Source organism: Capricornis sumatraensis, chromosome 10 (genome assembly GCF_032405125.1).
Source record: "Capricornis sumatraensis isolate serow.1 chromosome 10, serow.2, whole genome shotgun sequence".
NCBI classification, from domain to species: domain Eukaryota; kingdom Metazoa; phylum Chordata; class Mammalia; order Artiodactyla; family Bovidae; genus Capricornis; species Capricornis sumatraensis.
Window position 1 is genome coordinate 52717467 of NC_091078.1, and position 143699 is coordinate 52861165.

Sequence of the window (143699 nt, forward strand, 5' to 3'; positions counted from 1 at the left end):
GTCACTAGCGCTTCTGAAATCCTTAGGGAAAAGGCTGACAGGAAATGTATAAAGGTCAGACAGGTACTATACAAACTCAAGGAACAGTCTTTTTTTTAATTTTTTGGCCATACTGCAAGGCTTATAAGGTCTTATTTCCCTGACCTGGAATCAAACCCAGGCCCTTGACAGTAAGCTTCGAGTCCTAATGGCTGGACTGCCAGGGAACTCCCTAGGATCAATTCTTTTTTTTTTCTTTTAATTTTTTTAAATTTAACTTTTAATTGGACAAAAATTGCTTTACAATGTTTTGTTGGTCTCTGCTGTACAATAACACAAATCAGCCATAATTATACATATACCCCCTCTCTCTTGAGCCTCCCTCTCCCCTTCCCACCCTTCTAGGACACCACAGACTGGGTAGGATCAGTCAGATTCTACCACACTGGGTAGGATCAATCTTAATGTCACACACACACACACACACACACACACACACACACACACGAGATAGCAGGACTTCACTGGTTACCCAGTTCTTAAGACTCTGCACTTCCAGTGCAGAGGATGCAGGTTCGATCCCTAGTCAGGGAACTAAGATCCCATATGTCACACAGTATGGCCAAAAGCTAGACTAAACTAAACTGAACTAAACTAAACTAAAATAGACATTTAAAAAAATGAGAGAATTCCCTGGTGGTAGCGGTTAAGAATCCACCTGCCAAAGTAGGGGACATGGGTTTGATCCCTGGTCCAAGATGATTCCACATGCTGTTGGGGTAACTAAACCCATGCACCATAACTGCTGAGCCCACGCCCTAGGGCCCCTTGCTCCCTCCACAAGAAAAGCCACCACAATAAGAAGCCTGTGCGCAGCAACTAGGGAGTAGCCCCCAGTCACTGCAACTACAGAAAGCCCACGTGCAGCAGCGCAGACCCAGAGCAGCCCAAAGTAAATAACAATTCTTTTAAATGAGATAGCAAATATCATATACCTCCAGACAGTGATGCAGAAAGTACATAGCACCACCCAGGAAGGATTCTCAAGGGAAAAGAAAAATTGAACCATAATATAATCAAGCCTTTAAAACTGATCTCGGGCCAGCTACCAGGGAAGATGGCTCAGTGGTAAAGAATCCACCTGCCAGGGCAGGTGACACAGCCTCAGTCCTCGAACTGGGAGGGTCCCACATGCCCCGGGGCAGCTAAGCTGGTGCACCACCACTGAGCCTGCGCTCTAGAGCTCAGGAGCCGCGGCTACGGAAGCCCAAGCGCCCAAGAGCCCATACTCCACAAGAGAAGCCACCCCAATGTCGCGTCAGTCGTGTCCGACTCTTTGTGACCCCATGGACGGTAGTCTGTCAGGCTCCTCTGTCCACGGGATTCTCCGGGCAAGAATACTGGAGAGGGTTGCCATGCCCTCTTCCAGGGGATCTTCCTGACCCAAGGACTGAAACAGCGCCTTTTACGTCTCCTGCATTGCCAGGTGGCCTCTCTACCACTAGCCGCACCTGGAAAGCCCCAGTGAGAAGCCTGCACACCACAATTAGAGAGCAGCCCCCGCTCGCCACAACCAGAGAGAAGCCTGAGCAGCGATGAAGGCCCAGCACCGCCAAAAATAAATAAATAAAAATTAAAAAATTACAAACTGACCTCTAGGGCACAGGAAATACTGAGCATAAACGAAGCAATACACTAGATCTCAAAGGAGGGATCTTATATTGGACTCTAATTTCATCAAGCAGTCAATGAAAGAAAAAATAAAAGGGGAGGAAACTGCTCTAGTTAAGAGAAACATAAGACTTAAAAGACTTATAAGAAACACAAGAGACATAACCAAATAAAAGGGATCGTTTGATCCTGATTTTAAACAGAAATTATAAAAAGCGTATTTTTATACAATAGAGGAAATTTGAGTACAGCTTGGTAATTGAATATTAAGGCATTATTTGAAATTTTGTTACATGGGATAATGGCATTGTGGTTAGGCAAGCAAGTATTTGGATATTCCTTTCGAGGTTGCATACTGAAGTGTTTAGAAGTGAATGGGTATGATGTCTGGGTCTTGCTTTAAAATATTCCAGCAGCAAAACATCAGAAGAGGAAAAGAGCAGACAAAACAAGTCCATGATGAGATGAAGCTGGGGGCGAACACACAGAATTTGTTACATTTTCAGCAAAATCCCATCTTACAGTGTGCATCCTAGAGAAACTCTCATAACCGTGCACACCGGCAAGGGTGGGCTCTATGGCTATGTTTGTACTTTTTTGATTGCACCTTTTGGGTTAGCCAAAAGGTTCATTCGGGTTTTCCCAATAAAATGAAAATTGGAAATGACTTAAGAGACTTGTTAGTCAAATCTGCTAACGTGATGAGATGATCCTGTCAGCAGTCATTTCCTCCTCCTCCTACTTAATAAAACCCTGATTTTATTGATCCCCCACATCAGTGTTTTGTGGCTGCATCACAATGAACCCAAGGCACACACTGGACTCTCTTTTGCCAGTAATTGATCCAGTGGTGGGCAGGCAACCGATTTGACCAAGGAGAACCAAGGGAAGATTTTGGTGAGAGGCTTCTGGGGACAATTCACTACTGCATTGATTCTGAGACACATTCATTCATTTCTGAAACTGGCAGGCTCCTCACAATCAATCTGTCAGAGGACTGCTGTGGTATGTGAGTCATTCCCCATGTGTGTGCAAACTTGATCCGAAAGCCTACTGGTTTGTGACATCTTCTGGTAAGATCCAGAAAGTGTCAGAACTAAAACCTACAGAATGGGACTCCTTGAGATAACTGTGGTGATTCTGTGAGGAGACTGCTGTCCTGCCAGTGCTCCTGGGAGAACAGAGAGTGATGTCTTGGGGAGGAAGACAGACAGGTAAGGCACTGAATTGAAAAGCAATTTAAAGTGGAACACTGGTAGGAAGATGTTCTGAAAATGCCATAGCTAATTTATATCATTTCTATATTCTTGTTTTGTATGCTCGAGTAACATATAATAATTTTAAATTTTACGTTTTTGTCTCAAAGAGGTATTTTATAAGCATCAAATAAAAATTCTAAGGGATAAGAAAGCATTAAGTCAGTTTAATTGTCGGCACTCTTTATTTTTAGTAGTAAATTGATGGCATCTTGGGTTTGATGAAACGTGGTACCTACTTGTTAGAGAATAAAGCTAGAAAAGGAAAATGCTTTGGCCTCTTTGTCTGCTTCCTGCTTTGGGTACCAAGACAGGCAAGAGTACGATGCTCAGAGTTACAGCGGCTATCTTGGGACCATGAGAGGAAGACAGACAGAATCCCAGGGATGCCAAATTGCATCTTGAGATTGTGAGTCACTGACCTACTGGAATAGTCTACCTACAGATTATTCATCAGTGAGATAATTAATGCCTTTTCCTGTCTTTTAGTTTTGTTTTTTTTTAATTTTGGCCATTCTGGGTGGCATGCATCATCCTAGTTCCCTGACCACATCACCCGCAGTCCCCCTGCAGTGGAAGCATGCAGTCTTAACCACAAGACCACCAGGAAAGCCCCTTATCATTTATGAGACTTTTATGTAGGGATCATACCACCAAACTATACCTAAATGATAATGATTTGGTGGAATACTGCCCAGTAGTTAAAATAAACTGTACATGTTGTTTAATATAACTATATATTACATGTTTATGATATACTTTGTATAAATATTATATATTATGAATATATATTTTTGCAGGTTCAAGCCCTGGATCCGGAAGATCCTCTGAAAGAGGGCATGGTAACCCACTCCAGTATTCTTGCCTGAGAATCCATGGACAGAGGAGCCTGGTGTGCTGCAGTCCAGAGTTGGGCACGACTGAGTGAACTGAACTGATGAATATATATTTAAATCTTAAAAAATGCAGTGTTGGATTAAAATAGTTTCAGAATGGCCCTATCAGTGTGATGTTTATATAGTTTAATGAGTGAAAATAAATGTTTTTTATGCGTGATGCTGCTGCTGCTAAGTCGCGTCAGTCGTGTCCGAGTCTGTGCGACCCCATAGACGGCAGCCCACCAGGCTCCCCTGTCCCTGGGATTCCCCAGGCAAGAACACTGAAGTGGGTTGCCATTTCCTTCTCCAGTGCATGAAAGTGAAAAGTGAAAGTGAAGTTGCTCAGTCGTGTCTGACTCTAGCGATCCCATGGACTGCAGCCCACCAGGCTCCTCTGTCCATGGGATTTTCCAGGCAAGAGTACTTGAGTGGGGTGTCATTGCCTTCTCTGTTTTTATGCGTATATTATGTTTCAAACATGGACTTCAGGGACACATACCATCTTTAGAGCAGTGGCTACCTCTGGGAAGGGAGTAAGGGAAATAAAATCAGGAGGGGAATATAAACTGGACTCATCTATACCAGTGATGATTTTCAAAAGAAAATGTGGCTAATTGACACTGGTCAAATCTGAGTGGTAAATAAACATCATAACATATTCTGTACTTCCCTATGTTCTAAAATCTCTCATCATCATGATCAAATTTTAATTACTCAATTTTTCCATATGTATAGTTGCAATAATCTTCCAGAATTCATGTTTCAGAGTAATAAAAATATGTTTAATATATTTTTTCTTCACCTGTAAATTGGAAATGTCCTCAAGGAGAGGAAACCACTGAGTCACTAAAAAAATTTCTACCTTGGCAGTTTGACACAGAATCAGATATTGGTAATGTTTGCACAACTTTGTGAATATACTAAAAACCATGAAACTGCACATTTTATTGGGTTGGCCAAAAAGTTTATTCAGTTAATAATGCATTGTTCAATAAGGGTCTTGGTGAAAATAAAAATGTGCCTTTTTCACTTAAAACTAAGCGATCTTTTTGGCCAATCCAATAAAAAGCATGGTATGTGCTTATATCTCAGTTTTAAAAATTAGATGCCAAAAAAACCCCAAACCAATGACCTCTTATCTTTCACGCTTCTGGGGGTTGACTGAGCAGTTTTTCTGCTTCATATGATGGGAGCTAGGATCACTCACCGGACTCCATTGATCTGGCAGCTGGTTAGAGTTGGAAGGTTCAAGAAGGCTTCATTGTTATGTCAGAAACCTTGGTGCTGGCTGTCAGTTGGGGCACCTTGGATCTCCTTCCCATAGTCTTTAGCAGGACAGCCTCGAAGGATGGCAGGTGAGTACAAGAGTGGAAAAGTGGACGCTGCCATGCCTTTCAAGGGCTAGAGCCAAAATTGGCTCAGGATCACTTCTGCATTTGGTTGGTCCAAGCAAGTCACAGCTCATCTTCAGAGTGGGGAGGGGGGGAGCAGCATGTGTCTATTGGGATGGGAGGAACTGTTGGCAACCATCTTTGGAGACAGGCTTCCACAAGCAGCAAAGACGACAGAGGTTTGAGGCACTGTGGGTACACAGTCATACCATCACTAGCTGGATGTGAACTGACTCATCATGGCTGGTGACACAGCAGAGACCACTGACACTCTCCATCTCCCACTTCTGAATTAACTCTTCTCCCTCTCTATAAATGAGGGAGAGCTGCCAATATTGAAAGATGAGAGAAAAGACCCGAGATGTCTTCAAGACAGGCGAGTTCCAGAAACTTTAAAGCTGAATGTAGTGGTTAAGGTAACAGTTGCTTATAGTCTTGTTACTTGGGAAAGTGAGTTAACACCTGGGTCTCATTTTCCTGATCTGTGAAATGGATAAGGACCCACAGGGGGGATCACATTCTGCTAGCAGAAGGTCCCCAGCTGGACATACACAGCTTTCACAGGATATGAACATATTCAGAGAAGCTTACGCCATGATTGTTGCGGCAACAAGACAGAAACAAAGCCCTCCACAAGCACAACAATGATGGAACACCTCCTTCTTCTGACATGAGTGGTGCTGCCCCTTGACCAAGGATAACTCCAGCCTTGCTCTAATCCTCCTGCCTCCTGGATGAAAACTAAGACACTGGAACTCCGATTGTCTGCTTCCTGAATGCATCCAATTCCAAACTGCCAACCCCCAACTTCCCTAATCCCTCTTTAAAATCATCCAGCAAGTGCCCAAATTCTATTAATTTGCTGCTAATTCCTTTTTTATTGAGAGTTTCCTCACAGCAGCAAGGTCAGTAAACACTTCAGGTGTCTTTTTATGTGGGTTCTAACATACTCATCAAAAGACATACTATAATATTCATATTGGCCTTATTAGGTATAGACAAAATACCCAACTACTCAGCAATAAATGAATACCTCAATTATGATACATTTGTGTAATGGTACATTACGTAACAGTGAGAAACTAACTTCACTCAACAACATGGACGAATCTTGTAAGATGGAGCAAAAGAAGCCAGATTCTCAAGAAAATATACTGTGATCCACTCTTATTAAGTTTGAAAACAGGTGAATAATCAATGGTGTTAGCCATCAGTTAGGAATCACCCTTGTTGGGGGGATGGGAGGAGGCACAAGGGGGCTGCTGCAGGTGGGTAACCTGTTGTCCTTTCTCTGGGTGCTAATTATGTGGATATGCTGAGATGATGAAAATTCAAAAATCAGTGTTTATGCTTTGTGTACTTCTCTGTGTATATGTTAATATTAATTAGAAGGTTGTTTTCTTTTTTAATGGGCAACTGTGTTAAAGGGACATGGAGCCTGAAAAAGCTCCCAATTAACAAAGCTGAAAGAATTTGAGCAACAAAATCATGTAATATTGGGTTATAACCACAATATAAAATAAATGTCCATGTAAAGAGGATGTGGTTTATATAAGCAATGGAATACTATCCAGCCGTAAAGAAGAATGAAATAACGCCATTTGCACCAACACGAATGGCTAGTCACTTCTGTGGTCTTTCTCCCTAAAACCTATTACCCTAGCCTCACCATGAAAAAACACTGCTGCTGCTGCTGCTAAGTCTCTTCAGTCGTGTCCGACTCTACGCGACCCCATAGACGGCAGCCCACCAGGCTCCGCCGTCCTGGGATTCTCCAGGCAAGAACACTGCAGTGGGTCGCCATTTCCTTCTCCAGTGCATGAAAGTGAAAAGGGAAAGTGAAGTCGCTCAGTCGTGTCCGACTCTTCGCTACCAGGCTCCTCCGTCCCCGGGATTTTCCAGGCAAGAGTACTGGAGTGGGTTGCCATTACCTGTATAAACCCAAATCCAGGTCCATTCTTCAAAAGTCCTGACCAGCACTCTTCAAAGCTGTCAAAGTCATCAAGAACAAGGAAAATCTGAGAAGTGATCGCAGTCAAGAATAGCCTAAGGAGGGAACTCCCTAGCGGTCCAGTGATTAGGAATCGGATGGCCGCCTAGGTTATATACCTAGCGAAGGAAACAGATCGCACAACCCGCGGGGCACAGTCAAAAAAATGCCTAAGGATACATGAATAAATTTAATGTGGCATCTTGGACAAGATCCTGGAACAGAAAAGGGTCACTAGCTGAAAAAACAATTTTTTTAAATTTTTTAAACGCTGAATTTAGTTAATAATAATATACCAACCGAGGTGGTTTCTTATATGTGACAGACGTACCTCAGTAGGGTACGTCTTGAGTAATTATTCAAGATGCTCACAACAAGGGAAATTAGGTGTGGAGTACGCAAGAGCTCCAAGTATCATCTGCAATTTTTCTGTAAATCTATAACTTCTAAAATAAAATGTTTTATTTTGCTTTCAAACATGGACCCGCAACTGGGCTTTCTCACAAAGCTGTGAGAAATTATTACAGGTGTACAAGAACAAGCTCAATGCTTAACACATAGATATGAGGTGTAGTTGTGGTTTCATGTGAAATAAGGGACAAGAACTCGAATACTCATCAATTCTTACCAACTGTTATCAGTATAAGCACAAGGGACCCTGTTCAGCCCAGCCCGGCCAGCACAAGTGCAGATGCGCGAGCGAGGGAGCGCACGCCGGCGGCGCGCTCACGCCGTGGGGGCGGGGCACCGAGGACGCTGGCGTAGGGCGGGGCCAGGCGCAGTTCCCACGCTGGCCTCGGCGCCCGGAAGTAATGTGTCAGGGGACTCCGCGGGGCGGAAGCCGCGCATAAGTGGAGGCAGTGGCGCCGCCCGGGCAGGGGACGCTGCTGTTGCTGTTGCTAGACGACGCGAACTAGCCTTCGTCACTTCCTTAGCCCGCCGTCTGCCCACTCCCCAGGCCGGAACCCAGGGGCCCGGAGCCGGGGTGGGCGCAGGCTCGTCCTCCTACGTCCAGGACCGCAGCCAGCTGGGCAGCTGGAGTGGAGGCCACGCCACCTGCAGGGAAGCATCCGAGCCGAGGCGGGAAGATGGCTGCAGACAAGCCTGCAGGTGAGGCGCCCGCGCGCTAGAGCGGGCAGACCCTGCGCTGCTCCGCGGGGCCCCAGGTGGGGACTTCGGGGCTGCTCTCTTTGGGGCGTGCATTTCTCTCCCTTAGACCCTCCCTCGGCCGCCGCTAATGTGAGTCTTTGGGCCCCAGGTCCAGTAGTTTCTTAGCAAGTGTAACATGATGCCGCTTCTGTTCGCCTTTGCTTTGCTCTTCGGAATTTCTTCGGTTTAAAAAGCATGAGTCTAGATGGCCGTTTCACAGACTTTTCGAATTCCCACTGGGGAAGGCAGAGCAAGGAAAGTTCACCCCGGAGACGCAGTGCCGTGATGCCCGTGGCTTCGGCCACACCAGCCTGCCTGTGGTCAGCGACGTCCTGTGTAATTAGCTTTGTCGAAATCACTTATTGAAATAGACATAACGTTATCGTGTCTCACTTCGGTCTGTGCTCTCTAGTGCCTTGGTATTTAGAACCTTTTTCCCTCTAGTTCATCAAGATTAACTAATCTCGACGGTTTTTATGGATTACTATTACATTCCTAGAATCTTCTCCATTTGAGGAATATAAAATTCTTTCCTGCCTATCTCTGGGACGGTCTTGATACCTGTTTCCTGTAAGATAATAATGTTCTCTGTGGCATCCATCCACGTTTTGTTGGAAGGCGCTTACAGGTTTTAGAAGTGGTCAAAACAGACTTTTTACAATAAAATTTGTATATTTTTTTAAGGAGGAAAAGAAAATCTTAATGTGCTCCAGGATTTTTTAATTAGATCCTGATCTCAATAATTGACAAATTCGATTTGAAATTAGACGGTAAAGCATCTGCCTGCAATGCGGGAGACCCGAGTTCGATCCCTTGGTCGGGAAGATCCCCTGGAGAAGGAAATGGCAACCCACTCCAGTATTCTTGCCTGGAAAATTCCGTAGACTGAGGAGACTGGTAGGCTACAGTCCATGGGGTCGCAAAGAGTCGGATACGACTGAGCGATTTCACTTTCACTTTCGACTTCGCTTTCAATCCTCATATATGAGTGTATGCTCAGTTGCTGACTCTTTTCAACCCCATGGACCGAAGCCCGTCAGGCTCCTCTGTCTATGAAATTTTCCAGGCAAGAATGGTGGAGGGCGTTGCCATTTCCTACTTCAGGGGACCGTTCCAATCCTAATACAGGTACAGATAAGTAAAATCATTAGAGCATCTCTTCGGTCATCTAAGAAAAACAAGAGAAAAGATCTAGAAAGTGGGGCTAAGCATTTAGAGCGTGCTAGAGAATTTTAGGTAGGCTGGTCAGGAAAAGCCTTTCGTGAGGTGATAGTTGAGCCCAGTGAAATGGAGTGAGCCTTATGGAATGGGGAGTGGTGGGTTGAGAGAAAGTTCCACGCAGGGAATAAGCTTGGCCTGTCCAAGTCTGAACCAAGGGGACCAGCATGTTGTTTTTCAGTTGCAAAGTCATATCCTACTCTTTGTGATTCCATGGACGGTAGCCTGCCAGGCTCCTCTTGTCCTCCACTCTCTGCCAGAGTTTGCTAAAATTCTTGTCCATTGACTCGGTAATGCTGTCTAACCGTTTCATCCTCTGCCACCCCCTTCTCCTCTTGCCTTCAATCCTTCCCAGCATCAGAGTGAGTTCCAGTGAGTTCAGTCCTCACATCAGGTGTCCAAAGTATTGGAGTTTCAGCACCAGTTCGCCAATGAATATTCAGGCTTGATTTGCTTTAGGATTGACTGGTTTGAATTCTTTGCAGTCCAGGGGCCTCTCAAGAGTCTTCTCCAGCACCACAGTTTGAAAGCATGAATTCTTAAGCGCTCAGCCTTCTTTATGGTCCACCTCTCACATCCCTACTAGAAAAACCATGACTACTAGAAAAACCGTTGCTTTGACTATATATACCAGTTTATCGCTGCTTCCACTTTTTCCCCTTCTATTTGCCATGAAGTGATGGGACCAGATGCCATGATCTTAGTTTTTTGAATGTTGAATTTCAAGCCAGCTTTTTCATTCTCCTCTTTCACCCTCATCAGGAGGCTCTTTCGTTCCTCTTTGCTTTCTGCTATTAGAGTGGTATCATCTGTGTATCTGAGGTTGTTGATAACTTCCAGCAGTCTTGATTCCAGCTTGTTACTTCGTCCAGCCTGGCATTTCACACGATGAACTTTGCATAGAAGTTAAATAACCAGCGGGACAATATACAGCCTTGTTGTACTCCTTTCCTGATTTTGCAGGTCAGTTGTTCTACATCCAGTTCCAAGTGTTGCTTTTTGAGCCACATACAGGTTTCTCAGGAGACAGTTAAGGTGGCCTGGTAATCCCATCTCTTTAAGAATCTCCCACAATTTGTTGTGATCCACACAGTCAAAGGCTTTGCCGAAGCAGAAGCTTTTCTGGAACTCATTTGCTTCTTCCATGTTCCAGAGAACGTTGACTATGCCATCTCTGGTTCCTCTGCCCCTTCAAAACCCAGCTTGTACATCTGGCAGTTCTCGGTTCAGGCGCTGTTGAAGCCTAGCTTGAAGGATTTTGAGTACTACCTTGCTAACATGTGAAATGAGTGCAATTGTACAGTAGTTGGAACATTGTTTGGTGTTGCCTTTCTTTGGGATTGCAGTGAAAACTGACCTCTTCCAGTCCTGTGGCCACTACTGAGTTTTCCAAATTTGGTGACATATTGACTATAGCATGTTAACAGCATCATCTTTCAGGATTTGAAATAGGTCTACTGGAATTCCATCACCTCCACTAGCTTTGTTCGTAGTGATGCTTCCTTCCTAAGGCCCACTTGACTTCACATTCCAGGATGTCTGGCTCTAGGTGAGTGATCACACCATTGTGATTATCTTAGTCATTATGACCTTTTTTGTACAGTTCTTCTGTGTATTCTTGCCACCTCTTAATCTCTTCTGCTTCTGTTAGGTCCATACCATTTCTGTCCTTTATTATGTCCATCCTTGCATGAAATGTTCCCTTGGTATCTCTAATTTTCTTGAAGAGATCTCTAGTCCTTCCCATTCTATTGTTTTCCTCTATTTCTTTGCATTGGTCACTTAAGAAAGCCTTCTTGTCCCTCCTTGCTATTCTCTGGAACTCTGCATTCAGTTGGATATATCTTTCCTTTTGTCCCTTGCCTTTCATTTCTCTTCTTTCCTCAGCTATTTGGAAAGCCTCCTCAGACAGCCACTTTGCCTCATTGCATTTGTTTTTCTTTGGGATGGTTTTGTTCACTGCCTCCTGTACGGTGTTAGAAACCTCTGTCCATAATTCTTCAGGCACTCCAGATCGAACCCCTTGAATCTGTTCATTACCTCCTCTGTATAAGGGATTTGATTTAGGTCATACGTGAAAGGCCCAGTAGTTTTATCTACTCTCTTCAGTTTAAGCCTGAATTTTGCAATAAGGAGCTCATGATCCCACATTCAGCCCCAAGTCTTGTTTTTGCTGACTGTATACAGAGTCTGCATCTTTGGCTGCAAAGAACATAATCAGTCTGATTTTGGTATTGATCATCTGGTGATGTCCATGTGTAGAGTCTTCTCTTGGGTTGTGGGAAAAGGGCGTTGGATATGACCAGCATGTTCTCTTGGCAAAGCTCTGTTAGCCTTTGCCCTCCTTCATTTTTACTCTGTGGCCAAACTTGCCTGTTACTCTGGGTTTGTCTTGACTTGCTACTTTTGCATGCCAATCCCCATGATGAGAAGGACGTCTTTTTTTTTTTTTTTTTTTTTGGTGTTCATTCTAGAAGCTCCTCCATCCTTGGAATTCTCTTGGCAAGAATACTGGAATGGGTAGCCATTCCCTTCTTCAGGGGATCTTCCTGACCCAGAAATCAGTCCCCGGTCTCCTGTGTGCAAGCAGATTCTTTACCATCTGAGCCACGAGGGAAGCCCATAGGTCTTCATAGAACTGGTCAACTTCAGCTTCTTCAACATCAATGGTTGGGGAATAGACTTGAATTACTATGATGTTGAATGGTTTGCCTTGGAAACGAACCAAGATTATTTCATGGTTTTTGAGACTGCATCCAAGTAATACGTTTTGGACTCTTTTGTTGACCGTGAGGGCTACTCAGTTTCTTCTAAGGGATTCTTGCCCACGGTGGTAGATGGTCATCTGAATTAAATCCGCCCATTCCCATCCATTTTAGTTCACTTATTCCTAAGATGTCGACGTTCACTCTTGGCATCTCCTGCTTGACCACATCCAATTCATCTCGATTCATGGACCCGACATTCCAGGTGCCTATGCAGCATCGTTCTCTACAGCATCGGACTTCACAACCGCACACATCCACAGCTGAGTGCTCTTCCCATGTTGGCCCAGCCACTTCATTCTTTCTGGAGCTGTGGGCAATTGCCCTCTGCTCTTCCCAAGTAGCACATAAGACACCTTCCAACCTAGGGGGCTCATTTTCCAGTGTCACATCTTTCTGCCTTTCATACAGGTACTCATGTCCATGGGGTCTCCAGGCAAGAATACTGGAGTGGGTTGCCAGTTCCTCCTCCAGTGGGCCACATTTCGTCAGAATTCTTCGCTGTGGCCCATCATCTTTGGTGGCCCTGCGTGGCATGGCTCGTAGCTTCACTGAGTTGCAAAGCCCCTTTACCACAATAAGGCTGCTATGCAGGAAGGGAAAGGTGGCCAGCGTATTCCCTCTCGGTGTAGCACGTTGTTTCTCCCCCAGCTGTACCACTCCTCCTGTCCATACCAGTGCCCTTGCCTGGAATGACCTTTTTAGCTCTGAAGTCTATCTAGGTTTCAAGTCTTGCCTCCGTCACTCTTGTACTTCATCATTCTTCGGTTTGCCAGAATTGAGTGCCAAGCCCTGCCTTTGATGTTGAAGGAATGGCTGTGGCGCAGTGCCTGCTTCTGACGACCTGCTCCTCAGTCTGTTAGAGACATCCCTGTAATGGTGACCCCCCCCACTTGGGAAGAGCTATGTAATACGTGTCACAGAGAAACAGGCTTTAGGGTGATTGTTGCTTCGGTTGGCTTAAGCTTATAGCCCACACTGTAGGAAGCTTCCTGCCTGGACAATCAGGTTGACTTTGTATTAAGTAAGGAAAGAGTTAAATATAACAAAACTGGAAGCCCCGAGGCTGAAACCAGCCAATGTTGTGGATTAATTTATTCAGTAAATATTCACCGGTTTAGCCTACCCTTCCAGGCACTGCAAAATCTCTGTCCTCATGGAGCTTGTAATATACCTGAAAGGCAGATAAATATGTAAACAAAGTAAGAAATAATTAGGATTTCAAGCTGTGATAAATTGTGAAGAGGAACTCTCCTAGGGATTCAGTGGTAAGAATCCACGCTTCCTCTACAGGGAGCGTGGGTTCCATCCCTGGCCAGGGAGCTAAGATCTCACATGATCCATGGTGTGGCGCCACCACCCCCCCACCTCAAAAAAAAAAGTGAAGAGAAAATAAGAGGATAAAGGATAACTGAGAGCAGGGATCCTACTTTGTGTGGATTGATGAGAGGAGGAAGGGCTCTCTTAGAGACAACATTTGAACAAAGGCCCTGACGATAAAGAGCCAGCGGGCCAAACGGGGGAAGAGGGATACACGTGGGAGGAGTATCCACTGTGCAGACCCCTTGGACAGCAGGAAGACCCCTGGCGCCTGAGCACCGTGAGGACAGGCATGTTTGTCTGTTTAGTCGTGTGCTGCCTCCAGCTCCTAGACCAATAGCTGGTGTATCAAAGCACTCAGCATTTCATAGCCTAGTAAGCAGAGGAAGCGTGGCAAGAGGCGGAGTTAGAATTGCGGCAGATCAGCTTCTTCCAGCCTTATACAGGCCATGGAAGAAGGTGGAATTTCTCTCTAACTAAAGAGGAGCCTTAGAGAGTTCGGCAGGGGCATCCACGATCTTCTAGTGGCAGCGTGTGAGATCTAGTTCCGAACAGGAAGAGAACCCGGGCACCCTGCCTTGAGAGCTCGAAGTCTTAGCCACTGGTCCGTGAGTTCATGTTTTAAATGAGCCAGTAAGTGATGAAGAGCTAGGAGGCTGGGGAGTGGGATCAGACAGCCTAGGTTCATCCTGCTTGTGCTACTTGTTATTTGTGTGACCTTGGGGAGATTTTAAGAAACCATTTTTTTAAGCCTCAGTTTTCCCGTGTGGAGAAAGAGAATGATTATATCTCCCTCACAGTTTTGGAAAGGGGTTAAATGGGCTCAACGTAGGCCCTGGTGTTTAAAAATACTGAGTAGTATTACTTTAGGGTAGGGGTTGATGGAGAAGAGGGGCAGGTGTGAGAGTCTTTAAAGGAGTGAAATTGGCAGAACTTGTGGATGATTGGGAATAGTTGGTGAGCATGAAGCCTCGCTCCTTGAGAAAGGTTCTAAATTGAGCCTGTTTCCTCATTTGTGAAATGGGGGTCCTAATAGTCTTAATTTATTCCTAATAGCTTCCTGATTTATTTACCTCAACTGGTTATAGCTTGTGAAGATCAGCTAAGGTGAGGTGTGTGTTTGCTGATTACGTGAAAAAGGGAAAGACGACCGGATGAGTAATAGGAAGTCAGGAGAAGAGTATTTAAAGATGGCTTTGAAATCTTGAGCCAGGATGACTGTAAAAATGGCAAGAAGACATGAATGGACCCGGTGACCGTCGTACGGAGTGAAGTCGGTCAGAAGGAAAAAGACAAATATCATGTATTAACGCATACATGTGCAGTCTGAAAAAGTTGGTATAGACAATCTCATTTGCAAAGTGGAAATAGACACACAGACATAGAGAACCAATACATGGACACCAAGGGGAAAGCAGGAAGGTGGGACGAAGTGGGAGACTGGGATTGGCATGCATCACCTCTGATACTATGTATAAAGTAGAGAGCTCAGAGAACCTGGTGTGCAGCGCAGGAAACTCCACTCGCTGCGCTCTGGTGACCTACGTGGGAAGGCAATCCCAAGACGAGGGGGTGTAAGTACACGTGTAACCGGCTCACTTTACTAACACAACGCTGTAAAGCTGTACTCCAATAAAAGGTGTTTTTTTTTTAATGGGAGGAAGAACAAAATGAGAGAACTTTAAGCCAAGGCTACTTTTATTTTATTTAAAACACCCCCAACATTTTGATTGTTATTAAGTATATAAGGTAAAAAAATATGAAGTCCTCTATCACTTCTGCCCAATCGTACTCTCCAGGTAACTGAGTTTGTGTGTTCTTCCAGACTATCCAAGCTCACATCAAATATATATTCACACACACACACATACACACACATCCGACTCTTTGCGACCCCGTGGACTGTAGCCCTCCAGGCTCCTCTGTCCATGGGATTCTCCAGGCAAGAATACTGGAGTGGATTGTCATCCCTTCTCCAGGGGATCTTCCCCACCCAGGGGTTGAACCTCAGTCTCCCACATTGCAGGCAGATTCTTTACCACCTGAGCCACCAGGGAAGACCATGTATGTGTGTATATGTATGCCAAAGAAGAAATAAACTGTGCAATACTGTCTTGCCATTTGCTTTTTATAGGGTCCAATAGGATCCGTGTTGTTTTTAAACCTTTTTATTTTTTACTCAAAGTGTAGTTAATAGAGTCTGTACATAAATTATCTTTAAGTGACCTACATAGGATATTTTAAGTGTTTTTAACATTAAAGAATTTAGTCTTATAATTCCAATTTAAAATATATAATTGAGTAAATAATTGACTTAGAGTTGTGATTGTAAATTGAAGCCTTTGTATATTATTGCATGCACACAATGAAAGAGTCACTGTTTTCATAAGCTTAATTTTTTAGATTTATAAGCTATTTGAGTTCTTAGGAAATTTTGTATTTTTAAGTCGAAGGTTGTTGCTAAAATGGGTTATATTAAATTATTTAAAGTTGTTAAAATTTTATGTTTGAAAGTGTAAGTGAAATCAAACATTCATCACAGCCCTTCAAAATGAAAACTCCAAATAGAGTAAGATGTCTAAGTTGAATGTAAAAGTTTGAGGAAAAATCTCAGCTTTCTGAACTGATAAATTAATAAGAATTAATATCTGAAAACTATAGTAAATCTATGCCCCCAGTACTCTGAGGTATGAAAATAAAAATGCTTATCCACGCTGGCAGTGTTCTGCTTTGCCTGTCTTCCCCGGAGTGTGCTGATATTCCTGGTGCTTGCTGTTCTGTCCTTTATCTCTTCTGTGTTCAATACTATAGCCTTGCTGGTCACATGGTACTCCTCTGAGCTGTGGAGAAATCAGCCAAGGACGTTGATAAGACAAATATGCTTGGTCCAGTGATAGAAAGCCACATGTGAGGTTTGTGAACCTTAGCTGGATGGTGGCTTTGGTAAACCTGAATTATTTTTCTTTGAAATGGCATCCTTCTTATTTAAAATTTTCCTTCACAAAGGCATCAACATTGTTTTGCAAGGACAGCTGCAGACTTCGTTAGGCCTTCATTTCTTTTGTCTTGGGGGAAAATTTTCTTTCCTTGAACCTCACTGGAGCTCTCTTTGGAAAAGTGTCACTTGTATGGAAGATCCTCCTCCAATCAGATTTGAATTGTTAACATTCTGTACTGGAATCTGTCTGGGCTTTCAGTTAACTTTTTTCAGTTTGGGGAAAGTGGTGTGTTTCTTTTCTACTTAGTTTAAACCTAATTGGTTAGAAATGAAGCCTGTTGGCTTAAAAAATGTCAAGGTTTGTGTGCCAAAGAGCTCTGTGCGCCTCGATGGTCAGCCCTGTTCATTAGGCCAGAGTAGAAGGAAGGTCAAGCTTATGGATGAACGGTCATATACTCTTTCAGTTGGCAACGGAGGCTATTTTTGGACAAATAAAGACACATTGTGGAATTATGTGCAGACTCTTTCTGGTAAGAAGTCAGTTACCTCCAAAATGAATGTTTTAGAGACTGTTCCTTGGAGAAAACTTGAAAAGTGCATAAAGATAAGGAAAATAAAAATAATAATCTCATTGAAGTAGGATTTTTTTTTCGCCTTAAGTTTTATTTTGAAGTAAAAGAATGTAGGTAGAATAATGGCTGGTTAACATGTAAGAGGCTGTTTCTGAGCTCAGTTCTCTAAAATGTCTGTTTCAGAATCTCTTGTCAGCCTTAGAGTCTAGCTTATCAAAGTGCTTTTGTCCTTATTTAGAGGATTTTAGGAGATTCACTTTCCCTTTTCACTTTCATGCATTGGAGAAGGAAATGGCAACCCATTCCAGGGTTCTTGCCTGGAGAAGCCCAGGGACGGGGGAGCCTGGTGGACTTGTGGGCTACAGTCCATGGGGTTGCGGAGTTGGACACGACTGAAGTGACTAAACCACCGTCGCCACCACAGTTTCTGGAGAATAATGATAGCAGTGGCCGCATGAACCAGTCTGCTTCTGTTGGGAAGTAGAAGCTTAACTCTTCAGTGCCTTGGTGAATTGTCTTATGTTTCCCTCTGCCCTGTATTCATAAATCATAATTTATAAATGACATTTGGGCCCAGAAGCCCTGTTAAAGAATGCCATCTAATGTAAAGAGGCTGTATTTTGCGAAGAAGCTGTGAAGATAACTTGATGGCAAACTAAGAATTTGGGCTGTTTGGTTGCAATTTAGTGCACTTCTGTATGAGGGGAGATACATCAGGTTTCCTTAAAGAATTTTTAAGTATTAGTATCTATGTTCATTGTTAATATGTTGACTATACTTAGAGTTGAGGTTCCATCTCAATCTAAACTCATACTTTGCTTTTTGGGTATCCTGAAATCCTGTGTCCTTATTTTTACACATTTTAAAGAAATTGGTCTTTACTGTAATTGTGCGCTTGAAAGTTTCGCCAGGCAGGTGTATTGTGTAAGCAGTTGACTTAACAGAAACTCATTGTTACTAGCTTTTTAAAGAAAAAGCTGTTTGACAGAGTCTTCTTAAACCAGTGAGCTCTCTTCATCAAACTATTCATTTTCCCTCCCTGTTAGGACTCAGTTCTTATCTATCTGTATGCTAAGTGGAAGTGAAATACTAATTTATGTAACTTTAATTATCAGAAGTAACACTTCTTATAAACCCAAATACCAGAATACCTTTTTTATTTTTTTTTGGTAGCAGATCTAAGTCTTAGATAAGTTCACAAGTTGTATTTTGTTTTAAAGTATGTGGTGATTCTCAAGAGTATTCAGTCTAATAATAGGGGTTTCACAGTGATCTAAGGAGGTGTTCACACTAAATCTAATTTCATTGTTTGTTTGTATATGTAAAGTGCAGAAATACGTATTTTGTTTAAAAAAAAAAAAGCCACAAGTGGAGTCCTTAGTTGTTCTGTGATAGGTAAAGTGGGAAGGAAGCTAGTATTTAGTTATATCTCTAAGCAAAGAGACAGGTGGCCAAGGGGAGACCAGACTGGAAATGTGACTAATTCTAAGACATGTGCTTTCATTGTACTGTGATGATAGGGGAACTGGGAGTCTTAACTGACTGCTGTCACGTGCCTGTCCAGGGAGGGCTTCCACACGCTCATCTCACACACCAGCAAAGTAATGCTCAAAATTCTCCAAGCTGGGTTTCAACAGTATGTGAACCAAGAACTTCCACATGTTCAAGCTGGATTTAGAAAAGCCAGAGGAACCAGAGATCAAATTGCCAACATCCATTGGATCATCGAAAAAGCAAAAGAATTCCAGAAAAACATCTACTTTTGCTTCGTTGACTACGCCAAAACCTTTGACTGTGTGGATCACAACAAACTGGAAAATTCTTAAAGAGATGGGAATACCAGACCACCTGACCTGGCTCCTGAGATCTGTATACAGGTCAAGAATCAACAGTTAGAGCTGGTCATGGAACAAGAGACTTGTTCCAGGTAGGAAAAGGAGTACGTCAAGGCTGTATATTGTCACCTTGCTTATTTAACTTATATGCAGAGTACATCATGCAAAATGCTGGATTGGGTGAAGCACAAGCTGGAATCAAGATTGCTCGGAGAAATATCAATAACCTCAGATATGCAGATGACACCACCCTATGGCAGAAAGTGAAGAGGAACTAAAAAGCCTCTTGATGAAAGTGAAAGAGGGGAGCGAAAAAGCTCACAAAGATCATGGCATCAAGTCCCATCACTTCATGGCAAATAGATGGGGAAACAGTGGAAACAGTGAGAGACTTTATTTTCTTGGGCTCCAAAATCACTGCAGATGTTGACTGCAGCCATGAAATTAAAAGACGCTTGCTCCTTGGAGGAAAAACTATGACTAACCTAGATATCATATTACAAAGCAGATACATTACATTACTGACACAGGTCTGTATAGTCAAAGCTATGATTTTTCCAGTGGTCATGTATGGATGTGAGAGAGTTAGATTATAAAGAAAGTGGAGCGCTGAAGAATTGATGCTTTTGAACTGTGGTGTTGGAGAAGACTCTTGAGAGTACCTTGGACTGCAAGGAGATCAAACCAGTCAATTCTAAGGGAAATCAGTCCTGAATATTCGTTGGAAAGACTGATGCTGAGAATGAAGCTCCAATACTTTTTGGCCACCTGATGTGAAGAACTGACTCATTAGAAAAGACCCTGATGCTGGAAAAGATTGAAGGCAGGAGCAGAAGGGGAATATAGAGGATGAGATGGTTGGATGGCATCACCAACTTGATGGACATAAATTTGAGCAAACTCCAGGAGTTGGTGATGGACAGGGAAGCCTAGTGTGCTGCAGTCCATGGGGTTGCGAAGAGTCTGACATGACCGAGCAACTGAACTGAGGGCATCCTAAAATCAGCTCTTTTTGACACTGGGTTCTTTGACATGCTCCTGGAAAACAGTTTTCTAGGTCATTATCAAAAAATACCAGGACTTCCCATGTAGTCCAGTGGTTAAGACTCCACACTTCTGCTGCAGGGGGCACAGATTTGATCCATGGTCAGGGACATAAGACCCCACATGCTGAGCGGTACAGCCCCACCAAAAAATGCCCATGCCATAAGGGTACCTATGGTTTAATGAATTCTCACAAATCCAGAAGCAACCCGCTCCCCCCCCAGCCCCACCACAGTCTCTATCTGATAGATCTTGCAGTCACTAGACCCCTTATCTTACTTCTAAACCTTACATTAGTTTTAAGCAGACACTTATTTATTTAATATTTGTTTATTTGGCTACACTGGGCCTTAGTTGCAGCATGAGAACTCTTAGTTGCAGCTTGTGGAATCTAGTTCCTCCACCAGACATCAAGTTCCTCCACCAGGCCCGAAACCCAGCCTCCTGGATTGGGAGTATGAAGCCTTAGCCACTGGAACGCCAAAAGTCCTAGGCAGGCATTTAAAAATAAAACTTAAAAAAAAAGTGATCAGTGATCATTATAAAAATTTAGACAGTTGTCAAATGCAAGTTTGTGTTCCTGAGGCACAGTGAGGCCAAACCAAGATGTCAGAGTTTGGAGCAGAAAAAGGTTTATTGCAGGGCCAAGAAAGCAGAATGGGTAGCTAATACTAAAAAAACCCAAACTCCCCCAACCGTTTGCACCAAAGAGTTTTTGTAGGCAAAACCTGGGTTGAGAGCTGCAGGGTTTGTGGCTTTCCTCTGATACACTGGTGGTGAGGTAACCAGAATCTTGTGCTTAGCCTGAAGTTACAATCCTCCATTTGAGTAGGGACCTGAGTACCTGCAAAAGAACTCAGAAATACATATATTCCTTGAGCAGGAGCCAGGACCCTGCCCTGCTGTTTCTCGACTGCTCCATCTTCCCTGTTTACTGTTTGAATCTGCTCTTTGAACTTAAGGAAGAGCTAGGAGTCTGAAGCTTTTTCCTACAAGCAAGAAATGGGACAGGGCAGGAAATGGGTGGGGAGATGAGGAGGAGGGGTCAGAAAGTTTTGTATCCAGGAAAGCACCATAGACAGAGCCCGCCTGGGTCTCACAGTTAAGAGCAATAGGAAGGAAAGTAAAATCTCTCTTCTGTCCCACTCCGTGAAGGTAATGACTAAAAACTGGATGTTTATCCTGCCAAATGTTATTCTGTATATATTCAGAATATCTGTGTATTTTTATAAAACGTGGAGCTCTGTTGTATAAAACTGTTTGCAGTCTGCTTCTTTTATTTAAGATGTTGAGGACGTTTCTCCCTGTCAACACATTGCAGGGACTCAACTTTTAACAATTGTGTAGTGTGCCATTGTATTTCCATACCACAGTTTACTTAGCACTTTTCTTAACTGAAGGATGTTTATTTCTAGACATTCACTATTATAAACAGCGCTGCAGTGAGCATCTTTATGTATTTGTAGAGTGAATACCTGGAAGTGGGGTTGTTTGGTTAAGACGTTGTACATGGACAGGTATTGGTGATTACTTCCCAGGAGGTCTGACCAGTTTACACTCGGACTCAACAGGTGTTGTCCTTAAGTAGTTTAAAACTTGCATTAGCTGAGATTTTTGCATTTATTTGGGACTTTTTTAAAATAAAAAACTAATTTTTAAAACAGTAAATTGTAGGGCAGAAATAATATATACGGAAACTTCTGTTAAGGAAGCTTTTTAAATGTATTAATCCTGCCTTTTCGATTTCTAAGCCTATGAAAGCCTTCATTGCTTGGTAATTACCTATGAATTCTCACCAGTGTCATTTTCTCATTGTTAACTGTTAATACTTTCTAACTAGATTATAAACTTCTTGAAGGCATCTCACATGTACTTACAAGTTCCTTGCGTCTCTAGCGCCTGGCATGGGTTCTTGAATATGTGACATTCGGGGTGTATTGCTGTGGTGGGAGGCAGAGCAGGTTCTCTTTTTTAAGACAGGAGTTTTCTTGTTTTTCTTTGCTTCTTTCCGGCTGTGCGGGGTCTTCGTTGTTGCGTGCAGGCTTGGTCTGGTTGCAGCTCGTGGGCCCCAGAACACTGACTCAGTAACTGTGGTGCGCGGGCTTCATTGCCCCGTGACATGTGGATTCTTCCTGGACCAGAGATCGAACCCATGTGTCCCCTGCGTTGGTAGGCGGGGAGCTCCCAGATCTGATATTTTGAAGAGAGCACGATATTCTCAGCCTGAATGTCCTAATGGACAGAGCTGTAATCCTTATATAAAGATTTCCACAGCAAAGGGAGATATTTCTTAAGTTTTTGAAAGAATGCTTCATTCCTCACTTATAACATTAGTTAGCAAACTTCCCCAATGGTTCAGTGGTTAAGAATCTGCACTTCCAATGCAGGGGAAGGGTTTAATTCCGGGTCTGGGAACTAAGATCACACATGCCGCATGACCAAAAAATACTAATTATTCATTGTAGTTGAGAAAGGTGTGACTTTGGCAACTCCAGGACAAAGAAGACCATTAAGAGGAAAACTCGGGACACGTTCACTGGACAGCTGTTATTCTAAAGAACTCTCAAACTTGTGTATTTGCAGATCAGGGAGCAGAGAAACATGAAGGGACAGGTCCGTCCTCTGGGATCACTGATCAAGAGAAGGAGTTGTCCACCAGTGCTTTCCAAGCTTTCACAGTAAGAAATGGTTTCTCTTAACCTGTTCCATTTTTAGAATCTGTCAAGCATGAATATTTTCAACGTGAATTTATGATCTTTGTTCTGTACTAATTTAAGAGTTAGCTTCAGAGAGTAGGTTTAGGTTTAAATTTCTTCACTTTTAGAGTTTAAATATTGTGAAAGGAATGGGAATAATCTGAGCCATTGCCAAGTTTTTGTGTTTTTAAATCATATCACAATTTTTTAATTGATGGGACTATTACTTCATCTAGTGACTTTAGTATATTTAGGGCAATTATATCTTTGTAAAAGCTTTTAAATAAAGATGAATGAAATATATTTGGAAATGAATATAAAGTTCTTAAAGTTGGTATGTGATTTTGTTTGTGTATTTTTGTTTTAGGCTGGAAATTACGATGTCTGTCTGCAACATCTTGCCTGTCTACAAGATATAAACAAAGATGATTATAAAATAATTTTGAATACAGCAGTAGCTGAGTTTTTTAAAAGTAACCAGACAACAACAGATAGTTTGAGACAAACACTTAACCAGCTGAAGAATCAGGTAATACCATACATGAATTTCATTATAAAATATTGTGGTCCTCTCTATGAAATGAAATTAGTTAAGCAGAATTAATGTGACTTTTTATTTGCTATTAACAGCACAATTTCTAATGTGTCTACAACATTTGCATTAGTTTTATTTGTACACAATTCATTTTCTAGGAAATGAAGGTATTATGCTGTGTGATTTTACATTCTGTTGGGTTTCAAACTTGAACAGAAGAAGCTAATATACCAAGTCTGAATAAGCTTTGGAGTTTTGAGAAAGAATTAGAATAGAAATACATGAAAAATGTAGCTGCTGAGATTACAATCTTACTTATAATGGAAAGATCTGATTATGAATAATAATGTCATTGTTTTAGCACTTGGGGTCAGGAAATGATTAACTTTGTAAACAGAAGATATAATTCATTTACGGTTTGGGACTTGCCTTGGTCATTGGTCTGGTCATAACAACACCACAAGGTTGGACCTTTGATACTGAAGAGGGGTGGTGGCAGACCTTCAGTGCCGACCACACAGTAAGACCTTATGTAACTAAGAACCTCTGTCAGACATCTCACTTATTCTTCCCAGTAGCCTGATGAAGTAGCTACTACATTTTTTTTCTCATTTAATAGACTTGAATGCTAAGGTACAGATGACTTGTGTAAATTGTCCAGAGACACAAAGGTTTTACGTAATAAAAGCTACGTGAGCCCAGTTCTGTCTGGCCTTTGAGCCCCCATGCTAAATTCATGACAACCACCATACTGTAGTGTGTGTGCATGCCCAGTCAGTCAGTCGCGTCCCACTCTGAGAGCCCATGGACTGTAGCCCACCAGACTCCTCTGTCCATAGGATTTTTCCAGGGAAGAATACAGGAACAGGTTGCCGTTTCCCCCTCTAGGGGATCTTCCTGACTCAAGGATCATCCAAGGATCCAACTACCAGAACTCTCATCCCTAGAGCCCGTGCTCGATGATGAGAAGCCCCCGCTGTGCGACTGGGCAGTAAGCCCCGCTCTCTGCAACTGGAGAAGGCCTGTGCACAACGGTGAAGACCCAGCACAGCCAGGAATCTACAACAGAACCTATAGGTCCTATTGACTGTGTGGGAGATTTTAGATGAAAAATGCTGGCCTGTGTTCCTGCTTATTCATTCAGATTCTTGCACCTTTACTCTTTATTTTCTTACTGCTAGAACACAATCTCTTTTGACTGTTCTATAGGTACACTCAGCTGTTGAAGAAATGGATGGGTTGGATGATGTTGAAAACAGCATGTTGTATTACAATCAAGCAGTCATCCTGTATCACCTGAGGCAGTATACAGAGGCCATATCCGTTGGCGAAAAACTTTATCAGTTCATAGAACCTTTCGGTATGTCATCTGTCAAGAAATTAGCCTATCTCCTCATACTTGGAAAGGTCTGTGATACTTGTGTCTAGATAACCTAAATCAGAATCTTTTATGAGTGTTTCAAGAAAGAAAAAGCAGTGTCAGAGTATCTTAATGGTTAGAAAAAATAAAAATTCTATCACTTTTAGATGAATCTAGGTTTTTTCTTTAACATCCTGCTGTTACCCCCACCCCAGTTTTTGAAGGTAACTGTTGGAAATGCTGTTTCTGATTGGAAAGATTCACTGATTTTTTTTTTTCCTTTGCTCTTTAAACACTGCCTTCATGTACCTGATTCTTTCTTGACTGTTGTATTAAGGAAGGAGTGTTTCGGAAATGAGGGGGACAGGGTAGTGTTTTATTTCATATATTGCCTAATTGAAATTCTTGTAGGTACTCATAGAGCAGATCATATAGAATACAATTAGCCTTTTGTTAACTAGCTCACAGTTACCCGCCTCGAATAAGAATGCTAAGAAAAGTAAGGACCGCTGTTCTGTGGTGACCTGAATGGGACAGAAATCCAAAAAATAGGGGTATATGTTTAAGTATAGCTGACTCACTTTGCTGAACAGCAGAAACTGACACAATGTTGGAAAGCAACTATACTCCGATAAAAATTAAAAATAAAGTAAGGACTTGATTAAAGTGAAAGAGGAGAGTGAAAAAGTTGGCTTAAAGCTCAACATTCAGAAAAACGAAGATCATGGCATCTGATCCCATCACTTCATGGCAAATAGATGGGGAAACAGTGGAAACAGTGTCAGACTTTATTTTTGGGGGCTCCAAAATCACTGCAGATGGTGAATGCAGCCATGAAATTAAAAGACACTTACTTCTTGGAAGGAAAGTTATGATCAACCTAGATAGCATATTCAAAAGCAGAGACATTACTTTGCCAACAAAGGTCCGTCTAGTCAAGGCTATGGTTTTTCCAGTAGTGATGTATGGATGTGAGAGTTGGACTTTGAAGAAAGCTGAGTGCCGAAGAGTTGATGCTTTTGAACTGTGGTGTTGGAGAAGACTCTTGAGAGTCCCTTGGACTGCAAGAAGATCCAACCAGTCCATTCTGGAGGAGATCAGCCCTGGGATTTCTTTGGAAGGAATGATGCTAAAGCTGAAACTCCAGTACTTTGGCCACTTCATGCGAAGAGTTGACTCATTGGAAAAGACTCTGATGCTGGGAGGGATTAGGGGCAGGAGGAGAAGGGGACGACAGAGGATGAGATGGCTGGATGGCATCACTGACTCGATGGATGTGAGTCTGAGTGAGCTCCGGGAGTTGGTGATGGACAGGGAGGCCTGGTGTGCTGCGATTCTTGGGGTCGAAAGAGTCAGACACGACTGAGCGACTGAATTGAACTGAACTGAAGGGCATGGAAAGAAGAGGGCGTGAATAAAGCACCAGCAAAGCTGGACCTAAGAAACGTGTAGAGAGAGCTGTTGGCTTCCAGCCTGCGAGCAAGCAGATTTCAGGTGTCTTGTTCTCCATGGGGTCTTTCTCTCAAATTCAAAACACTGCTGTCTATGGGGTCGCACAGAGTCGGACACGACTGAAGCAACTCAGCAACAGCAGCAGTACTTATTCTTGATGGATGAACCCCTGATTGCTGCTGTGGTCACTGCAGGATGGATGCTGCTTCGGGAAGATTACAGGCCCCTGTGCTGACGGCTGGCTGGACAGCTCTCGCTGTGGCTCCAGGGAGGCCTTTTCTAGGCACTCTTCTGCCCCTCAGCCCTGAGGACACCACGCCTGGCAGACAAGGCAGGAGTGGTGAAAGATTGTGTGACGGGGGACCAGATCCTTTGCCCTGTAAAGCTGGGAGTCACAGTTCTATTTCTAGGATGGCATGGATGTGTTTTTTCTCTAAAGCTGGTTTTTAGAATTTCTGAAACAGTTGTCATCTGTACCCTGTGCTGTACTATGAGCACAAAATAGCAGAAGGAGATGACAAAGGATAAGGTGGTTGGATGGCACCACCAACTAAATGGACTTGAGTTTGAGCAAACTCCAGGAGATAGTGAAGGACAGGAGAGCCTGGCATGCTGCAGTCCATGGGGTCGCAAAGAGTCAGACACAACTTAGCAGCTGAACAACAAACACCAACTCAGTATTCAGATGCATTTTCCTTCTTTGAAAATTTTTTTTACTTTATTACTTGCCTCTTCATACAATATAAGTTTATTGAGCAGATGCTGTTTTGGAATCAGAAGATAATAGTGAATACAATCGAGTCTTCGCTTTCATTAAGCTTATCTTCTAATGGCAGAGAGAGCAATACAACAAATATGTATTGTGAGGTAGTTAAATCCTGGAAAGAAGGCTAAAATTGGGTAAGAGGATTGACTGGGGATGTCATTTTTAGATAAGGTAATTGAGGAAGGCCTGGAATAAGACAGTATTTGCAAAGTGGCTCGAGTGAAGAGAGGTAAGCCCTGCAGTTGGCGGGAAAGTGTCACAGCCAGAGGTTGTAGTGTATGCAGAGGCCCTGTGGTGATGGTGGTTCCGGGGAGTGAGAAGACGGTGTCACCGGGACAGGAGCAAGCGGGGCCCCGGGGGAGCAGCACAGATCCAGCACTGTGGCCTGGGTAAGGACTGGCGGGCTCTCAGCTGAGCTGGGTAGCCCTTCTAGACATGCGACCTTGGCACGTCAACTGCATCGCTTAGTCTTCAGTGGATTCCACCGTGGCCACTGTGTAAGCGCAAGCCTGGAATCAGGAAGGCTTGTCAGGCCCCGGATCGCGCCCCAGCCCCATCACTGGAAGCGTGGCGTCCTCACCCCTGGACCACCATGGGCTTCCCCTGAAATGGTCAGTTCTTGATTACAGCAGCCTTCTTTTCTTTTTGGCATGTAGTAAATTTTTACTGGAGTGTAGCTAGCTGCTTTCCAGTGGTGTGTTAGTTTCTGCTGTACAGCCGAGTGAACCAGCTATACGTATATCCCCTCGTTTTGGGACTGCCTTCCCACGTAGGTCACCTCCGAGCACTGAGTGGAGTTTGCTGTGCTGCGCACCAGGTTCTCACGGTTCTCTGTTTTATGCACAGCAGTGTGTAGGTGTCAGTCCCGGCTCGCAGTCCACTCCACCCTGCATTTTCCCCCTCGGTGTCCATATTTGTTCCCTGTGCCTGTGTGTCTTTCTGGCAGCCTCCTCTTAGACCCTTTCCGTTTGTCTTCTCTTCCGAAAGGAAGGGAGAATGGTGTCACGTCGTGTACTGGGTCACCCCTCTTTCCTTCACTGGTGGTTCTTCTTTTTGGGATTTTTGCCATTGGGTTTTCCGCTTGGCTGTTTTCAGCTTCTGGTATACTCCATTTGGGTCTTTGATCCCCTTGCTTATTTCTCTATCTCAGTGCCTAGAAAGGAAGTCTGTTTTCCTAGAGTCGCAGACCTTTTTAGGATTAGAAGGAACAAGTCCTCCTTGTTCACCTAGTCCACCCCCTGCCGTCAGGCACGTGAAGTGTTCTCTCCACGTCTCAGGTCAATCAGCTGAGCTTGAATAGTTCCGTGATGTGCAGAGGCTGTGCATCTATTAAGTAACCAGGCTCTGGAATTAGGGTTTCCTTCCACCTAACATAATACTCCTCATTAGAAGTGCTGATATTTGGTAGATACTTTGCCAAAGGAATTTCAGGCACTAGAATCCCTGATGCGCGAGGCCTTGGGAAGCCTAATAGGATGACATAGTTGATACTGCACTTGGCTTCCACACGTGGCTCTGGGGAATGAACGCTCCTTTAAGTAAAAGACTCAGGCTTTGCTTTTTAGAGCTCTCTGTGCGGGGAATGGTCTGAGATATTATTTTGGAATGTGACTTTTCTTGTTTTTTCTTTTTTTTCTTTTTTCCCCCCAGAAGAAAAATTTGCCCAAGCAGTGTGTTTTTTGCTCGTAGACCTGTATATATTAACCTACCAAGCTGAGAAAGCTTTACATCTTCTTGCTGTTCTAGAAAAAATGATTTCACAAGGAAACAATAACAAAAATGGAAAGAATGAGGTGAGTGTTCTGAGGTGATCAGACTAAACTGTATAGTATGTTTAGTATTTGTGGTTACTAAGTATTATTTTAATAGGTTTATTGAAAGATAATTCACATACACAGAATCTATCATTTTAAAGTATACAGTTCAGTGGTTTTCAGTGTACTCACATAATTGTGCAACCATTACCACTACCTGAATTCCGGAACACTGCCATCACTCCAGAAAGAACCCCTGTACCTGTTAGCAGTCATTCCATTCTCCCCTCCCCTCCGCCTCTGGTACCCGCTGGTCTGCTTGCTTTCTTTCTTTTTTTTAATGATAGCTTTGCTGTTACTGTTTTTTTTTGCTGCACTGGCTCCTAGTTGCTGTGTACAGCCTTTCTCTAGTTTCGGTGCCTGGGCTTCTCATTGTGGTGGCTGCTCTTGTTACAAAGCACAGGCTTTGGTATTTGTGGTGCATGGGTTTAGTTGCCCCACAGCATGTGGGATCTTCCCAGACTCTGGATCGAACTGGTTATCCCTTGCATTGCAAGGCAAGTTCTTAACCCCCCAGGAAGTCCCAAAGAAAGTTTTTTCTTTCTTTTTTTTTTTTAATAAAAGATTCATTTATGTTACGTTTAGACTGTGGGGCTCTTCATTGCTGCGTGCAGGCTTCGTGTAGTTGTGGTGAGTTGGCTTCAGGAGTTGCAGCACACAGGCTCAGTAGTTGGGGTGGGCAGGCTTAGTGGCTCCAAGGCATGTGGGATCTTCCCAGACCAGGGATCAGACTGGTGTCCCTTGTATTGCAAGGCAGACTAAGAGGGAATGACATGATCTGTTCTGTGTTTTAGGAAGATAATCAGTTTTGTCCAAGTAACACCATGCTTTTTAAACCTAGCCCGTCATTATACTCAACTGTGAGCTTCTTAAGAGTTTCCTGTCACCCACCCAAATGGGACCTGGGATTCAGAATTTTAAAAATGTTCTCTAGGTGATTCAGATTAGCTCACTTGTAAGTCAGTGATTTCAGTTATGGTCAAAAATATTCAATCTTGGTTAACTTTGTTTTACCACCCTACAGACTGGTAATAATACCAACAAAGATGGATCTAATCATAAAGCTGAAAGTGGAGCGCTAATAGAAGTTGCAAAGTCAAAGATACATCAGGTAGCGTAAAGTTTAAGAGGAGGTACACCTGACATATTTACTTGTAGTTATGAATAATGAAGGATGTGATCATTGAAAACAGTAATTAAAGGCATGTATGTTTATTGGTTTTGAAGTATTAAAGTTTAGGAACACATTTATCTAAGTATATTTTGCTTAAGATGATACTGCAATATTATTTCTTTTAATTCACTATAGAAAATTGAGAGAAATGGCCCGGGAACGTATTGGATGATAAAAATCAGTTTGTAGAATTTGAAAATGCATTGTTAGTTAGTCATATACAGTTAAGGATTGATAAGATTTTTCCTTGGAACTTAGATATAAATTTCGTTCAACCGTGTTTTAGTTTTTGAAAGTGTATTCCAAGAGAGAAATTTTTTTTTTTAATGTATATTCCAAGAGTACAGTAAAAATAATCAAAAAAAAGGTTTTTTTAAACCCACTTTCACAAGTACCTGGTATAACTATGTTGTGAATAGATTGGGTTTAATTTTCTTAACTAGAAAGTAAAACTTCACCATGTGTAAATCCACCATGGTTCCTACATACTAGTGTTTTTCCTTTGACAGTATAAAGTAAGAGCATATATCCAAATGAAGTCCCTAAAGGCATGCAAAAGGGAAATCAAGTCCGTCATGAATACAGCGGGGAATGTAAGTTTCTTGACTTTTCTGTTTTTATTTTTTTTAAATGAGTAGCTTTTATGTCCCAAATTTTCTTATTTGCACTGTAGGTATTTGTCAGCTTTAAGTAATTTACATTTATTGTAATATATGTATACTGCCAGATAAAAACCTTTATGTTGAGTTGTGAGCTACTGATCATTCTGTGTTTGTAATTTATTATAGTGTCTTTCTCACTTAAAACTGCAACAAGCATTTCCCCCTTAGTATACAGCTGTCCAAAATTCTGTGAGTGGTTTATCACAATTAACTTAACATTGACTGTTATTAGATACTGTAGTATTTTTTTTAGATTATACCCAAAACATTTATTAAAGGTAAATAATTTGGTTGTTGCCCAAACCTGCCCCTTCCACATAATCTTTGGCTCGACAGAGAGTACCTTCAGTTTGATTGGTGCTAGAGTATTTCGAGTTAAAAATACCCCTTCCTTTCCCTCCACTCCAACCCTGCATGATAAGTACCCTTAAGACAGTGAAGAGACAGATACTTTTAGGAAAACTGTAAATTAAAAGTGTGAAGTCATAAAGAGATAAAGTTTATAGTAGCAAAAGTTCAGGAAAGTTGACTCTAGAAATCTCAGGCAGGATCCAAACTAGCCACTGGCTCAGTTTCAAGGGATTTCAGACCTGAGGGGTAGACTTGAGGCTATTATCAAGTCTTTTCAGGGAGAAAAGACATGATTCCCTTTCTTAAAGGATGCCATCATCGAAGGGGAGAGATGACCAGGAAAATAAATCATTGTTAGTCATACCCACATCAGGGAAAACTTCAGGAGCAAGTTTCAGAAGCGAAAGATGGTCTGTGATCCAAAGCATGATTATTCTCTTGATGAAATAATCGCTGTTGAAAACAGCGAATTTTTCCATCCATAAAATAACACCTTTTCCCCCTTACTCGGAAAAGCATTTAATCATTTGTACTTTGGGTTCTAATGAAGGTGTATTCGTGTCCTAGAAGATAAGGGAGATCCCCAGTCTGTAATAATCATTAAGATGAAGGACCTAGTTCTGTTAACTTGGCTCTCAGTTAATAGTATAATAGATGAAGACGATCAGTGCTGTCTGCAAAGGATGCTTTGCAGATTATATTCTTATTCATATATGTTGTATGTATTTTTTTAGGTAGCCATTTAATAATTCAAGTTGTAAAGTGCTGCCCGCCAGGTCTCATTGTTTTAGGTTGTGAAAACGGTAGGAAAGTCAGAGACTAGTTTTCGTGACCTTGACTTAACGTGGTTTGGTTACGCTGTTAGCCACGTGCCAGTGCAGTGGTGTGATTATGATCTCGCATTAGGCATCTGAGAACAAACTGTAAGAAACTTGTGTTTTCTTTACAGTCTGCACCTTCCCTGTTTCTTAAAAGCAATTTTGAGTACTTAAGAGGCAATTATCGAAAAGCTGTGAAACTGTTGAATAGTTCAAACATTGCTGAGCATCCAGGATTCATGAAAACAGGTAAAAGAAAATTGTGAAGTGTTGGTGTTTTCTTCCTGATTCTTCTACGCCTTGTTGCTCTTTGTTCTACGCCTAGGCTGCTATTCAAGAGTGATTTTTTAAATTAAAATATTTTTTATTTCTGCTGCAGAAAATTTCTAGAATTTTCTTTTATTACTTGTTTCCATTCTAAAAGATGCCTCACTTGTCCTACTTGTCTTTCACCTCAGGGACTCTTTCAGTCATTTTGGTTTTAATACCAGCTTAGAAATTGTGTCCAAGGCATAAGGACTTTAGGCTTTTGCTTTGGGAAATGAGAGACCTTTTAAGGAAATGAAATGACCGTGATTTTACTTTTTCCCTTAAAAGCAGTGATATTATGAAATATTTTTTAGACTATTATATCGAAAATATTTTTATAAATTAGGAATTTACTTACTGCTATCTATTTTTTCCTCTAAAGCCTTAACAAATTGCTTAATATTAATAGTAAAATGAAAGGTAAAATTTGCAGCTCTCATTTAAGTTCATGTCGTTGCTGTTTTATGGAGAAGGAGGAAGAAAATCGGTTTATTCAAGAAATGAGGTTAAACTAGTGAAAATATTTTGGACTAAGTTCAGAATGCAAACGATGAATAAATATTTGTTTCATCTGACATTCTGTTTAGACCAGTGTACAAAACATACGTGTAAACACACTCAAACCTCCCCCTATTTACCCCCTTCAGTTCAGTGGAGTCATAAAGGAAAGAAAAAGGCAGTATTTTCCATTATAATTCTCTCAGATTGTCTGCTTATTCTGAGTACTCATGTCTAATTCTGCTAAATTTTTATTTTTCATGTTTTTATTGTCATAATTTCCCCTCAGAGACCCTCTAACACCCAAACTGAAATGGTCTCTCAGACTAAAAAGATAATATACATTGCAGAAATTTTACCTAGAATTGTCTTGACACTGATTTCAGACTTGACGTTGTCAGTCTTTAAAATGGAGCCAGACATGTAGTTAACTAGTCAGCACTTACAATCTAATAGGAAAGGTTTTATATATAGTTGTATACTTTTTGTATTGATATTTTTCATTGTATTTATTTTAAAATCTTTCATTTGCTTGCCATATATAAAATTCAGTGTTTGCTGCTAATACAGTAGGACTGTTAGAGAAGATTTGGGAATAGAGTTTTTCTTAAATTGTTCATAATGCCACCACAAGAAACAACCTCCTTTAAAACATATTTCTTACTTTTTTTTCTTTCTTAAATATTATCACTGCTTAATTTTAAGGTAAAATTTAAATTAAAAATAAGTTAAATATAAAGCAAAATGAAACCAGCCTTCCATTTTTAGCATTAAGCATTGAATGAATATTCTGATTATTAATTTTATCAGTCTAGTTTGGTGTTTTATATCATTTAGGAAAAGACAGACTGTCAGCAAATTGTTTAGGAATGTTTGGGAAACCATTTAGAAAAAGAAAACTAAAGCTTGGATTGCTTTCATTACACCAAAATAAAATCCAGACACATGCAGGATTAAAACGTAAAAATAAAATCATAAAGACAACAAAAGAAAACTTGGATGACTATCTTATTTTTGTGGTGAAGAAGCCTTAATTAAACATTATCCAAAATCTCAGAACCATACAGTTTAGAAAGGATGACTAAGCTTGACCACATAAAAATGTGAAACTTTTTATGATTAAAAACATAGGCATACACATACACACACTCTAACCAGCTCTCAGGGCAGATGCCAAGCTGGCAGTGGGGGGATAAGTGGAACTCACGGGACAGAAGGTTTCTATAACACACACACTAGCGGGTAACCAGTAGGAGAACATCTGTAACCAGCTCTTTTAAAGGGACTAAGAACTAGGAAGCAGCAAGGGTGCAGGATAAGAAATAGAAACGCCCAACTCACGCAGGAAGGTAGGTGCGCTGCCATCGTCGTGTTTAAAGGAGTGTGAATGGAAAGAAGAGTGAAGACAGAGTTGAACAAAACAGAGCAGGATTTATACGTTCCATTTACGTGTTCTTAATATACTTCTCTCCCTTCTGTAACTTGCTTCTTTCCTCCCAAAACTGTTGTGTGGATGCAGTTCGTACTTATCATGTTACTAGTAAATACTTCTGCATTTTTGTATCATTTGCCTGTGGTTATTAAAAATGAAGTCAGAAAAAGATAAACAGGCTAACAAAATCAGTATGCTAAAAAAAAAATCAATACGCTAGATTTATTTATTTATCACCTTTAATGAGAGATTTTAAAAGAAAAGAGTTTACAGAATTTTCAGATGTTTTCCTAAATTTCGAATGCCTTGTAAACTGTTCTCTAGTGTCTGAGTGGCATTGAATATAGAATTAACTCAGGCCCCAAAAGCCTGATTCTTGTAGGATGTATGTCAGCAGTAAAGTTTGTTTGTGGATAAATTTATGTTTTTCTCAGGTGAATGCTTGCGGTGCATGTTCTGGAATAATCTTGGTTGTATCCATTTTGCCATGAGCAAGCACAATTTGGGAATTTTCTACTTTAAAAAGGCTCTACAGGAGAATGACAACGTCTGTGCTCAGCTCAGTGCAGGCAGCACCGATCCAGGTAAGCCCATGGATGGGGCCAGTTTGTGTTTCACTACTCAAGGAAAGCATGATTTCAGGGAGCAAGTATCTGGTTAAAATGCACATCATGTGTCCTTACATACACATGATCCCACCCCAGAAATTGACTCTGGACTTTTAGTAAATATTGTTACTTTGTGTAGCAAGGTGTTAGGAATAATAATCAAAAAAGTTTAAATTACATTCACTTTTTCATGGATTTGAAATAGCAGTAATCTCATGTGGTAATGTTATAAAGCAAAGTATTTTCCTAAGATTGATTAACTCTGCCAAACTAGTTTGTTTTTTTGTTTGTGGGTTTTTTTTTTTTTTTTTTTTTAATTCATTTTGGCTGCTCCAGGTCTGACTTGCAGCACTCAGGATCTTCTTCCTTGCAGCATGAGGTATCTCTTTAGTGAGGCATGCAGGATCTAGTTCCCTGACCAGGGATCAAACCCAGACCCCCCTCCTTTGGGAACGTGAGGTCTTAGCCACTAGACCACCAGGGAAGTCCCTAAACTAGTTTTATTCTAGCCTTTTTTTTTTTTCTTCAGGGGGTTTCATATGTGATACTATTGGCAGCACCTGATAATCTTGAAGCAAATTTATGAAGTTTATTCCTTTATATTCTTAGTATATGGATCCTTGATCTGAAATCCTTAAAATCAGGTAATTGTGTAGCTTAAAGACTATTTAATTGATGAAAAATATATCCAAAAAAATCACACATAGTCTCTCTCCTTTTTTTGACCCCACCGCACGGCTTGTGGGATCTTAGTTCCTCGACCAGGGATCAAACCTGGGCCCTAACAGTGACAGCGCCAAGTCCTAACCACTGGACTGCCAGGGAATCCCTCCTCTCGTTTTATTACGGCCTAGGAAAGAAAGGAGAAGAGGGAGGCTGAGGAGGAGATAGTTGGATAGCATCACCACCTCAATAGATACAAATTTGAACAAACTCCAGGAGGTAGTGAAGGCCAGGGAGCCCTAGCATGCCGCGGTCCATGGGGTCACAAAGAGTCAGACACACCTTAGTGACTGAACAGCAGCAGTGAAACTGAGAATACGTGAATGAACACTCGTCACTGTAGGTGTAGTACGTTTTTGTTTCCATGGTAAAGTTCCCTAAAACCCTAACATCAGCCGAATACTTCTGCTTGAGAAAATACACGATGATAAAATGACTGTGCTGTGCTTAGTCACTCAGTCGTGTCCAACTCTTTGCGACCCCGTGGACTCTAGCCCTCCAGGCTCCTCTGTCCATGGGATTCTCCAGGCAAGAATACCGGAGTAGCTTGCCATGCGCTCCTCCAGAGGATCTTCCCAACCCAGGGATCAACCCCAGGTCTCCCGCATCGTAGGGGGATTCTCTACTATCTGAGCCACAAGGGAAGCCTGGCTGAACTGGAGGTGAAGAGGAGGGGCATCTTCTTATAGGCGCTAAGAGTGTGGAGGGGTAGTGTAAGGTTCATGGGAGTGAGAGAGGGTCCTGTCTCTGTCTTTGCCTTCCTGGAACATTGTTGCCTGAGGAGCTGGCACATGAGAAGACACATCTCTGGCTCCATGAGCACAGACAACTGAGATGCCTCTGGAGGATATTTGTTGGGTCGGGAGTGGAGATCATCATTGTGGTGGGAGGTGTTTACACCTTCAGATTGAGGATTGGGCTCCTCGGTGTCAGACAAGGTAGTCGTTGAGTACTTAGTGAAGAAATGTTTTCAGTGGAGCTGCTATTTTAAATCTAATGATTTGTTCTCATCTGCTTTTTATCATCAGGCAAAAAATTTTCAGGAAGACCTATGTGTACATTACTAACCAACAAGAGGTATGAGTTGCTGTATAACTGTGGGATTCAGCTGCTTCACATTGGAAGGCCGCTCGCTGCATTTGAGTGTCTGATTGAAGCGGTTCAGGTTTATCACGCAAACCCCCGGCTCTGGCTGCGGCTGGCTGAATGCTGCATTGCTGCCAATAAGGGAGTGAGTCTCTATCTTTTTGAACCCCCACCTCGACTTGCTGCCCTCCTCCCCTTGCTGACTCTCAGGGAACTTGTAAAGATAGTCTTCCGTTCCTTATCAGTTGGACAAAATTTAGTTTCGTGAAGTCATGTTTTCACTTTCTGGCTCTTGGAAAGAGTGACCACATGTGTCAGCAGTCATGTTGAAAAGTTGAAGCCGTTCAGGAGGTCGTATCTGTTGCAGCAGTGGTCTGCTAGCTGCCGGGACAGGGGCCACGCTGCCAGCTGGCGTGGAAGTGCTGTATGCACCAGCTGATTAAACGAGGACTGCTGATAACACTGCGAGTGTGGACAGAACTCCTGAGTTTCCTCCCGTGCCTGCAGGTTTACTTCTGATTCAGATGTTGTGGAGTTAGTGGATTACCAGGCTTTTTCTCTCTGACACGTGTCCATCCACAGTGGTTAGGAGAAATAGACCAGTTTACACTAGCGTCCACGCCTAGGTTATCTCCAAACAGCGTGTGACGAAAGCCTTTTGAATCTCAGGTTGGGGAGGGGTCAGTGGGAGGTGGGGGAAAGACAGGTCGTATCAGATTCACCAGCTGTCTGTACCACCCTGTCTCCAAGCCACCCCCAGTCCTTGCTAGGCTCTAGGGGTACGACATCCAGAGGTTTTGCCTGGCATGTCTGCCATGGGGAATAGCACTTCCTGAAAAGCAGCTACAGGAGCTAAAGGGATTAAAGAGGTGTGTCTGCCTGGCAGTTGTCACACACGATACAAGCAGTTTGATTTGAGTTTGCCACCACTGGGGGAAGAGGTGAATGTTGTCTTTGAAAGGCTTTAGTGGATTATTTCATTGTACTTTTCCTTCATATCAAGAGATAGCTTTCTTAATGGGTAATTAAGTGATAAACAATTCTAGGTATAATTTATTTTGTTTTGTTTTAACAAAAGGATCTCTAGAAATTGCTTATTCTCTTTAATGAGATGAATTTAATTAGTGTTGGAGGTTCTAGTGAGGTTTAATTATTTTCTTTTAAAATGACTTATTTTTAGAAATGGTGCTGTTAGGATTGTCTGTCTTCTATGGATTTCATGAGGTTTTTTTTCCTCTCCCATTTTCTTCTAGAAAATTGTAAATTTGTAAATATTTTTAAAAATGGCAAAAATGATTTGGTTGTGAAAACCTGACAGATACCAGAACACTCATAATCCTGTGCTACTAACAGGAAATTTGCCATAAATAATGATCTATCTTTGCACTTCTCCTCCGTCTAGAACCTGAGGTAAAATCAGCCCCAAAATACTCTTGAGTAACATGAGAGGAATATCCCAACAGGAGAAATCATAAACTCCAAATAAAATTGTGCAACATTTCTTTTAATTTACTCAGGACAGAAGGGATGCAGGACAAAGTTTACTTTCTGAAAATAAACTCCTTTATCAATAAGCAGTAACTTGGTGACACCAAGGAGGCATTATCAGTGCATGTCGTTGCAGACCTCTTTTGGCAGATCCAGGGTTTTTGTTTGCCTGAGCAATGTATACTATATATAAGAAAATATTTACTAAATAAAAAATATAGACTCAGAGTGTTTAAGAGAAAACTACTTTAAAAAATCACCACATACCATTTACTTTTCTGGATACGTGCCATTTATTTTTCTGAGTTCTGAAAATACTTCTTGAGTGTGATTACTGCCAATCTACTCTAAAATTATGAATATTTTAATCACATAATATTTTACATTAACACTGTTCTGGCACACTCTCTGACTGTTGGTGTCCTATTGAATCTGTGGTCTGTTCTGTGGATTTTTAGTCCCATCCAGATCTAGCCATCTGATCAGCTTCTACAGCCTTAAGGATCAGAGAAGAGAGTATGGGCAAGCTGTTGAAAGTTTTTATCACCCCTGCCAGGAAAAGAGGTCAGAAGAGAAGGCCTTCTAATCGTGGTTCAGAACATCTACCCTGTCTTTATTTTTCACTAGTATTCCTTAGCTGCCACCTCAATAAAAAAAAAATTAGTTCCAGTCACTCAGTCACTTTTATTGTATTTTTAATACGTCATGTAATTCTTTCTTAAATGAAGATACATGTAAATCCTTGCTTTGTTAAAAGTCACACGTATATGGGGGTGGAACCATGAGGAAGTTTTATTAGGGAGGGAGAAGTAACAGCGCAGAAACAACGAGTTGAGAGGTGGGCCTTTTGCAGGGCAGAGTTTATCTCTGCAAGTTCCTGTGAGTTGTCTCCAGTCTGTCCCTGTGTATGAGAACCTGCAGAACTTGATAAAATGCAGGTAAATCAGAGACGTAGCATAAAGGGGGGGACGATAAAGGAAGTTGGCACCACTAAGCTCCTGTAATGAGATTATATATCATAATGAAATATCCTAAACTGTTTCTATATGTGCTAGTAGCTTTTACTATTTTCAGTTTAATGTTTACAGGGCTGTAGGATTTTAATTTCCTGGAAGGTAAAAGTCATGCCTACGATAAATTTTGACATATGCAGCTTGTTTGTGTATATGTTTTTGACGCTGTAATTTAACACTTGCAGTTAAGAAGGGAGGGATGTTTGTTTCAGGAAATAGAACTGCTTCCCTTCTCTCATTCACTGTGATTCTGTGACTCTTACTTTCTTTAAGAAAGAAAATGCCCGTCATATCCAGCATAGTGCCTAGGGCACAGACTGGTCCAGAAATCATTCTGAATAAACGCTTGAGTCATTCTTTTCTTTTTAAATACATTCTTTTTTAATATTCTCTTCCATTATAGTTTTTCATGGGATATTGAATATAGTTCTCTCTGCTGCACAGTGGCACCTTGTTGTTCCTTGAGTCACTCTTGAATTGCTGGTTTGCCTCAGGTTTATCTCAGAGCTTATACTAGTAAAGTGTGGTCTATGTCACCGACTTTTAGCCTCATGTACTCTTTCTCTTCATTACCAAACATTTATCACCCCAAACTCCACATTGATGGATCTTAAGAAGGTTCTTAGAGTAATTGTGAAAGGTCCTGGGTTATTTTTCATACCTCATCTTACAATTCCTTTAAATTAATTAGAAATGATTTGTGTTTTGTAGACTTCTGAGCAAGAAACAAAAGGTCTTCCAAGTAAAAAAGGAATTGTACAGTCTATTGTTGGTCAAGGCTATCATCGTAAAATAGTTCTGGCATCACAATCGATCCAGAATACCGTTTATAAGTAAGTATTTTGCAAAGAGAAAGCGTATATGTTTAATACTATTTCATAATAGTGTGATTTATTTAAAAATATGGTTGGAAGTTACCTCATAGGAGGAGCCACTTTGTAACTATATTTTATTTCTGCTTCAACAAATAGACTGCTATACATAGGTCAGTGGTGAATGTTATTTCATACATGATTTTGGTTTATTATATCCATGGGTGTTGAGGTTGTTGCCCTAAGAAACCCTGGTCTGTTCAGTGCCATTATCCAGAATGTCCAGAAGAGGGCATCTTGTTGTTTCCTTGTTATATAGTTGATCATTGATGCTTTTCATTTAGTTATTATTTTCTCATAGTCCCAAAAGCTAATTCCTTAGTACTAGGAGAAAAAAGTTGGAGAAGGAAATGGCAACCCACTCCAGTGTTCTTGCCTAGAGAATCCCAGGGACAGGGGAGCCTGGTGGGCTGCCGTCTATGGGGTCGCACAGAGTCGGACACGACTGAAGTGACTTAGCAGCAGGAGAAAAAAGTACTATTATATATATATCAACAAAGGTAATATAAAGCTGTCTCATGTAGAACAGCTTTTCAATTGAACAACTTTTAAATATGAACATCTTTATCTCTTACAAAGATTCCAATTTGGAGTTGCTACTATTTCTAAAGTAGTAGGCTTTCTAAAAAAAATTTCTGCTTTTCTCTTCTGTCCCAAGTAAAATTGTTCAATGCCGTTTAAAAGTTTTCCCAAAGTTTCAAAAACGTATCTGGCTCACAATAATTTGGTCTTTATTTCAACAGTAATACAGATTTCTTTCAAAGACAAGTTAAAGCATCACTTCCCTACCATTTTAAAATTGTTACACCTTTTCCCTTCTTTCTCCCTAATAAAGCTGATTCAGCTTAATATATAAAGCCAACAGATAATTATATAAAATCTCAACAAAGTTAGAAGACCAGTAACATTACTTTTTCCAAAGGTAACTGTAAGTAAGATATTGTTAAAAGCAAACATCAACCAAAACAAAGCTCAGATGTGAAAATCTACTTTTTCCCTTCTTTCCCGTTCTGATTGTATCTGTCCTGGGCTTCACTACAGTTCTTATTGTCTGTTACTCCTTTGTTAGATTAACACTGACATTGCAGGTATCCCATCAGTTTGTCCCCGAGGTCCCATTCCAGGAGAAGCAACGTCATGTATAATGTATATACTTGCAATCTTTTGTTTATACTTTTTACATCATATATACAGACATACCTCCCTTTACTGCACTCGGCTATTTCTGTGTTGCACTTTGCAGATGTTGCTTTTTTTTTTTTTTTCCTTACAAATTGAAAGTTTGTGACAGCCCTAAGTGGAGCAAGTCTGTTGGTGCCATTTTTCCAATAATGGCTATTGACTTTGTAATCTCTGTGTCACATTTTGGTAATTCTTGGCACGTTCTCAGACTTTTTTGTCATTATTTGGACTTCCTGAAACTTTTTCGTCATTATTTGTTACGGTGATCAGTGATCATTGATGGTACTTTTGCAACAAGATTTTGACTCGCTAAAGGGTCATGATAGTTAGCATTTAACAATTAATATTTCTTAAGATATGTACATTGGCTTTTTTTTTTAGACATGATGTTGTTACAAACTTAATAGACCACAGCATAGTGTAGGCATTCCTTATATATCCAGTGGGAAACCAAAAACTTTTTGTGTGACTTACTTTATTGTGATACTGTCTTTATTGTGGTGGTCTGGAACCGAACCCGTGATGTCCCCGAGGTATGCCTGTATGATATTTAGGCTTTGGATTCTTTAGCATTCTCCTACAACTGCTTGTATTACCATTTCTACCTGTCCGAGGGCAAAGCCTTTATTATTTAGTTCCATTGGTTTTATTCCTGATAATAGGGAAGTCTTATTTATGATTGTCGTTTTGTTAGCTGACTTGGGTTTGTTCTTTTCAGTGATGGACAGTCTTCAGCCATTCCTGTAGCCAGTATGGAGTTTGCAGCCATTTGTCTCCGAAATGCCCTGCTGCTGCTACCTGAAGACCAGCAAGATCCGAAGCAGGAGAATGGATCTAAAAACAGCAACCAGTTAGGTGGCAATGCGGAGAGCAGTGAGAGCGGTGATGCTTGCAGGTATTCCGACGGCTCTGACCTCCCTCGGTCAGGTCTGCAGGGCTTCATTAGTCAGCTTCTGTCCCGTAGATGAGTTCCCAAAGTCTGCAGCCAGAATTTCCAGTTTTGAAGTTTGAATGTGTAAGTATTTCTGGGAAATTGCCTGGCGGTCTAGTGGATTCCACGCTTTCACTGTAGAGGCCTGGGTTTAGTCCATGGTTGGGGAACTAAGATCCCACAAGCTACACAGCATGGCCAAATATATATATATATATTTTTTTTTTTTTTTTCTTTTTCTACAAGAGAAAAATAAGGTAAAGGCTAAGTGAGGAGAGAATCTTGAAAGAGAACAGTAAAAAGTAAGCTTTTCGCTGCCATGAGGAATCATTGCGAGAAATCCTGTTGCTGTCAGAGATGGGTTTTTTTTTAAAAAAAACCTTTATTAAAATAAATACTTAAATCCCTAAAACTTCTCTTTTCTTATTATTTTCTGCCTTTTCTCTTGACATACTATAAACCACAGACCTTCAGGATATTTCTGTATATTTCTGATTTTCTACATTAAATGAAATATTATGCCAATCTATAGAAACTGAGGGGCTTCCCAGGTGACTCAGTGGTAAAGAATCAACACAGGCTCAGTCCCTGGATTGGGAAGATCCCCTGGAGTAGGGAATGGCTACCGGCTCCAGTATTCTTGCCTGGAAAATTCCATGGACACAGAAGCGTGGCGGGCTGCAGTCCATGGGGTTGCAGAGTCAGACACGACTGAGTGGCTAAGCACTGAGTGCTCAGAAATAGGCAGAATTTTCTCTCGTAATAAAACAAACACTATTATATGTAAAGAGCTCTTTTATACATATGGCACCTTTAAACTCGAGTCTTCCATCTTAGCATCTTTTCTAAGATGCTAAAAATATAACATTTATTATAGAAAATTTGAAACAAAAATTGTGGAATTTTTTTCCCTCCATCAAGGGGTTATGGTTTACTATAGTTGGTAAAAGACAACTAGAAGAATGAGAAATTTGTAAAAATACTGGAATGGTTTCCTTTGTATAGTAGAGATACTGTTTCCTGTTACAGAGTTTTTAAAGCGGTAGGGAAAAGAAGCTAATACATGGTATAGCTTTTTTTTTTTTTTCCTTTTGGCTGCACTGTGGAGCATGTGGGATCCCAGTTCCCCAACCAGGGATCGAACCTGTGTCCCCTGCATTGGAAACACAGAGTCTTAACTGCTGGACGACCAGAAAAGTCCCTATGCTGCAGCTTTAACATGTTAGTGATGCTGCATTACTGAGTATTTTTCCGTTTGATTCTTTTACACTTTTTTCATAAAAGAACTGCATGAGAGTGGGGATAGGGAGATGAAACTTATCAATATATTTGATTGCTTGTGCTCTTCATGATTAGGACTCTCATCTCTATTTTAGCAGTAAAAGCCATGATGGAGACAAATGCATTCCAGCTCCACCTTCTTCCCCACTGAGAAAGCAGGAGTTAGAGAACTTAAAGTGAGTAGCTAAACAAAATTAGCCTTGCGTTGGTCATTTATTTTGCTGATATTATGAATTGCGTTGATTAAGTGTCAGATATTAAACCAACTTTTCAGTCTTGTGATGTAACCCTACTAGGCAGGATGTATTATTACCTTTTTAATAAACTTTTGGATTGAATCTTTTTGTGAGGCGTGTTTGCTCCCATGCTCACAAGGAAAGGTGGTCCATGCTCCTCATTCCTGTAGATGTCTTGTTTAGGTTTTAGTTTCAGGGTTATGCTGAACATATGAATGAGTCGGGAAGTGCTTCCTGTTTTCTGAAACAGTTTATCTAACATGGGTGTTGCTCCTTCCTCAGATGATTGATAGAATTCACCAGTAAAACCATCTGGGCTAGAGTCTTTGTGGGAAAGTTTCAATAGTGAATTCAAGTTCTTCGGGAGTTAAGTGCTATTCAGATTTTCTATTTCTATCTCTATCAGTTTGGGTAAGTTATATTATTGCCTGTGTAGATTTATAAACTCCACTATATTTGCTTTGAACAGTCATATATATGTTAAAAGAAACAGAGCCGTCTTTTGTGTCTAACTACATTAGTACCATTTCCTGATGATTCTGATTTTTACAGAAAACTGTTTGCCTTCAATCTGAAGGTCTCCCATCAGTTTTTCCTAAGGCTTTATGTTGTTTTGTTTTCCTTTTAAAATCTAAAGTTGTCTTCATTCCCTCTTCATTCTTGGAGGATGTTTTCATTGAATAAAAGTGTTTTAGGTCTTGTTCTGTTTCCAGGCAGCTTTTTCAAGACGTCGCCGCGTCGTCTTCTGGCCTCCAGTGCCTGACCTCAGCCGCTGTGTTAGAGGTGCTATTTTTCTGTCACCGTGGATTGTCTGTATTTCATTCAGCAGTTAGACTATGATGAATCCAAGCGGGGTTTTCTTTGTTTTTAACCTCCCTTGGTGTTAGCTGCCTTTCTTAAATCTATAAATTTATCTTTCTTGGGATGTTTTTGACCATCGTCTTTTCATGTTTTGGAAATAGGGTTAATGGTTCAGCATCTCTTTAAGAATGATTTCAATAATAGGACTGCAAATTAAAATGGAAAAAAGAGCCATCATTTTATGTTTTTACCTACTAAGTTGCAAAAAGTGACAAGAGTACAGTTGAGACATTTATATATTGCGGGTAGCATTGTAAATTTTTGGAAAGTATTTCATTTAATCACATTCTTTCAAACAAACATTAGTGCTAATCTGGTGGTAGCTGCAGGGGAATCAGAGGTAAAAGAAAAGGCACTGCTCTTAGTAGCAGATGGCAAACACTTAGGAGAAAACGGCGTTACTTAGTAGGTTAGTTACCAGGTGGTGGGATTTGGGGTGTGTCCTTCTTGTGATAATCTGATCACCCTAATAAGTGGGGAATTACTTCACATTAAAATTTTACATTTCTTTCAATCCAGGGTGCTCAATCTGATGCCAGAGTTTATTGATCACCTGTGTTACTTTTACTGTGAACCTCCTGTTGGTAGGATTTACTGTTTTATTAAGGAAATTGACCTTTATCATTTGTGTTATAACACTGTTTCTGGTATTTAGTTATAAAACAGAGTTTCATTTATTAAGTATCGTATTTATCAATCTTCTTTACTTTTTCTTTCCATTTTGTGTGATGTTTAGAAAGGCCTTCTTGCCTCCAATATTTAAAGAATAATTTAACCACATTTTTCTAGCACTTTTTGTTACAGTCATAACCACCAATCTACAGTCATAACCACCGATCTAAATTCTTGTTTCATTTAGAATTTATTTTATATAAGCTTAATAATGTAAGGCTGTCTCCATGTTTCATGTAATTTTTCACAGTACATTTGATTAATTTCATTTACCTTTCCAAATAAAGCTTTGGACAGAGCTATAAAGATTTGTGTCTAAATAGTTTATAGTTACATTTTTATAAAATAACATATATGTGTGTCTGCATGAAAAAAGTCTGGAGGATCTATGTCAGAACCTTCACAGTGGTGGGATAACTGATGATTTTTATTTTGTTACTGGAATATTTGTTTCTTCCAACTTTTAAAACAAGTTACTCCATTAATCTTAATGAATCTCTTTGGAGGAAAGACTGGCCATGTGCCCTTATCCTGGTCATCAGATCAGTGTGTTGATGGCATGGCATCACTGTCAGTGAGCTTAGGGCTCCAGGCACCCTGTTCAACAAAGCAACAGCTTTTTTTCTTTTTGGTCTGCGCTGGGTCTTTGTCGCTGCCCTGGGCCTTTGTTGCTGCCCTGGGCCTTCCCTGGTTGCAGCAAGCAGAGAGTACGGGCTAGTTGTGTCTGGGCTTCTCTTGTGGAGCACAGGCTCGGTAGTTGTGGTGGACAGGCTTAGTTGCCCAGACCAGGGATCGAACCCATGTTCCCTGCCTTAGCAGGCAGATTCGTAATCACTGAACCCCCAAGGAAGTCCAAACAACAGCTTTTTATCTCTTTATTCTGTCAAATTCCCACTTTGCAGTAATATACTCTCTCTTTCCTGGGTTATATATATGTGTAAATTCCCACTGTATCTTATTTTGGGGAAGAAAGCATTACTCTTCTGATTATATGAGGAAAATCTAAGCTCTCAAATTTAGTTAGAAATAAGTTGGTCGTTTAAGGTTTTAAAAGCAGCGTTTTTGGTTTTGTTTTTTTTTTTAACTTAAAGGTAATTAAATGTTTTTTTCCAAGGTTTTATTTAAATTTTCTTGAATTCTTATTTCTTATATGAGTCAGAAGATAGCAAGAAAATAAAAAATACTGTGACAAATTACTGGTGAAACAATGACAAAATATACAAAAGAATATAGCTGTGGAGTGAAATAAAATGAAATTAAAAAAAAATCAAATTCCAACCATATACCTAAAATAAACTCACTATATTGGCTTTTTGTCCTGAGTCGAAATGTGAAAAAACAAAGCAAATTAAGTAAAGCTAATCTAGGTTTGGTATAAAGTGAGCTGATGTAAAGGGGTGGATTGTAAATTTCAGCCAAGGCTGTATTTGGGAAAACGCTTTAAATTTGCCCCGGAAATGTACAGGTAGGTCCCCAGCACGCCTGCTGTTTGCTACAGACGGCTCTGTTTGTGGGGCCAGGACATTTCGCACGCACCTCGGGGCTCCTCTTGTCTTTAGGAGGTTACTTTGTAGGGTGAACAGTCCAAGTACGGCAGAGGCTCTGCAGTGTAAAGTGAATCTTGGCCTCTCAGGCTGCTTTCCTCCCTGTTGGGCGGCAGCTGCCCAGCTTCCTCTGTGTCCTTCCAGTGAGATTTCTCGTTACCATCCCAGCATATATATATATGGATTTTTACACTACAGCCATAGCCTTCCACACTGCTCTGTACCTTACAGTTGGCATTGCAATGCATCTGTAGAGATTGTTTGTATCAGTACAGAGCTCAGTTTCATTCATTCTAATGGGTGCATACAGTGGCATTATATAGACGCATACAGTTGCATTACATGAATATGACTATTTAACGTTGTTTTTATATTTAGTTACAGTGTTGTCAGTCTTTGCTGTTATAAATAATGCTGCAGTGACTATCATTGTACACAGTTAAGGGGAATCCTTCATGATGAAGGTATTTGCAGCAATACTTAAGTTGGATTTAATTTTTACAAATTTATTTGAATGAGTGCTAATCTTAGGATTGCTTTATGTGTGCATGTAACTGAAGACGTTTCTGATTCCACACTGGTTGAACAGCTACAGAGTTGTGTAATTTAAATTTACCTTCTGTAAGTGGCACTAAAAGACAGAAGGGTATGTGCAGGGTGGCATTCATCCTCTCAGAGTGTTGTGCCTTTCCCAACTTTTGCTTTCCACGCATTCTAGCAGGGAGATTGGTGGTTTTCAGAGAGAAAAAAAAATTACTTCCCTATTTTTGTGGAAAGGGACAGAGGGTCTCCATAGGGAATTCCATCATCATAAAGTGGGGTAAGATGGGTTTGCTGATACATAACTTAACCTTTTTTCTTATAGAGCAGATGGGAGAAGGGAAATGGAACAAGATGGAAGGAGCCTTAGGGTAGATTTATAAAAAGAACCGCTGGGCGGGACAGTAGTAACCGTTATGTGGAGACAAATGGTGTGGGGGAAGGAGTCGTGAAAGATTTGTGTCGTAATTTTTGAAGCTATAAAAGCTCCCAGCATAGTCGGGTGCGTTAGAGGGCAGTTCTGTGGCAGGAGCCAGCTGTCTTCTGCAGAAAGGAGGAGCCTGAGCACATTGGTTCTCCGCTGAGATCCTGGAATTGTCAGGGATTTTGTCTGTTTCTGACCTGATTTCGTTTATGTGATTGGAAACGGGTATGAGGAGTACATAGTTTAGTTTTTATGGACTATTATATTTGACCCCTCTGTGCTCTAATACCCAAGACACCAATGCAAAACCTCATTTGCTCTTTTCCAGCATAACTAATATGCAGTAAATTATCAAGACTGTTCTAATGACCACTTCTTACTGTATGGATTTAGACCGAGCTTCTTGACTAGTTTCCTTTTTTTTTTTTTCGTTTGTACATGAATGAAGATGGTTCCCAAAAAAATCATTCTAACCAAGTTACAGGTATGTTTTCAGAAGGCGTAGGATACCTGAAGCAATTCTGAGATTCTGTATTAAAAGAGTCTATGTCTCAGTTTTTGTCTGAGAGAAATGAAAATTTGTCCACGTAAGAATTTTAAAGCAGCTTTACTTTTGATAGACAAAAAGTAGAAATAATAGCCTAGGCATGTATCAGGGGGAGATTGGCTTAACTAAATTGCTGGCTAGGAATTCCCTAGTGGTCCGGTGCTTAGAACTCCAAGCTTCCATTGCAAGAGGCAAGTGTGTGATCCCTAGTCAGGGAACTAAGATCCCACATCGCACTCAGTGCAACCAAAAATTCTTTTTAACATAAATAGGGACTTCCCTGGTAGTCCAGTGGCTAAGACTCCACGCTCCCAATGCAAGGGGCCTGAGTTTGATTCCTTGGTCAGGGAACTAGGTCCTGTATGCCGAAACTAAAGATCCCACATGCCCCAGGTAAGATCGAGTGAAGCCAAATTAAATTTTTTTTTTTAATTTTAAGAAATATAATAAATTACAGGCCACTCTGTATATTGGTATTGCTACTCAGCTGTAAAAAAGAACAAGCTCCTGATGCCCTAGTCAACATGATGCGAATCTCAAAACATTTTGTTTCTGCTTTTACTCAGCGTAAGGTCCATACTGTATGATTCTGTTTATACCATCTGTACGACAGGCAGAAGCTGTCCTAACTTATGTTCATAGAAATGAGAACAGTGTTGGGGGAATTGACTAGAAGGAATTTTTCTGGGGTGAAAGATATATTCTGTATCTTAATTTGACTGGCAGCTACATGTATATGTTCAAACTTACCAAACTGTACATTTAAGATGATGTATTTTAAGATGATATAAAACTCATACCTAACTTTAAATGGTTTAAGAAATTTTGAAAATTTTCAAAATTCATATAACTCTAAATATATTCTTTGGGGAAATACAATTAACCATTAATGATTCATAAATGGTCAGTTTCTCTGACATATCACTCATAGGGTGACATGTGGAAAACTTGGTGTTTTAACAGCAACGAAAAAACTCTCCTTGTATTTTACATGTATTCCTTAGACTCTAAAGCGTCAGTATCTAAAATCATAATCACTCATCCCTGGACCCTGAGCACATGGGACATGGCTGGTGAAAGGTACACACAGATGTATGATACACACTGATTTCCAGACTTCTAAAGCTGTAATATATGTCAGTAATGTTTTGTATTGATTATGTTAAAATGACATTATAGATACATTGGGTTAATTTTAAAATATCAAAATTAATTCCACTGTTGTTTTTTTTAATGTGTCTGCTGGAAAATACAAAATTACACTCATGGCCCTGATTACATTTCTCTTGGACGGTGCTGCCTCTAAGGTTCTAGAACCATCTGAAGTGTTTGTAGTTTTTGATACCTGGTTTTTACCAGTGTGTGATACTGTTCCTATGCCAGCTTTCTCACATGCCACAAAGTTTAGCCGAGTGTCTCATCAGAAAAATTCATCTTTAAAAGGCGTAACTCCCAAATGACTCTTAGAGTACAGAGACATGTACAGGGTTGATATTTTGGCCATATGCTTTGATTTAAATATTAATGTTGCCATGTGCATTTGAGAGATAATGATTTTCTTACACACTATACACACCTAATATAAGGGTTGACTTTTTACACTGTACACACCTAATACAAGGGTTGACTTTTTTTAAGTCGAACATTTATTGACTATCACTGATAATCTGGCTTAGCAGTAAAGAATCTGCCTGCAGTGCAGGAGTCGAGGGTTCGATCCCTGGGTCAGTAAGATCCTCTGGAGAAAGAAATGGCAACCCACTCCACTATTCTTGGCTGGAGAATCCCATGGATGGGGGAGCCTGGCAGGCTACAGTCCATGGGGTCGAAAAGAGTCGGACAGGACTTAGCAACTAAGCAACAAAATAACTGATCACATATTTTTAAAACAGCTGTATTGAGATATAATCCACATACCATACAATTCACCTGTGTAAAGTGTGCCATCCCGTGATTGTTAGTTTATTCACAGCGTTGCGCAGTCATCACTGCAGTCAATTTCAGAACCCTGCACCCTTTGGCTGTAACCCCTTTCTCTTCCGTCTGCTCTCCAGCCTTAATGAATCCACTTTCTGTCTCTCTAGATCACCTGTTTTGCACTTTACTGTGAATGGGATTATGCAATACGTGGGTTTTATGACTGGCTTCTTTCACTTATAGTAGTGTTTTCAAGGTTCATTCAAGTCGTAGCCTGTATCAGCTTTTCATTCATTTTTCTTTCTGAATAATATTCTGTTGTATGGACATACCACATTTAGTTTATTCATTCATTTTAGATTGTTTTCATCTTTAGGCTACTAGGAATAATGCTGCTCTAAACATTCATGTACAAGTCTTTGTGTAGACGTGTTGTTTGTTTTTCTACCTAGAAGTGGAATTGCTGGGCCCCAGGGTAACTATTTAATTGTTTAAGGAATTACCAGGCTGTTTTGTGAAGTGGCTGCAGCGTTGACAATCCCACCAGCAGGTATGAGAGTTGCAGTGTCTCCACGTCCACACCAACACTTGTCATCCATCTCTTTTATCATATTGACACATTGTAGTGGGTATGAAGTGGTGTCTCACGATGGCTTTGATTTGCATTTCCCTGTTCTGGGATTCTTGGGGTTGCAAAGAGTCGGACACGACTGAGCAACTGAGCTGAACTGAAACCTAACGATGTTGAACATCTTTTCATGTGCTTATTGGACACTTGTATCTTTTTCTTTAGAGAAATGTTTATTGAAATCCTTTGTCTATTTTTTAGAGGGGTTAGTTGCCTTTTGTATTATTGAGTTGTAAGAGTCACTTGTATATTCTAGGTCCAGGGTCCTTATCAGATACATGACCTGTAAATATTTTCTCCAATTCTGTCTGTTGTCTTTTCGGGTTTTCTGCAGGTGTTTTTGAATCTCAAATATTTTTGATTTTGATAAAGTTCAATTTATGTTTTATTCTTTCATTGACTGTACTTCTCATGTCATATCGAATCCTCTGCCAAATCCATGGTCATGAGATTTACCCCTGTGTTTTCATCTAAGAGTTAAATAATTTTATTCAGCACTACATTTATGCCTTTGATCCATTTTGAGTTAATTTTTGTATATGATACGAGGTAAGGGCTCAACATATTAATCCTTTTGCACAGAAGTATCTTATTAATGGGCTTCCCTGGTAGCTCGGACAGTAAAGAATCCGCCTGCAGTGTGGGAGACCTGGGTTTGATCCCTGGGTTGGGAAGATCCTCTGGAGGAGGGCATGGCAACCCACTCCAGTATTCTTGCCTGGAGAATTCCATGGACAGAGGAGCCTGGCGGGCTGCAGTCCATGGGGTCGCAAAGAGCCGGACATGACCGAGCGACTAAGCACATCTTATTAATCGTAAAGAAAGAGGTCCACAAGGTTAGTCACACTAACATTTCATTGTTGTGTGGTATTTTAATAACTGTCATGGGTGTGTACAAAGTCTTATATGTTGCATGTTACAGGACATCTTTGTTATTCATTCTGAGATTGTGATATTAGCGAACTTTCAATTTCTAAAGATAAATTAGAGGCTTCTCTAGAACCTGGAAAAGAGTATAACAGAACTGGAAAAGGGCAAGAAATAATGTTGGGGCCAATATGGGAAGTGTCTGTATGAGAAAGTCAGAACATACAAAATAAAAACAAAATTTCAAGTTTTTCTTTTTTTTTTTTTTTTTTTTTTAAGTAAGAGGCTCAAAATGGATAAAAGGAAATGTTTGGACCAAATTTAACTCAGCCCGGTTATTCCACAAGTATAAATTATGGAACCTTAATTGGTTCTTATAGACTTCTGATGGGACACCCAGTGAATTATTTCCCATTCACTTAAAAGGACCTCCCAAGGCCCAATGTTTATAAAAGAAGATGAGCCAAACAAATGGTGGATAACATAAATATCACAGGCAGTTTTAGTGTACTTAAGGAATCCTGTTTCTTTTGGTCTTAGCCAAGTACTTCTATTGTGGTTGGAGAGACATACCTGAAACAATACCCTGGCTAATAACCTCCTGGCTCTCATATTGCTCTTGTTAGGAACTCAGCTCCGATTCACTCTTTTAACCAGGTCTGATCCTACAGAAACGTGTCCATCTAGGAAACTCTTCCAGAAAAGGGAACCTGCCGTGGGATCCATCCTTCATCTTAGCAGCTTGTCTTCACATAGCACGATTCACATCTGAGTCCCAGGCCCCCGTTTAGATGAGTGGTGATGAGATTAATCACAAGCCAGGGTGGGGATAATTCTTCAGTGGTCTCCCACTCTGGAGAAACCCCACAAGGCTCCTGCTGACATTGGACAAATCGTTTAACCCATTTGGGCCTTTCTTTCCTCTTCTGTCAAGTCAGATCGAGTGATCTTACGGTCCTGCCCATGCATAAGGTGCTGTGCCTGTGACGGCTGCATTTTATTTGCTGCCTGGGGTAGGACTGGATTCCTTGAGATGCTAGATTTGGTTGAAGAGGAAAACTTCCTCAGCTCTTTTGAGCTGGTCCTCTCTTGGTATTGGATTTGGGGTGTGTTTATCAGTAAGGCTCTTGGTAACAGAACAGTTACTAGAAAGAGAAGTGTTTACAGAAGACATGAAGCTTTAAATTGTAAGAGCTGGAGTTGACAAGTTTAACATTTTCTAGATTTCTGTAGATAAATGGAAACAGTTTGAAATGTACATTAAAAAAATTTTAAATCCAGTACCATATTTGTTAGAAGAAATTCTTTATAAGATGTTTTGAGCCAGTTTTTCAAATAATTTGTGTTATGAGGTCACTTTGTGAATTTATTTACCTTTGACAAATGGTGACTGACTGGGCTTACCCTCGGTGTAGCCTCTTTTGATATGGGTTGAGCTGTTTGCCAGCAAAGGTCCATCTAGTCAGAGCTAAGGTTTTTTCTAGTCATGGATGGATGTGAGGATTGGACTGTAAAGAAAGCTGAGTGCCAAAGAATTGATGCTTTGGAACTGTGTTGTTGGAGAAGTCTCTGGAGAGTCCCTTGGACAGCAAAGAGATCCAGCCAGTCCATCCTGAAGGAAATCAGTCTTGAATATTCATTGGAAGGACTGATGCTGAAGCTGAAACTCCCAATACTTTGGCCACCTGATGCGAGGAACTGACTCATTGGAAAAGACCCTGATGCTGGGAAAGATTGAAAGTGGGAGGAGAAGGGGATGACAGAGGATGAGACGGTTGGATGGCATCACCGACTCGATGGACATGAGTTTGAGTAAAGTCCGGGAGTTGGTGATGGACAGGGAGGCCTGGCATGCTGTAGTCCGTGGGGTCACATAGGGTCGGACACGACTGAGCGACTGAACTGACTTTGCTGTTCCAGGCACTTGGTTTAGGTTCATTTCACCCACAGAAGATATGGCTTGACACATTTAAATGCTCAGCCTTAAATGGCTTGTTGCTATAGTTTGGTCCTTTAAGGAAACAATTTTCCCCGTTTCTCTCCTTTCTTTTTTGTTCTTTTTTGTTCTGTTCTTTACCAGGGGTTGGCATTCTGTGGCTCTAGAGCCAGCTCCTCCAGCGTGTGGAGGGGCGGGCAGGGGTGTATGGGATCCCCCACGGTGGAGGGTGCGCAGCAGGGCGGGTGAAGCAAGCATGTCCCTTCCCCTGAGGTATAGTTCTTCCAGTCTGGTGACCTGTCAGATCCACTGAGCAGTTGGTCAAGCAGATTGGACAGTGACTCGAGAAGTGGTGGGGCAGGTTGAGGCGGGTGGGGAGGGCGGGGTCAGTATTTTAAGTAGCAGCTATCAGAAGTGAAGCGATTTCTCCAGAGCCAAGGGTGTTTCTATCGTAACCAGTTTGCAGGAATTACGCAGTGTGGAGTGTTGTTTCCCAAGAGGAAATAGAGGGTGAGTGAGAGGGTGTTAAGAGATGCCTTAGGGTGGATGGGAAGGCACTCCATCCGAGAAGAGGAGTATGAATGTTAGTTTTAGTTTCATGCGAGGAAACGTACTTTAATGTGATGACTCTTGAGTAGAGAGTTTTGCGTTCGTGTATTCAAGTATTTTTTAATAGGGAGCTTGCTTTAATAGTAGAATCTTTCACCCTGTTCTAATTTGACATGGTGTCTCATGGGGTAAAAGGTAAAAACTGAGGAAAACCAGTTTTTACCTCGTACATAATTATAGTTTGGGAAGCAGAATCCTGCTGCAAATCTTACATGACTGATTTCTGGACCCAAAGTGGGCTTGACAGTGGGCTGGAGCAGTAATAGCCCCCCTACTGTCAGGAGAGGCCAGGGCAGGCTTTTCCCAGCAAGCCTGCCTGAGGCGAGGCCTGTCCTAGACTCTGGCCCTGGAAGCCTGCGTCTGGGAGCTGGAGAGGAGTCGGCTTCATCAGCAAGGTGGCCTGCCACCTGGGCAGGTGGGCGTCTGGGTGCCTGGAGAAGCAGATCTGCGGTGTTGAAAGCTGTGACTCTTACAGTGCTGGCCCGTTAAACACCTACTCAGACACTGAGAAATTGCTCCAGCCTTTGTGTAGGAGACAAAAAAGGCGAGCTTCTGCTTTTAAGGAGCTTATGTTTTGCCCTGGCCTTTGGCAAGAGTCACAGATGGAAGCGAATATTCAGTTTTGTGACTGTCATTCAAGTGGCCATGAGTTGATGATGGCCTAGGGCCTCTAGAGCCCTAGGCCTTTATTTTTATTATTTATTTATTTATTCCTGACTGCTCTGGGTCTCCGTTGCTGCGCACGAGCTTTCTCTAGCTGCGGCGAGCAGGGGCTGTGCTCTGGTTATGATGGGAGGACTTCTCTTTTTGCAGACCACAAGCTCCAGAGCACACAGGCTTCAGGGGTTGTGGCACACGGGCTTAGTTGCCCCATGGCATGTGGCATCTTCCCAGGCAAGGGATCAAACCAGCGTCCCCTGCATTGCAAGGCAGATTTGTAACCACTGGACCACCAGGGAAGCCCAAGACCCCGGCCTTTAAAAGTCATTCTTCTTCTTCATAAGCAGTGCATATCTGAGTGATGAATGAATGTTTATTGCCATTCAGAAATAAAACTGTAAATAAACCAAAAGAGGAAATTAAGTCACCCGGATCTCACCACACACAGCTCCCCATTGAAGTGCTCCTGAAAATGGGAGATAACCAGCCAGTGCCCCTCCCTCCTTTGGGCCCTGGAGTCTTTGGGTGTCGCTGCCGTGGGATGGCCTTGTTAGTGAAGACAGCTGTTGGAGACATGAGGATGACCATAGGCTTGTCGGAAAATCCCTTTGTTAATGACACTGCTTGCTGCTCTTAAGTGACTCTCCTCTATGAACAGGGTTCAGATTTTAAATTAGGTGCTCAGTAACAAAATTTGAACTTGTAACGTTTCAAGTAAATTCTGTTTTCTTCCTGTTTAGAAAGGCAGACTATGGGACTTCCCTGCCAGTCCAGTCATTGCGGCTCCATGCTCCCAATGCAGGGACCGTAGGTTCTAGCCCTGGTCGGGGAACCAAGATCCCTCGTGCCACACGACACAGCCAAAAAGTAAAAAGAACAGTAATAAATGATAAAAAGATAGGTTGCATGTGCATGCATAGTTATGTATGCACTAGAAAAATCATAATGTAATCCATTCTTCACAGTTTATTTTTAGGGCAGTCTCATGAACTGACCAAGAAGCAGTGTGATAGTGTGGGAAGGACCGTGAGTGGGGAGTCGACAGTGTTGACTGTTAGTCCTGACCCTGGTCGTATACTCTGAGCTAGAGAATATATTTAGTCACTTTGCTTCTGAGTTTCGTAAAGCAAGGACCCACCCTAGGCAGTCTTCTAGCCCTTATCTTCACGGCCTCAGGCCACAGATCTCAGTTTCCTTGTGCCCCCCTACTCTTCCGTGTTGTTAGGGTTGAGGGGCTACTTTTCCTTTGCTGGACAGTTTCTAAGGTTCCAGCAGCCGGGAGTGAGGCAGTGAGGAGGGCACAGGCTGCTTCTGGATTTGCCCGCCTGTGGTTTTCACCAGAGGGGCATTTCTAGGCAGAGAATTTCAGCGTATTAGAAAACTGTGTTGCTAGGATGGTCACATTCTTCCCAGACTGAAGTTACAACCCGAGTGCACTTCATGATATACATATGTATTGTAATTTGTAAACATAACTCAGAACCCTGCATCTGATGTCAGGCCATTTGTGGCTGGCCATTCAGACCTCATTTCTATTTGACAAGGGTTTATTTTAAGATTGCTTTGTGGAGCGGTTGTTTACCATTCAAATGATCTATTAGTGCCAAGTCTTTAGCTAGACTCGTTTTAAATGAGCTGCCCGTTAAGTAGAAAACCAAACAGAAGTTCACGTTTCCAGCCCAACTTAGAAAAATCAGTGAAACTTACATTTTTTATCTTCACATTTATTCATCCTGGTTTTTTTTTTTTAGCCTTGAATATTCATTTAGGATAATAGTACCTATGTGAATGAAATTCTTTTAGTTACTGTTGATACTGTGGCTTAGCAAAAGCTATAGACTTCTTAATACTTTCAGAGAAGAACGCTTTACAGTAAGCTGAGCTTACTGTAAAAAATGGATTTCTTTTTTACATCCGAAAAAATGAATTTTTCAGTAAGTTAATTGTGTTTCTTAGCAGAGTCGCAAATGTGCTTCTATAGCTTTATTTCTAGGATATTAAAAGAAATGTTTTATGGGAGTAAGTTCCCACTAGGCAATTAATGACTTTTTTTTTTTTACAGACTAAGCATGTATTGTTGACTCCAGAGGGTTGTTTTGTGGGGGGTGGGATGGAAGCTAAAGATGATTTAGGTAAACAGCTAAACTGAGCCTCAGGTGGTGGTCTGTACACCCGTTAGCACTGTGGCTTCCTCACTCCTTGCCTGGCGTCCAGATCGCCACAGCTGGCAGTCTGGGCCGTCCTTCCCTGTGTAGCAGGCGTCACCCTGGCCGCCCTGGGCCTCAGGCCTCCTCAGCCCTCGCCTTTGTGTTCCAGATGCTCCATACTGGCCTGCAGCGCCTACGTGGCTCTGGCTTTGGGTGATAACCTTATGGCTCTGAATCACGCAGACAAACTTCTTCAGCAGCCCAAGCTGTCAGGATCTCTGAAGTAAGTGTGACTCACCCCGTGTGTTTATTTTGTTTGGAGGGTTTCCGTGAGTCTGCGGTGCATATTGCCTCTCTGACTTCCCCAGTGGAATGTAAATTATCTGAGGGAAACCAGAAAAGTTTCCTAATTTGCTTATTTTTTTGTGTTTGGCAGTGAAACTTTTTCTCACTTGTCGCGCTTCGAGGGTTATTGGAAACGGCATTGGCCATGCTGTGCACGAGGGAGCAGAGACTCTGGACTCTGGATTCTGGGTCTGAGGGGGCACATTATCACATACTAGCTCCCAAAACAAGCTGAGTCCTCAGTGAAAAGACCCACATGAAAAGCAGTTTGGTCAGCAGGATAAATCTGCTTTGAATTTAAAATATTTTCCCGAATGACTGCACCATTTCCAGAGAACATGAGTCTTACTTAAACTCTTCAGATGCCTCTTCAATATTAATGTCATTGTCACTCTAAAATTTTCTAAAGCACATCATGAAAATTGAGTAACATGCAGCATTCTTTGAATCTTTGTATGATGCTGATGCTGGAAATTTTATCTAAGACCATGGGTACTCTGTATAACATCAGGACAGTTGTTTTTACATTCTTCCTTTATGTACATAGTTACAATTTCCAAAATACGTTCCTTTCCCTTTCAGTGGCCTTTGTTTGTAACATGCAACACCTAGAACTGTGAGGTCATAACCCTGAGGAACAGTTCTGTAAATGTTTATTTTTGCCTTTTATAAAAGTACTACTTTATACAAGCATCTAAAGTTAACATTGATTGGGACTTCCCTGGCGGTCCAGTGGTTAACACCCCATGCTTCCACGACAGCGGGGCACGGATTTGATCCCTGGTCGGGGAACTAAGATTCCACAGGCTGCACAGCGAGGCACCCCCTACCAAAAAAAAGAGCATCCAGGAACAGAGAGACTTTGTCACAATTCAAGTATGAGAGCTCCTGCTCTCCTGTGAGAAAATCTCCTCTACACTCCAGGCCTGGAGGGTCCTGGGCTTGAGATCAAGGCAGTCGGGTTGTCTCTAAGGCACCTTCCTGTTGCCCAGCGCTGAGAAGTACAAGCCAGGAACCTTGGCCTGTGCCTGCCAGACACCCGCTGCTCACACCGTGTTGTGCATGGCGAATGGTGCAGCAGAGTTTTGTGTGTGTGTTTCTTTTTAACAAAAATGAAATACAGATCCTTGCTGCTTTTTTTTAAATTCTCTGACTGACATGGTCATCACTATTGTCAAATAATCCTAATTAGATTCTTTCCTTTGCATTTGTGGCAGGGTTTTCAACTGCCTTTATCAACTTCTTCCCTCTGAACATCAAAGCAACAACATTCTTAGGCTTTATGATTTCTTGAGGGATTGGCCAAGCCATGTCTGATCATTTCATCTGTAATTCTCTTTAACCATTCTACCCTCATCTCTGGTTTCTAATCACTAGCCAGAACCCCCATCACTGCAAAGAGGATAAGCCTTTCTGCCTTAGACAGCCCAGGTACCACAGCGGCTTTACCTTCGTGTACCTCCTCCGAAGGTCTGGGCTTTGAGTGTCATGAAGGCCTTTAATTGTTTCTTTCTTTTTAAAGTAAATTCACAGAAGTTGAAGTGGTTTGAAGTGGTTTTTTGAATTTGTACGTTTATGGGTGGGAGGAGGGTTTTTTTATTTTTTTGGCCTTGCCAGGGCGTGTAGGTTCTCAGTTCCCTGACCGGGAATCGAATCTGCACCTCCTGCTTGGAAGCATGGAGTCCTAACCACTGGACCACCAGGAAAGTCTAATGTGTCTGTGTTTTGTAATGATTTTTGGCTTATGGATTCTGGTTTAATGCAATTTTTAAAATATCTTCTTTCAAACTATATTTAAACTTACTGATTTTTTAGGTTGTCATTTTTATTAGGGTATCTGGTGGGGAAGCCAAATGGAAGAGCATTACATATAAAGTAGATTAATAAGAACCTAATTTGTAGCACAGGGAACTCAATGCTCTGTGCTAACCTACCTGACTCTAACAAATAGTGGATATATGTATAACTGATGTACTTTGCTGTGCAGCAGAAACTAACACAACATTGGAAATCAACTATACTCCACTAAAAATTCATTTTAAAAAGTGGGGGCATTACAGCTCCTGGTAGTTAGAAGGAAAAAATTGCTTAATAAAGAGATAGGTCTTAGGGAAAAAAGAGAGAGAGAGAGGAGATGGCTCTTGGGAATTCCTGGATGGTCCAGTGGTTAGGACTCCATGCTTTCACTGCTGAGGGCCTGGATTTGATCCCCAGTCAGGGAATGGAATCCCACAGGCCATGCAGCAGAGCCAAAAAAAGAAAAGAAAGAGAACTGCTCTTGAGTGTGCACAAATCCCAGAAGATGGTCAAATTGGAAAGCGTCTAAGGTTTGAGGACTCGAGGTCCATGTGGACAGACTCAGTTGGGACAGGCGGGCTCAAGGAGTTGGGAACTGAACTGGCCTTTCAGGGGAGGTTGGTTTTGGCCCGGCTTTGCACCCCAGGAGGCAAGGCTGCAGGCAGTGCAGAGGGGTGTCCACCCAGGACAGTGAGGGGAACAGAGCAACCTTTGGGGAAGTGAGACGTTGACTGGATATAGGAAAGCAGAACCCAACTGTGGAGAGCTTTAAATCTACAAAAGTTTAGATTAGTTTTGTTCTCAAGCGGAAAGAGTCATTAGGATTTTGAGGAAAGGAGTATGATGTCTAAAGCTGTTTTAATTTTGAGAAATCAGATGATCTTAGGAAAAATGGCTCAAAGGAAGACACTGGAAGAACCAGGCTATTGTAAACCTGGAGGAAACATACCTGCCTGGCAGCAGCTGTGCCCAGGAGAGAGGATGTGAAGGGGAGGACACTTGTGCAATACAGGTGAAGCTGATCCGGGGGCTTCCCTCACGGTCGGCCTGCCGATGGGGGGACACCGGTTCTATCCCTGGTCGGGAAGGATCCCGCGTGCCACGGGGCAGCTCATCCTGAAGCCCGTGCCCTACAAGCCCTGAAGCCTGCGGCGCCTCGAGCCTGTGCTCCGCAACAAGAAAAGCCACCACGGCGAGAAGCCCATGCCCCGCAGCCTGAGAGCAGCCCCTGCTCGCCGCAGCCAGAGAGAGCCAGCATGCAGCGGTGCAGACAGCCCCAGTGCAGCCGAGGTCACAAGTGTGAAGAAACGGAGCCGGTCCGACCCAAATCGAGCCTGCCGCCCCGGGGCCTTCTGGCTGAGGCGGCAGCACAGGCTGGAGAACCCTAACTCTGATCCTCCACCCCCAGGGCACACGTCCTAGGATCTGCCACTTCCTTTAGAACTTCGTCGCTTCCCGATGGTATTTTCTGTATAAATAGAACAGCGTACATTTGTCAACTGCATTTTAAATTTTTATTGAAATACAGTTGATTTACTGCCCACTTCTGTTTATTTTTTTACTGCCCACTCTTATTTTTGTTCATTTTTTTACTGCCCACTTGTAAGCTGCTGTTTTGATGTGTGTCATTTCTTCCTTCTTAGCTAACATGAAAATTATTGTATATCTTAAGATATTCTTAAAGAGAAAAATTTAAGTGATTCTTAACATATGTGAAATTTTTACGTATACACCATATTTTATTATACATTGGGTATTTTTGTGATGACCTGCATTTCAATTTGGAACCCGTTTTTTTTCATTTCAGATTCCTGGGTCATTTATATGCTGCAGAGGCCCTCATCTCTCTGGACAGAATCTCTGATGCTATTACTCACTTGAACCCGGAGAATGTCACTGATGTCTCCTTAGGGATCTCTTCAAACGAGCAGGACCAAGGTTAAGGAAGACATGTTTGATCAGAACTCACCATTTCCACCGGCTTTCTGTTGTAACTCAGGACATATAGAAATTTAAGGGCACAGTTGTGAACGGAAGGGAGTTATAGGTCGGCAGTCCATAGTTTCGGCCATACTTACTATGTACTAATTGCTAAATTCTCACTTTTGAAACACTGATGGTGTTAGAGCGATTCATTTTTGGGGAGTTCTTTTAATTTATTTATTTGGTTGTTTGGAGCCTTAGTTGCAGCATACAAACTCGGTTGCAGCATGTAGGATCTAGTTCCCTGACTGGGGATTGAACCTGGGCCCCCTTCCTTGGAGCACGGAGTCTTAACCACTGGACCACTAAGAAGTCCAGAACTATTTGTTTTGATTCTTACACTGTGTTTTTTTCTCTGTGGAGGGATTCCACAGTCCCAGGGAGAGTAAAAACACATTCAAAAGTCAGTTTTAAATCATGGCTAAAGTTTTGAGGGAGCAAGACTAGAATTCCCTTTATTCGAGGTTATTTCTCAGACTTGGGGGTGGTGGTGAGTGGGAGGTGGCATTCCCTGTCTTTTATTAGAACCTGTGTGCTTAGGTGCTCGGTCATGTCTGACTCTTTGCGACCCCATGGACTGTAGCCCTCCAGGCACCTCTGAACGTGGGGATTCTCCAGGGAAGAATATTGGAGTGGGCGGCCATGCCCTCCTCCGGGACATCTTCCTAAGCCAGGGATCGAACCCAGGTCTCCCACACTGCAGGCAGATTCTTTACCATCTGAGCCACCAGTGCTGTTAGAACCTCCACTACGTAAAAAAGGAAATACTGTGACAGATTGCCTTAATATTAGATTTCCATTTCATAAAGAAAATTGTTTGGAAAATATACTCTTTTTGTCTGGCCTGCTCAGATTTATGTTCGTGTCTTTGTAGGATCAGACAAAGGTGAAAATGAAGCAATGGAATCCTGTAAGTAAGACATTTCGTAAAGACTTCAATAGCCCAGACTGCTTCCCAAAGACGCCCTCAAGCCTCCATGGCCTTCCTCTGCCGCCCGAGGAGGACAGCCAGGCTCAAGTTCTGGGCAGCTTTGCGGGCGGTGGACGGGTTGCCTCTGTGCCCCGGCCTGGCCTCCTCACATGGGTGTGCTCTTCTCCCCAGCTGGGAAGCGGGCCCCTCAGTGCTACCCCAGTTCCGTCAACTCGGCCCGGACCGTGATGCTGTTCAACCTGGGCAGCGCCTACTGCCTGAGGAGCGAGTATGACAAAGCCCGCAAGTGTCTCCACCAGGTGAGGCTGGGCCAGGGCTGGGCGCCTCGTGGAGCAGCTGGCAGGGGGCTTGGAATTGCTGGGCTCTGTCATCATGTATGCATTCTGACTTCTGGTCAGTTTGTTAAACATTGGAATATGACTCTTCCAGACATACTCTTTTTAAAAAATATTTACTTGGCTGTGCCAGGTCTTAGTTGCAGCTTGTGGGATCTAGTTCCCTGAGCAGGGATAGAACTCAGGCTTCCCACACCGGGAGCATGGAGCCTTAGCCACTGGACCACCAGGGAAGTTCCAGACGTATTCTTGCAAGGTACACAACTGACTGTTGTTGCAAATGAACCTAGGCACCTAATGGAGAGTTTTCCTGAAGATTTTAATCATCAGTATTTCAAAAGATTGTTGACCACATCTGTATCAGTGCTCAGTCAAATCAATAATGGTGTTCCATATAGTTGAACCCAAGGCAGCTGTAAACCTTGCATACTAAAACAGTAACATATCTGAGACGTATTTTAAGTGAAAAAAACAAATAAATGCCCAACACTTGTCATGTAATCCTGTGTGTGCATAAAGGATCTCTGGATGAGCACACCAGAAACTGCTAACATTGGCTCCCGGGGGTGACAGGAGAGGTGTGGTGTAGCTGGAGCACTGAGATGGGAAACTGTTCCCTGGATACCTGTTTGCTGTTTAGTTTTGAATTGCGTGACTCTGTCCACTCAAAAAGTTAGATTACAGATACACCTTTTTAGAAAGAAGGGTTCACAGAGTCAGTACCCAAGAAATTCCGCACACAATAAATGTTCCTGGCGCCATGTAACTGAACTAGACCTCTGATGTCTCCCACCCAGAGGGGCCACATCAGCCGGTCTCGGGAACTTTTGATCGGGGCTCTTTAGGTCCCCTGCCCGTCCTTGGACCAGTCACAGGCAGGGACCCAGAGGGGTTCCACAGAACTGGAAAGGGCTCATCCTCAGATGCATGTTAATTCAGTACTTTCCTGGCAGTCCAGTGGTTAGGTCCACGCTTCCACAGCAGGGGGGCATGGGTTCAGTATCTGGTTGGGGAGCTAAGATCCTACAAGGCGCAGGGCATGGCCAAAACAAAACAAAAAACAAGCATAGGCAAGAGCTAGAAGAATCCCAAGCAGGAGAAGACCAAGAGAGAAGGAGCGCTCTCCTGTTAAGAACTCATTATGGACTAAGCAAGGGAAGATAAATATGTACTGAAAATCACATGTCTAGTTTAATTGGGAGGGATGAAGACAGACAGCTGAGGGCCATCTGAGCAGAACTGTAGTGTCCCGGTGAGCTCGAGTGTTTGCTGACTTGACATGGGTAGGTTGACATTCTTTTTGTTTTTTTGGCATTACTCGGAGTTTGTATCTTAAGCTACATGGGTCTCTTTTGTTTCTCATGGGTCTCTTTTGTTTTGAGTGAAGGCGGCCTCAATGATCCATCCCAAAGAGGTGCCCCCTGAAGCCATCCTGCTGGCCGTCTACCTTGAGCTACAGAATGGTGAGTGGTTCTTCTCTTGACTGTAGCCCTGCAAAGAGCCAGAGATTTTTGGCGTCTGCTTTTTCTCTTAGAAACGGAAGAGATATTAACCATCACATTCTTCTAAACAAGGGAGTTTCTGATTTCTTGCAAATTCTTACTTCCTGCAGGTTAAGTGTATATCCTTTTATCTGTGAAAATGCAGAATAGCATAACTTCTGACAATTATAATTCATCTCTACTAATTAACCTTTCTCTTAGGCATCCAAATGACTCTTAATTGAGAACCTGAGACAGAATGCAGTGGCTTTGGATTGTACACCTTAGTGTTTTAAACACAGATGTCGTTAATAAGCTTTGCCGTAAGCCAGTTCCTGCTGAGGATTTTTTATTCAAGCCTGAATCCAGGTCATGCCTCTGGGGCCATATATGACCTAGAAGAAAGGCTGTGGGCCCTACGTGAGAGATGATGTGAAGTAGGAAAGGAGAGCTGAATGGGAGAGATGAGGGAGCGCAGCAGCATTAAGAGTTGTTCGTCATACCCCCTTGCTGATCGTGGAAATCCGTACAAGCCTCCCCTCTTTTTATTGCTGAAGAAGGCGCCCAGCAGGCCTCGTCCTCCTGAAAGGTGTGGCCCAGTTCGTGCGCAGTCTAGAGCCCTTTTAAGTTCTCAACCTGGGCTCCACCTTAAAATCAATACAGAGCTTCCAACAATTCTGTCCCCTAGCTCACACGCTACATTTCTTACGCCAGAATTTCCCAGGATGGTGCAGGGGGCATTGCGTGAGTCTGGTGTATAGCAGCGGTTGCAGGCTGCTCTTCTCCATCATCTTCGCCTCCCTTTTGAGACTTGGCCGGCTTGCTTTGTTAGGTGGCGCTGTTGTTATCTGCTTTTTTGTAACGGGAAGTGTTTTTTATAGGTAATACCCAGCTGGCCTTACAGATCATCAAAAGGAATCAGCTGCTCCCTGCCGTGAAAACACTCTCTGAAATGAGAAAGAAGCCAGTGTTCCAGCCCGTCCACCCAATCCAGCCCATCCAAATGCCAGCGTTCACTGTGCAGAGAAAGTGATAGTTTGCGTGTGGAAAACTGTCACCTGAGACCCAGGGGAATATTTACCAGCCTTTTTAGTTGTATCACACCAAAATGAATAAAAGACAGATGCTGAAGGGTGCTAGTTTTGAAGACACAATTTTGAACCAATTTTAACCCCTGATTTTTATTTTATTTTATTTTATTTTTTTTTGGCTGGAAGCTTAATACAGTTAAGGATTCACAAACTCATTTTCATCTGTTTTCCATATAATCTTTGCTAGATTATTCATTTTAAGCCATTATGTGATATATCTGTCAAATACAATTAAAACAGTCTTATCAGAACAGTCTTGTTAAATACATTTTGTCTTTTTTTGCAATGGTTACAGTATGTTGGCATTCAAGATTTCATGTTAAAGTTTTAACAATGGATACCACATGGTGAGCAGATGAGTAGCCAGTCCAGAAGTTGCGCAGGGCAGAAGGCAGGGGAGGCTGACGCGTCATAACCTAGTTGTGACTAAAGGGGCCAGAAAATGCATAGTAAGACCCATAGGGCTAGTCAGGTTGGGTTAAGAAGCGACGACTGATAGGAATTAATTATGGCTTAAAAACTACAGATGACGACAAACAGCACTCAGGGCACTGGCCGCTTTCACCCTCCTGTACCGTTGGGGAGAAGCACCAGGTAGGGAGTCTGTCAGCAGGGAGTTCAAGGCTCATCACTATCCCCATTGCAGGTGCAAACGGGAACTTAAAAGCTTCTTTCTCATAAGAGACAGGTATGTGTTGCGGGATTGACCCGGCCAAAATGTGTCAATAGGGTCAATACGTTAAACTTAAAAGCAGGAACAGCAAAAGCCGCTGTGGACTGACTCTGGAGAGCCTGGGTGACCCCCAGTCAGTATCAGGCTTGGACTCACGAAAGCTGGCCTTTCAGGATCGTCCCTGCCGCCAGCGTCTCTCCAGTTCCCGACCTGGAAGACCAGGTTCACACTAGCCGAATCTACACGGCTCCTCAGTTTTCACAGATGGAGAGGGGAGCGTTTAGAGAAGCGCGTGGTTTATCAGAAACTGCATCTGAATTATTCTGTTGCTGAAACCAAACATTTTAGTTGGGGATCTATAGGAGCTGAGTGAGATGTGACCACAGACTACCCACAAGTGACTCAGAGAAGGGGGTACAGTTTTCCTTCCATTTGAACGTGGGAAGGGTGTGCACGGGGCTCGCCTGCTCTTTGCCATGTGGCAGTTGCTTTCCCTGGTGGCTCCACAGTAAGGTCCGTCTGCCCGTGCAGGAGACGCAGGTTTGATCCCTGGGTCAGGAAGATTCCCTGGAGAAGGAAATGGCAACCCATTCCCAGTATGCTTGCCTGGAGAATCCCATGGACAGAGGAGCCTGGCAGGGCTACAGCCCATAGGGCCGCAAAAGAGTCAGACACGACTTAGAGATTAAACAACAAGTTGTTTTATATACAGAGTAGATTCCTTCCTGGAGGATACAGAAAACAGAGGTGTCCTAGCTCCCTCCGGCCTCTCGAAGCCTTTTCCAAATGAGATGGGAGTCGTAGGCTGCACTGATTTGGTCAAAATCTGCAGGAGCTGCTTCCCCAAGCCCCAGATCTGCAGCGGTTCTGTGGGACCCACGTGTGTGCCGCAGGATGGTGGCAGCTTTGCCTGTTGCCGTTCAGTCGCTCAGTCATTTCCAACTCTTTGTGACCCGTGGACTGCAGCACACCAGGGTTCCCTGTCCTTCACTCACTCTCCAAGTTTGCTCAGACTCATGTCCATTGAGTCACTGAAGCCACATCTTCTGTCACCCCTTCTCCTGCCCTCTATCTTTCCCAGCATCTCCTCCTGCCCTCTATCTTTCCCAGCATCTCCTCCTGCCCTCCATCTTTCCCAGCATCAGCGTCTTGCAGTGAGTCAGCTTTTCGCATCAGGTGGCCAAAGGATTAGAGCTTAGCCAGGGCCTTTTCCATACAAAGCCCACATGCTTCATAAATTGCGAGCCCACCAGGTCTTGGGTGGCATATGGGTGGTAGAAGGCCTGTAGTTGAACTCGAAGGCAATACATCTTTGGAGACATCTCAAGAAACTGAAACTTTCCCCACTTGCTGATTAGTTAGAGGGAAAGCAGGAATAGCTCAGAGGCAGATGAGGCCCCATGTTGCTGTTAAATAAGAATACCCTTGGCTGTGAGTAGCACAAAGTGGATCCGTGACTTAAACAAAGATAGTTTCTATCCCACTTGAGAAGGGGATCCATAGGCAGCTGGTGACCTTGGCTTTTCATGCTCAGATGCTATCAGGGACTCAGCTCTGTTTTCCCACACCATCCTCCTCAGCATCTGGACTTCTGTGCCCCTGGTCACAGGATGTTCCAGCATCATATCTGCACTGAAGCAAGAAGATGCAGCAAGACTTCCCTGGTGGGTCCAGTGGCGAAGAATCCTCTTGCCAATGCAGGGAACACAGGTTGGATCCCTGGTGCAGGAAGATTCCATGCGCCGTGGGACAACGAAGCCCACGCTCCGCAGCAAAAACCACCACAAGGAGAGCCCTGAGCTCCACAGCGAAGAGTAGCCCCCACTCACCGCAACTAGAGAAAGCCCGCTCAAAGCAGCGAAGACCCAGTGCAGCCAAAAATAAAATTTGAAAAGAAGAAGGTAAAGGCACCCTGTCGTGTTCAGAAACCATCAGGAACAAAGTTTCCCCAGAAACCCTCAGCAGACCTCAGCCTCCATCTCCTCTGTAATTCAAATCATGTATCCATCCTTAGCTGCAGGTGCTGGTACAACCCTGCACATCTTAGGAGAAGGCTGGTGAAGGGTTTTCCCAGCTGGAGCACTCCAGATCTGATGCACTGTTGTCAAATTCTGACCCCAGCAGTCCAGCTCTCCCCTCCACAGCCACCCTCAGCAGATCTGGGCGCAGTAAATGTAGGCTCTTTATGACTTGTCTTTCTGAGTCCATCAGCCAGGAAGGCTTCTCCCACTCTTTTTCCAGCACAATCTGTGAACGGTCACCATCTCTGCTATGGAGGAGCTTCCCTGGTAGCTCAGTTGGTAAAGAATCCGCCTGCAGAAAACAACAAAATTTTGTAAAGCAATTATACTTCAATAAAAAAAGAATCCTGCAATGCAGCAGACCCCGGTTCGATTCCTGGGTTGGGAAGATCCCCTGGAGAAGGGAAAGGCTACCTGCTCCAGTATCCTTGGCCTTCCCTGCTGGCTCAGCTGGTAAAGAAGCTCCATATTCTGGGGTCACAGAGTCCATGGGGTCACAGAGTCAGACATGACTGAGCAGCTTTCACTTACTGCTAATGGAGGTAACCCTAACAGTGCTGAGAGGTTTTAGATGCCATGTCCTGGAAGTTTCTCCTCACTGTCCCAATTTCTCCACCCCACCGCCCCCGCCCCGACCATTTGTGTCTCGGTCATACCTTTCTTCTACGGTAGATGATGTTCTGCGGTTTAACAGGTGTGGGGGCTCTCAAAGGGTGGTGTCATAGCTGGTGGGGTTGTGAATTCTGAGACAGGCCTCCTTGGCTTTTGTTCAAGCCCCACCACCTGTTCAGCAGCCCAGTGGGCCAGAATTCACGGCATGGGTCCCTTCACAGATTGCGCAGGGGCAGGGCGGCCCCCAGCAGAGCCAGTGCCTTCAAGGGTCTCTCCTGCCCCACTCGTACCCCTGCCCCTTTCTCAGAATAGCACTCTTGGTGTTCCCACCATGCAGAACCCCTCATGGGCCAGTCTGCTGGGAGCTCTGCCCCTTACTCAACCCAAGTGCCTTGATCTCTTGAGGTTTTTGACCATCTGCACAATGAAGCTAACTACTCAGGGCCTCCTGTGAAAATGAAAATGAGATGCCCGAATGCAAAGACGCACTACAGGTGAGTGCATTTACCTCCCTGTTGCCCAGAGGACCTGCTCAGCCCAGTCCTCCTCGATGACTTGGAAGCCACCTGGAGGAAGGGGACCCTGGAGCCAGACTGCTGGACGGGCTCCACATCTCAGCTCTCTCACCGGGACAGACTTGATCTGCAACACGGTATTTTGCCTCTTTATGCCTCAGTTTCTTTTTTCATCTGTGAAGTGAGGACAATAACAGTACCTCTCTCACAGGCTTGGAATGAGGTTTAAAGCCCTGGACATTGTTGTTGCTGGATAGGAGCTCCAGACGTTCAAAAGGAAACTCTTAATTTTTTACTGTGTAATATATGAAGGATAATCAAAGCAGAGACTGCTGAGCCACTGGAACTGGGGAGTTGGGTGGTAGAGAGCGAGGGGACCCTTCCAGGTAAATGACTGCCTCCTGCGCTCTGGCTGTGTCCAGTGTCTGGGCCATGAGGAGTGTTCAGTATATACTGGCATCATCCCATGTTCTCATCCTGTTCTTAACCTGCCTCACCCAGGCCCTCCTCCTCTGACAGGAGGCCCCTTCCCCACCCTTTCCTCCTCTCATCTCCAGAGAGGCCTCTGCACACCAGCCACTCCCCTCTCCCCACTGAACTCTTACACCCAGCGTGTTACATCCAGACTGGAATCTGCTGTCCCCCAGAGTGGTCACCATTTCCCATCCCCAGGACTTGGTTCCTGTTCCAGTGTGTACACACTCTGGCCCTTTCACTCGGCCCCTTGGTCCCTAACTCCCAAGGAGATACCTGCTGTCCCAAGCCTTCGTTCATTCCACATGTGCTACCCAGAGGTACTTCCGGGATGGTAAGCTTTTCAGGGGAACCCCCTGGTAACCTGGCGGATTTTTCAGGCTGAGTCTACTTCTGTTCATCATCTTTTCTTCCCCTTCCTGAATACTTTGAAAACAGGGCTGTACCGTATACAGTGTGTGGATCGTTCTGGATAATAAAGTCTGCAGCACACATTCTGGGTGCCTTCCTTTCTAGGTCAGGCAGTGTCACAGGAACTGCTTCTCTCAAGGTGGGGATGGCTTATTAACATAATCCCAGGGTTCGCGGGGGGCCTCAGCATCCTTGACCCTCTGAGCCTCATCAAGCCAGTTAAATAGTGACCCAGCATGGGTGGGTTACTGGTCAAACTCAGCCGGCCCAGCCTAAAGGAACCAAACCTATACCTTCACAGAGCAGTTTGCACACTAGGCTTGCCTTCCTCCCTGGGAAGAACCGGGCCGACGTGCCGGCTCCTGGGTGGGAGTGGGAGTGCCCCGGGAGGAGGCAGCGCAGTTCATTAGCCCCCTCATTTGGGGCAAAGGGGATCCGTGTGGTGACAAACAATTGTCCAGGAGGATTTAGGCGGATTTGGCCAAGTGTCCCTGTGGGCCCCAAGCCTCCTCCTAATCCAGTCCACATTTCTGGCTACTTAGGATCACATTAAATGTCAAAGCCGGCGTTTAGGGAAATATCTACATTTCGGATGCATCGCCCTAGTCAAAAGAAAAGCTGGAGCGAACCTTCGAGCATTTGGCGCGAGAGGCGCTCTGTGTGGTCCGGAGTGTGAATGGGGAGAGGGGGGCGGCGCCCTCGCGGCCTCCCCGCCCAGGAATGCGGGCTTTTCACATGTAGAAAATGCTAATGCTTTGTCCCAGCCTCGGCCTCCCGGAGGCGCGGAGGCGCCCGGCCGGATTGTCCCAGCTGCATTTGCATGTGAGCGGCCCCTGGTCCCCGCGTCCCCACCCCCTGCGCCCCCCTGCCTCCCCCAGCACGGCTTTCCCGGGGCTTGTGGGATTGCGCGCAGACCGCCTGCAAGCGCCCTCTGCCCTCACTGAATCCCTGCTAAAGCCACAGGTAGCTAGCTGCTCTGGACGAATAGCCTTTCCCCGGAGGCAGCAGGCAGGTGAATTTTTTTTTTTTTACTCCTGTTTCAAAATTCTATTTCACACTTTCAGTTACTTTTTAGGACACAGTGTAGTCCATCGAGGCAGATCAGGAGTTTGCATGAACCATCCTTCTGTCCAGTCTCCCACTGATGGTCTTGTGGCAAGAACCCTGCGTTTGATGTGACATTTTTTCCCCCAGGTGCTCCAAAGTCACCATTACGCGCGCGGCTCATCCTCAGAAGGAGCAGCCGAGGGCCCCCAGGTGGCGGGGGCAGGGGAGACTCCAAAGGATTAAGCAGGGGCCGCGGCGAAGGCGCGCGCGGTCTGGGAGGAACCTGCTCGGCCAGCGCGGTGCGCGGGCCTCGGGGCTCAGGGCGCCACCTACCGGCGGCTGGGTCGACACGGCGAACCGGCCCAGAGGGGCCGAGGTGGTGCCGGCCGGGGGAGCCCCTTTTTCCCGGCCAGGCTCCACGTTTACCGGCTCGGAAAGCCATCCCACCCGAGGGCGCCGCGCATTAGCGACCCAGCATTTCCCCGCGCCGAGCTTTCGTTCTGGCCGACACCCGGGGGCCCAAATACAGGCGGAAAACATAACGAGATCCTGCCCAACAAACGTAACTCCGTTCCCTCCAATCATTACAGTGTTTCTTTGATTAATTACATTCCTTCTCATTTTACTAATTTTCTTATATTTATTGTGTTGGCTTTATTTTTAGTTGTTATAGTAATTTTCTTTATTTCATTTTTGTTTCGTTATTCCACTTTATTATTTTACTCGGCTTATTTCATTTTATATTCATTTTTTTACTAACTTTATTTCATTACTTAATTTCATTTGTTCTGCTTTTATTTTTATTTTCTCTTTATTCTATTTTTTATTCATTTTATCTCATTAATTCATTTGTTTTTATTGTCTATTATTTTATTTGTGGTTGAAGGGGAAAGATGGATATCTTTTTCATCCTATCCTGAGCTGTATGTATTTTCCTGCCTCTGAGTTTTAAGAAATAGTGAAAATGAATACTCTTCAGCTCCTTATTTGCAGTGTTTGTCTCATCTCCACAACTAAATTGGAAGCACCTGGAAAGTCGGGAACAAGGTTTGATGTCATCCTTGGGCCAGGGACGTGTTGACCAAAAGCCATTAATAAATATTTCTCCAGTTGACACACTGTGAAACCCAGATATTAAATCAGATATTTAAATTCCATCAAGGTACCTGCTCTGGGCACAGACTCCCAGCCTCTAGAGCTCCAAGCCAAAATTAGGATGAGAGACAAGGACCCGAGAACTGGAACAAAGCATCATGGAGGAAGTTTCACTTCAGGTGGTCAGGTGATCAGGGGCAGGAGACAGCTGCAGGTGACTGGACCACAGCGGGTATGTTTCAGATTAAACTAGGAAGGAAGTTCTAAGGTGTGTTTTGTTCTCGTTTTTCTTGTCACACTGCAGTGGGTCTTAGCTGCTGGAGAGAGAGTGGTCTGTAATTTGAGGTAGGTAAGGAAGGAGATCAGCCCTGGGATTTCTTTGGAAGGAATGACGCTAAAGCTGAAACTCCAGTACTTTGGCCACCTCATGCAATGAGTTGACTCATTGGAAAAGACTCTGATGATGGGAGGGATTGGGGGCAGGAGGAGAAGGCGACGACAGAGGATGAGATGGCTGGATGGCATCACCAACTCTATGAACATGAGTCTGAGTGAACTCCGGGAGTTGGTGATGGACAGGGAGGCCTGGCGTGCTGCAATTCATAGGGTCGCAAAGAGTCGGACATGGACACGACTGAGCGACTGAACTGATTGACTGACTGAAGGGTTCATTTGTCAGCTCTGAGACCCTATGGTTCTTTGAGTTCCACAGTGCCCCCCACTTCCCTGAAGACCTTGTGCAATATGGTGTATGTCTTATGTTATTTGGGGGAAAAGAAGAATGAGTCACTATTTGCCATCAGTTCTCTGGAAAGCACTGTGAATTGCACTTATGAATTTTCACCTTATCTTCCCTCAACTTAATATTCTGAAAAAGATTAAATTTATGGAAAAGATGAAAAAGAGGTCTAGTGAACATGCTTATACCCTAGATACAGCAGTTAACACTTTGCTAATATTTGCTTTGGGCTTTCCAGGTGGTACAGTGATGAAGAATCCCCCTGTGAATGCAGGAGACTTGGGTTCAGGTTCAATCTCTGAGTCGGGAAGATCTCCTAGAGGAGGGGCATGGCAACCCACTCCAGTATTCTTGCCTGGAGAATCGCATGGACAAAGAAGCCTGGCGGGGTATAGTCTGCGGGGCCACAAAGAGTCAGACACAACTTAGTGACTAAGCAAAAAGCTCACACAGGGCGTCTACCGCCTGGCATGGGCTGGGAAGGGTAGAAAGAGAGAAGCTTCCTTCCAGTCCTGGAGCCCGCAGCAGGGCCAAGGGTCCTTCTTGAACACCATTTCTGCTGTTCCCACAGGAAAGGGCTCCGTGGGAATGGCAGGGTTGACAAGAAGCCCGGTGAAGACACCGCCCAGATGTGACTTTCCGTGAGGCTCTTGGCATTCAAACTGGGCAAAAGATGGGTTTCTAATCCACGAATTTCGGGGAGGTGTCCCATTCTGCTTTTTCATTTGTTGGTGTAGCATCTCCTTGCCCCCTCCTCCTGGATCTGGCTTCAGCAGCCCGGGTCCAGACGCCGGTCCCGCTCACCACTTCCTCTGTGCTGCCGTTTCCTCATTTGTGCAATGGCACCAGAGTACCAGGAACCCCATGGGCCTGTTATGAAGCTCAAGGGAGCTGCTGTTTGTGAAGCTCTAGGAAAAGAGCCTGGCACCTAGTAGGCACCAGTTGGGTGAAGGTTAACCAAATGAGTGCAGAGGCTACTATAAAATGCCTTGTGGATATCCCGAGTCGGGCTCTCTTCTGCATTCTGGGAAAGAAAGAAGGATGGGTTCATGGGAAAGTCCTGGGCATTGCTTTGCTACTTCCTGGCTGTGTGACTATGTGCAGACTGCTTGCTCTCTCTGGACCCCAGCTTCCACCGCTATAAAATGAGAGTAATCCTCACTTCAGAGGGCAGAGTCAAGGAGAGTGCTTCCTTAGTGAAGCTGCTCAGCAGATGGTCTCTAGCTGTTTCAAGAGGGGTGTTCTGAGTTTTTGATTTCTGCTTGTTAAAAGCCAAGGTGCACTGCTGCCATGAATTAGGAGGGAAAGAACCTCCCTTGGCTGCCCCTTGCCTTGAGTTGTTACTAAAACAGAAGGCAGGCTAATTGCCTTGAGTTGTTACTAAAACTTTTTCCACAGCAGAAGGCAGGCTAAGGTTATGGGGGGAAATCAAGGGTCCCCAACCTCTGGGGTCTGACGCCTGATAAAATGAGGTAGAGCTGATGTAATAATAATAGAAATAAAGTACGCAGTAAACGTAATGTGCTGGAAGCATCCCAAAACCATCCCCTCTACTCCTGGTCCTTAGAAAAACTGTCTTCTGTGAAACCTGTCCCAGGTGCCAAAATGCTTGGGGGCTGTTGGGGACTAGGAATGCAGAGACGGGTCCTTCTCTGTTTCAATCCCCCCCGCCCCCTTTTTGTGATATTCCTCAATCTTGAGGAGGAATGGGTACAGAACAAGAAAGGAAATAAAGTTTTAAACACAGAGGTTAATCATAAACTCAGCAGAGGAATTTAGATTTGGTTCCATTTCCATTCCAATTTGTTCCAACCCTTCCAGGGAATGGGGCAACCACCACTCACTACTTCCTGCTGAAATGGGGTGTTGTTGCCCCTGTTGGGTTGCTAACTCCTCTTTTGTGACCCTGTGAACTGTAGCCTACCAGCCTCCCTCTATGCATGGAATTTCCCCAACAAGAATACTGGAGTGGGTTGCTTTTTCCTTCTCCAGGTTATCTTCCTGACCCAGGGATTGAACCTGTGTCTCCTGCATTGGCAAGTGGATTCTTTACCCACTGAGCCACAGGGAAGCCAGCCTAATTTGGGGAATGCACACAGAGTTGGAAATAATCTCAATTTCCAAGCTTAGCATCAGTTTTGTATATTATGAAAACATTGCCTCTCTCTGATTACTTTGTCATAGCACCTGGACAAAGTTTTGAAAATTAGTAGACATTACAATGAGGATAACAATCAAAATGCATCTGTGTATTATTTTCTGAATGTGTCTTTTCCACCCTGGACATTGGGGTTAAAAATATGGTTTGGGGGCTTCCCTGGGGGGCTCAGTGGTAAAGAATCCACCTGTCTATTCAGGATCGAACACAGGTTCAATCCCTGGTCTGGGAAGATCCCACATGCTGCGGAGCAGCTAAGCCCATGCACAACTATTAAGCTTGTGCTCTAAAGCCTGGGAGCTGCAAGTACAGAGCCCCCAAGTCCTAGAGCCGAAGCTCCAATACAAGTGAAGCTCGTGCACCGCAACTAGAGGAAAGCCCACACAGCAAAGAAGACCCAGCACAGCCAAAAATAAACAAATAAAATTATTGTTTTTTTAAATAATATATGTGTGAAGGAATGTCCCTTGTGGTGCAGCAATTAAGACTCTGTGCTTCCACTGCAGAGGGCTCAGGCTCTATTCCTGGTTGGGGAACTAAGATCCCACATGCCGAGTGGTTCAGCCAAAAGGTTTTTTAGCATACCAAAAGTAAAAATAATAATAATAAAATGAAATATGGTTTGCAACAAAACAATAGCTTTCCATAATGTTATTTAAATGTCTTACCCAGTTCAGCAGTATGATCTGAAAGTTATCAAGTGTTTCTAATATAATTTAATAGACCAAATAATCCAATTTACTTTACTATTTTTCCTGAGATGCCTCGGGGGCCTTGGGAATACTCAAACTTAGCTAGAGAAAGAAACGTACAATCTGTTATCAGAAAAAGCCCCATATTCCAGGAAATTTTCGTTCTTTTAACAGGGAGAAAGAAAGCCAAATTCCAGGGAACTTCCTGGCTGGCCGGTGTTGGGACTCTGTGCTTGCACTGCTGAGAATGCAGGTTCAATCCGTGGTCCTGAAACTAAGATCCCACAAGCTGCACGGCAGAGCAGGGAGGAAAAATTCCCATCTTCTACCAGCTTACTCTTAGTAACAAAGTTGATTTACCTAATTAAATCCATTCTAATTTTAATCACTCCTGACAACACACAAAAGCCTTCTCTTAGAGTTCCCTTTTCTCACAAACCTTGTACTACTTTTTGTATCCATATGATCTGTCTCTTATTTTCCCCATCCAGAAACAGCTCTTGAACAAAATTTTCACCACTTTTCCTCAACAAAAACATCTCCATTCTGTATACCTTTTATCACCTACAATGCATATAGTTGCTTTACACTCTGAAATGCTTTCCTTGTCCTGCTGGTAGCCTTCATTACATATTTACAATTTTTAACCCTTAAAAGCCTTAACAAAACCAAGAAACAAGTAATTGAATTGTTATACCAGCATTTTCTGATTGAAAAACTTAACATATTCCATAATCTCCAAAAACTTGAATTTTTCTCATAGCACCCTTTCTCTTTAATGTGGAACAAGAGAGTGTGTTTAATAAACCCCAAACATCTTTTGAAGCTCTACCGATTAACCTAAGACTGAAGTCTCAGGCAAAGTGGGCTTTGTTTGTATTTTAAGGACATGATAAGAGCTCACTTCAAGCTTTCTCCTAGGCACATTTTTGTCCTCTCAGGATTAGAATTCTGAAAACAGTATTTTATCAGCCCAGCTTTCTCTGCTACAAAAATTGTCTTCCACATCAGACACACGTCACAACCAATTTACAAAATGCCAAAATAGCATAGTTCATACTCAAAAGAGAAGTTGTCCGCGTGCATAGTGGTGGACTTAGAGGTGTCTTGGCGCTTGTCAGCTCTCCTCAGAGGTGTCTTTTCGTCCCACCAAGGAAAAGCATAGTATGGCCATCAGGGCTGAGCAGGGGAGAAACAGAGAGGATCCCCCAAACAAATGGTTTCCACTGGGAACGTCCTCTCAAACCTCCTCCTGGGGCCAGTGGCTCCTCACAGTGTTCCCAGCACATCATGAAGGTGATGCCTTGGCTCAGGAACGACTCCCTCCCTGGAGCCCGATGTTGCAAGAACACAGCCTCACAATGTGTGCCAACATCTGTTAGTGGGACTTCCCCAGCGGTTCAGCGTCTAAGACTGCATTCCCAATCCAGGGGCCCCGGGTTTGATCCCTGGTCAGGGAACTAGATCTCACGTACTGCAACTATAAAGATCCTGCACGTGGCAACGAAGATCCTGAGTGCTGCAACTAAGACTCAGTGAAGCCAAAAAAAGTGAGTAGGCACGCCAAGATAGGGCAAGATCTCCAAAATACAATGCACCTTAGAATACAGATATATAGTAAGTAAATAAGTAAGTGAAGTCACTCAGTTGTGTTCAACTCTTTGCGACCCCATTGACTATAGCCCACCAGGATTCTTTGTCCATGGTATTCTCCAGGCAAGAATACTGGAGTGGGTTGCCATTTCCTTCTCCAGGGGATCTTCCCAACCCAGGGACAGAACCAGCATCCCCTGCATTGCGGGTAGACACTTCAACCTCTCAGCCACCAGGGATGCCCACAGATACATAGACATGGGTTCAATATCTTTCAAAAGTATAAATTTTGGAATCCAATAAAATAAGATTAAAGAAAGAAAAAAAAATCTGTTTGTAGGTCCAGGTGCTCCCAGCTTAAAAGCCAGCAAATAAGCAAGAAACACCTCGAGTAACAGGCAAATTTGGCCTTGGAGTACAGAATGAAGCAGGGCAGAGGCTAATAGAGTTTTGCCAAGAGAGTACACTGGTCATAGCAAACACCCTCTTCCAATAGACAAGAGAAGACTCTACACATGGACATCAGCAGATGGTCAACACCGAAATCCGATTGACTATATTCTTTGCAGCCAAAGATGGAGAGGCTCTATACAGTCAGCAAAAACAAGACCTGGAGCTGACTGTGGCTCAGATCATGAACTCCTTATTGCCAAATTCAGACTTAAATTGGAGAAAGTGGGGACAACCACTACACCATTCAGGTCTGACCTAAATCAAATCCCTTATGATTATACAGTGGAAATAGATCTAGTCCCTCTAGAGTGCCCAATGAACTATGGACGGCGGTTTGTGACATTGTACAGGAGACAAGGAGCAAGACCATCCCCAAGAAAAAGAAATGCAAAAAAGCAAAACAGCTGTCTGAGGGGGCCTTACAAATAGCTGTGAAACGAAGAGAAGTGAAAAGCAAAGGAGAAAAGGAAAGATATACCCATTTGAATGTGGAGTTCCAAAGAATAGCAAGGAGATAAAAAGCATTCCTCAGTGATCAATGCAAAGAAATAGAGGAAAACAATAGAATGGGAAAGACTAGAGATCTCTTCAAGAAAATTAGAGATACCAAGAGAACATTTCGTGCAAATATGGGCTTGATAAAGGACAGAAATGGTATGGACCTAACAGAAGCAGAAGATATTAAGAAGAGGTGGCAAGAAAACACAGAAGAACTGTACAAAAAAGATCTTCACGACCCAGATAATCACAATGGTGTGATCACTCACCTAGAGCCAGACATCCTGGAATGTGAAGTCAAGTGGGCCTTAGGAAGTATCACTACAAACAAAGCTAGTGGAGGTAATGGAATTCCAGTTGAGCTATTTCAAATCCTAAAAGATAATGCTGTGAAAGTGCTGCATTCAGTATGTCAGCAAATTTGGAAAACTTAGCAGTGGCCACAGGACTGGAAAAGATCAATTTTCACTCCCATCCCAAAGAAAGGCAATGCCGAAGAATGCTCAAACTACCACACAATTGCACTCATCTCACACGCTAGCAAAGTAATGCTCAAAATTCTCCAAGCCAGGTTTCAGCAATATGTGAACCGTGAACTTCCAGATGTTCAAGCTGGTTTTAGAAAAGACAAAGGAACCAGAGATCAAATTACCAACATCTGTTGGATCATTGAAAAAGCAAGAGAGTTCAGAAAAACATCTATTTTCTGCTTTATTGACTATGCCAAAACCTTTGACTGTGTGGATCACAATAAACTGTGGAAAATTCTGAAAGAGATGGGAATACCAGACCACCTGACCTGCCTCTTGAGAAATCTATATGCAGGTCAGGAAGCAACAGTGAGAACTGGACGTGGAACAAAAGGCTGGGTCCAAACAGGAAAAGGAGTATGTCAAGGCTGTATACTGTCATCCTGCTTATTTAACTTCTATGCAGAGTACATTATGAGAAACGCTGGGCTGGAGGAAGCAAAAGCTGGAATCAAGACTGCCAGGAGAAATATCAATAACCTCAGATGTGCAGATGACACCACCCTTATGGCAGAAAGAGCCTCTTGATGAAAGTGAAAGAGGAGAGTGAAAAAGTTGGTTTAAAGTTCAAAATTCAGAAAACTAAGATCATGGCATCTGGTCCCATCACTTCGTGGCAAATAGATGGGGAAACAGTGCAAACAGTGGCTGACTTTATTTTGGGGGGCTCCGAAATCACTGCAGATGGTGATTGCAGCCATGAAATTAAAAGACTTTTACTCTTTGGAAGGAAAGTTATGACCAACCTAGACAGCATATTAAAAAGCAGAGACATTACTTTGCCAACAAAGGTCCGTCTAGTCAAGGCTATGGTTTTTCCAGTAGTCATGTATGGATGTGAGAGTTGGACTGTAAAGAAAGCTGAGCACTAAAGAATTGATGATTTTGAACTGTGGTGTTGCAGAAGACTCTGTGGTGTTGCAATCCCTTGGACTGCAAGGAGATCCAACCAGTCCATCCTAAAGGAGATCAGTCCTGGGTGTTCATTGGAAGGACTGATGTTAAAGCTGAAACTCCAATACTTTTGCCACCTGATGTGAAGAGCTAACTCACTGGAAAAGACTGTGATGCTGGGAAAGATTGAGGGCAGGAGGAGAAGGGGACGACAGAGGATGAGATGGTTGGATGGCATCACCGACACAATGGACATGGGTTTGGGTGGACTCCGGGAGTTGGTGATGGACAGGGAGGCCTGGTGTGCTGCAGTCCATGGGGTTACAAAGAGTCAGATACCACTGAGTGACTGAACTGAACTGAACTGAAACAAGCAAGGCTGATGGAAAGGAAAATTAGCTTTATTTTGGATGCATGCAACCTGAAGAGTAGGGCGGACTCCTCTCCGAAAGCCAACTCCCGCTCAGCGCCACACAATCCTCGGACAAAAGCTTTCATAGGCTCCTTGCAGAAACAGCACTGTCAGCTCTAACAGTCATCTTGAAATTGGTCACAGGTGGACTGTGACTAGTGGCATGTCCAGCAGCATCTTGATTGTCTTAAGTAGAGTCAGTCTTCAATTCCAGAGTCAGTTTGTCCCCATTTCTTTGGTGCCAGTTCTCAGAATTGTGGTAGCTTATGTCATGCCTACAGTCTGGTTCTCATGTAGTTAACTTCTTCCACCTAGTCGGGGTTTCAGCCTCTACCACATAGCTCACAGGATATGGTTCAGAATATTATCTATTGCCCTTGAGGAGAAACTGAATGTCCTTGACTTTGCTTAATGACTAATCTACTATTAGTCATTAAGTTAAAGTTCAACACCATTCAGAAAACTAAGATCATGGCATCCAGTCCCATCACTTCATGGCAAATTATTTAGTCTTGTTGGACTGTTTTCCTTTATTTCTGCATTCTCTCACTTGTCTGATTACACTTATTCTTTGGCTAAAGTTTTTCCACAGACCAAAGGCAGGAGGAGGACATGGGGGGCAAGGACCACACAGTTCTGCTCCACTTCAAAACCTTCCTTTCGGGGAAAAGGCCTCCCCAAAAGGCTGCCCTTTGTCTGGAGTCTGAGTTTTCCAGGCCCCCCTCTCTTGGAGAAGGAAATAGGTGTTTTCTTCCTTTCTCCCCTTCACTAAGAACAGTGTGAAAATCCCTGAGAAATCCGACAGTGACTGGGAATTCCCTGGCAGTCCAATGGTTAGGACTCGTTGCTTTCACTGCTATGGCCTGAGTTGGATCCCTGGTCGGGAAACTAAGACCTTGCAAGCTGTGTGGCATGATAAAAAAGGAAAGAAAAACGAACAGTGGCGTTGTGGATCAGGAATCCGAGGTCACTAGCAGCCCCCATTTGGCCTGTCAGTCCCTCAGACACCATCAAAGTGGAAGTGGAGTGGCTGTGGCTAGCTTGATATTTCTCATGTGATAATTGTTCTGACCACTTGAAGTCAGAACGTTTTCTAGAACTCTCAGTATGGGTTGTCTTTATCTATCATCTATCTATCTATCTATCAATCAATCTATGTATAACTCTAGTCCAGGCCAGGCTGATCAGGACAATAGTGGGCAGGATTCCAGAAGGAAATGACAAGCTTTGGTTCACGGATTCATTCAGTAAAATTCATTCAGTTAAGTTCAAGTCCTCTGGGCCAGAAACAACTGTGAACAGTGGGACTGAGGCCAGAACGGTGGGGTTGAGGCCAGAATTCGGGAGAGAAAGTCTGCTTTCCTTGGTATAGTCTTTTGTATTTTGGGGAATTTCAACTATGTTTCAGTTCAGTTCAGTCGCTCAGTGGTGTCCAACTCTTTGTGACCCCATGAATCGCAGCACACCAGGCCTCCCTGTCCATCGCCAACTCCCGGAGTTTACTCAAACTCATGTCCATTGAGTCGGTGATGCTATCCAACCATCTCATCCTCTGTCATCCCCTTCTCCTGCCTTCAATCTTTCCCAGCATCAGGGTCTTTTCCAATGAGTCAGTTCTTCGCATAATATTGGATGCAAAAGTATTGGAGTTTCAGCTTCAGTATCAGTCCTTCCAATGAATATTCAGGACTGATTTCCTTTAGGATAGACTGGTTGGATCTCCTTGCAGTCCAAGGGACTCTCAAGAGTCTTCTTCAATACCGCAGTTCAAAAGTCAACTATGTTTAGCTGTTCAAAAAAAAATTTGTAAAGAAAGAACAGGGAGGCTAATGTGAATAGCCACTAGGAGAATGGTCTCAGGACCCCCACCCATCAAAGGCAGGGGCCTTAAATATGACAGGTGAGGTTTTGGAGCCCAGAAAGCCCTGGTGGCTGGCTTTCCTTCATAGGCCATCCAGAATTCCCTTTGCTGGGAAGGGAAAGGACATTTCGGGACTTCCCTGCTGGTCTAGTAGCTAAGACTCCATGCTGCTAATGCAGGGGCCTGAGTTTCATCCCTGGTCAGGGAACTAGATCCCCCATGCTGCAACTAATCAGCCAAATACATAAATTATTAAATATTTTTTAAAAAGAAAGAAAGGGGGATTTTTTTTTCTTTTTTTTTTTTTGCCACACCATGCAGTATGCAAGATCTTAGTTCCTCAACCAGAGACTGAACCCATACCCCCTGCAAGAGAAGATTGGAGTCCTAATCATGGGACCACCTGGGAATTCTTAAGGGATTTCTTCATTATGATCCAAAATAGACGTGAGTTTAGGGTGCTGCTTGGCTGGACTTTCTCACCTTCAGAATCCCACTCTGTTGGAGAAAGCCCTTAATTAGGGGGAGCGGCCCTGACCTGACCTGCAGAGCTAGTGTCTCTCTTTTTAGAGAGTGATCCCACTGAATTAAAATTCAATTAATCCGACTTTAAGGGTAAGAAAGACTATTTGTGAAAAATCATTAAACAGCACATAAAATCCTTTGAGGAAGGGGGAATACTAGAAGTTCAGCCTGGCTTTTGTTAAGACACTTTGGGCCCAACGAGTTAACTTTTTTGAGGAATTTTAACAAGACAGTGGTCAAAGTGGAATTTGTCCATGTCGTTTACTTAAGGTTTTACAAGGCCCTGCAAAGAGTCCTCCCCTGAGTGTGGACAAGAAGAGAGTTTAGTAACAACGTGGTGAGACCTATGAGGAAACCAAGCAACTGGACTTGATGCTCCAAAAATGTCAGGTCTTGGGAATTCCCTGGCAGGCCAGTGGTTCGGACTCTGGGCTTCCACAGCAGGGAGCATGGGTTCCATCCCTGGTCAGGGAACTATGATTCCTCCATGCCTTGTTGGGCAGCCGAAAAAAATATAAAGTCAGGTCCTAAAAAACACAGGAGGGCTGAGGGTCTGCCCTGATTAAAGAGGATTATCCTACTGTATAGCACGGGAAACCCTGCTCAGTATTATGTGCCATCCTGGGTGGCAGGAGGGTTTGGAAGAGAATGGATTCATGTATATGTATGACTGAGCCTTTTGCTGTCCACCTGTAACTATCACAACATTGTTAATCAGCTATTTTCCAATATAAAATAAAAAGTTAAAAAATAAAAATATTTTAAAAGTGTGTATTTTACTGCTGAAAGAAATAGAGACACACATTAAAAAATAAATAAAATAAAAGAGGATTGGAGAGACAGGACCTCGGGCTGCGTCCTGTGGTTCTGGACTGGACCCTAGGAAGGGAAAAACAGACTCGCCCGGAAAGGAGCTGATTGAGACAACTGGTGAAATGTGAATACAGTCTGTGGATGAGATAGTAGTCTTGTAGCAATGCTAAATTTCCTGATTTAGACACTGTACTTTGGTTACATAAGATAATGTTTGTATTCTTAGGAAAGGCACAGGAAGTGATTAAGAACAGAGAAGGTCATCGTACTCCCTCCCAAATGGTTCACAAAAACAATTTTTAATCTATAGCTATAGGTATTTTATTTTACATCTATCTGTATTTTTTACATAGCTACACATTTAATATATATACATGCACAATACATATATATTATGCGCTATCTACATATTATATGTATATAATAACACACATGTGTATGGGAGTTCTCTTGTGGTCCAGTGGCTAGGACTCTATACTTTCAATGCAGGGGCCCCAGGTTTGATCCCTGGTCAGGGAACTGGGATCCCTAGCCAAAAATGAATTAACTAAAATACTTATAATACACATGTACATATGGAGAGAGAGAGAGGGTGTGACCGTGAATACGGGGAAAAGGTTAATCTTTAGGGATCCTGGGTGAAGGATAGATGGGAATTCTTTGTATTGTCATTGTCATTTTTCTCTCCATCTAAAATGATTTTGAAATACAAAGTTAGAAAAAATAAAAATCAGTAAAATGAATAAATTAAGAAGAGATAAAAGCTAGGAAAGGGGACTTCCCTGGTGGTCAAGGGGCTAAGACTCTGTGCTCACAATGCAGGGGGCCCAGGTTCCGTCCCTAGTCAGGGAACTAGACCTCACATGCCTCAGCTAGGAGTTTGCATGCCCCTACTAAGACACCCCACATGCTACAATGAAGATCGAGGACCCTAAGTGTGACAATTAAGACTGGGCACAGGCAAAAAAAAAAAAAAGCTAAGAAAGAGAGTAAGAGGTAGGAAGGAACGAAGGAACAAAGAAGGAAGAAAAGTTTACGACACTAAAGAAATAGACAGTGTTCATGTCTGATGACACATTTATTGGTTTCCTTCTGCCCTAAAATAGGTACCAACAAACTGCACAAGAATTAGGAATCCCCCTAAGAGAGATTTGTAAGCTGACTGGGAAGACCAAAGTCACCTGCCTGCAGTCACTGAAAATGCATGGCCATCCATGTGTCTAGAGTTCAACCAAGAGTCCCTGAAGGCCCCTGGGGCCCAGACCCCAGCTGATGACTTAGCTCCGCCTCCCAGGAGCTGGCAGCTGCATACTGGAGATGGACGTGTAAAGTGCCTACAATGTGATTTGCCAGGAAACAGGACAGAAGCAGGAATGTGGAAGGAAACCTGCCAGAAATGTCTTACTCCCCAGGTGGAACACTTGAAGGAGGTTTTGAAGGCTGAGTAGGAGTTTTCCAGCAAAGGGACATTGTGAGCCAAGCACAGAGGTGGAAGACAGGATGCAATACTGAGCGATTTGTCAGCAAGTGGTTTTTCATTGAGCCAAGGCCACAGGCTGGGGGCTGGACAGGGGAGCCACTGGTGACAGGCTTACAGGAGGTCACGGGTTCTGAGCTGGGGTTGAAAGCGGGTGAGGGGGGTTGCCTTGGATGCACAGATATCACATTTTGCACACAGACAGAGGGAATGTCAGGTGCAAAAGTGCAGAGGTCGGGAATGAGCAAATCCCAAGGTGAAGGTCTGGTAAACACCTTGGAGCCTGGGAGTCTGCCCCAGGTGGGGCTGGGCTGCTTTGTTGCTCCCCTGAGCCTGCACATGTACACTTCAATCTTCAACCTAGATTGCTATAGTCAAGGGCAAGGCGGCGAAACAAATGACTTTACCTATTTATAACAGAGACAATTGAATGGAGAGGTTTGGCTGGACAGGAGATAGAACCCAGAGGTCAGGCAGAGCTACAGCCTCCAACCTTTTTGGCACCAAGCGCTGGTTTTATGGAAGATGATTGTTCCACATACCCAGAATTGGCAGGCTGGTTTGAGGTTGATTCAAGAGCACTGCATTCACTGTGCACTTAATTTCTAATCCAATGTCCCAACTAGTAGGACAGGAGGTACCGGTCTGCCGCCCTGAGCTACAGCCGGAAGCCGATGCCACTTCAGCTGGCTGGAAGGCCAAAGGAGGGGATGGACTTATTGAACCCAAGGGTCCCCTGCTGGAAGCTGGAATCACAGCAGGCCTGGAGATGGAACCAGGGAGAGATGCAACCATGGCTGGAGACTAGAGCTGCTACCCAAGGCAGAGAGAGAAGGGGAGAAAGCCCTAGACTTTCTCTTCTGTTAGCTCTCTAGTCAACTGTGTGTGTATGCTGTGCCCAGCCGTGTCCCACTCTTTTCGACTTATGGACTATCACCTGCCAGACTCCTCTGTCCATGGGGTTTTCCAGTAGAGAATACTAGAGTGGGTTGCCATGCCCTTCTCCAGGGGGTCTTCCTGACCCAGGGATCGATCCTGCGTTTCTCGTGTCTTCTGCATTGGTAGGTGGGTTCTTCACCACTAGAGCCACCTGGGAAGTGTGTGTTAGTCACTCAGTGTGTCAGACTCTGCGACCCCATGGACTGAAGCCCACCAGGCTCCTCTGTTCATGGGATTTCTCAGGCAAGTATACTGGAGTGGGTTGCCATTTCCTTCTCCATGGGATCCTTCCAACCCAGGAAATGAACCCCGGTCTCCTGCATTGCAGGCAGATTCTTTACCATCTAAGTCACCAGGGAAGCCCCCTCTAATCAACTACTGGCCTCCTTTTGGCCAAACCCAGCCAGAATCTGACTCAGGAACCTGGGAGCAGGATCTGAAGTTACCAGCCCTCTGAGACACAGAACACAGCTGGACAGAGAACAGATCTGAGGGCATATAGGACCAGAAGCAGCCGAGCCAGGACGTCTCCGGGAATTGCTTTCTGTCCTACACATAGGTTGCACAGTCCTTTTAGTAACATGATCAAGCCAAACTCACTCAACAAGCCAAATTCCCCAACAGTCTGTAACTGGGGAAATGTATCCAAGTATCCAACTACTCAGGCCAAAAAACTTTGGAGTCATCCCCTTCCTCACCTCTTGATTGCTATCTTTTTTCATCCAAGCCATCAGCACATCTTACTAACTCAGCTTTCAAACTGTAGTGTATTTCATTACCTTGAGTAGGCACATTTTTCCATACGGTAAGCATGGTATATGCGTGTTATCCATTGCCTGCCTTATAAACCATTCCAAAACGTAGTTGCATAAACAATCACCATTTTACTATGCTCCCAGATTGTGTGGGTCTGGAATTGAGACAAGGCACAGTAGAGGTGCTGGTTGGTGTCAGCTTCACAGTGCCTGAAATATCAGCTGGGAAGATTTGAACAGCTGGGGTGACTCTACGGGTTTGAGACTAGAATCATCTAGAGATGACTTCACACACATATCTAACTTCATAGCTGGGAAGCCATGCATAGTTGGGGCTCCCTGGAAATCTATTCATCCATCATTATCTATCTATTAATCTATCATCTCTCTACCTGTCCATCTCTCCATCCATCATTATAAATGTTCAGAACCTCTCCACACGGCCCCTTTATTATGGTAACTCAGGGTTTTCAAGATGAGTGCCTCATTGAGCAAAGTCTTGTTACAACGTTGTGTCCTAACACAACCTAAACTATTAGGTATACAGCAAAGTGATTTACATATATATATTCTTTTTCAGACTTTTCCATTATAGGTTATTACAAGATACTGAGGGGGGCTTCCCTTGTAGCTCAGTCGGTAAAGAATCTGCCTGCAGTGCAGGAGACCCGGGTTCAATCCCTGTGTTGGGAAGATCCCCTGGAGAAGGAAATGGCAACCCACTCCAGTATTCTTGCCTGGAAAATCTCATGGACAGAGGAGCCTGGTGGTATGCAGTCCACGGGGTTGCAAAGAGTTGGGCACGACTGAGCGACTAACACTTACTTACAAGATATTGAATATAAATCTCTGTACTGTACAGTAGGACCTTGCTGTTTATCTGTTTTATTATTTTCAGTTTTGGCCACGAGGCATGTGGGATCTTAGTTCCCCGACCAGGGACCGAACTCACATTTTTTGCATTGGAAGCATGGAGTCTCAACCACTGGACTGCCAGGGAATTCTCCTTATTTATTTTACATAAAGTTGTACATGTCTGTCAATACCAAATTCCCAATTTACTAGCACGTATTTTATCCCAATTTTATAGAAAAGGGAAACAAGGTGTAGAGAAAGATTTTTACATACAGTAGAAAATTCATAATCCCTAAAAGAATAAATTGACATGGTCCTAGGTTCTCCACCTTTTACTACTGAATTCAAGCACTGGTCTTTGGGTGTCTGACCTTGACGTTCTAGTTTATGCAATGTCTTCAGAGAATTCTGTGCACTGGCCACTGTGATGGAACCGTTGGGCCAGAAGCACTCTAGCTTTAGTAGTAGTGATTCTGGCAAAGTTGATGTTGTAACATGAATATGTAAATGTCAAAAATTAGCAAAGGTCTTGGTCCATATATCAGCAGACAATTTTGTCAGTTTTGTCAGTATATTTTGCAGCCTTAACGTCCTCAGTGACAAGTTTCTTCTGATGTGTTCTAATTTTAGGGTTTTAACCCTTTGTATCTTTAATGTTAAGACTTGTCCGCTAGAGGTCTTTATTCTTTAAAACTCTTTTTGAGGAACTTCTCTGGTGGTCCAGTGGCTAAGACTCCGTGCTCCCAAGGCAGGGGGCCTGGGTTCCATCGCTGGTCAGGGAACTAGATTCAACAAGCTGTAACTAAGACCCGGCGCAGCCAAATGAAAAAAAAAATATTTTTTAAAGTGATTAAAATGGTACATTAGAAGAAAAACTCCTTTTGTTTTCTGCAATCTATCTGTGGTTAACAAAAAAGATTCTTCCTCTGCTTCAATATTTGATAGTTGACATCTAAAGGGAATTCTCCATGTATCAAATCCATATTCTCTGAAGATTATGGAAAATGGCATCTTTCAAATTTCTAGAAGTTTAAGTGTCATGTAACAAAGCAGGAACCCGTTTCTCTTATGGACCTCATTTCAATATTACCATTTACAGTCTGACAGAATGTATAATGTAAGATTTCTCTTTTTCTGTAGTTTATTTACAGATAAATACAGATTTTTTTGAATCACGTGATTTAAACTTTTTCTTCCTTGCTATGATTCACACTTATGTAGGAGAGCACTTATGATCGAATTAAATTTTGGTTTGATTGCATCGGCACTACATTACATTTTTTTAATGCAGTTCTGATTTTTAAAAAATATTTATTTATTTATCTGGCTGCATTGGGTCTTGCTGCACTTGGGATCTTGGATCTTCACTGCAGCGTGTGGGATCTTTAGCTGCAGCGTGTGAACTGTTACTTGCAGCGTGCGGGATCTAGCTCCTGACCGGGGATCGAACCTGAGCCCCCTGCATGGTGAGTACAGACTGTCAGCCACTGGCCCACCAGGAAAGTCCTGATTTTGGACTGGAATGAAATAAGCCATGTCTTAATGTAGGTGATAAACATTTAAAACTTTAATCCATGAGGTTCTCTTTTATTGGCTCTGTATATCAAATGCACTAGTTCTTTGGTGCGTGATTTAATAGTTCCCTTGAGTGGCTTGACAATGACATTTTGGGAAACGTTCCCAGCGGTAATGTTGTCTACAGTAGTTCTCATGGGATGCTAGACTTTTCAAAACCACTCTTCCAATAAATTTTGTTATGAAAACTTAAAAAAAGCTGATAAACTGAGCTTCATTAAAATGTAAAATTAATTCAAAAGAGAATGAAAACACAGACTGGGAGAAAAATCTTAGCAAAGCATATATCTGATAAAGGATTCATAGCCAAAATGCATAAAGAGCTCTCAATTAATAAGGAAGCAAAAAACCCAATTTTTAAAAAGCAAAAGCTGTAAACAGACATGGCACCAAAGAAGATCTATGATTTTTAAATAAAACACATGAAAAAAGGCTCAATATCATTAGCCATCAGGGAAATGCAAATTAAAACCACAGTGAGCTACCACCATTCACCTATAAGAATGGCTAAAATGAAATAAAACACATAACTGACTGTATAAAGTTTGGTGAGGATGTGGACAAGACTGAACTCATATTCTGTGGGCAGAAATGTAAAATGGTACAAGCACTATTTAAAACCACTTTGTGGTTCCTTGAAAAATTAATACACACCTGCCATGTGATCCAGCCATTCCACAAACATGTATTTTCCCAAGAGAAAATATATACTAGTCCAAAGAAAGATTTGTGTATGAATATTTATAGCAATCTTATTTGTAATAGCCAAAGCTTGAAAACAAACCCAAATGACCCATGAACCAAAATGAGCAAGCAAACTGGTAAGTCAGCAAATTGCAGAGCATCCATACCATGCAATACTACTCAGCAATAGTATTACTGAGAAGAAAGGGAGTGCTTATCCACACACTGTTATGAATTAATCACAAAGTAATTATGTTCATAAATTGGAAGATTGGGAATGATACATACACACTACTCTATATATAATAGATAGCTGATAAGGACTTACTGTATAGTACAGGGAACTCTACTCAGTACTCTGCGTGACCTATATGGGAAAAGAATCTCAAAAAGAGTGGATATATGTATATGTATAATGCAATCACTTTTCTGTACACCTGAAACTAACACAATATTGTAAATCAACTATTCTCCAATAAAAATTAAAAACAAATAGCAAAGTAATTATGCTGAGTTAAAGAAGCCAGAGATCCATACCCCCAAGAAAAGTACAAATCGTACAAAAGAATATGTATTATAGGTTCCATGTACATAAAACTCTAGAAAATGCAAACCAATCTATAGCTATAGAAAGCAACAGGTGGTAGCCTGGGGAGAGGTTACATGATGGGTTTATCAAAGGGTTCAAGAAAACTTCGGGGAGTGAGATATATTTGCTCTCTTGGTGTGGTGATATCCATATATCCAAACTTACCAAACTGTGTACTTTTAAAAGTGTGTAGTTAATTTACTGTATGTCAAGTATACCTCAATTAAACTGTTTTATTTATTTTTTGGTCATGCAGCTTGTGGGATCTTAGTTCCCTGACCAGGGAGAGAGGCTGGGCCCTCAGGAGTGAAAGGGTTCGACCCCCTGGAGTTCCAGGGAATTCCCTAAAGCTGTTTGAAAAAAAAAAAGCTGTGTAAAGCTGTTTTGAAAGAAAGAAAGAGAGAGAGAGGAAGGAAAGGAGGAAGAAAGAAAGAAAGGAGGGAAGGGAAGGAGGCAGGGCGAGAGGAAGGAAGGAAGAAACTTAGGGATGTTAATCTGGCAGAAAATGTGGGGCAGGAGGGGAAGGCAGTGTCCATTTGTCTCCTGCTGTGTAACAAATGACCCCCAAATTTAGTGGCTTACAACAACCACCATGTTATTATATTTCACAATTTTGTGAATCTGGAATTCAGATCGGCTCAGTGGAGAGAAGCCCAGTGGCACCAACCGGGTGGTATTCAGACTGGGATGGTCTAGGCGATCCAAGATGGCTTCTGCCACATGCCTGGTGCCTGGCGGGTACAGAAGGGAGGCTGGGCTCAAGCGGCCCCCTCTCTCTGTCCATGCTGATTCAGGGACCCTCCATGTGGACTCTTCCCCCTTGACTTCCTGTACCCCGAGCCACTGTGGAGACCAAGGTGGAAGCTGTCAGTTCTTTTAGAGACTGGGCCAGGAATAGGCAGAGCATCCCTTCTGCCATACTCTGTACTGGCTGAAGCAGCCAGGCGCCAGCCCAGACCCTAGGGGAGGGGCAGCAGACCCCACCTCTCAGCGAAAGCCTTGAGTTGGAACAGTCAGGCCAGGCTGAAGACTTACTGGGTCCTAAGCAGTTGAGTTTGGTATCTATGGGTAGTGGGAAGTGCTCGTGTGGAAGACTTACAGAAAGGGAGATTTGAGACAGGGCAGAGAGGTCCCTCACGACTCAGTGACTTCACTTTCACTGTTCACTTTCATGCATTGGAGAAGGAAATGGCAACCCGCTCCAGTGTTCTTGCCTGGAGAATCCCAGGGACGGCAGAGGCTGGTGGGCTGCCGTCTATGGGGTCGCACAGAGTCGGCCACGACTGAAGCGACTTAGCAGCAGCAGCAGCAGCAGAGAGGTCCTTAGGCTTCCCTGGTGGCTCAGTGGTAAAGAATGTGCCTACCAACACAGGAGACTCGGATTGGATCCCCGGATCGGGAAGACCCCCTGGAGAAGGAAATGGCACCCAACTCCAGCATCCTTGCCTGGGAAATCCCATGGACAGAGGAGCCTGGCCGGCTTACAGTCCATGGGGTTGTAAAAGAATGGGACATGACTTAGTCACTTAACAGAGAGGTCCTTGGCCGTCAGGGTGAGCAGTCTGACTTCTTTAGGTTAAAGGGAGCCCTTTCAGCTACAAAATTGGAGCCTCTGGAATAAGAGGCCAGTCAGGCTTAACAGTATGTATTGATTTACGTATCTTTTGATTTTCTGCTATATTTATTTAAAAGACAACTTTATATATAGTTTTTGCCCCCTGACTATGAAAGACACACATTTCATTTCATAAAACATAAGGTGAGACCTTAGCTTAAACCTGGTGGGCCACACGCAGCTACTGCGGGGTCTTGAGCTGCGAGTGACAGGAGGCAAGACCACATCTCTCTATTATGGAGGGGAAGGACATGATTGGTGATCTGAAATGCTGAGATCCAGGGGAGGGTCGTGAATAGGCAATGACAAATCTAAGGGGTAGGCAGGCAGTTTGTAAACCCCTCCACTGAATAAACATAATGCAAACAAAAAGGTAATATTTAACTGTGTGCTTGAGCACTTACATGTATTTGGTATTATACTAAGCATTGTACATTTAGCAGCTCATTTAACCCTGATGGGCTAAGTACTTGGCCCAGTCCTGCTATAAGCCTGAGTAATCAGAGGCACAGAGAGATTAAGTAACTTGCCCAAGATCACACAGAGTATTAAGCTGGGAGAGAAGCCTGACTGAGCTCTGGAGTACTTTTAACCATTCAAGCTGAATATTGACTTTTCAAGCTTCTTTACTGTAGTCTATAAAGGTGTAGGTGACTAGAGCTTATATATTCTCTGACTTGTTGCTATTCTGGACTCTGGGCTGTTAAAAGCAGCTGATTCGTGATAAGCCACTTCAGTCACATCTGACTCTTTGTGACCCTATGGACTCATAGCCCACCAGGCTCCTCAGTCTGTGGGGATCCTCCAGGTAAGAATACTGGAGTGGGTTGCCATGCCCTCCTCATTATAAAGACTCCAAGGCCAGAGTCAGGGCAGAGTTAAGAGTTGGCCAGGTGTGTTGAACTCCATTCCCCTTCAACTGGCAGGATACAAGGGTAGGATTCAAGGGTAGTCTCTTTGGCTGGTAATACTTCCCCTGCCCCCAGTGGTTTAAGAGTTATTATGATATAAAATTTTTTTTTAATATTCAAAAAGAATATTCTAGTGATTCATGCATTTTAAAATTATGTGAATATACCCTGAGGATGATGGTGAAAGATGCAATGTTACATCAAAACAAGCTGGTACATCAAATATTTAATGAAAGGATCAGATGCAAAAAACAGATGCAGTCGCTCTGATGGATGGAAATGTGGAACCCCAAGCCCAGGCCTGAGAGAGCAGCAGGGGCCAGTGTCCTCTTTGAAAAGAAAATATGGCTACAGATGAATTCGAGAAAGAATGCAAATTTACTGCCTACGTAATTTTAGGGCTTTTTTTTTTTTTAAAAGTAGTTCCTTATTAAAATACAAATGATTGATTTTCAGGTTTCAGAAAGATGTTTACATATTCCCTTTCTAATTTAGGCAAAACTGGACGGCTGCTTGTTCTTCTCTTGCTAAGAAAGGGTGTTTATTAGCTAGGATGGCAATGAAAAATTTAATACTAGTTTATAGCAGGGGACTGTCTTTGACCTTTCATCTGGATATACAGCTCCCATTCCTCTCATGGATAAGCTACAGCCTTATTAAAATCTCTTCCTAATTTGGTCTTCATCACTACACCATATTTAAAAAATCATAACTGTATTTCTCTACAATTGCGATTGAATGAGTTGCTTTAAAAATTTCCCTCTTTCCCAAGGTATGGTGAATTAAGTCTTAGTGGAAATTAGAAAAGTGCTAATTTAACAATTTACACTGCAGCCCTGCTTCCTGGCAATGTCCTGTCAATTCAGGAAAGGAAAGAAAGGGAAGCTACTTCATGAAGAGAAATCAACATCTTTTTCCTCCTTCTCTTTCTTTTTGCCTTATTCTGAGCAATTGTCCCTAGGAAACTAACCCATCCCCTGCTGTGGAGTTTGATTCCTCTTTCTGGAGTTCCAGTCTTCCTGCTCCTCAGAGATGTCTCGGCTGACTTTCCATCTCTGCCTTCCACTTGCAAGATATTTAGTCATAGGACCAGAAGAGCTGCTAATTCTCCCCTCCCCCTCTCTGGTCATCTTTTTTTTTAAACCTTTTTAGATGCTGGTGGGTGGGGCCAACCAAGAGGGAGACAGCAGGTCTGGCCCATCCCTTTTCTGACCCTCTGGGGCCATCTTCCTTCTGGCAATTCTCTTCCCCCATCTGTTTTCCTCTTGTTTTTGTTAAAAAAAAAAAAAAAGAAATTAAAAACAATCAAAGAAAGGAAAAGAAACAAAAACCACAGAATACATCCACACCTCTGCTGAAGCAATGCCAGTGTGGTACAAAATTCTGTAGGAAAATTCATGTGCCAGCATGTACGTGTTTATTCACAGGTCTCAAACTGTGGAAGAAACTTGTGTTGGCATGAAAAACTCCTAATATGTATTAAATTTTCATATTGGAGTGTAGCTGATACACAATGTTATTTCTAATATTCAAAGCATAAAATGTTTACATCTCATTAATTGGTCAAAGAAAGAAATCTGTCCCCCCAACCTGCCCCATTTTATTGAGATATAACTGATGTGTTCTGGGTTTATTCCATAATAATTTTTGCACTCCTCCCACATTTGGGTGAATGTTGACTCAGTTCAGATTTGCTCCAGGTGCCAAGGAGACAGCAGCAGCAGACTAGGTCCGCTGGCTTGTCCTGGAATTCTTCCCATCTCAGGGCAGCACCAGGCCCCATGATGGCTTTGTCCCACTAGGGTGGTGTTTCTGCAGCATGAGGCCTTCAGCATGTTGAGTTCCCTGCAAATCTCTGTGAAATCTGGTGAGCTGCAAACGTGTATGTAGTTTTTTCTTTATTACTTCACATTTATGATGATGCATGGTTGTTTAGCTTGGGCAACGTTATTATTTTTTGAACTTACAGTGTAATTTTGCACAGATCTACAAGTTTTGACAAATGTACACACAAATACCCCTTCGACTTCATTTCCCCAGAAGGTTCTCTCCTATCCCCTTTCCCAGTCACTAAAGCTGTTATGCCTGTTCTAGAATTTTCCGTATATGGAATCACACGTATGAGCTTTTGTGTTTGGTTCCTTTCTTGTAACATGATGTTTTTGAGATTCATCCAGGTTGTTCGTAGAAGTGGGACCCAAGCTGTCACTCACAGCTTGATGCTGTTAAGACTGGGACAATCGGCCCACCCGATGGCCTCCACACTATATACCCTCTAAATCCTGCTATTTGGCCCTCTCCACTCTACCAAGTCAGTCTCTCTCCAGGGCCCAGCGAGTTTCTCTCCCAGAACCGCCCAGGCAGCCTCGGGCAGCACCCAGATGGCTGCGGGGCCATCACCAGGGACCTCCCCCGAACAGCTGCCCTCTGCCCCCTATCTCCACCCCCCTAGTAAAACGCCAAAAGAAACTGGTCAAAATTCAGATTCGTTTAATTCCAAACTGCGTGATGTTTTGCTGTTCATCACAGATATGCAGAGTCCTTAAGAAAACGTAAAAAAAAAAAAAAAGAAAGAAACCGGTGGCTGGGGCGGGGATGGGGGTGAGATCTCACGGGCAGTGTATATCAGACCCAGCAGAACCAGGATTCAGAATGAAATCTTTTCTTTTCTTTTTTAAATAAACGGAAGAGTCGCTCTCCACTCTGTGCTCAGAGGGTTTCAAAGGTCGTCACACTGAAGCCCGGGGGCGTTCATCTCCCCAGCGGCCAGGAGAAGGGAGGAGGTTGGAAGGAGGAGGGAGGGAGCACACAAAAGCGAGCCGTGCAGAGAGGGCTAATGTTTCCTGTTTGCCTGGAACCCCCTCCTCTGTGTCCCCTCCCCCAGCCCCCTCCCAGCACTCGGGCGGAAGTGAGTTTGCTCCTTTGGAGATTAAAAGGATTCCGAATTCCGATCAGTCCCAATAACCAACGTACTGAAAGGAGGAGGAGGAGGAGGAAGAAGAGGCGGCAAAGCTGAGAAAGGGGGAACGCGCGCGCGTGCACGCACACAGCCCGAATTGCGGAGTTGTTCAAAGCCCCAGGCGGTCAGGGCGCACAGCGCGAGCCAAGCCCGGCAGGCGCAACGCTGCCGGGGCCACCCGAGTCTCTCGGCGACTCGTTTCAGAAAGAAGATGACGCGGGCGCGGGCCGGAGGCGTTGACCACGCGGCTCCTGATCTCACCGCGCTGGGCCGTTGCCCGTTCCACTGATTCCGGCGCGCCTCGGTGGAGGTTCCGTCCCCGCGGCTTAGGATCGGAGGGGGGGACCAAGGCGAGGGCGAAATGGCCCGATGACAAAGGAAATGTGATCCCCCTTCGCTGCCAAGGTTTCAGAGAGGACGGACGCGAGGAGGAGGAGGAGGGGCGCGGGGCGCGCGCAGAGCTCGGATAGCATTGCACGACGGCTCGCGCGGAGCGGGCAGCGGGTACATCTAATATCTTCCTGCCGATGAATAATTCACGAGGGCCCTCGGGGACCTGCGGCCCTGCGCAGCGGCGCGGCTAAACCGGAGAAGAAGGAGCGCGTGGGAGGCGCCCAGGCCCTGCAAGGCCGGGGCAAGAGGGCCCCGGGCCGCGTGGGGTGCGCGTGCGTGTTAAGCGCCGGCAGCGCGGCGGGGCTCGGCGGGCGCGCGGGAGACTCGAGGCGCGTGGGGCGCGCGTGCGTACTACCCGCGTGCGGCCGCGGCGGGCCCCACTGGCTGCAGCTGCGGCGGGGCTCACCGCCCTTGCAGAGAGGCCGCGCCCGGCCGTGCGCAAGCCCGGAGCGCCGCACGCCGGGCCACCCAGGAGCCCCAGGCCGCCGCGTCATGCGGTGGGGCGGCTGGCGTCGTGCGGGGGGACACGGGCTTGGCGTCTCGCCGCTCCCGCCTTTACTAATTTGGGGAGTCTTCCTGTCCCAAGAAGAGACTAAATCCATTTAAAGAAAAGCCCACGCACCAAACACTCGTCGAACCAAATTCTGCCTCAGGCCGGGACTGGGTTTGCACAGCGGACTTGACTTGGGGGTGGGGGACAATTCCCCTCGGCTGGCGAGAAGCTAAGCTGCAGCTGCTCCAGGAGTCCTCTGACCTCCCTGCCCCCGCTCGCCCCTCGCGTGTCGGGACTTGTTCCGGCGCTCCCGCCTCGGAAGGCGCGCGGCTCCCGCGTCCTCCTCCGGGAGAAATCCTTGTCGCCTCTGGAAAGTGGCATTTAATGCCCGCTGCGTCGCGGGTAGCAGCGCGCGAGCCGGACGCGGCGAGGCCGAGCCAGTCGCGCCGCTCTGGTGCCGGCTCCCGTGCGTAGGCCTAATCGATGCCTTTTTTCTGAGTGAGTCGGCGGCTCCCCCACCCACCTCGTCGGCGCTCTCCTCCTCCTCTTCCTCTCTGGTCTCCTCCCTCCTCCGGGCCTGGTTGCAAATGGCTTCGTTCCCCGAGACCGACTTCCAGATCTGCCTGCTGTGCAAGGAGATGTGCGGCTCGCCGGCGCCGCTCTCCTCCAACTCGTCGGCGTCGTCGTCATCCTCGCAGACGTCCACGTCGTCGGGGGGCGGCGGCGGGGGCCCCGGGGCCGCGGCGCGCCGCCTGCACGTCCTGCCCTGCCTGCACGCCTTCTGCCGCCCGTGCCTCGAGGCGCACCGGCTGCCGGCGGCGGGCGGCGGCGGCGGCGCGCCGGGAGAGCCGCTCAAGCTGCGCTGCCCCGTGTGCGACCAGAAGGTCGTTCTGGCCGAGGCGGCGGGCATGGACGCGCTGCCTTCGTCCTCCTTCCTGCTCAGCAACCTGCTCGAAGCCGTGGTGGCCACGGCCGACGAGCCGCCGCCGAAGAACGGGCGGGCCGGCGCCGCGGCGGGCGCGGGCGGCCACGGCAGCAACCACCGGCACCACGCGCACCACGCGCACCCGCGCGCGGCCGCCTCGGCGCCGCCGCCGCCGCTCCCGCCCGCACCGCCGCCGCCTGCGCCGCCCCGCTCGGCGCCTGGCGGCCCCGCAGGCTCCCCGTCGGCGCTGCTGCTGCGCCGACCCCACGGCTGCAGCTCCTGCGACGAGGGCAACGCGGCCTCGTCGCGTTGCCTCGACTGCCAGGAGCACCTGTGCGACAACTGCGTCCGCGCGCACCAGCGCGTGCGCCTCACCAAGGACCACTACATCGAGCGCGGCCCGCCCGGCCCCGCCGCAGCCGCCGCCGTAGCGGCGGCGCAACAGCTCGGGCTCGGGCCGCCCTTCCCAGGCGCTCCCTTCTCCCTCCTCTCCGTCTTCCCGGAGCGCCTCGGCTTCTGCCAGCACCACGACGACGAGGTGAGTGCGGGGACCGCTCCCGCCGGGGACTGCGGCCCGGCGGCGTGGACAGCCGGTCTGGGCCCCAGGGGACCTGCGCGGGTGTTACCAGGGGTCTCCGGGCAGGTCCCCAACTGAGGGAGGGAGTCCTCTCCCCCTTCCGGATTTTTCCGTTTTTCTTTTTGACTACGTGGCAGTCGCTGCCATTGAGCCAACGACCCTGTGTGTGCGAAGAGGTGGCTTCTGTTTGCGGGCCAAAGAGGGTCCCAGAACGCGAACTCCCCCTCCTCCCATTTCCATATCTAATTTTCTGGCTGGCCAAACGTGGCAACCGCTGTCTCCAGTTATAGGCAGAAGCTGGGCTGGCACAAATGTGTATGCCTGTGTAGACCTAGCCTCCGTGGTGAGGGTCCCTACTCTTCCTCCAGACAGCTCCCGAGGTTGGAGATAGCCCCCTCTTTAGAGACTTTGGTTTCCCCATTTCTGTTTGACGAAACGGGCAGGCTATTGTTTTAAGCAAGACAAGGGATGGAGGTGTGTGTGTGTCTGTGAGTAAATGTGGTCTTGTGGGGGTACACTAGAGGCCTCCCAGCATACTGAGTTCTCCCATTTAGGTTTTTCCCCCACTTTAGTTTTGTTTGTTTAAAGTTCATCGATGGTTGCTTTTAAGTAAGGCATTGGCCAGGAGTTAGGGGGTCGAGTGGGTGAGTGGGTACACGTGCCCGAAATGCCCTGGTTTTCCACGTGCGCGATCAGGAGGGCGGATTATACTTGTAGTTGGGACTACATCTCCTTGTGTGGGATAAGCGGGCAGCTGCGGATCTGTGAGGGCCTCGGGTCTTCAGCATCCAGCTCCCGAGGTTCCATTTCCGCAACGTGGAGAAGAAGCGCGTTCTGGCCCCTGACCCTCCCTTGTGTGGACATGAGCCTCGTGGGCCCACCGCTGCGCCCGGAGCTGCGGGTTGGGGGCGGGGGGGACCTTGCCGGTTGCCCTCACCCAGCTGGAAGTCCTCGGGCCGCCCCGCCTGCCCCGGCCTCAGTCTCTCCGAGAACCGGTTTCCCAGGTTGGGAGGTGTCCCCAGCCCGTTCAAACCCTGAGGCTCGACTGCCCCTGGGGAACAAGCCGACCCCGGCTGCACGCGGCTCGAACCGGGCACGCAGAGCCCGAAGGCTGAAGGGCAGCCTTTGGGCTCACTTAGCTCTTGGCTGTTGGTGGAATAAACCTTTCTTGTATATTTTTCACCTCGTGTGCCAGTTTAAAGCAGTTGGAGCCCATGAGTGGAAGGGGTCGAACGTTTTGAGGCTCAGCCTCTGCTGAGGGTCGGTGCCTTGTTGCTATCTGCCTGTAGTCCCTCGGGGAGACGTGATGCTAGAGCCTCGCCTTGCAGGGGAACAGGAGTCCTCGTGGGAGTCGCCGCCTGCGAGGTGGGGTGGGCGTGCTGGCTGCGAGCGCGGCAGAGGCTTGCCCAGCGCAGTCTTTTCCACTTCTAACCTGTTATTTGGGGAGGAGGGCGGAGCTATTGCCTGCTGGCCTTAAGCCGGCTTCTCCTATTGGAAAAAAGTTGAAATTCTAATCTACTTGTTGTGGACCCCTCATTTTCAAAGTTTCTTTCTAGGTACGAAGCCTAGGCGGGCCGTTATTCTTTGCCTTCCTTTTTTAAAGCTTTGAATGGACTTTGTGAAAGTTTTCCCACATTCAGGGCTGAATGTTTCTAGCAGATTCTTTCAAAAAATGGATTGAAGTAAAAGAGATCTGAATCCCAATCCCAGGAATGGAAAGAGGCAACCAACTCCCTGGGAAGTTTAGTGTCAAGGGGGAGGAGGCGGGAGAGGGCGCCTCGAATCCGCCCGAGTTTCCCTCCTGGCAGGGGCGTAGATGGAACCCTCCCTCTCAGCAGTTGAGTTTAAATGTCAGGTTTTATTTATATTCCCAATTAAAGATCCGTATACGTTTTATTTGGGTTAAAACAGTACATGCTCAGTGTTGCCAGACTTGTAAAAGGTTTATGTACTTTTCAAATTATAAAACCATTCAAATGGTATGGGAGTGTGTGAAGTGAGCGGTGTTCCCCTCACCCTGGGAGGTACCTGGATGCCCTGAACATTTCTGTTTTTTAACGTGTGCAGTTCTGGTGAAGTTGTTGGGCAGAGGCATTAAGATCCTACAGTGCTAGACCAACTATCCTTTAAAAACACGAAATTTTCTCAGTTTTGAGCAAACTCTACTCCCCTTGCCTCCCTGTTGGTTTTAAAGAAGATAACTTGGAAATTAATTTTTAGATCTTTTTAATCTTTTCTGGGTTTGGAATGTTACCGAATTTAAAGGGACAGACCAGGGCTGTGAATGGGTAAGTCAGATGTTCAGAGGAAAAGCACCTGGTTCACCCAGGGGGTCCCAGCCCCGGCCTAAATTCTTTCTCTCTTTCCAAGGGAGTGATCCTTAATAGTTTCGGAATGACGGGCCTTTAGAAAGCCCCTTTTCCGATTGGGAAAAGAGCCTGAGGTCACTATGGGAGATGACCACCTTGTCCTCTGATAGTGATGGAAGGAATGCCTAAATCCTTGTGTTTTTTAGTGGGTACAGTGTGCTTCGATTTTTCAGATGTGCTGTTCTTCTGTGTTGCTCCGGTGTCAACATGCTCCATGAAATAATTCAGCGTGCCCTTGTTTTATGGTGACTGATGCCACCTGATCTTGGGCAGGGGCACCCCCATGCCTGGCTCTTCCCCTTTAATTTTAGGAAGAGTGCGTCCAACAGTTGGCATCTAGGAGGGTAGCCGGTCGGGTCTCTTCCCCCAGACTGCGTTCCTTAGGCATCCCCGCCAGCGTAAGATGGTTCTCTGAGAGTTGGTTTAAAACATTAACCGGAAAACTAAAAGAAGGGAGCTGGGTTTTCCAACGGAATGAAGGTTGCTTCCTCCTACTCTGTATTTGGTCCAGGTAAAAAACGAGAGTTTGGGTTATTCGCCTCGGTGGCGGTCAGTCCAAAAGGCCTGCTGGCGGGCAGTCTGGCTGAGAATGGAGCCGGGGGTGGGTGGTCGGCGCCCCGGGACCGCTGGCCGCGCGCCTCCCACGGGGCCCTGGAGAGGCGGGCGGCGGCGGCTCGACCTGTCCGGACCGGGTCTCCGCCAGCCGGACGCGGCGGGGCCGAGACAGGGTCGGCAAGCATCTGCGGGGAGAGATGGGGCGCTGATTTGGACCGGAGCGCGCGGCTCCCGTTGTCACGAGGTGTCCTTTAATGTTGTGTTGCTTGCACGTGGGAAGCAAGCCCTTCCTTGGCTGCCTCGGAGGCCACACTGCGAGCAGAAAGGGTGTGTGTGTGTTCAGGGCCGGGCGGGAGCGCTCTGTAAATGGGAGAAGCTGAGTGGGGTCTGAGCCTGTTCCGGTCCCCGGAAAGGCCCTGTCACTTGGGAGTAGGGCAGGGGTGACCTAGTTGCCATCTTGAGCTGAAGGTTTCTTTGTAGACTCCGAAGATGGCATTGTTGGTTCTCAGTTAGGAAGGTGGGAGTAGGGGTGGATTTTCCTGGGTCTCCTGGATGGAAAGTGGGATGAAGGGACTAATGCAGTTTATTTCTGTGTGTGTGTAACAAACTCCCTGGAAGATAGGCTCTAGAATTCCAATTCCATATGATCCTAAACGTTGACCCCAAATATTGAGGAAACCACTCTCCAGAAATCAGCCCCAAACAGCCTAGATAAAGAAGGTTTGCTGCCTAAAATACTTGATTGTGGAATGTACTCTTGTATCTTATTTTGAATAAGTTCCTGTGAATGGGGGACTTTACTCGAATTGGCATCAATATATTCTGTATTTGCAGAGGCTAAGTTTTCTCAGGCATGCATCCGTTTGTGTTTTAAAATTATATGTGTGTGCCTTGTAAATTGTAAAATTTATAGTAAGAGGTTTTTTTAAGGACAAGAGTAAAAAAATGGGTAAAAATGTGCATTCTGGTTGTTTCTTCTCCGCATCCTCAACCAGTTCGATAGGACTTGGTAGATGTATGTCTGCTTAGCACTCACATCTCACCTATTCCCAGAAAATCAGACCTTCCATACCTTGGAAATAGTTGGAAGGTTCCTGCTTTGAATCCAGTTCAGCAGGTGGACATTTGAAATCTGTTGAATTACGAAAATGCTTGAGGAAAATATCCGGGAGAGAAATGTTCACTATTAACTTCTCAATATGTTAATTTTGAATATAATCTCTACACTGTGGACTTTTAAAAAAAATTTACATGTGATTGGAGGAATGTGCCTGGTCTTCCATAAAATGCACAGAGATGAGTTTCACCAACATGGCTCCCAGGCAAATGGCTAGTTTGGCAAGCTGTGCTGGTGAGGTTGCCTCACCCTCACGGCCGAGTCAGAAAGGATGCTGGTGATTCTGAGGCTGTTGTGGAATAAACGCTGTCTCTGGAGACTTATGACCAGTTTTTCTTGCTAAGGAGTAAACACTAGTTTGGGAGTTGCATAGACTTGGTTTCGGTCCACAGGATCTTTATTTCCAATGCTAGGAATATATATTTTGCAAACAATGAAAATATTTTAGGGAGAAAATGGGTGCTTTCAGTTCGTTTGATAGCACTATACATTCTTTATGATTCAGTGTTTACAAGTTAAATAGTTGTAGGACTAAAGCAGTCTGAAAGTGTTTAAAGACTGAATAAAATTGCCTTTTTCCATCCCAGCTTTCCTTCCCATTTTAGTTACTTATAAATGCTAATTCCAGGGAGTCCTTTTCAGATTTCAGGGCACTAAAACCATCATTAAAATGTAGAGTTTCCTAATTTCTCTGCACATGTAAAATTTTGAGCACAACTGTTTTGCTTTTTATGTTTTCATTAAAAAAAAAAAACTACGCATATGTAGAAAGGGAGTTAGCTTTGGGGGAAGCCATGAATGAGGTGAAATGGTTAAAATTCTTTTGTTGTTGAAATAGTTTGCCAGGAGAAGAAAGGGTTTATAAACTTTTTCTGCTTATGAAGAATTTTAACTTACTAGATAATTCTATATAGCTCTCATGTTTAATCCCCTCCAAGTTTTATTTCCTTTGGTGCTTATTGAAGTCACATGGGTTGCTTATTCTCACCAGTTCCTCTCACAGGGCAAGGTTTATTTCAGATGTATTCATTCTTAGGGAATAAAGGACCATTTCGATGTCATTCTTCATGACACTTGAACGAAAGATTGAGAAGAATTCTACCACGCAGGCGGTTTCCTCCTGCCTTTCCCCATAACACTAACAAAGAGTTCAGGGCTTGACTCACTGAGGCTGTTTGTGCCACCTCTGTTATTTTGGAAGGGAGCGAAAAGGTACTGATAAGAATAAACAGTCGCCCAAAGGGAGCAAGATGCCACCCTCGAAGCCCACTCTGTTCTGCCTCCCCTTGAGCTTTCAAGTTTTGTGGCTTGGAGGAGGAAGCCTGAGCCATCTTTCCTCTTCAGTTGATGCGACCTCCCGCTTCTGCAGTCCTAAATTATTCTCCTCCCTTTGAGGTTTTGTCTGTACCCACAAACCTAGTTGACTGAAACCAGATTGACTGTTTTTGATTGACAAGGCTCTGACTTGTTAACAGAAAAATTGGGAGGGGTGTGGGGGGTTGAGCGTAGGCAATTTACATCTGAAACTTTGGCTTAAACCCTATTCCGGCGTAATTCTTTGCCTTCTCAGAGGGCATCTTCCGCTTCCTTCGTGCTTTAGTTTGCTTGCAGCTGGCTTTGAGGGTAGGGTGGAATGAAACGGGAAGACCCCTAACTCCTGGCTTTCATCTCCCACTCCAACCCAGCTGAAATTTGGGGAGATTCTGGTTTAATCTGAAGCCATCAGACCAATGTTTTGTTTTGTCCTCTTTCATGTAGATTTTTCTTTCCTGAGCGTCAGTTCCTACCAAGTGAGCCCTAGTTTTAGTACATCTGTATAGTGATCCCAGTTTAAGCATCAGTAGACACGAGAAATTAGTAATTTGTTCAAAAACAATTTTCCACACAGTTGCCCTAAGGAAGTGGTGTTCTTTTTTTTCAATTAATTAATTTTTTGTTGAAGGATAACTGCTTTACAGAAGGAAGTGGTATTCTTTAGTGATATTGCTTTCAGTAATATACAGACTACAAGCTGAAGTTGTAAATACTGGAAAGAGGAGCCCTGATCATGAATAAGGGCATAACTTATGTCAAATTTTTTTAGCTACCCCAGGGGCCATGTGGTATCTTAGTTCCCCAACCAGGTATCAAACCCCGCTCCCTGCAGTGGACTTGTGGGAGTCTTAACCCCTGGACTGCCGGGGCTCAGTTCTTGACTGTGATTGCTTATCTGACAGACTTGTGCAAATTGCACATTCTGCCGACATTAATGGGACTTGCATGAAGCAGGGCAGTGTGCACCAGACAATGAAGTGGATCAGGTCAGCTGTGTAGACTGAAGTGGATCAGGTCAGCTGTGTAGACCAAGGGCTCCCTTCCTGGCTCCCACACCCTGTGAATTTTGAGGGTCCCTGAGTTGGTTTTGGAACCCCTGAGCCTCTGTCGAAGGTCAGCAACTGTAACCTTTAGTTGTTACTCCTGAAAAGTTCAGTCAGCCATTTCCTTCCATCTAGCCTTAACTGCTTGCAACTGAAGATGTGTGTGTGTGTGTGTGTGTTTTTCCTTTTCTTGAAATGACAATGGGTTTTGCAAACTTTTTTCATATCTTTGACCAACTGACATAATGCTAAAGATGTTCTTCTAAGAAAAAGTCTGGACATGGAGATTTTGCTACACGTGGATCTGATAGAACATCTTCAGCACAGGTGTTTAAAAAAATCAGAATGGTGAAGAGGTGGCATCAGCAGTCATGATTATGCTGTGTTTGGGCAGACCGCATCAAAGATTTTGGTCTGTATGCTCTCTGTCTCTTCATCAGAGGAAGATCTTTTTCTGAGGGTCTTCTCTAGGCTTGTACTGGATAAGTGCTGAGCAGAGAAGTGGATATACTAGAGGAAATTTTGGTAGAAGTTGGGAAGATGTTTTTGTGGTGTTTCTTTAGGTTTATTTTTACTTAACCACTCTTAGACAATGTGGTTTTCAGATTCTTGTGCTGCCTTAGTTTTCTCATCTGTAACACTTTGCAGTGTTGTAAGCATTCCAATTAATGTATTTAAAGTGTCTTATAGCACACTAGAAGGCAATTGTAAATATTTAAAAAATTATTTATTTGCTTGTTTGTGTTGGGTCTTAGCAGGCCTGTGGATTTTGTTGCTCCCTAGCATGTGGGATCTTAGTTCCCCAACCACGGATGGAATCTGCTTCACCTGCCTTGCTAAGGCAGATTCTTAACCACTGGATCACCAGGGAAATCCCTGTAAACAATTTTTTTTTAAATGGGAAAAAAAAAAGATTTTCTTTATTGATGTGTAGTTCATTTACAATATAAATTTTTGTTATATAGCAAAGTAATTCAGTTGTACCTATATACATTATTCTTTTTTTTTTAGTATTTGTTTTCCATTATGGTTTATCATGGGATACTGCATAATAGTTCCCTGTGCTGTACAATAAGACCTTGCTGTTTGTAATTAATAAGCTCTGTTGAGTTTTGAAGCAGACTCCTCACCCCATCCTTTTGCCTCCGAAGAGGATGTTGTGGAAGAAAACTATTTGTCGATGTTGGAAACTATGGCTTCTGTCAGTTTACTCTGGTCTAATTGGAAAGATGCAGGGATCCTTTCAAGTGGTGCAAGGTGAACTGAAGAAACATGCATAAACTTTATTTCACTCTAGAAAAACTAGCCCTCAACTTTCACTTCTGGGCTAGACCATCTCTGGGTTACAGGGCTCCCTGAGCCTAGTGGAAAGATGGGCACAAGTGTGTTTAGTACATCAATGCCTGTGGCTTTTTTTTTAAATTTTTTTTTTGGTGGAAGGCCAGTGTTTGTGTTTATATTTTATATGATGTGTTGAGAATCATTAATCTTTAAAGTCTTGATCTTTTGGGGGACCGTGACATTTCAAGGAAAGAGATCAACTTGCTCCAGGGAACAGTTTAATTTCAGAGCCTGAGATATTTTATAAGCTCTCATTTCACGGTGTTGTCAGTTGCGAGTTTAGGTGTTCCCGAAGAGGAAACTTCAGTTATCACAAGGAAGGCCTTAAATCATTATAGAAAAACTGCTGCTTTACAAATGGGGAGACAGGCTGGGGTTGTGAAGTGACTTTAGCAGGAACTTGCCTGGTCCAGCACTCTTCGCTCTCCTAATTTATGTACAATATTTGGCAAATATATCATCATTATGTCTTAAAATATTTATGTGTTGATTTGGCTGCACCGCGTCTTAGTAGCGGCATAGGAACTCTTAGGTGCACCATGTGTAACTTAGTTCCCTGACCAGGGATGGAACCTGGACTCTGCATTGAGGGTGCAGTCTTAGCCAGGGAAGTCCAGAATTATATTTTTGAAACTGGTCCTTAAAAGTCTGAAATTTAATGCTGAATTTATTGTTTGAATCTTTAGCGTCTTGTGTTTTATTTTGATTTTGGTCTTTTTTTTTTTTTTAAGTTATTAAGGAGAAAAATAACATACAAGTAATTTACAGCTGGAGCCTTCCTAGGCTCAGTGGTAAAGATGCCACCTGTCAGTGTAGGAAACACAGGTTCAATCCCTGAGTTAGAAAGATCCCCTGGAGAAGGAAAGGGCAACCCACTCCAGTATTCTTTTTCTTTTTCCCCAGTATTCTTGCCTGGAGAATTCCATGGACAGAGGAGCCTGGTGGCCTACAGTCCATGGGATCACAAAGAGTCAAACACGACTTTGTGACTGAGAATGCACGCATAGGTACAGCTTGGCAAAAGCGAGTGTGACCATCGTTACTGTGACTGCCTCTCCTTCTAAGGTTTAATGTGTTGTCAGAGGAGTAATTTAGCAAGGAAGAGGGCTTGAGTTTAATCTCTTGAAATGATGTGTAAGTCTCATAGGCGATCTCTCAGTATCAAAGTGAGAAGGATGCTTCCTTGGCCAAATGTCTCTAACACAGCCTCACCCTGTGGCCCCAGCATGTCAGAGCAAATATTCTAACACTAATGGTTTGGGGCTCTTATGCCAGATCTGGCCTTGGTTGATGTTGGTGGCCTTAAGGACCAAATTGAGAAAGATGTTTTCTGGATTGCCGGTTCCCAGTGGTGATGGAAAATGGTGGTGCTGCCTGTATTTTGTTAAAAGAAACAAAGGAAACTTACTCTTTTTCAAGCCACAGAATGGGAAGATGCTTGTAGCTTCTTGGTAAGAACACCTGGGCTCACAGCCCAGTGTCACCCTGAAGTAACTGTGAGACCTTGGACAAGTCACTTATCCTTGATTTCTGACCTTTCAGATGGAAATGGTGGAAGTAGTTTTTGAGAACTGTTTATGGAGGGAAGTTATGATTTACGTGAAGATGCTTTGAAGAAGGAGCTAGAAAAAATGTTTTCAGTATCGTGAAAAAAAATTTGGCTTCAACTTTTCCTGCAAGTTGGCAGTCAAACGGGTAAAATTCCTTCTTCATGAAATTAGATAAGCTGCTTATCTTTCTTAAAAAATGTTTTCTGGTTGATGGCCAAATGATATTTGATACCATGAAATAATTAGGGCAGTTCCTTATTGCTCACAGAGGACTTGATGTGTTAAGATTTGTCATCAAAACACTTGGATGTCTGCTGCTTTGAATTGTGCTCTTTGCCAAGCCTCTGGTTAGTCTCGCTGGGAGGATGGAACTGGAAGAAAGTGGTTTGAATGGGGCAGAGGGATTCTTGGCTTCCTGTGTGGCTACTTTATATGTGGTCTTATTTACATTACTAGAGGAAATCTAAATGTTAAAGCAAGCTCTCCTGGCATCTGAACAGGTTCTGATAGGGAGGTGAGTTTGGGCTGAAAGACAGGAATCTTGGAGAAAGATGGGATTTAGGTAAAAGATGGAAAGAAGGCAGGAGTGGTTTTGGCTTCTAGCAGCCTGCATTGGCTTGACTATAGAGTGTTTGTGATCACGATCTTTTATCTGGTTTTGCCTTTCAGCATCCCTAAGAAAAGTGTTAGGGTCCCCCTCCCCATCTTGTAAAATTGAAGTATAGTTGATTTTACAGTAGTATATTAATTTCAGGTATACAGCATCGTGATTGAGTAATTTTATAGATTATGCTCTGTTGAAAGTTATTACTAAATAATAAGTATGGTTTCTTCTGCTGTACAGTATATCCTTGCTGCTTGTCCATTTCACACACAGTGCTTTGTCCCTGTTAATCCCCTACCCCGATCTTGCCCCTCCCCACTGGTAACCTCTCGTTTGTTTTCTCTGTCTGCATGTTTCTGTTCTGTTGTTTCATGCTTTTTATTTTTTAGATTCTACAAATAAGTGATGTCATACTTCTTGTCTGACTTTTTTCACTAAGCATATTATATTCTCTGGGTCCATTTACATTGCTGCAAGTGGCAAAGTTTCATTCTTTTTGTGGCTGAGGTGTGTGTGTGTGTGTGTGTGTATATATATATGTATATAAATCTTTTATCCCTTCATCTATCAATGGGCACTTTGGTTGCTTTCTTGTCTTAGCTATGGTAAATAGTGCTGCTATGAACATTGGGTGCAGGTATCTTTTTGAAGTTTTTAATTTTTCCAGATACCTATCCAAGAGTGAAATTATGGTAGTTTAAGGGGTCCATTCCTTTTTTTTTTTTTTCCCTCCTGCCATCTGCACACCTTGCGTGATCTCCCTTCCCTGACAGGGATCAGACTCAATAGCTGCAGTGAAAGCTCTGAGCCGTAACCACTGGACTGCCAGGGAATTCCCATTTTTACCCTTTTTAGGAGGGTGGCTACTGACGTATAGAGGAAATGGCTGGAGCTAGAGCCGCGTTTAGTTACTTTAACAGGTAATTTAATGTAAAGCATTATTGACTGTTGAGTTGGTGAGTTTTTAGCTGGGAAATTGCAATGCAAGGAGAGACATTACTTGCGTGCCTGGCTGGCGGGTAACAGCTGTGGGAAGCAGCTCCTCTCCTTGGGTAGGGAGATGAGAAGAGGGAAAAGTTGGAATTGTTAATACTCCTGGGGTTTCCTGTGGGTCCGGTCAGCGTTAGAAACCTGGAATCAGGTGCTGCCACTGAAACGACTCGTGACTTTGGATTAGAGAAGTCTGTTGAAGGAAGTGCCCACCCAGGAAGCAGAACTCAGAGCAAAACCTTTCTCCCTCTCGAGTTCCCTAGTGTCACAGGGATGCAGCTGGCAAAGCAGAGGTGTGGCCCGCTTGGGGGGTGGGTTTAAGCTAAGAGGCAGTCAGAGCTCAGGAAGCAGCGCTGCTTGGAAGATGGACTCCCGCTTGGTGCTTGATTCCATTTGAAAATTTCATGAAAACATGGGGGAGACCCTGGGCTGAGGGGGCATAGAACATAGCCGGAGTTAAGTACCCAGTCCCGACGGTGTGTTCACACTCTTACTAACCCAGCTTGCTATTTACTTGCCAGCAGGCAGCACTCAGCCCACGCCCTGTGCTTACTTACAGGGGGGAAACAGCCTGTTGTTTCCAGACCTGTGTGTGTTCTCCCGTGTGTGTGTGGTCAGGCGTTCCCGTCGTGTCTGACTTTTTCAATCCAAAGGGCTGTAGCCCTGTTTGCCTCTCCAGAGGATCTTCCTGTCCCAGGGATGGAAGCTACATCTGCTGTGTCTCTTGCATTGCAGGCAGATTCTTTACCACTGAGCCACCTGGGAAGCCCTGTGTCCTTCGCACTTGTTTGTATAAATTAGACAGTTTTAAGTAAAAATGAAGTCAGTGCAGAAAATGTCTGTGTAAGCAGGCCTGTAAGCCTATGAACTCAGCTTTGGTGTAAAGTAGGAAGCCCTGGGGACGGAGCAGTGAGCAGAACAGCCGTGAATCCCTTTTCTTCATGGGGCTTGTTTATCCAGCCAGCTTGGGACGGGGAGGGACTCGCCCTTCTTCAAAAGCAGTGCTCTGGGCCGACAGCTCTGGTGCATAGGGACTGCTGTGGGAACCTCCCTGACTGCCCTCTAGACCCTTCCAGCCCATCAGGGCTCTGACCTCATGGAGGGGAGGAGCCTTGGCCCTGCAGGAAGGAGCTCGGGTCCCTGCTTCCCCTTCCTCTCCTCCGCCTTTGGGATGACCTGCCCCCCAGGCTTTGTCCTACAGTTGAGGGGGCAATTTCACCTGCAGAGCCCAAGGCTGAGAGGGAAAACCTCACTTAGTAAGTTCAGTGATTTCTTGTGTGCTTTTGGCATTGGTTTTTGCGTATTGAGGTAAACATATACATCGTAAAATTGATCTTTTTTTTTTTTTTTTAAGCGTACACTTCTGTACCTCTTGACAAGGGCGGAGAGTGCTATCACTCCACGCTCTAAAGAGCAGCTCATCACCCCACAATACCCGTCTCAGAGCCTCAGGCAGCCTCCGACCTCACCTCTAGTCCTCTGGTGTGGTCTTCTCCAGCAGGTCATGGAATGGAATCTGAGACTGTTGGATCCTCGAATCGGGGCCCTTTCCCCTTGCCAGGCTGCATCGAGTCCTCGCAGGCGGCAGGTGGCCGGTGTCAGCAGCTCCTCCCTGTTGCTTGCTGAGTAGTTTTCCATTGTACCATAGTTTTCACGTTCCCCAGCTGAAGAGCTCTTGTGTTTCCTGTTTTCAGCGATGGTGACTGTGTTGATGCCTGAAATAGGAGCAGTGCTGTGTTGGGTCTTGGTGGTCACTGGCACCAGCTGGAGCCCACATTTTCATCCTGGAACATTTGTCAGCAAAGTTTAGTGGCTCTGAGACTCTAGTTCCTGCATCACTCTGTAGGATGCTGACGGTTTCACTTGTCTGCCTAGGGCTGTCTTTTCTGTTTGCGGATCAGATGGGGTATTTCCTGATGAAAAAATGCAGGGTACACTACATGTATATTTACACGAACGGCAAGGTCCCACTGTAGAGCACAGTGGGTGATCTGTACTCAGTATTTTGTGTTAACCTATAAGGGAAAAGAATCTGGAAAGGAAGGAATATGTACTTTCACGTATGTGTGAAACTGAACCCTTGCGCCATACACCTGACACTAACATGATACTGTAAATCATTTTTTCTTTTTTTAATACGAAATTTAAAAATTTAAGTGAAGACAGAAATTCAAAGTTCAGGAGCTGCTTTGGAGGCTGTGCTGTAGGGGGACAGGGGAAGCCACCTGTCTGCCCCCCATTAGCCTTGCCCTTTGTTGATTTTTTTTTTTTTCCTCTGCTCTTTATTTTAATAACTTTTCAGAACAATTCTCTTTGGTCTTTATTTCCATTTTATTATCAACTTTATCAGAGCTTTCAGGAGGCATATACATACAGAGAGGAACATTTGTTTTTACCAGTTTAACCAGATTTTTTAAAAGCCACATGGGTGCACGTAAAAAATAAAAAATATAACTCTGATCAGTGATGGACCACCGCAAATATCTGGAGCTTTTTGGGGAATCCTGGAAAGAATTGCCGCCATGGAGTGTAGATGGAAAAGCGTCTCCATTTTAAATGGGAGATTAATAGGGGAAAGGGACGTTTCATATTGAGGTTGTTGATATTTATGGTGGTGAATAGAAACCAAGTTATGAGGGCCTAGCAGAATCCTTTCTGAGCCCGAGATAGCAGTTCATTGTAGGCAACATTTGAGGTTCACAACAGCTGCTAAGTCTGTAATCTTGTTATTCACCCTTAAGTATGCTGTACAGTAAAAAGAGAGATGTGCCTTGAGATCTAAGAACTGAGGTGAAGTTGTTAATTCCATTGAAATGTTAGTAACATACGGGAACAGGCAAAGAACGGCTCTCTGCATCTGGGCATCTCAGACTGAAAATGCAGCTTGTTCAGAATTTGGAACGTAACCGTTTTTCCCTCATAAAAGGAAGGATGGGGTTCACACGGACTGTTTCCAGCAATCATGTGTTTCCTCCGCCTGCGTTGATTGTATGCGGTCTACTGCAGAAGCAAGCGCGGAATTTTTCTGAATGTAATGTTCATCAGTGTCTATTTGTTCTCGCTCCCTGGAACTTCTTTTCAAGGTTTTTTTTAGATTTTTTTGCCTGTTGGGATGCAAAATCAATTCTCTTCTTCTCCACTGAAGGAAAAAAAAAAGTCGTGGAAAGCAGCAGACAAATATATGGGAATAAAATCTAAGGACCGTGTAAGATGGAACGATGAGGATGAGGAGGGGATATGTGGCCTTAGTTTGGGAGAAGGGATTGCGTTTCCAACTCAATACAATACAAGCCCCGCTGTTGGCTTGTATAACTTGGTGAGGCTTGGGTGTTGCATGGGGGTAAGCCCACAGTATTCTGAGGTTCCAACAGGTTAAGAAAACAGGAGTCTAAAAAATAACTGGGGCGATATCTCTGTCCTGTCTGCCAAGCTCTTCTTGTTTTGGTTCCTTGACTTTCAGTTGGCACTTGTACGTGTTGCCCCTCAGGATGGGAAGGTCTCACCCCGTCTTGGGGCTAAAGGCAGACAGGTTTGCCATAGTGAACTCAAAAGAGGAACCCGGATGAGTGAGTGCTTAATAAAAGCCATTCAACATTTGCAAACATTTGATAGGGTCCATGAAAGGGGGAAGAGGGAACAGTTTTGTTTTAAATATGTGTTCTTTTAACAACATTGAGAAGTTTTTTTCCTTTCTTTCTTAACTGACTTGGTTTTTTTTCCTTAACTGCGTTTTGTTTTGCTTTTTTCTTACCTGAGTTGTGCTTAAGACTTCCCAGTGCTTGTCATTCTGGGTGGTGATTTTTCTGAATATGTATATGTCTGTGACTGTTATTTATTTGACCTTTCCTTCCTTCCTTCAGCATGCTCAGCTTGTAGCTGCTGGATGAATGAAAAATTGAGAGTTTTCTCAGAGCTACTTTGTGTTCCCTCCCAGGAATACTTGATTTGGTCCACTTAAGTTGAATTCTTATTTAATTATGCAAGTAACACATAAATACCTTTGTTAGGATGATCTGTAAAAAACTTTATAAGTATACGCCCAGACCTACTTCTTCCCAAAGTGTGTAATTTAGGTGTGTTTCCTACCAAACCTTTACACCTATTCACATATACACACGCACGGAATATATAGAAAGACAGTCTTAATGTAGATTTCCTGTACTTTCTTTGCTAGTGATTACTGCTCCAGGCTCGGTGTTCGTGCTGTGGAATTTATTTAGCTGTTCCTTTATGTAAGATTTTTCTCTGCATTGGCCATTGCCATTTATTTGTGTCCCTGTGACTTCTGGAGGGAAGAGCCCCCCAGCCAGGGACTTACTCAGATGCTAGCAAGGCACATTTGAAATGTTAATTTGCCTTCCTGCCAGCCACATTTCCTCCCACCCAATCCGGCCCTGTTGCCATCAATCTAATGGGAGAAAAATGGCTCGTCCGATTGACTGACTTTGCATTTCTGTGATTGCTGTAGGGTGGGTGTCTTTTTGTTTATTGACCATTTGGATTCTCTCCCCAAATTGCCTTGGTTCCTGGGCCTCTCTCCTGGGTTAAAAAAAAAAAATCAATTAGTAGGCATTTTGGATAAATACTGCTCCTTCTTCCAGCAGATTTTTCAGAGTCCTTGGCTGGCCCCAGTTTAATTTAACTTGGTATACATTTTAAATTTCAGTGTTACTGACGATCGTCTTTCATTGTCTCTGCATACTGTGTCTTTAATCATATCTCAGAATATTTTCTTAGTGTATCTTAGAAGGTGGGATCTAATTTTATCTGGAACGAACGATGAGCCTGAGGTCCTGACTGTGAGTGAACAGTCTCATTTCCCCTTTTTCTCTGAACCCTTAAATTTCTGGGAAACAGTTGTGAATATAGCTGTCTGCCGGAGGCGAAGAGAAGGGGGTATTAAGACCTTTGCTCGGTGAATGCCAACTGGGCTGCAGTTTAATGTATGTATATTGGATGTTCATGCTCTGTGGTCATATACCGGTGATCTCTTAAAAATCTCTTTGGTGTTGGTTGGCTATTAAGGAGATACACAGCAGGTAAATGGTAATACTTGGCTTGGTGTAGGCCCATTAGACATCAGTCAGTGGGCTTTTGTTTGTTACTATGTTTTTAAAAATTTTATTTTTAGCTGCACTAGGGCTTTGTTGCTGCACACAGGCTTTCTCTTGAGGTGGCTTCTCTTGCTGTAAAGCACGGGCTCAGTAGCTGTGGTGCACGGGCTTGGTTGCCTTGTGGCATGTGGGATCTTCCTGGACCAGGGACAGAACCTGTGTCCCCTGCTTTGGCAGGCAGAGTCTTAACCTCTGGACCACCAGGGAAGCCCATCGGTCAGGGTTCTGTTGCCTACAGTTATTGGGCAGGGTCCTGCAGACCTGCCTTTTCTTCCCTGAGTTTTTAATCTTCATTGGGTATTTTAACTGGAAGAGAAGCAAGTAGTCCTTTTAATCCAGGCAAGTGATAAATAGCTAAAAATAAACAATTTGCTAATTCCACTACCCAGATGTAACTCCTGATAGCAGGCTGGATTCTGTCATTGGTCTCTATTCCTGTGCTTTTGCACCATTACCTTTATGACTGGGCTTATCATTTAATCTGGCACACTCTGATGTTAATAAAGTTGCTTGGAAAGTATCATTCGTAATACACCTGTAGTTCTACGTCTTGCTTTGTCTTTGAAATCTAGTAGCATCCGTCATCATCTTTGAGGGTAGTGTAGGCATAGTCAAATGCACCCATTTTAAAACATTTATTTATTATTTATTTGGCTTCGCCAGGTCTTAGTTGCAGTAGGAGGGATTTTTAGTTGCAGCATGCAAATTCTGAGTTGTGGGACCTAGTTCCCTGCCCAGGGATCGAAAGTTGGTCCTCTGCTTTGCGATTGTGGAGTCTTAGCCACACTGGAGCACCAGGGAAGCCCCAAACACACGCATTATAAGCACACATTTTGGTGGTGAGTTCAGGCAAATTTATACATCTGTGGTACCACCACCACGATCATGACGGAACATTTCTACCACCTTAGAAGGTTCCGTTGCCGCAGTAATCTTTCAGAGCTCGTGTCTGGAGAATTTGGCCTGCTGCTCTTGTCTTGGGAGGATTTATGGAGACTAGAGCTGGACACAGGCCTTTGGATGTGAATTAGACTGATGACAACATTGCTGGGTCTGATGTCCTGGTTTATGGCTGAGGTGGGGGGAGCTGTAAAACAGCCTAGAATCTTGACCCTTGAGAAGCATTTTATCCTCTGCAAAGGCCCAGATACTCTCTTTTTCTCCTATCTTAAACATTTGCGGTTTCAGGGCCACAATGCAAATGGTCAGGGAACATTGTTTTCCAGCAAGCAGTTGCCTGCTGGGAGGCAAATTCCTCAAGGATTGCTTGGAAAATGTGGAAGTAAATTCCATTCAATCAACACACTTCTCATTGAACACCGGCCATGTGTCTGCCCTCTCCGGGTGTTTGAAGACACAAAGGACTAGAATGGAGATTGCCTTCTGGGGACCCTTACTCACATTACCGTGATACAGGGAACTAGAACAGGGGATTTGGGGTGTCCTGGTGAGTCATGTACATGTGAAAGCATTAAATTGTTGTTGATGAGATGTTACATGCTCACGTGTTTAAAAAAAAAAGAAAAAAAGACTGTTCCGGGGCTCAGGAAAGGGTAATGCGGTAGAGGAGATGAAGCCGTCCCAGCAGAGTGCTGGAGTCCTGTGTGTCCTTAGAGCAGGGGTCCCCAGCCTCCGGGATCTGGTGCCTGGCGATCTGAGGTGAAACTGATGTAATAATAATAGAAATAAAGAGCACAATAAATGCAATGCCCTTGGATCATCCCAAACCACCCCCACCCCATCCATGGAAAAATTGTCTTCCGCGAAACTGGTCCCTGGTTCCAAAAAGGTTGGGGACCGCTGCTTTAGAGGGTTCTTATCATTGAACCTAGGCCCATGTGGTCCCAAACATTTCTGAGAAAACTCATAGCTTTCCAGGCCTGCCAAGTCACTTGGGGTGACCAGTTGGTAACTTCCATTCCTGAAGACTGTCTGTTCAGAAAATTTTGGTTTTGAACTTCTTGGAAAAGTCTTGAGTTGTTACAGAGGACACTCACTGCACTTTGGGGTGGGGGCAGTTCCCTGCCCCAAACCAGCCGTGGCTGTGTCATTCACAGCCAGCTTCCACTGGTTTTAAGCCGCTTTGCATGTGGCGACCCGAGGAGCTTCTTTAGTAAGTTGATCATTGAGTGTTGTTGCAGGGGGGGTCCTTAACCCCCAGGCACTGTCTTGGGATCCAGAGTTGGTTTCTGCCCTTTTCCTCTTTCCTGAGGTTTGGCCTCCGCCCCCAGCGAAACCTGGGTCTGCCTGCAAAGGAAGTCGTGTTTTGCTGAGCCGAGGCTGGGACGGAATCAGGGTTGGATACTGTGAGAACCGGATACGAGGCCTGAAAGAGAATTTTTTTTTTTTTTTTGCAAGGGGAGAGGGGTGAGAGTGAGGTGGGACCCACCCAGGTAGAGGGCGAGGACCAGTCCTGGCCTCCAGGAAGAAAGGCCTGGGAGCCTTTGAGGGCGTCTGCAAAACTGGAAAGCACTTTGCTGGGTACCCTGTGGCGATTAGAATGTTATCTGCAAAAAAGCAAATGTTCAACCAGTGTTTGCGGAGTTAATTCAAACAGGCTCCAGGGAGCGGTTGGGCCCCCTTGCAAACCTGTGGCTGGGGATGCTGAAAGGGGTCTTTTTGTGGGAACGGGAGTCACCCTTGCTTGAAACCACCTCCCCCCTCAGAAAGGGAACCCTGCAATTGTGTCAGCCTGTCCCGTTTTCTTCACTGAGGCCCTGGAGTCTCATCTCCCCTCAAGTTGTCGCAGGTTCTGTCCACTGTGGTCCCCAAAAGTGTGTGCCCCAGCACACTGGCCAGAGCCTGGGCTAATCTCCCCAGACCCCACCCCCGCTGCACCCCTCCTTCCAGATGTCTTTGGTGCTGGGGATCCCTGAGTGGAACCTGTCTGATATCATCTGTGGTGATACAGGAGCTGTCGTTTTAAAAAACCAGCACGCGAATCCCACCCTCTGGTTTTGAAGGACAGTGAAATGTTTGCGTAGGGTTACTGTAAAAACCAGCCCCTGGCGAGAATACAAAGAAAGACCCTCAAGATAAAGTTAATGATTACATTTGGAGCTTTTGGCCTGCTTCCTTTAGAGAGTTTTCTCTCTTGAACTTTACTCCATCACAGCTAGGGACCCTGCCCCGCTAAACTGCATTTCGTGTTGGGAAGGTTGGATTTTAGTGTCTGAGCTGGAGTTCTTCCTTGGGCCTTCCGGTCCGTGTGAGGGGTGCGGAGGGGAGTGGGCTTCTTCCCAGGGCCTCTGGCTGGGGGCGCTTTTTTCTGCCCAGTTTTGTTTAGATACCACCCCACCCCCATGCTTGGGGCAGTTTCCCCCCAGGCCCTTTGTCCCTCCCGAGGGCGGGAATGGCAGCCCCCTGGAATGTGGATGCCCTGGCTTGAGAGGCCAGCACCACCGAAGCCTGGTCTCTGCTCCTGGGGCAGCTCTTAGGGCTCGGGTCGGGGGAGGGGGTTGGGGGGGTGATGCCCCAGACCAGCTCGGCCACCCCTGGGCTGGATCAAGTGGACCCGTTCTAGTGCTTACCACAGTCACACGAAACGTCCCTCTGCCCATTAAAAGCAAAACTAAAAAAACCCTGGTTGCTGTGCTAATGAGTAACCTCAAAATTCCAGGCTCCCCTTCTCAAGGAGTCACCTTACCCAGGTGGGACCCCCCAAATCACCAGGAAGCCTCCTGACCAAGATTGCAGGCTCTAGCAACGGCCCCCCCCATGCCTAGTTTGTAAATAGTAAGCAGTTTTTTAGTATGCCCCGTGCATTGTTGGGACACACTTGTGCCAAACACTGTTGTCTGTTGGAAATTAAAATTTAACTGGGCTGTGCTGTAGTTTGTATGAATGTTCTCCGGACACTCCTTAAAGCTACTGCAGAGGCTGAAATCCAGTGAAAGGCTCCCCCACCACCCAGCCCCCCTGGCAGGACCCACCCCTCCCCCACTCTGCCTTTGGGCCCCTACAGACGAGGGGTCCTCAACCTCTGGGAGCTAATGCTTGATGCTCTGAGATGGAGCTGATGTAGCAATAATAGGAGTAAAGTGCATGATAAATGGGATGCGCTTGAATCATACCAAAACCATTCCTGCCCCACCCCTGGTTTCTGGAAAAAAAGGTGTCTTCCACGAAACCAGTCCGGGTTGGTTCCTGGTGCCTAACAGGTTGGAGGCGGCTGCAGACTCTTTTGGTAAAGAGTTCTCATAGGTGACAGCAGTTAGTCACAGGACAAAAAAAAAGTCACAGGACAGAATACCCAGAACAAGAGCCCTCTGACCTCCTCTCCCCCACCCCAACCACTGGGGATCCTTGCTGAGAATGGTGGGGGAGAGATGGAGGCTCCGCTTGGAAACCAAATGCCAGCTCAGAGGTGGGAGGAAGCTTAGCTCTCGACTTGCACTCCTGGTCCGTTGCTGTCAAAGACCCCTGCCATCCTGGCGGGTGGGGAGGCACACTCCGGTCTGAAGCTTTTGGGCAGTAGTTTAGGAAAGAGCAGTTTTGGGATTTCTACAAGAGGATTTTAGGGGAAGCTCGTTCCACATACCATAGGGCTTCTGGGCACTTGTATCTGCTTTTCTGTAGCAAGAGAAAGAAAGATGGTCTCTTCAGGATTTCAGCAGGAATTTCTGCTCCTCGGGGAAGAGAAGCCCAGCGAGCAGGCTGCAGGAGCGAGTCTGTGTTTGGGAGAGCGGAGAAGGGGGCTTCCAGGTTCACTGCTGCGTCTCGGTCTGCTGCCAGGAGAACTCTTGGTCCTCTCAAGTGGATGGTTTGACAGTGACATAGTTGTGGCGTATTGCCCATTTTGCTCTGACTGCCAGGAAGCTCGGAGCCAAACTCCTGGTTTCAGTGTAGGGAGCTTCGCTGACTTGCTTCTCCTTTAGCCAACTTGTTGTTCAGTTGCTCAGTCATGTTTGACTCTTTGAGACCCCATGGACTGCAGCACTCCAGGCTTCCCTGTCTTCCACCATCTCCCAAAGCGTATTCACACTCATGTCCATTGAGATGTTGATACCATCCAACCATCTCCTTCTCCCTGCTTTCAGTCTTTTCCTGCATCAGGGCCTTTTCTAATGAGTTGGCTCAAACTTGGTTTACATATATGTTACTGGCTTTCTTTGTAAGCTGCTTTTCTTAGATCTGTGTAAGAGTTACTGGAATCACTTTCAATAAAAATCAGTGAAAGATGAGGGTGTTGTAAACTGCCCAGGAATGGGACCGTTTCAATCCAGTAAATGAGGCTGATTAGTATGTAAAAGAAGCAAGCCGTTGTACGTGCATAGCACTTGTCAGATAAACACATGATTCTCATGTACACCAGTCCCTCCCTGGACAGAGTCCAGCCCCATGCTGAGAGGCAAGGAGGCTTGGTAGAGTGTCCCCACGAACCTCCGGAGGCAACAGGACCCAAAAAGCACCCACCTGTAAAAATCGCAGCATCCTGAAAGATGCCAGAGTGAGTCATGTCCCCCGGAAGAGGCTATGGTGTAGTACTACTAGGTGTAGCATCATTGGACCCCTGTCCCCCATTTCCCCCACCCAGGGAGCCCTTCTCTTCTGCAATTTGGTGGAGCTTGAAACCCCTTCTTGAGGAGTGGGAGGAAGTGGTTAATCCCCACTTCCTTCCCTGGGAGTTTTATGGGCCTCTGGGAGCCTGCCTTACTCTGGCCGTAATGGTCATAAATGACCCTCTCCCAGGGCAGGGGCCAGGCCGCTCTGAATCTTTAGGCAGTTAGATGCTTGAATACGTGGTTTTTTGATCGAGGTGCCTTTGGTTTTCTGTAATTGGGAGGTGGAGTGGGAAGCCCTGTAGGATTACTGGGGTGGTGGCTTGAGCCCTTCCCAGCGGGGCCTAGGCTGGAGAGATTGTGGCAGAGCGAGGGCCCCCTGGGTGCTGTTGCCAGGTGGGGCTGGGTGGGGACAGCTGGGGATCCTGGCAGGTTGGACAGGGTGGAGCAAGGAGAGATGAGAAGGGCTGAGAGATTAGTGCCCTTCACAGGATCCCTCCCCACCCAGTTCCCTTTTTTATCATTCGTCAGCATTTTAAGATACAGCAGTAACTCATTTTTCACTTTTGATGAAGAAAGCACTTGGGGTCGCCCAGCTCTTGGGACAGGCTTTACAGAGTGGCCTTGAAGTAAGGGATGCTGGGTCTTGTCCAGTGGAGTGATGGCTGGATTGGATCTTGTTTAGGGAGAGATCTCTGGGTTAGGCAGGCCCTACCTCTCCTGCTAGCATGTCCCTCCTTTCCTCCTGTGAGCTAATCCTCTGCCTCCCCTTCTTCGGGATTTTATTAAAGGGTTTCATCTTCCTCTGCATGCTTATCCCAATAGCTGCTGGATTTTCTGTTCCAGAGATGAGTAACATTCTGGGAGGGAGTCTTCTGGCCCAAGGGCTATTAGAACCTCCCTGAAAACGCCTCTGTCTTGCTGCCTCCAGGGAAAGTGCAGAGTCAGATTAGAAGGCAGCCTGGATGTGAGCCTGTGGGCCTTGTGCTTGAAACACACAGCACCAGCCCTTCTTTGTGCAGGAACTCCTGAATTGAATGTTATGCAAATAACATCAGACAATGCACTTTTTCTATTAAGGTGCCTGGAGGTGAAACAAGAACAAAAAATGTCCTAAGCTGTTAGAACAGAAAAATAAAGTATTTTATGCAAAGAGCATTTTTTGTGACTGCCCATTTTGAGCTTGTATTTTCTCAGTTAAGGGCTGCTTCTTTAAATCAGCCTTTTCCAGTTTAACAACTAAAGTTGTTGTTGGAGTTCATTGATTAACTCCAGGGCTCCCAACCCCACAGAGATTCTGATTGTTTAAAACCAGGGTTGGGTTCCAATTTGCATTTTTAAAAATATCTCTGTGTTGGGTCTTAGTGTCCTCTGGGGTCTTTTGTTGCCGTGTACTGTTGTGGCTAGCAGACTCAGTACTTGGAGTGCATGGGTTTAGTTGCCCTGTGGCATGTGGGCTCTTAGTTCCCCTACCAGGGATCAGACCCACATCTCCTGCATTGCAAGGCAGATTCTTAACCTCTGGACCACTAGGGAAGGTCCCAGTTTGCATTTTTAAAAAGTACCTTGGGGTTCTAATGCAGAAGGCTCCTTTGAGAGAGAGGGGTTTTAAGCAGTAACCCAGGAGAGGAGGTTTAAGGTTACTGCAGAGCCCCAGCTTTGTATTTTTTTTGTATTAGAATTTTAATCCCCAATTACCAGTTATTAATTATATCATGTATCCCATCTAAGTGATTGCACCTGAATCCTAACCTGTTTTATTGTCAGCTGCCCTGGTTTCAGCGGCCCTTGATAAAAAATATGATGCTTTAACATACTGTTTGGTGTTTTAGCTTCAAGCCGCAACATCGGATTTGAAGGCAGTCTTTTCCGCTGAGCCACTATTTGTTTGGTTGGTTGCTTTAAAAAGACACCAGTGCTGGTTAGTTTTGGCTGTGCTGGGTCTTTGGTGTGCGGGCTTTCTCTGGCTATGGAGCGTGGGCCACTCTCCAGGCACGGTGCAGGGGTTTCTCTTGTTCCTGAGCACAGGCTTTAGGATGTGCAAGGCTTAAGCAGTTGCGCGCTGGGGGCCCTAAGAGCACAGACTCAAAAGTTGTGGCACACGGGCTTAGTTGCTCCAAGGCACGTGGAGTCTTCCCAGACCAGGGATCGAACCTGTCTGCGTTCGCAGGCTGATTGATTCTTAACCACTGTGAGCCACTTAGAAGAGGGTCAAGGGGCCCATTAGTTCATATCCCCCAAAGTTCTCTTGTCTTACTGACGTGCGATGACAATCCGACTTAGGTCCAGAAGACAGTGTTCTGGCCTGTGTTGGAGTGAGATGCCCCACAGCAGCAGTCTGCAGACCTCTGCCGTCGCCTCAGACCAAAAGCAGCTGGAACTAGGTTAGCCCCTCTGGGACTGGGTGCTGGGGCCAGAGTCCCAGAGTCTACACAGCTGCCAAAGCTTGTTGCCAAGTCTTCAGCTGCTGCTTCTGCTGCCAGTTGGCACCTCCTCTGTCTAAACAGAGCCACGCGGGAGCTCCCTGGAGACCTTCCAGGGACTTGTCTACAGGGCACGGGCGGGCCTGGCGGGCACTGGGGCTGCAGGAGCATCTCAAGATGGCTTATGGGGGACACGACTGTAGCACTCCCTAAGAAGTCCGAGCTCTCCTCCCCAGGGGTGCTGGGCACATTCAGCTTGAATTTTGGCTTGAGAAATAATGGGGCTTCCCTGGTGGCTCAGATGGTGAAGAATCTGCCTGCAGTGTGGGAGACCTAGGTTCGATCCCTGGATCGGGAAGATCCCCTGGAGAAGGAAATGGCTACCCACTCCAGTATTCTTGCTTGGAAAGTCCCGTGGACACAGGCGCCAGCTGGGGTAGAGTCCATGAGGTTGCAAAGAGTCAAACACGACTGAGCAACTAACACTTAAGAAATAGTTTTTTTTTTTTCTTTTTGACAGCACCATGAAGCTTTCCACAAAGCTTTCAGGATCTTAATCCCCCTACCAAGGATTGAACTCATACCCCCTGCACTGGAAGCTCAGTTTCCTAACCACTGGACCACCAGGGAATTCCCGAGAAATAATTCTTGTATAGCTACATTTCTCTTCCTTGGAAAATTGATCTATTGATATTGTATATCCCAGTTTTTTCTTTTTTTAACTCCCCTAAATGTCCATGCTTCCTTGAAAGGCTTAAGTCAGTAAATAAAGCTTTTCTTTTTCACCCCCCTCTAAGTCTTTAGAGTGGTAGTTAATTTGTTAGTGTTAGTCACTCAGTCATGCCTGACTCTTTGCGACCCCATGGGCTGCAGTCCACCAGGCTCCTCTGTCCTTTAGATTTTCCAGGCAAGGATACTGGAGTGGATTGCCATTTCCTTTTCCAGGGGATCTTCCCGACCCAGGGATTGAACCCGGGTCTCCTGCACTGCAGGCAGATTCTTTACTGACTGAGCTACAAGGGAAGCCCAGAGCCCACCTGGAATCCATCCACTGCCCCACACCCCTACTCTAGGAGAGGAGCTCTGACAGGTGCAAAGACGAGTGTTCTAAACGGAACACATCTTCCTGAGTGTCCCTCTCATTTGAAGATTGTATTAAAGCAGCCACTGCGATGGAAAGATAGGGCTGAAAAGGTGAGCTGGTGGCTGTGACCACCCCCCGCCCCCTGACCCACCCCCAGGGCTGCCATTTACTGCCCAGGGTGAATTCCACTACTGGGGTGGAGACAGGGAGATAGTGGATCCAGACTGGCCTACCCTGCTCCCGATACAGAACTAGACTTACAAAAAAGCCTTGTGAAAAACGTAGGATGCCCTTGAGACAAGGAGGACTGGAGAAGGCAGCTCCAGGGGTGGCTGGCTGCTTTTCTCGCTCCCTCCCTCTCTCCTTCCTTCATCCTTCCATCGTCCTTTCCTTTCTTACCCGCAGAGCAGTTAGCTCTTTTATAAACCGTGATTTTGTGCCTTTGGCGTACTACAGCAGGGCTGCAGGAAGTTGTTTAGGGTTACAAACCTCCAAGCAGAGGCACCAGGTAACTGAGCGTTACATACCATCGCAAACCAGTTGTGCGTGCTGCGGCTTAATAACATTAACCTGCCCAGTCCCTTGAGGGAACAAAGCACCTTGCTGTCTTCCACGGGGTTTCTGGGTCATGTTGCGCACCAGCCATCTGACCCAGGCCAGACGTTAGTTTCCACCATTTGTAAAAATGGAGATGGGGCTATGGCTCATTAATCGTGCTTTCTATTTATTTCTAAAATTTTCATTAATCTGTCTTTGGCCACGTGGCACTAGGTGTGGGATCTTAGTTCCTCGACCAGGGATGGCACCCGCGCCCCCTGCAGTGGAAACGCAGAGTCTTAGCCGCCAGACCTCCAGGAAGTCCGCAGTATGCTTTTTAAACGTGATGATGCGGGGCAGTATCCAGCCCAGTGCCCAACTTTCTGTGTCCATCCAGTTGGCAAGCATTTGAGTATCTGTGCTCAGTTAAACGCGGCCCCTTCCTTATGTTGGCAAAGGAAGGTCCTGACAACCAGGCAGATCTGCAGGGGTCTGCCCCCCGCCGCAGCCTCTGAGTCTCAGCTCAGGTGCCTCTTTGTCCAAGGGTCTTTTCCCTTTTGAGTTGCTTTAAGACACATTTTGGAGGGAATGCTTGTGTGTCTCCCTGCAAGCAGCCAAGACTGAAGTGCTACTGACTACCCTGTGACCTGGTGCAGGGCCGTTCCCCTCTCCCTTCGCCCTGGTTTTCCTTATGTATTGCCTAGGGATCAGGGTAGCTACATTCCTGTACCCACAATCTGATCTGTGTTGAGTTCTGACAGTTGGACACCTCGGGGTAGGGTGCGTCTCTCTCTGCCCTCCCTCTTGTTCTTCTGGGGCGAGGAATCTTGCCCAGGGAGTTCCACAGGTCTGGCCTATCCATCGGCTTCTGCACCAGTCAGCAGCTTTCCTCCCTGCTCTCTGGGACCACCCCTCTGGCCCGGGGGCCTGAGTCACGGGGCGTCAGGTTGTTGGAAATGTCTCTCTGAAGACACGAGGAGATGGTTTTTGCTGATTCTTTGCCCTCTGTTCCTCATTTCGTGTTTGCAGCATGACTTGCTGCAGCCCGCCAGGCTCCTCCGTCCATGGGCTTTTCCAGGCAAGAATACTGGAGTGGGTCGCCATGCCCTCCTCCAGGGGATCTTCCCCACCCAGGGATCAAACCCACATCTCTTGTGTTGTTTGCTTTGGCAGGCAGATTCTTTACCTGCACTGCCTAGGAAGCCCTCATATTTCTAAGGATTGCTTTGTTTAATGCTCTTTTTGGGGAACGAAGCTCAAAAACACACTATACTGCATCCGGGAACAGGACGAAGAGATTACTTTCCCTTTGTCAAGCATTTTTATCTTACTATTTTTTAAAAGATATTTATTTATTTGGCTGTTCCTGGTCTTCACTGCAGCACATGGGATCTTTAGTTGCAGCATATGGGATCTAGTTCCGTGACCAGGGATTGAACCCGGGCCCCTTGCATTCCGAGCAAGAAACCTTAGCCCCTGGACCACCAGGGGAGTCCCTGCCAGGTGTTTTTAACCATGCTGTGTGTTCTTCATCTTTACCCTTTGGCCGCCACCCGTGGCAGCTGAGTAAAGCCCAGGCCAGTAGCTAGGGTGCCGGGGAACCCGTGGAAGAGCAGCCAGGACTCAAGGTGGCAAGAAAATCCAGAGAGCCAAGCTAACCTCCTGTGGCTGCAGCTCAGGGTGGTGGTTGGTGGTAGGGGGTTGACCCTCCTGCCCCGACCCCCTCCAGTCACACCAACCTCCCCTGGAGGAGCCTGGGCCCTGCCACCGGAGACCCACAGCCCCCAGCACCCCCCACCTCCACATCAGCGAGCCAACTCCTTGCAGCCTCAGTGTCTGGGGGTGGGGGAGGGTTAAGACACTATTTTAAAAATTTCAAGGACTCTCTTGTTTTAGGAAATGGGATCCTGGGGATGCTGGCCCTGGGAGGTCAGGGGGGCCTTAAGCAGAGAGCTGGGGGGATGGGCAGGATAATTGCAATTTAAAGTTAAAAGCGATGCTTTGGAAAATAGGCCGCACAAGGTCAGACGGAAGCAGATCTTTTCTTTGGGGCAGAGCTGAGTCTCCCCACTCCAGAGGCCTTAGACTATAAACCTGGCATCGGGATCCCCTCCTAGGATGGATTTGTAAACAGCCTGGCTGCAGGAAGGAGCCTGTAGAGGGGTCCTGGAGGACTGAGTTTTGATCCTTAACTCCTGCACACACCATGCTTGTTTTACCCGAACAAACAGCCCTCCTTTGGCTCCACTGTTTTGTCGGATGGAAGGGGCAGAGTTGAGCACACTGGATTCTTCACCGTTCTCTGTCTTTTTAATAGGCAGAGACTTACGAGAACGTAATACCTGTGTGCCCCAAAGAAACATGCACTCTCACAGCTGAGGGCTGCTCCCCTGTAGCGTGTAAGATTTTGGTGGTTGAAAGCGTTCTTGGGGGGTGTCTTGAGTGCCTTTCAGTCTAGATCGGCATCTGTTAACCATGAATTTTTACAAGTGGAACGGAACTCCACCCATCTTCGGTGGTGTCAGGGTTGAGCCCCCTGAGGAAGCCATTCTGTCTCTGGGCTCATGCTCTTTTAGGGGGGATGAGGTGGGTAAAGGGGCAGAAGGGTGCAATGACAGCCCTGTGGGCCAGTCTGGCTTGTGTTTGTCGAGGAGAGTGTGGTCATTAGAGGGGGGGAGGTTGTGCATCATCAATTAGAAATACGAATTTTTTGCGTGTGATGCTCTAAAAGCATGCAAGTATTAGGCAGGGTGAGAAAAGCTAAGAGGAAAATTGTCTCCCAGAGGATTTTTGTAAGGCCTTTCCCTCCCCCTCCTCGTGTTTGACCTATTTATGTATTTTCAGAGTGTTGATGTCATAGCCTTTCAAAGGGATATTGTATATCGGGACTGCTAACTTCTTTTAAGTAGGCCTGAAATATCCCTGTCTCCATTAATGACAGCATGGTTCCCTCCAGTAATGGAAATTGTCATAGAGTGTCTAGTCATCCAGATGACTGAGGTCATTCTACCCCCATTTTGGACCCCCTCCGGCAACAGCTGGAATGCAGTCGGCCAGTAAAAATAACCTGAAGGAAGACTAGCTTGTGTGGACCAATGTTCTTTGGATTTTAAAAACTATTTTAGGATGAACTGCTGAGTCTGGGTTGGGGAGAAAACCTTGCTCACCAGAGTATCTTTTTTTTTTTTTTTAAAATCTTTTGACCTATTTATTAGTGAGGCTTTTGTAGGGGAGCCGGTCCCTGCCCCATCCGCCTGTTTCTCTTGTGGGATTAATCATTTCCTTTTGACCTTGTGCTCTGCCCCTAACATGTTGCATTGATCAAATCCCGAAATCTCAAGTCATTTCTCCACCCCCACCAGCCACCCCATTCACTTTAGAAAACCTAAGGGTGAGAGTGGGGGAGGGGTTTGAATGGAAAACGTGATTTGTCAAAATACGCAAAATGGAAAACATTATGACTTTTTTAGGAAAAAAAAACCCAACCTTCTCCACCTTCCTGTTGTCTTTTGGACTTATGTGAACAGGCCTTCAAAAAAGCCCCCTTTCCCCAAATATGACTGGAAATATCACTAGCCCAGCCCCTGCATTTTAAAACCTGTTGGATAGTGTTTCTTCAGGAGAACCAGAAAAGTTTGTTCTTTTTTGAGAAGCGTTGGTGTTAATTCCATCCCCACCCCCAGCCCCCACTTAAAAATTCTGCAAATCCTGAAATTGACATTTCAGCCTACAGGGAGCTTATAGATGAATACAGTTGTTAATAGCCCAGTGCAGACAATTAGCAAAAGAGCTGTGTCCATAACAGGCGTCTGCAGAGTTGACTTTGATTGTAGGCCTTCCTCCTCCTCCGCTGAGTTCGCTCAGCTAATATAAAGTTGTTTGAAGTCTCTTGGTCGCCATTATCCACACCTTTTCTTCCGACTGGTAATGATATTAGAGCTGGCAGCTTTGAGAGGGATGGGGCCATTGGGTTTAAACTAACGACCTCCTGTGTGACAGTCATAGAAATTTACTTTTTGGAGCTTAACGGTTTCAGGGTGGCAAGTATTAAAGTGACAAGGGAGAAGGAAATTAAAAAAAAAAAAAAAGGAAACCTCCTTTTACCGTCTTGCCGGAATCCACGGTTATCTCTTAGGGGTTGGGGAAGGGATTTTCTGTCAGCCTCCCTCTTGCAGGGCAGGAGGGAGAGTGTGAACTGGAGGAAGCTTGTGGGAACAAAGGCTCTGTATTGGACCAGCCGCCATCTTGGACCCACCTATCAATATTTTATGATTGACTCTAAGCCTTGCACCAAATTGATCACAGAGCCCCTGGGGCACATCCTGGAGGAGGACATTGAGAGCTGTGTTCCTCCCTCTGACTACTAGAGGGGCGTGTGTCTTCCAGATTTACCCTGTGTCGGCTGAGTGGTTGGGATGAATGCCCTGTAGAGGGTAAGGGTCTCCATAAGAGTTAGGGGAAGGGTGGGGCTCTCCACGCTGCACACTTAAGAGCAGAGGCCAGAGCAAGACAGAAACCTGGGGAGTGTGCTTTTAAAATAAGCCGTGCTTAATTTGAGGACTTAATTTTTGACCCATAGGTAGTGGGGAGCCATCGAGGGTTGTTGAGTTTCAGAGTCATGAAACAGAATTGGAGGACTGATGTTAGCAGTGGTTGTTGGCACAGAGTGCACGTTGCCTGTATGACAGGCACATGTATCAATGGGAGATTACAGAGGTGAGGTTTCCAAGGCAGTGGGGCAGAGACTGTTGTTACTTTTAATAGCGCCAGCAAACCTCATGGCTCTGACACCTTACTTGTGTGCTTAGGCAAGGCACTGTGTATTCCTCAATTGCTTCACCTGTGAAATGAATAATAGTCGCTATACCCCCATAAGACTGTGAGGAGGATTTAGCAAGTTAATATGTGTCGAGTGTCTGGTCTAGGGCCTGACCTCAGTAAACACTTTGGAGAAATGTTTGCCAGTATAAAATTCCTGTTGACACTGAGGCTGTTTGGGTAAATGAACCTTCAATCCCTATGAGTGAACAAAAAATATATATATAGAAGATTAAGTTGCTGGTCATCCTAACCCAGAATTAATAATTTGGTTTATATCATTCTTTTTTTTTTTTTTACACTGTTCCTCGTGGTTTGTGGGATCTTACTTCCCCAGCCAGGGATTGAACCTGGGCCCATGGCAGTGAAAACACTGAATCTTAACCACTGGACCAGCAGGCCTTTCCCTGGTTTGATAACATTCTAGATTTTTGTGGCTTACAAGAAACTCCATTCCCCTATTTAGATCATACCATAAATACTGTTCATATTCTGTTTTTTACTTCACATTACATCACGATAATATCTGGTTTTAGTTTAGTGTAAACAGTAATTAAACGTGTAGCTTATCTTAGCAAATATTTTAGGAATGTTAAGGGAATAGCAGAAAGTATTTACAGTTTCATGAGGTTCTAAATAACTATATAATCATGCCCCATGTGGGTGTGGAGAGAAAAATATTACAGAGTAGTATCCTATGGCGTCTAAGCATGTTCATGTACCCCTCACTGTAGAATGAGTTAGCAAGGAATTCTTGTGCCTGTTTTCTTCCTTTACACAAACAGCACGCTGTGCACACCACTGCTTCCTTATTTTCCCCTCAGTTGTGTATTTTGGAGTTCATTCTGTCGCTCATATGCTTTTTTACGGTTGCCCAGTAATCAGTCTATTTAATAACTGTAAGCAGTCCCCTATTGATAGACATGTAGTTTGCATCTAATCTCAGACATGGTGCCACAGACCATCTGTTCCCCCCGCGCCCCCCCAAGGAAGTGCCAAGTTCCTAGCTGGATGGCTGGAACATATACATTGTAGAAGTTCTTGTTTACTGGAGAAAGAATATGCTCTCTCTTCTTCCCTGAGAAGAAATGGAGGTTAAGGCTTTTGCTGGGATCGCAGTTGGCTGTGTTGGGAAATACAGATCAGAGCTCTGGACTCCGGGTGTGTCAGACCTAGTTTGTCAAAAGTGTGTGGGGGACAATGGCTTAGGGGAGACTCCTGGGAAGACATCTTAGGGCTGACCCTTTTGGAAGCTTACTGGGGATTTAAACTCTCCCTCTCCCCGTTTTGGGCTTCCCCGGTAGCTCAGATGGCAAAGAACGTGCTTGCAGTGCAGGAGAGCCGGGTTCAATCTCTGGGTTCGAAAGGTCCCCTGGAGGAGGGAAATGGCAACCCAGTCCAGTATTCTTGCCTGGAGAATTTCATGGATAGAGGAACCTGGCAGTGTATAAGAGTTGGACACAATCGAGCAACTAACTCTTTCACTTTTCCCCACTTTAATGGTTTTCTGCTGCATTCTTGTAGGTAGCTACTTCTAGAGAACCACCCATTCAGAGACCTGGCCTCAGACGCAGAAAGAAGCTCCTGGTTGGACTGAGTGGGATGTTGAGGTTCTGAGAGGTTGTGGCCAGCTCTTGGGGCTTGGGGAATCTGCATTTTCTTTGGGCTCTCCCGCTGTGACTACTGTCTGATCAGGGTCTGGAATGGAATCTGTGAACTGAATTTTGATGGAACCAACCATGGGCAGAGCTGGGAAGGACCCGTGACTATCTTACTTAATCCCTAGGCCTTACTCAGCTTCCCTGGTGACTCAGATGGTAAAAAAACGGCCTGCAGTGGCTGGAGACGTGGGTTCAATCCTTGGGTCTGGAGGAGGGCATGGCAACCCACTCCGATATTCTTGCCTGGAGAATCCCATGTACAGAGGAGCCTGGTGGGCTACAGTCCATGGGGTCGCAAAGAGACACAACTGAAAGGGCTGAGCATGCACGCGTGCCTGCAGGTCTTACTCGAGAATGGAAGAAGGTGTCATCTCGCAGTGAAAACTTCTTTTCTAATGGATAAGATTGAAATGGTGTTTTAATTATTGATTGTTTCTCATGAGTCAGCAGTGGAGCCTGCCTTTTTACCTTGTCATTGGAGGTGGAAGGCTAGCTGGCCTGGAAGGTTGAAGAAGGTGCGCTCCCCTGGCTGGTGATCAGCTGGGGCTGGTGGCCAGGGCTCCTGGTTTCTTCCTGGCCTGGGTTTTTCAGGGCACTGCTGCTGGACTCAGAGAGTGAGGGCTTCAGCCAGGCACATCGGGGTCTATAGAATGGCCACCACACATCTGAGACCAGCTCTGATTCAAGCAGAGGGGAAGTAGATTTTCTGTGTGTGAAGTAGATGGGTGTGTGTGTGTGTGTGTATGTGTGTGTGAAGTAGATGGTGTGTGTGTGTGTGTGTGTGTGTGTGTGAAGTAGATGGTGTGTGTGTGTGTATAGATGGGTGTGTGTGTGTGAAGTAGATGGTGTGTGTGTGAAGTAGATGGTGTGTGTGTGTGTCTGAAGTAGATGGTGTGTGTGTGAAAAGTAGACGGTGTGTGTGTGTGAAGTAGATGGTGTGTGTGTGTGAAGTAGATAGTGTGTGTGTGAAGTAGATGGCTGGGTGTGTGTGTGTGAAGTAGATGGCTGGGTGTGTGTGTGTGAAGTAGATGGCTGGGTGTGTGTGTGTGAAGTAGATGGTGTGTGTGTGTGTATTTTAAATATTTATTGACGTATCTGTTTGGCAGAGGGGAAGTAGATTGTGTGTGTGTGTTTTAAATATTTATTGACCTATCTGTTTGGCTGCACCGGGAAGTAGAGTGAGTGAGTGAGTGTGTGTGTGTGTGTGTGTGTGTTAAATATTCATTGAACTGTTTGGCTGCACCGGGTCTCAGTTGTGGCATGTGGGATCTAGTTCCCTGATCCAGAGATCTAACCAAGGCCCTCTGCATTGGGAGCGCATAGTCTTAGCCACTGGGTCACCAGGGAAGTCCCAGATTTTACATTTTAATGAGAAGAATAGCAAAACCCGTGCTGCTGTCTTCGATTGCGCGCGAGTGGCTTTTCCTTGAAAAGCGCAGAAGGGCACCCTGGTGCTCCCCGCCAGTGATGAGAGCTGGGCTTCCCCATCGTGTCCTGGATTTCTGTCCACATTTTAATTAAACCTGCACACCGTGGAACCTGCTGTTCTGTCATACCTCCCAGCCTGTGTCCTTCCCCTCTCCTTGATTTTTGTTTTGTTTTCATCGTGATGTGGGGTGGTTTTTTTCATCAGCAGCTAGAGAGATGGCTAGACAAGGTCCAACAGGTGGCCAATAACTTGTCCGTTCATCTGGGGACCTGCTGCCAGACGCATCGCCCCTTTCCTGTGTATCCTGCTGGTTACTGCGCCAGTTTCCCACCTGAGTAGTCACTCAGATGTTTATTGAGCTTTCGTGTACCAGACCCTTGGAAGGAAGCACAGAACAAGCAGTGGAAAGCGTTAAACCGAGGAAATTCAGGAGAGGGCTTCCCTGGTGGCTCAGAGAGTACACAGTACCGCCTGGGAAGGAGTTTCTTTAAAACTGACCTCTGGCTCTCCTTCTTGGTGGCTCAGTGGTTAAAGAGCCTGCCTGCCAGTGCAGGAGACACGGGTTTGATCCCTGACCCAGGGAGATCCCACATGCTGCAGAGCAGCTAAGCCTGGGCGCCACAACTACTGAACCTGTGCCCTAGAGCCCACGCTCTGCCGCCGGGGAAGCCACCAAAATGAGAAGCCTGCGTCCTGCGGCTAGAGAGTCGTCCCCATTCTCTGCAACTGGAGAAGAGCCTACGCCGCAAGGAAGACAGCCAGAAATAAATTTAAAAAATAATAATAAAAAAAGAATTCAGAGGAAGCCAGGGACCCAGGACCTTAGTGCCAGTAGTCAGGGGAAGGATCTGTCTGAGGAAGTGATCCTGACTGGCAGGAACTGAGGAGGGACGGGGGCAGCTGGGTGCTGGTGGTGCGAGGAGGAGGGTTTTCAAGCAGGGGGAAGCAGGTGGAGCAGCCAGGAGTCCAGGACAGCCCAGTGAAGCCCCGCGGGCTGAGGGGGCCCAGGCGTGCAGGGGGAACCGCGGAGGGCTTCACAGAAGGGGCAGTGCCTCTCACTCTAAGAGGCGCTCTCGGGACTTCTAGCCATTCAGGGATTAAGACTCCGAGCTTCCACTGCAGGTTTGATCCATGGTCAGGGGAAAATAAATGGAAAAAAAAGAAAAGATTTAAAAAATACCCAGAAGGGACTCTGCGTGAGGAGACGCAGGGGAGCAGTGGAAGTGTGGGCAGTGGAGTGAGAAGGTACCTTGCGTTTCTCTACCAGCATCCCCCTGGTGTGGACCTTTTATCCCACCCATTTCTGTTTGCATTTTGAGACTTAGGTTCCCCTTCCTCCTGGAAGTCTGCTGAGATTACCACCCGCGGCCCAATGTTCACTTTCTTCCCCCGTTCCTGAGCTTGTGGGCCTTGTTCATCGCCCCTCCTGGTGGGCTGTCCCCTCTTTGAGGGGAAGGAAAGGGCATGATCCCAGGAGCAGGTGTCGTGAGGAGGCATGCCTGCCTTGGGCATTCCTGTTGAACACATGACCTCTGTTGGTGGGGACTGAACGGGGCTGGTCTGAGAGTGGAGGGCTGCCCCAGTCTTAGTTGCAGCATGGGGGATCTAGTTCCCTGACCAGTGATAGAACCTGGGTCCCCAGCATTTGGAGCATGGAGTCTTAACCACTGAACCACCAGAGAAGTCCCCAGCCTGCTTTTTCCGGTTGTATTTATGGGCTGTGTAAATATTCCCTTCAGTGGGCAAAGAAAGTCACAGCCCTGGAGAAAGGTCATTGACGATGGGAGGGGGCTTGGCAGCCCGTATCAGCCCTGCCTTGCAAACACAGCCAGCCTTGCAGACAGGATTCTGGAGCTGGATTTACCTTGCTTCTTTCTTCACTGACCTAACTGGCGCCTTCAAGGCAGGCCGCCATCCCTTTCCTCGCTGCTAGAACTGCATCTGGGTTTCATACACTTGTGAACTCTTCACTACCAACCGTGAGATGAAATGTACTTTCCCCACCTTGGGGGGTGGAAAACGCACAGTGAGCCCGCTTAACCAAAAGAGCTGGAGAAGGAAGGACCACATCAATATTTGATCCCGGGTTTTCGGACTTCTCAACAAAAAGGTGGCCCCAGGCTGTGCCCTGGCCTCCTTCCGTGTAGTGCCCTCTGGTGCTTGAGCTCCCAGCTAACTTCTCCTTCAGTCTGCTCCAGGGTCTTCCCTGCACCTAGGCCAAGAAAAGTGTGCTTCTGCTCATAGTGTTCTTTTTAATTGGATTTGTAAATCTTTCATCTCAGTCCCTGTTTTTTTTGTTTGTTTTTTTGCTGCACTTCATAGCTTGTGTGTGATTTTAGTTCCCCCACCAGGGATCGAACTCGCGCCCCGTGCAATGGACGCACAGAGTCCTAAGCGCTGGCTTACCGGGGAAACCCCATAAAAAGTCATTTCTGACTTACCTGCCTCACCCTTAGGCCATGTGACCCCAGTAAATCCTAAGGGGATTTTGTACTCCTCTGAATGGCTGTCTTTCCTCTCTGCCCTCGTGTATTTTGGTTAATTCCCCATTTGTCTTACTGATCCTGTCCAGTGGGTTTTCATACTGGGCCATTTTTGAGAGTGAGAGGCCGTTGTTAATAATCACACTTAGACAGCCTGACCATGACCTCCCCAGGCTGACCACCCAAGACTTCTAGGAGACTGGAAGCTTCTTGAGTTGATTTTTTTTTTTTTTTAACTCATAAGGCTCTTAGCTCAGAGTCTGAAATCCAGTGTAAATGGTTTTCTTAAAAAAATCGGCAAACACTGCATACTTAATGCAGACGTCATGGCCTCAGAGACTACAGACCACCTGTATTAGTTCCATCTCTGAAACGATGAAGTTCACTCCAGGGAGAGCAGGGGGACAAGTGGACAGGCCAGCCTGACACGTCCCGGTGGGCCTGTTACTTGGGGAAGGCCCTTGGAGTATTAGGTGCAGTGGGTTCTTCTGTCGAAGGGCTGAGGAAAACCCACCTGGGGCCAGAAGTTCAAAATAACACCAGTTTGGGGCTTCCCTGGCAGTCTGGTGGTTAAGACTTCACAGAGGAGGGTGATGGTTCGATCCCTAGTCAGGAAACTAAGATCCCACATAGCGCACAGTATGGCCAAAAATAAAAACTGACAGCAATTTGAAGATCCATCACAGACAAATGCCTCCTGCATCTCCCTGGCCTTGCATCTCAGCTGGTTAGGTGCCAGCCAAAGCAAGGGTGACTCTCTCCCAGCGATCTCAGCACAGAGCCAAACTAACTAAGCGAGTCAGCAGTGTAAAAACCCAAGGGGAGACCTCTTTAAGGACTGTTCCTTTATTGTCTGCCTTGAACTTTGGATTACGCAACCCTCCACCTGATTGTTTCCCAGCTCAGTGCGAGTGCATTTTGTCTTTCCTCCACCCTGTCAAGTCTGGCCTTTGAACTGGAGTTTATCCTTGAGTCTCTGCATGGGGAGGGGATGCTGAGGAGGCACAGCCCCCTCCCCTCCTGTACCTCCTGGTTGCATTACCTGCTGGGTCAGGGTCAGTGGGGCCATCCATTTAATTCTGTTGAACAGCACACAGGTGCAGTGCAAAGAGGTGAAGCGCAGGCCTCCTTTGTTGGAATCAAGTGGGGTTTCTGAGGAAGCGTGGTCCATTTCTGAGGCTAGAATTATTTCTCATCATCGTTATTTTCTCATTAGACCTTCATTCACACATGGTGAGTGATCCTGGGAATTCAGGCTTCTAAACAGGAGCTGGACTCTAATGGTTGGACCTGGAGGGTCCCCCGTGGATGATCTTGTTTTCTGATTGCATCTTGTTTCTGTTAATTGGCATTTCCTTGCCTGAAATCCGCTGGCCTGTGTTGGAGTTCCCCTGCTCCTTGTCAAATCCTGCTGTAGTCAGTGCTTCCTTAGGACCACAGCCCACGGGATCCACGCACACTGGTGGGATAGAGGATGTGAGTGAACATTCCTGCTGGCCTCACATCTGCATTGCTCACTGTGGTTTGGATTTTCCCCTTGGGATGGGGGGCGGCGGGTAATACCCACCCTTGTAAACCGCCTGGATCACAGAATCAGGGTCCTATTCATGTCTCCCAGCCCTGCATGGGTGACAGGTGACTCTTGAAATAAAGCTGGTCTCCTGGCTTGGCCTGGCCCTGTTGCGTTTGTAGGGGTGGCCGTGGGGCTTTGTGGCTCAGATGGTAAAGAATCCTATAATGCAGGAGACCTGGGTTCAGTCCCTGGGTTGGGAAAATCCCCTGGAGAAGTAAATAGCACCTCACTCCAGTATTCTTGCCTGGAGAATTCCATGGACAGAAGAACCTGGAGGGCTACAGTCCATGGGGTTACAAAGAGTCATACACACGACTGAACGACTAACACATGGTGGGATTAAGTTTCCTGTTGGAGTCCAAGTAGAGTGCGATTTTTAAATTGACTGTCTAAAAGTGCTGACTTGAAAAGGGTTTTAGAAAGAAATCCATGTCTTGATAAGACATAGGCCTTTCCTATCACCTCCAGCTGCTGCGCTGGAGCTGCGCTTTGAAGTCCCTCTGCTCTTGGTCACAGAGCTGTGATTCCTGAGGTGTCACAGGGGTCGAGGAGTGTGTCTGTCCATCTCTATTTGATGCTTTCCTTGATGGGGGTGGTTTTAAGGAGTGTCACCAGAATGTGAGGCTTGGGAGCCCTTGCCCCGGTCCTGTGCCAAGGGTCGCCCCTCACTGGCACCGAGAGAGTTCACAGAGGCCATCCAGTGCTTCTTGAACTTTTTTTTTTTTTTTTTAATGCCAGATCTTAAGTTTGCCGACCAGGGATAGAACCTGTGCAGTGGAGGCATGGAGTCTTAACCGCTAGAATGCCAGGGAAGTCCCATCTGCTGCCTCTTTGATTGGGTTCCTTCCCCTATTTGAATTTTTTTTTTTAATTGATTTGGACATTTGGTGTGTGAGATCTTATTTCTCTGACCAGGGATCAAATCTGGGCCCCCTACAGGAACATTCCCCTGCCCTGTCCCCACTTTCCAATTTAAATCATTCCTGCCTGTGAACAAGGTGCGTAGAGCAGTAAATACTTGGTTAACCTCTTGATTTGGAGGCAGTGCTTGACAAGGTTAGCTGGCCCTTAGAATCGTCAACAGGTGTGACTGTCGAAGTGAGCCACTGGGAAGGCCAGCATTGGACCTGTCTTGTCTTGCCCAAGGCAGCAGACAGCCGAGTCCAGAAGGCTTTCAGTTCAAAGTAACAGGACTTGTCCAGCTGGGGGAAGAGAGGAAGGAACATTTTTGTTGGTTGTGTTGGAGGGATAAGACACGGCTTGTGTGCGTGTATGCTCAGTGGAATCCTACTCTCTGTGGCCCCATGGACTGTAGCCTGCCAGGCTCCTCTGGCCCTGGGATCTCCCAGGCAAGAATCCTAGAGTGGGTTGCCGTTTCTTCCTCTGGATCAAACCCAAGTTTCCTGCGTTATCAAGCGGTTTCTTTACCCTGAGCCACTAGGGAAGCCCCGAGATACGGCTTACTAGGAAGAATTAAAAACCTTCATCTTGAATTCTTTTTCTTATCTGGGCCTTTTATTTTTTTTGGCTGCGCTGGGTCTTCATTGCGGCACGGGGCTTCTCTAGTTGTGGCCAGCGGGCTTAGTTGCCCTGCAGCCACATGGGATCTTAGTTCCCTCACCAGGGATCAAACCCACCTCCCTTGCATTGCAAGGGGTACTCTTCACCAATGGACCACCAGGGAGGCCCCTTACTTGAGTCTTACTTTCTGCTTCCTTTCTGGAGATGAGTGCTTTTCCCTTGCTTTTTATGTCCACCTGTCCACGTGGTCTCAGCCACAGCAGCCACTGAGACCCCTTAAGCAGCTTCAAGGGGTGAACGGTCTCAGGTGCATGGCGTCATGCAGTTTTTTAAGAGGTGAGGGCTGAGTTACATAGCCACCTACAAAGTCTGGCCATCTCCTAAAGTCAGCCCCTCTGCCTCCCCGAATCTGGTCCAGAACACAGCAGATTAAAATTGGACCTTGATTTTTCTACCTCAGAGGCAAACAGGAAAGCTGTGTGTCTGTGTCAGAATCTATCTTCTTGTGCCTGGCTTGAAAATCTTTCCACGGGCAGTGGTCTCCCTTGCTGGGACCGATCTCTTATTTGCTGCTGGAAGCTGCCTGGGCCACTCATTAGCGCATCAGAGGTCAGGTGCGCGCCAGGGCGGCAGCTGGGACACTAAGGATTTCGTGCGGCTTTGTGTGACCGCCGGCCGCCTGTGGGGCTGTAAATCGGACTCGGGGTTCTAATTTTATCAAAGCCTCCAGGGAGTTGGTCTGACTTGCCTCTTGTGAGATTAAACTTAAGATAATATTTATAGTGGAGGGCAAAGGAAAAATAATACCTAATGGGAACATTGTGGGAAGCATGGTAGCGACCTATTAGAAGTAAATTATGTGGGGCCATTGGAGGAGCTCATTTATGGGCTCAGGGCGTATTTATTAGGTCTTTAGCTCTGAGGAGTTCGTACAGAGGCTTAGCTCCAATCTTCATGGTATTGTGTTGTATTGTATTGACATAAATACATTTTGACAGTTTAACTGTTTTGGCTCCGCAGCATGTGGAATCCTTAGTTCCTGGATCAGGTTATGGAACCTGTGCCCCCTGCAGTGGAAGCAAGGGAGTCTTCACCACTGAACCACCAGGGAAGGCCCCATGTTGACAGTTCCGTACACCCGTATATGCACTCCTTCCTGCAAGATAATAGGAACATCCATCACTCCAGAACATCTCCCTCGAGTTTCTTCCAACCACACCCGTTTTCACCTGTAACTTCTTTAATTTTTTTTCACTTTAGATTAGTTTTGCCTTCAAAGAAATAGAATTACACAGTATATGATTTTTTTTTTTAAATTCCAGCTCTTTCCACTAAGCATCTGTATGGTGGCACAAATCAATAATGGATCCTTGCTGCTAAAAGTATTACATTGTGTGGACAATACTTGATAGGGAAGTTTTGTTTTCATTTTCGAACTGGAAGAATGTCTGAATAACCCACTTTTCATTTAAGTAAAAAGTTTATTTGCTAAAAAACTGTTTGGTAAGCAGCAGCCCCACACACAGCTCTGGCATGTTCGAGAGTGCCACTCGATGTCCTGCAAGTTGGGTCTCTTGGAAGAAACCCCCGGCACAGGAGTGTCACATGCTCCTTGACCATAGGCCACTGTTGGAGTCTTCCAGGAGTGAGGGAGACCGCAGAACTGTGGGCAGTCAACCCTGCTGGCCTTGGCGGGCGTGGCTGCCCATGAAGGTGCCTCAGGCTGGTTGCTTTGGGAACCTGACCAGGAGCAAAGGAGCTGTTGCAGGTTGGGCACCCCCAGAGGTAGACAGGGTTTGGGTGGATAACTTGTTTATCAGCATCATCTGAGGAAGTAGGATGGCTGCAGGCCCCCACGGAGGCGCCCAGTGACGCCCCCTACGGGGGCAGGGCCTGAGTACAGCTGGGCAGGCCTAGGGAGGGTTGGGTACTCCTGGGTATCACAAGTGAACAGACAGCAGAGTCGCAGTTCATCTCTGGAGTTCCCTTATGTATTGTCCCACACTGAGTATTCTGTGACATCCTGATTATACATTTATAAATTTCATGTTTCTTTCTTTCTTAATCTATTTATTTGACTGCACCATATGGGATCTAGTTCCCTGACTAGGGATCGAACCCAGGTCCGCTGCGCTGGAAGTGTGGAGTCTTAGCCACTGGACCACCAGGGAGGTCCCAAATTTCATGTTTCTTTTTGGACTTCACAAAAGCACTGAGAAATTCTGGCTGTAGCTCCATGTGGGAATTTCTGTCTTCTGCCTGCTTTTTTTCCTTTCTTTCTAGGCATCTCGAGCTCTGCCCTTAGAGCTCTCTCGGGGGTTTTCTCCTGCCCTCACCACCTAGCTGCAGTCTCCAAGTATCATCAGGATCCTAGAAAAACACACACGTGGGTTATACGTCTTTCTTGCCGCCTCTAGGAGTCAGATTTGCCGTTGGAACCTTAGTTTTGGGAGGGGGCTGTGATAGAGAATGTTTGTAAGGCTCCTTGTGACTCTGGGTGAAGGTGTTGCGTGCTTTACCGCCTAGAGTGACCTTGTTTTCTGGGGGCCTCAGTGCTAGAGGAAGAGTGATTTCCTTCCAGGATGAACGCATTTTCATTCTTCTTAAAATAATTTTGACAGTTCTATGAGCCCCAAATTGAGTTCTTTCTCCTTTTAGCAATCCGCAGGTAAACTCAGCCAAATCCAGTCATTCAGCTGTAGAAATAGAACTTACTTGTCTAGTTACCAGTGGCTTTTCATGAAAAGGCCATGGTTCTGCTTTTGTATGTGTTGATAGTAGAAGCTGTGTGTCCAGGGAGGGTTCTTCCTGGGGTTGAACCCTGAGATAGGAAATATAAAGTGTAAAATGTAAATGCAGGGATATAAAGTGGAGATCCGATGTGCCTGACTCTGGGGTGTTGGGCCCTGATCCCACAAGCAGGAGAGCAGGTGAAGAGGAGCAAGAGAAACTTGGAAGAAGCCTTGTGGGTGGGGAGCTGGGTCTTGCTGGTGGTTGGGTGGTGTTAGGAAGGAAGAGGGCAGCCAATGGTCATTGGGAGTGTGAAAATTTTCTTTTGTTCTGAAAAAATAGGAAAGGGATTTTGATGTGGCTTTTGAAGTGGCACAGAAAGCTCAAACGAGCCACACGGGATATTCTGTGATCATTGAACTATGCTTTCCCTTGGCACCAGCAACCACATGTGGTCTAAAGCTGGCAGAGCTGGGAGTTCCCTGGTGGTCCGTCCAGTGGTTAGGACTCTCTGCTGTCACTGCTAGGGCCTGAGTTCAATTCCTGGTTGGGGAACTAAGATTCTGCAAGCAGTGCAGCACAACCCCACCCCACCCCACCCCCCAAAAAATTGGGTTGTTAGAGCTGGTGGTATTCCTCTTTCTTGGGATTAGATGTGCCTTGAAGTTCAACGTTTCTGATTTTGGAAAGTTTATACTGTGAAACAGCACCACAAAATAATGAATATTAGCAGTTCTTTGGTGAACTATATGAAAACCCACCCTAAATGGTATAGATAAAAATTAGAAATCGTTTTCACGCCAGTTCAGTTTTTGCTGCCACACAGCATACATAGGAACTTTTGGTTTCAGAGTCTGTTGGATTTGGGGGGACTGCAGAATGGGATTCTGGGCTTGTATGGGGACTCCCTGTGTTCATTTCACTGGTGTTTGGATGGCAGCTTTGGCAGTCCCTCCTCCTTATGCCACCCGAGACCTTTCCCACTGTTCGCCTCTGGAGTTATCCCAAGTGGCCTCACTCCCCTCCACCCTTGGGAAATCTGGCAACCACTGAAAACCCCAGCCTTGCTTTCTTGCTTCTCCTCTGGGGCCTCCCTTCAGCCAAGCAGAGTGGACCTGTACTCCCAGCCACATGTCATCCGGCTCACTGGTGTCCATCCCCACTGGCCTTCCGTGTAAGTTTGGTGTGTGTGTGTGTGTTTTAATTTCATTGGAGTACACCTGTTTTACAGTTTGTTTCTACTGTACAGCCAGGTGGATCGGCTGTGTGTTTGCATATATCCCCCTTTTTGTGGACTTCGTCTCATTTAGGGCACCTCAGAACGTCGCGTGCCTGTGCCAGTACAATAGGTTCTCGTTGGTTATCTATTTTATACACAGTATCAATAGTGTATATATGTCAGTCCCGATTCATCCCACCCCCACCCGCTCTCAGGGTCCTTGCATTTGTTCTCTCTGTGTGTGTATCTCTGTTTCTCAGATAAGAGGTTTGGTCTCGGGGACACACTTGTACCACCTTTGTTCTTCACCTGAGTGGAGGCTGACTCTGACGTCAAGTTATTAAACTCCAGAAGACCTTGCGTAGGGTCCGCACTTGCAAGTAGGGTTTTTTTTTCCTTCTGATACGTCGAAGTAGCAATTGAATCTATTACCGAACAGAAACTTCTGGGCTTTGTAAAGAGCAATACGAAGGGATATTCGCTGCAGCGTTGCTTGCGAGTTTTCCAGAATCAGGAAACAGCATTAAAATCCTATCAGCAGGTACTAATTAAATAAGTCGCGGTATATCCACAGACAACGTAACACAGCAGTAAAATAGGCAGCTGGGCCCAGAACAGCCTCCAGGTTAATACACTTAAGTGAAAAAGCCTGGTGTAATGCTCTCCTATTTGTGTCTTAGAATATAGCAGGTTTTTGGATGATTACATAAAAATGCAGAAACAACCGAGCTCTTGGGACAGATTTTTTTTTTTAAAGTTTGTATTTTTTGCATTAAAAATGGACATAATTTTGAGAAGTTGCCAACTCTCTTCCCCCAATAAGAAGGTAGCTAGTCCCCCGCTGGACTCTGAGCCAGTGGCGATGTCCGAAGGAGGGTCCAAGATTCCTTTCTTCACTTCCCAGGCTCCCTGAGGCCACAGCTTTGCGGCTGGTCGCACGTGGTTGGGATGCAGGACAGCTTGTGCGGATTTGAGAGCCCTGGTTTCCCCGTCTGTTTTTCCCCCAGTCACAGAAAGCTTGGTTTCCGTGTTGTTGAAGACTCTTGGTTTCGTGGCTTGACTTGACTCCTTGAACGTGGTTTACCATTTTTTAATAGGAGAGGCTGCTGAGTGTCACTAACAGATAAGGCTTCTGGTTGTCACCAGCCCGCCTCCCCCTGTAGCCTCCCAGTGTCTGGAGGGGCGGCTGGAGACCTCCTCCTGTCTACGCCTGAGTTTGTGGGAGGCCACGTGTCCTCAGTTCATTTTAAGGGCTGCCAAAAAAATCTCCAAAAATAAGTTGCTGTTATTTCAGTCGGGGCATCTGGACAGTGAGAGGCCCCCTTCATCCTTTCCATGTATCCTTCTCATTGATGTGGGTAGTTGTGTTTTAACCTGGAGTTCCACACACACACACAGAGAGAGAGAGAGAGAGTGAGTGTGAGTGTGTGTGTTCCTTGTTGGATCACACGTTGTATAAAACAGTAGATTCCGTGTACACGCCGTCTTGTTCATTAACAGAGCACTTAATTTAAGCCCTGCCTACGGTAAACCTGCCTGCTTGGTATTTTTATTTATTTTTTCTCTAACCTCCCCCCTTCCTCTCCTGCTGGGCCCACATTCCTAGGTCTTTGTCTCCGCCTGGTATTTTAGAAATTTTGGGAGAGGAAGGCAGTGGGTGGGGCGTTCTGGAAGCTGGGGGCAGGGAAGAGGGTGGTCACTTGCAGGGTCAGAGGTCAGGCCTGCTCCATTCAGCTGGGGCAGCCAGATTGTCGCCATGTGGGGGGGAGGGGGCGTGTCCGAGCATCTGCCCGGGAAGCCCCGAAGGGGCAGCTCAGGCCCTGGAATTCCTGCCGCCAGAGGCCTGCTCCCTCCCTCCCCCCCAGCCACAGTTCATGGCCTCTGCCACATTTCTTTCTGCCTGTGGCCCCTCTGAACAGCCCTCCAGTTTATTCTTTCAAAATAACCTTAAATAAGCTGGTTCAGAGAGAGTTGCACCGATGCACACCCACATGCACCCTGCCTGCTCACTGAGTCTCACAGGGTCCAAAATTGTTGGGTTTTGACCTTAGAACCTGTTAGGCGAGTGAGATGTGGAGCTTCTGAATGGAGTGATGTCCCTCCAAAGTTTTACCCTAATAGAAAGTTTACGGTATGTGATCATCGCGTTTTTTGGTTTTAGATAGTGTGTTCATGAAAAACAAATCCATAGTTGGCCGGGGCTCTGTGACAACCTAGAGGAGTGGGATGGGGTGGGGGTGGGAGGGAGGTTCAAGAGGGAGGGGACATATGCATACCTACAGTAGACTCATGCAGAAACCAACACGATAATGTAAAACAGTTATCTTTCAGTTAATAAATTAAAAAATCAACAGTTGAATGAAAGCATTGCAGGGGCTCTGCTTTTACCTTCCTCTCAAAAAAAATTTTTTTTTCCCCCATGCCAGACAGCATATGGGACCCTAGTTCCCCCTCCAGGTATCAAACCCATGACCCCTTGCCTGCATCCCTGCTTTGGAAGCAGAAGTCTTAGCCAGTGGACCACCAGGGAAGTCCTCCCTACTGTTCATGTCACCCGCAGCCCTCTGACCGGTAGTTAGCCTGGAACTGCAGCAGCACTGGCACTTCAAAAAGCAGAGGATGTTAGAGCTACACTGACCCCATGTGAAACACTGTCAGGTGGGGCCATGCCCCAGGACCCCCATTTGCCCATTGTCTAAGTGCTGCGGGCCTCCGCTCTCTGCCTAGGATCTCTTTTCTTCCCTCGCTGCTCGTAGGATCCTGTTTATTTGTTTATTTCTGGCTGCACTTTGTAGCACGTGGGCTCTTAGTTCCCCAACCAGGGATTGAACTCAAGCCCACTGTAGTTGAAGCTTGGAGTCTTAACCACGAGACCACCAGAGAAGTCCCTGCAAGATCCTTTGAAACCCACCGTTTGTGGGATCTCTTTCCCCAAACCGTATCATGCATGTATACTCCAGAGTTTGCAAACTTAAAAGCCCAGAAAAATCACCTTAATGCCTTGCAGTTGAACAGCTGGCACCTGGAGGCTGGCTTCTGGCTCAGCCCAGAATTCTCTGGTTTGTGGCATTGAGTGCCCAGAGATATAGGGTTCCTGGGAGTTCTGGAGTGGAAGGGGTTTTCTGAGGTCCCTGGTCAGACACCACGCGCTCCATACAAGGAACTGAAGCCGAGACAGGTGACTGGATAGCAGGTATCCTGGCAGGCAGGTGGTAGTGCCAGGCTCAGGCTGACAGCCTAACGTTCTTCCCCGCTTGGCAGGAGCCCACAGATCTAAGAAAGCAGGGAGACACCAGTCATCCACGTGTGCCGCCAGTACCCCCCATCCCCCTCCCCGCCCCCAAAAATAGGT

At 45.1% G+C, this 143699-nt stretch overlaps 2 protein-coding genes across 2 annotated transcripts in view; both read left to right on the plus strand.

Annotated features, from left to right (window-relative positions):
- The first annotated feature begins 16883 nt into the window (after positions 1–16883).
- Positions 16884–64787, plus strand: CNOT10 (CCR4-NOT transcription complex subunit 10). Its single transcript, XM_068982193.1, has 19 exons — positions 16884–17085; positions 22590–22684; positions 23070–23231; positions 24447–24597; positions 28466–28608; positions 29654–29740; positions 30313–30396; positions 31766–31883; positions 34308–34457; positions 36233–36435; positions 39503–39624; positions 41564–41740; positions 43153–43233; positions 56815–56928; positions 60595–60725; positions 61645–61680; positions 61873–62000; positions 63424–63499; positions 64399–64787. Exons 1-19 carry the CDS (start codon positions 16884–16886, stop codon positions 64548–64550), a joined length of 2412 nt encoding a protein of 803 aa, XP_068838294.1. The 3' UTR covers positions 64551–64787.
- Positions 64788–96456: 31669 nt separating this feature from the next.
- The window catches only part of TRIM71 (tripartite motif containing 71), a 61151-nt gene continuing 13908 nt past the window's right edge, over positions 96457–143699 (plus strand). The window contains exon 1 of the mRNA XM_068981605.1: positions 96457–97332. Coding sequence (XP_068837706.1) covers positions 96457–97332 — 876 coding nt within the window. The remainder of the gene's footprint in view (positions 97333–143699) is intronic.

Coding starts and splice junctions, on each gene's coding strand:
- CNOT10 (XM_068982193.1), top strand. CDS start 16,884: ATGAAGCCTGTTGGCTTAAAAAATGTCAAGGTTTGTGTGCCAAAGAGC. Junction 36,436..39,502: donor GCATTGCTGCCAATAAGGGA/GTGAGTCTCTAT, acceptor TGTGTTTTGTAG/ACTTCTGAGCAAGAAACAAA. Junction 62,001..63,423: donor CCCGCAAGTGTCTCCACCAG/GTGAGGCTGGGC, acceptor TTTTGAGTGAAG/GCGGCCTCAATGATCCATCC.